General features: G+C 47.1%; 23 protein-coding genes across 24 annotated transcripts; 13 read left to right on the top strand and 10 right to left on the bottom strand.

The window, feature by feature from the left end:
• Positions 1-4,751: 4,751 nt before the first annotated feature.
• On the top strand, positions 4,752-6,836 carry LOC104298476 (histone H3). Its single transcript, XM_009898544.2, has 2 exons — positions 4,752-5,037; positions 6,355-6,836. The coding sequence occupies exons 1-2, from the start codon at positions 4,752-4,754 to the stop codon at positions 6,834-6,836; spliced, it is 768 nt and encodes a 255-aa protein (XP_009896846.2).
• A 3,451-nt stretch (positions 6,837-10,287) lies between these two features.
• On the bottom strand, positions 10,288-10,692 carry LOC104298448 (histone H4). The gene has a single exon (XM_009898514.2). The coding sequence runs from the start codon at positions 10,690-10,692 to the stop codon at positions 10,381-10,383; it is 312 nt and encodes a 103-aa protein (XP_009896816.2). The 3' UTR covers positions 10,288-10,380.
• Positions 10,693-14,044: 3,352 nt separating this feature from the next.
• LOC128897865 (histone H1.03-like) lies at positions 14,045-14,725 on the bottom strand. The gene has a single exon (XM_054167980.1). It carries the CDS (start codon positions 14,723-14,725, stop codon positions 14,045-14,047), a length of 681 nt encoding a protein of 226 aa, XP_054023955.1.
• Positions 14,726-17,590: 2,865 nt separating this feature from the next.
• Positions 17,591-18,342, top strand: LOC128897870 (histone H4-like). The gene is made up of 2 exons (XM_054167988.1): positions 17,591-17,612; positions 18,044-18,342. The coding sequence occupies exons 1-2, from the start codon at positions 17,591-17,593 to the stop codon at positions 18,340-18,342; spliced, it is 321 nt and encodes a 106-aa protein (XP_054023963.1).
• Positions 18,343-19,353: 1,011 nt separating this feature from the next.
• LOC104298451 (histone H2A type 2-C) lies at positions 19,354-19,746 on the bottom strand. The gene has a single exon (XM_009898517.2). The coding sequence runs from the start codon at positions 19,741-19,743 to the stop codon at positions 19,354-19,356; it is 390 nt and encodes a 129-aa protein (XP_009896819.1). The 5' UTR covers positions 19,744-19,746.
• A 3,065-nt stretch (positions 19,747-22,811) lies between these two features.
• On the top strand, positions 22,812-23,216 carry LOC104298449 (histone H2A type 2-C). Its single transcript, XM_009898515.2, has one exon. It carries the CDS (start codon positions 22,827-22,829, stop codon positions 23,214-23,216), a length of 390 nt encoding a protein of 129 aa, XP_009896817.1. The 5' UTR covers positions 22,812-22,826.
• A 990-nt stretch (positions 23,217-24,206) lies between these two features.
• Positions 24,207-24,527, bottom strand: LOC128897871 (histone H4). The gene has a single exon (XM_054167991.1). The coding sequence runs from the start codon at positions 24,516-24,518 to the stop codon at positions 24,207-24,209; it is 312 nt and encodes a 103-aa protein (XP_054023966.1). The 5' UTR covers positions 24,519-24,527.
• An 8,736-nt stretch (positions 24,528-33,263) lies between these two features.
• On the top strand, positions 33,264-35,081 carry LOC128897866 (histone H1.01). Its single transcript, XM_054167981.1, has one exon. It carries the CDS (start codon positions 33,621-33,623, stop codon positions 34,278-34,280), a length of 660 nt encoding a protein of 219 aa, XP_054023956.1. The 5' UTR covers positions 33,264-33,620; the 3' UTR covers positions 34,281-35,081.
• Positions 35,082-35,278: 197 nt separating this feature from the next.
• On the bottom strand, positions 35,279-35,705 carry LOC104298452 (histone H2A-IV). The gene has a single exon (XM_009898518.2). It carries the CDS (start codon positions 35,694-35,696, stop codon positions 35,307-35,309), a length of 390 nt encoding a protein of 129 aa, XP_009896820.2. The 5' UTR covers positions 35,697-35,705; the 3' UTR covers positions 35,279-35,306.
• Positions 35,706-36,025: 320 nt separating this feature from the next.
• On the top strand, positions 36,026-36,425 carry LOC104298454 (histone H2B 1/2/3/4/6). The gene has a single exon (XM_009898519.2). It carries the CDS (start codon positions 36,045-36,047, stop codon positions 36,423-36,425), a length of 381 nt encoding a protein of 126 aa, XP_009896821.1. The 5' UTR covers positions 36,026-36,044.
• A 5,224-nt stretch (positions 36,426-41,649) lies between these two features.
• On the bottom strand, positions 41,650-42,142 carry LOC104298477 (histone H2A-IV). The gene has a single exon (XM_054167983.1). It carries the CDS (start codon positions 42,132-42,134, stop codon positions 41,745-41,747), a length of 390 nt encoding a protein of 129 aa, XP_054023958.1. The 5' UTR covers positions 42,135-42,142; the 3' UTR covers positions 41,650-41,744.
• A 337-nt stretch (positions 42,143-42,479) lies between these two features.
• On the top strand, positions 42,480-42,887 carry LOC104298456 (histone H2B 1/2/3/4/6). Its single transcript, XM_009898521.2, has one exon. The coding sequence runs from the start codon at positions 42,480-42,482 to the stop codon at positions 42,858-42,860; it is 381 nt and encodes a 126-aa protein (XP_009896823.1). The 3' UTR covers positions 42,861-42,887.
• A 768-nt stretch (positions 42,888-43,655) lies between these two features.
• Positions 43,656-44,036, bottom strand: LOC104298455 (histone H2B 1/2/3/4/6). The gene has a single exon (XM_009898520.2). The coding sequence runs from the start codon at positions 44,034-44,036 to the stop codon at positions 43,656-43,658; it is 381 nt and encodes a 126-aa protein (XP_009896822.2).
• A 6,065-nt stretch (positions 44,037-50,101) lies between these two features.
• LOC104298457 (histone H1.11L) lies at positions 50,102-50,785 on the top strand. The gene has a single exon (XM_009898523.2). The coding sequence runs from the start codon at positions 50,102-50,104 to the stop codon at positions 50,783-50,785; it is 684 nt and encodes a 227-aa protein (XP_009896825.2).
• A 734-nt stretch (positions 50,786-51,519) lies between these two features.
• On the bottom strand, positions 51,520-51,909 carry LOC104298478 (histone H2A). Its single transcript, XM_009898546.2, has one exon. The coding sequence runs from the start codon at positions 51,907-51,909 to the stop codon at positions 51,520-51,522; it is 390 nt and encodes a 129-aa protein (XP_009896848.2).
• A 347-nt stretch (positions 51,910-52,256) lies between these two features.
• On the top strand, positions 52,257-52,687 carry LOC128897868 (histone H2B 5). The gene has a single exon (XM_054167986.1). The coding sequence runs from the start codon at positions 52,257-52,259 to the stop codon at positions 52,635-52,637; it is 381 nt and encodes a 126-aa protein (XP_054023961.1). The 3' UTR covers positions 52,638-52,687.
• A 1,495-nt stretch (positions 52,688-54,182) lies between these two features.
• Positions 54,183-54,599, top strand: LOC104298460 (histone H3). The gene has a single exon (XM_009898526.2). It carries the CDS (start codon positions 54,189-54,191, stop codon positions 54,597-54,599), a length of 411 nt encoding a protein of 136 aa, XP_009896828.1. The 5' UTR covers positions 54,183-54,188.
• Positions 54,600-57,471: 2,872 nt separating this feature from the next.
• Positions 57,472-57,902, bottom strand: LOC104298461 (histone H2B 5). The gene has a single exon (XM_009898527.2). It carries the CDS (start codon positions 57,900-57,902, stop codon positions 57,522-57,524), a length of 381 nt encoding a protein of 126 aa, XP_009896829.1. The 3' UTR covers positions 57,472-57,521.
• Positions 57,903-58,234: 332 nt separating this feature from the next.
• On the top strand, positions 58,235-58,624 carry LOC128897862 (histone H2A-IV). The gene has a single exon (XM_054167934.1). It carries the CDS (start codon positions 58,235-58,237, stop codon positions 58,622-58,624), a length of 390 nt encoding a protein of 129 aa, XP_054023909.1.
• A 549-nt stretch (positions 58,625-59,173) lies between these two features.
• LOC104301966 (histone H1.10) lies at positions 59,174-59,978 on the bottom strand. Its single transcript, XM_009902427.2, has one exon. It carries the CDS (start codon positions 59,834-59,836, stop codon positions 59,174-59,176), a length of 663 nt encoding a protein of 220 aa, XP_009900729.2. The 5' UTR covers positions 59,837-59,978.
• Positions 59,979-68,919: 8,941 nt separating this feature from the next.
• APOLD1 (apolipoprotein L domain containing 1) lies at positions 68,920-73,422 on the top strand. The gene is made up of 2 exons (XM_009902428.2): positions 68,920-69,050; positions 72,574-73,422. Exon 2 carries the CDS (start codon positions 72,579-72,581, stop codon positions 73,317-73,319), a length of 741 nt encoding a protein of 246 aa, XP_009900730.2. The 5' UTR covers positions 68,920-69,050; positions 72,574-72,578; the 3' UTR covers positions 73,320-73,422.
• Positions 73,423-81,054: 7,632 nt separating this feature from the next.
• On the top strand, positions 81,055-90,979 carry DDX47 (DEAD-box helicase 47). The gene is made up of 12 exons (XM_054167814.1): positions 81,055-81,173; positions 81,876-81,969; positions 82,563-82,751; positions 83,413-83,484; positions 84,030-84,148; positions 84,877-84,948; positions 85,057-85,173; positions 85,362-85,508; positions 86,650-86,787; positions 89,242-89,312; positions 90,343-90,472; positions 90,566-90,979. The coding sequence occupies exons 1-12, from the start codon at positions 81,090-81,092 to the stop codon at positions 90,683-90,685; spliced, it is 1,353 nt and encodes a 450-aa protein (XP_054023789.1). The 5' UTR covers positions 81,055-81,089; the 3' UTR covers positions 90,686-90,979.
• Positions 90,980-93,132: 2,153 nt separating this feature from the next.
• LOC104301968 (retinoic acid-induced protein 3) lies at positions 93,133-117,141 on the top strand. Of its 2 annotated transcripts, none has more exons than XM_054167913.1 (4): positions 93,133-93,370; positions 113,171-114,144; positions 115,079-115,131; positions 115,803-117,141. In XM_054167913.1, the coding sequence occupies exons 2-4, from the start codon at positions 113,217-113,219 to the stop codon at positions 115,893-115,895; spliced, it is 1,074 nt and encodes a 357-aa protein (XP_054023888.1). In that variant the 5' UTR covers positions 93,133-93,370; positions 113,171-113,216; the 3' UTR covers positions 115,896-117,141. The 2 variants fall into 2 exon arrangements, with proteins under 2 accessions (XP_054023888.1, XP_054023887.1); XM_054167912.1 differs by lacking the exon at positions 93,133-93,370 and adding an exon at positions 110,434-110,640.
• The last annotated feature ends 985 nt before the right edge of the window (positions 117,142-118,126 follow it).

Below are 118,126 nucleotides of genomic sequence, written 5' to 3' on the forward strand. Positions count from 1 at the left end.
ATTTATTTTTGGGTGGGGATTTTTGTTGTTGTAGCTTTTAGGGTTTTTTATGGTTTGTGGTGGGTTGTTTATTTGGGGTTTGTTTGTTTGTTTGTTTGTTTGTGAGTCATATTGCAAATACTGATTCAATCAGAGATGAAACCTGAAACTAGACTATCAGTGTAGAAAAATCTGTGTCCTACCCCTTCAGTGGCACTCAGGATGTACATGTTATTAGATGTCATTGTCTAAGTTATCAAAGGTAGCCCTTCATGCTGAGTAAAAAGAAATAAGATGTTGAAAACTTACTTCTGATGATGAGCAGCAGACTGAACTCTGCACCCAGCCTATGCAGCCACTCTGTCACTCTTCAGGTATCTGAAGAATACTGGGTAAGAGCTAAATCCATAATTAGTCATTCCATGTTACAGGTTGCTCAGATATGCAGCCTCTGCACATCCTGGGGAAGGAATAATTCATTGATGTTGAGCTACCAGCTCAGACAAATTAAAGGGAAATATGAACTAAAAATAGGCACTAAAACTAATAATGTATGAAATTTGGTCCAACATACCTCCCACCCCCACCAAAGGATTGAAAGTTATATTTCAACGTTTATGATTGCTAAGCATGAAGTTAAAACATTGTGTTAAAGAGAGTTCTACAACCTTCAGCCCCAGCCCCAGTTTGTTTTATTTATCCTCAGAATTCGAATCTATAAGGCATGTATGGAAGTGATGTGAGTACCAGTGAGCAAAGAAATACAAGAATGATGGAGGACAGTTGATGGGTTTCAAACATGCCTTATGAATTTGAGATGTTGTCTTACAAAATACATTATATACTTAATCAGGAAGGAGATACTTACTTATTTTTTCAAATATTGGACAGTAGCAATTGATTAACATTTAAGTAGATCTCGTTCTCCAGGTTGCAATAGATTACTAGATATTAGAAAGGAATAAAAGCAAAACAGGTGAAGAACATCTTCTTTAGCCAGGAGTAGCACAGGTTTGCTTGAAGTTTACTCCAATTTTTAGTACTTCAAGTAGTGAGAAGGAAACAATAATGGAATACACAGAATAGAGCAACAACAGTTATCAGAGAGGTCTAAGACCTATTCCCTAATGGAAAGGCACACCCTCTGCAGTTTCCTGACTCAAAGAGGAAGGATAAAACCTTCTCATACACTTCAAACATGAAGAAAAAGGAAGTGGTCTTTCCTCAGTATACATTGTAAAAAAACACAACAATGAATATTCTTTGCTGCAGCACTTTAGCAGTAAGGAAATAATTTCTAATACAGAGTGACATACTAGACCTTGTAATGTGAGAAGGTAGCAGGCCCTCCAAAAATCATTGAACAGCTATCAGAAACAAAAATTTGTTTTATTGACTCTTGTTGAGGGGTGGAAAGCAACCAAAATTGCTGAGGTCTAAGAACTGTTAATTATCACAGTATTGCATATTAGAGATAATCTGTGTGGGCAGGGCACGGGTGCAGGATACAATACACCTGGAATTCAGTAAGATTTTTTGGAACCATTTTTACACAGAATTCTCATTTAGGGTCTTGTTGTATATGGGCAGGCGGTTAAATGTCTGAATATTGAGTGTGAATCATGGTCAAAGGGCTGTAGTTAACAACTCAGTAGTGGGCACTTAGTCACTTAGTGACTCAACCTAGGTGACACATGGAAAAGAGAACAGTGCCCCAGAGCTGAATACCTGGTATTAATTGGTGGTTGATAAGAAAGAATGCACACCTAGCATGTGTGGATGATCCTAAGCAGGGGAGGGTAGGTAGAGCAAGATATAATACTAAATGAGACTTTAATAAACCTAAGGTATAGATCAAGAGAAATCTCATGCAGCTTCTCAAAGAGAAGTGCAAAGTTCTGCACTTGAAGCAGAGCAGCTGCTTTCCTCAGCGTGAGCTAGGAAATGTCTGGTCTGACCTGGAAAGCACCTGGGGATTGTGGTGGTCTTTTTCAGCTGCTGGATCCTTAAAAAGGAGTCTGCTACTCTGTCTAGAGCTTAAGACTAAACAAAAGCCTGTAACCAGCTGGGGTTTCCAACCGATGTATTTGGTTTTCTACCCAAGTTATTATTGTAACAAAGGCAAAGCACAGCAGTAGACACTGACACAATACACGTCACAAAATTTTCCAGACTTGGCTTTCTCTAGAAACACACAACCCAAGACAAAATTTAATACATTCCTACAAGGATGCCCACAATTGATTCATTACTTGGAAAATAATGCCCCAGAGAGATTGTTTGGACACACTAATACTTCAGCTGCTGTTAAGTACTTACGACTCTACAAGAGTTGGCAGAGTTCAACAGGAAACTTACTGCCCAGTGCAGCTGTGTGGGAGCTCAGGCAAGGCAAGAAACTAATCAGTCTTAGCTGTGCAAGAAACATCATGCTTACAATGCCTCCATGATACGTCTTTTTAGCTTAAATCTAGCTAATCAGTGATTAGAGTATCAGGAGACCTGTGCTGCTTCAAATGTTGATTTAGAAAGCAGAGTAAGGGTCTAAGAGAAGCAGTCAAAGGTCAGAATGCAGGAGCAGATTTGCAGAGTGTGCTATTAATTGGGCCATCCTGGTCCTGGGAAACTATCTGAAGAACTTGCTGGAGAGGATTTTTGGTGTCTTTCTGGGAGAAGTTCAGAGCTCAGGGAGGAAAATAACATGGGCAACAGGGCACCTGTGGCCGCAGAGGTAGGTCATTGACTCTGTCCCTTCTCTGCCATATTTTAAGACAGTTTCACATGAACTGTCTTCCCAGCATGCCACACCTGGTCTAATAAATCCTCCAACCCTTTTTCCACATACCTATTTAGCTAATACCAGTTATTCAATGAGTCTGCAAGTCTGCAGCTTGTGCTAGTGTTGTGGGGGTAAGACCCATGCAAACCTTCTACTCCCAAGGCAGACACAAGTCACAACTCACTACTCCAGACTGATGCTAGGCTGACCATGAACAAGAGTTCTGACCATTGATACATTGTGTGAAATAAACACCTCAGAACATGTTTGCAGTTGTAGCACTGAGGCCTTTGAAAGGAATCCTGAAACATCTGACCTGAGGAGGAGGAGGTGTGAGCTGCAGTAGGGAAATGTGAGTGCCTGGATGTTGGTGTCTGCCAAGTACAAAATTCCTTCGGAAGTGCGTGTGTAGTGTCCCTTCCTGCAAGCCCCTGTTGGAGACTAATCCTGTGATGTTGTTTTCCATGAGGAAATGGCATCCAGCTCCTGGTGGTTTGCAGAATAACACAGTATTGACTCAGACAACATGCAATTGCCCTTGTCTGCAGTTGGCATGGGGCAGGGAAAGAGAGATGATATCTGGAATATTTTAGCTTTGCATGGATCCTCCTCTGATTTGTAAGAGGTCACTCTGTGAGTGGCAAACTGCATCCTCAACGGCCAACCCAGGTTGCTGGGCTGTGACAGAAGAATTTTCTTGATTTATCAGTCTCTGTGTATTTTCTGGACTTGGCAGCCAGAATACTGGAAACAGTCCAAACCAGGGCTGCAGCCCAGCAGCTTAGATCTCTGACTAGAGAGATTCTTGGTAAAAAAAAAAAAAAAAAAAGATGAAACTGGGGTGCTCCACCTCTGTCTCAGCTGGCAGGGAAGTGGGAAGGCGAGACATAAAATAAGGTGTCAAATTACCAGTAATGAAAATAAATTCGTGACCAAAATCCTCCAAAATATCTTGTCCGATCTATCAAATACATAGATGTGATCATCACATTAAGAAGCTGATAGCTATAGCATTTCAACATTAGGGGACATTATTTGCCAGTTTTCCTTGAGCAGCAGAAACATCTTCCTTAGCTTTCAGAAATACTAATTCAGAATCGCATCTGCTTTCACTATTGGTTTAGACCCACAAAACCATGGGTAACAATTGAAAAGCCAAGTAAAAAAGAGAGAGGATTTTCTTACTTATTAAGGTAGAAGAAGTTTTAATCTGTAATTATACTAAGAGACATTAAAAAAAAAAAAGGAGGAAAAATTAATAAAACTCACAATCTAATATAAAGGGTTTATATATATATATATATATTTTATATATATATATATATATATTTTATCCACCTTCTGGTGAATATGACCTTATGAAGTCAAAATTGTTTATGTGGAAATTAGAAGAGCGTATCAAAATTTCCACTTATGAAATGAGAGGCAGGACATAAAATGCCAACCCAATATATTAGAAAACCTGAGAGCACAGATATTGTGGACAATTCCCTAAAGCCAGCAAGAGACTTCAAAACATTAAAACTTCAGAAGGAAATCTTGAGAAACTTTGAATCTAACTGAACCAAAATGGTTACTGAACACAGTATGAAAACAGTGATATTTTAAAGTAATTGGAACAAACTGTAGTTGCTACAAGAAAGCAAAATACACCAGCATGTGAAAAGCAAATTGATTTATACGAATTCAGGAAGGGGCGGGGGGGGGGGGGGGGGGGGGGGGCATTCCAGTTGTCATGAATGTATGTTTTTGGGAATTTTATTGTGATTGAGAATATAATATTTGGTTCACCATGCAGTTTTTACTGCGCTGCTTAACAGGCAGCAGGAAGCGATGGTCTATGCTGAGCTATCACTGATGAGAAAAAAATGGCGGGAACCCCGCCCCTTCTTGCTGCAGTCCCCAACGAGGTCGGATCCTCCTACATAAAGACTGAGCCGCAGTCGACAACCCCACACAATTCACAGCGCACAGTGTGAGCAGTGGTAGCATCATGTCTGGCAGAGGCAAAGGCGGGAAAGGGCTCGGCAAAGGAGGCGCTAAGCGTCACCGCAAAGTGCTGCGCGACAACATCCAGGGCATCACCAAGCCCGCCATCCGTCGCCTGGCTCGGCGCGGCGGTGTCAAGCGTATTTCTGGCCTCATCTACGAAGAGACTCGCGGAGTGCTGAAGGTCTTCCTGGAGAACGTGATCCGTGATGCTGTGACCTACACCGAGCACGCCAAGAGAAAGACGGTGACGGCCATGGACGTGGTCTATGCACTCAAGCGGCAGGGACGTACCCTGTATGGCTTCGGCGGTTAAAACTTTTTGCTCCCACACCATCTCTAAAACCCAAAGGCTCTTCTAAGGGCCACCCACATAAACCAGAAAAGAGCTGTATCGCTTCAGAGCTGCTAAAAACAACTATTAATTTTCAGTTAGTTACATATTTCTAGTAAGTTACAATAGAGATAGTGCTATGTACAATTAAGCACTTGATAGTTACTGCTAGCTTAGTTTTTACGGATTGGGTCGTTCTGGTGAAATAGAGAAAACACGAAGCTGTCCTGGCTCAGGCTGCTAGCCATAACCCTGGTGTTACCTCTCCCTGTGGTCTGTTTTTTCACAGTAACAGAAATAGATACATTTATACAGAAGTTGTCGAGGAATGTAACAAGTGTCCGTAGCAATGCATGTGTTTGGTAAGAAGTATCACAGGTCATTCCTCCCCCGTGTAAAGCATTACAAGTTGGATGATCAGAACTTTGTCCTCTGAAAGTGTTTCTAATTTTAGTGAGGTCCACGTTATTCTGCGTCCATTTTATTACATTTTAGGAAGCTGCTTATTTCAACTGAGGCTGCTGGAGGCAGAGGTGTTCTTGGCATCCATTGGGTCTTCCCTTTGCCTGAATGCTCTTCCCTGATCAGGTTCTAAGTACAAACCTCCTGGATAGGAAAACATGGCAGATAGATGCAGTGATTAAAATGGGAAGCTCACACGAGTATGAAGTTTGTATTTCATCAAGCAACAGCCTGTGAATTATTCACATGCTGAAAGAAATTCAAAGCCGTTGAAAACACTGTCCTTTAAATTAGGACATTTTCACATTTAATTGCCTCATCTCAATGTGAAAGAATTTACCATAGGAACAGTAAAAATAAAAACACAAAAAAGCACACACACAGAAAGGAAAAAAGGCAACTAAAATAAAACTAAAAAAGTCCCGATTCGAAGGTCTAAAATACTGTTCTATTAGGAGGTTTGTGGAAAATCTATACTAATACTATTTTTCAATGCTGGAGTCTCCATAAATGAGAGCAAAACCAACACGAATTTTCTACACCTGCAAGCCAGCATTAATTTGAAACTGCCTATGGTCCTTTTGGTCTATCTTCGCTAAAAGTTTTGAATTTCAGAAGTGAAAAAATATAGAAATATGTCTGAAAACGGTAGATGAGTAAGAGGGGGGAAAAGGTGTGTGTGGGGGGGTGAGAGCCGTTGGGAGGGGAGTAGAAAGGCGCGGTTTCGAGGCGGGCTTTTTCGGATTCGAAAGCATCCAATAACAGCGCCGTAATGCTGCCAGCGAATCAGAGAAGGGAACACGCTATAAAGGACGCCACACAGCGCAGCAGCACCACCGTTGCAGCAGCAGAGCTTGCAGCAGTTCTGATCTCCTCGAAACTATGGCACGTACGAAGCAGACCGCGCGGAAGTCCACCGGCGGGAAAGCTCCCCGCAAACAGCTGGCCACCAAGGCGGCTCGCAAGAGCGCCCCGGCCACGGGCGGCGTCAAGAAGCCCCATCGCTACCGCCCCGGCACCGTGGCTCTCCGCGAGATCCGGCGCTACCAGAAGTCGACCGAGCTGCTGATCCGCAAGCTGCCCTTCCAGCGCCTGGTGCGGGAGATCGCGCAGGACTTCAAGACCGACCTGCGCTTCCAGAGCTCGGCCGTGATGGCGCTGCAGGAGGCGAGCGAGGCCTACCTGGTGGGGCTGTTCGAGGATACCAACCTGTGTGCCATCCACGCTAAGCGTGTCACCATCATGCCCAAGGACATCCAGCTGGCCCGCCGCATCCGCGGTGAGCGTGCCTAAGGCTGTTTTCTCCATTGTCCTTTACCCTTCCATCCTAAAGGCTCTTTTCAGAGCCACCACTTTGCACAAGAGAGCTGAGATACTTTTTTATATACTTGAAAAAACAAGTCCTTTCGATGTATCACTGTTTTTTCACACTGTAACTAGCAGTATTTCTCCTGTTTAGTTTTCTCTTGCAGTGCTGTTGAGTTTATTTTTCTGGCCTCTTTTCCAGGTATCTTTTCAACTAGATACTGGAATTCCAGTGAAATTATACCTATGTTTCCTATGCATTGTCTGAAACTGCTTCTTTTTATCAGACTGTGCCAGAGAGCGACTTGGAAATACCTAAGCTACTGTATAAAAAGGCCCAAATTACAAATGTCAAAATAAATTAAGGTAAATAAAGGTTTCCATTTAGTCATTATGGCAAAAATATTTTAATGAATCTCGGGCCTAATTGTTAACTTTCTAGTTCAAAGGCTTGGCATTTTTTTAGGCAGGTTACTTTTGTGTGTATGCCCCATAGTAAGAATTCCAGCAAAGGTGAATCCTAAGGAGGGTTGAATGCCATATATGTATACCTGTGCCCTGCCAGGGTCTTCTGAAGAATCCTAGAAATCTGTATAAATATTAAGCCAGCCTGTCTTCTGACTACAAAAAATGTAGTATTGAACATATGTACAATACATTGTATGAAAAATACATGAGTTTCCAACTCTTTTATGAACACTAAATAATAATTCCCTCCGCTCTCTTCCAAAGCCACCTCTAAGTTTTGTATTGTGAGTGGCAACATGTTTGGGCAAATGTATAGTTTCTTGGCTGTCATAACAATATTTCTGTGCTGTAAGAAAAGCCTTGTGTGGATCTCTTCAGCCTTGGCTGTCCACCACTTTTAAATCAGTTTGAAATATTTATGGTGTGAGCAATTGTTGGACTAAGGTGGCAGCTCTCTTTAAAACAGTCTGCCTTAGCCAGATTCAACAGCAACATGATTCCAATGAGATGCAAGAATTTTCAGATCTTGTGCAGTTCCTGAGCACAGGCCTAACCTGGATAGTTGTCAACCACCTGCACCTGATTGTTCAAAGCTCTTTTGAGTCCAACACATTTAAAGGGAGGCTAAACCATTCTGTCTGACATTCTCTGCTCACCCACCTTACCCTCCCAGATAAAATTCTCTCCTTCCATATCCATGCTCATGAAGTACCTTCACTAACCCTTGTTAGCAAAACACCCAATTGTACTGCAAGAGGAAAGCTGGAGACTGGAGTTTACAACAGCTTAGTGCCTATGCACAGGTACCCTAATAATGTAACTTTTTATGGGGCCCCAAAATCAAATACAGCAGCCTATAGAAGTCCCAGACAATTGATTACCACAATTTACCAGTTAAAGAGTGCTTCAGCCCTTCTTATTGCGTATGTGAGTGGCTCTTAAAAGAGCCTTTGGGTTTACTGTCAGGGTAGGAGCTTCAGGCACGCTCACCGCGGATGCGGCGGGCCAGCTGGATGTCCTTGGGCATGATGGTGACACGCTTAGCATGGATGGCACACAGGTTGGTGTCCTCAAACAGCCCCACCAGGTAGGCCTCGCTCGCCTCCTGCAGCGCCATCACGGCCGAGCTCTGGAAGCGCAGGTCGGTCTTGAAGTCCTGCGCGATCTCCCGCACCAGGCGCTGGAAGGGCAGCTTGCGGATCAGCAGCTCGGTCGACTTCTGGTAGCGCCGGATCTCGCGGAGAGCCACGGTGCCGGGGCGGTAGCGATGGGGCTTCTTGACGCCGCCCGTGGCCGGGGCGCTCTTGCGAGCCGCCTTGGTGGCCAGCTGTTTGCGGGGAGCTTTCCCGCCGGTAGACTTTCGCGCGGTTTGCTTTGTACGCGCCATCGCAGAGAATCTGCAAAGAGCTCCTCAAAAGATGCAGAACTGATTGCAAGGAGCTCAGCGGCGTCTTTATTTATAGAGCCATCTCGTCTCTGATTGGGCATCACGAAGTGAAATCTGATTGGTTATCGTGGAAATCCTAGCCTGGGCCTGAAGATGTCGAAATTGCCTCTGTCTGTCTCGGCGCTCTCTCCTACCGCTATCCCGCCAGGACTCATGGCTCCCTGGACTGGAGGGAGAAGGTATGGGGGGGGGGGGGATGTTCCGTCATTTCAGACAGAGCTCTTAAGTCCTTTGTTCTTGCTTTCCATCTCCGCCAGCCTCCTGAACAGCTTACAATTCACGTGGAAGCTGAAATTCAGTAGTTGCTCATAAAAGAGTTGGGGTTTGGGGTTTGTTTGTTTTGTTTTGTTTTTTTTAAATTATATTTTTTACGTGTATGGATTGAATACAAAAGAAGGGAAAAAAAATTGAGGGCATGCAAAACTCCCTCTTACTGTGACAGGCTTATTATCCTCAGAGCTGCAGAGGAAAGATAGTCTGCTCACTCAGCACAAATAGATATCCAAGAAATACAAAGAAATGCAGCTTTGTAGCTATTAGAAATATATAAATATCTTCTATTTTTATCAATTTGTATTCTTATCTCTAAGAAATTCAGCATTAAGCATAGCAAGGAAAACTGTGACTTTGAGTACTTATCCAATAAATTAATTTCTGAAATTAGGAGGTAAAAAAGGAGTAATTTTTTTTTTTCCTTCTCTACACATTTAGGTTGTGAGGAAAACAGAAAGTGACCACCAAGGTTTATTGATCAACATTTGTGAGTCATCAAAGACAACTCCATTTCATATAGTAATAATAAATTGCTTCTGCAGGGTTTTTTTCATTCCTTTTATGACGGAGACAGAACACTGATACCTTAGAAGGATACACCAGATGGGCATGCTCTCTGTGGGGAAGAATTAGAAAAGCCTTCACACAAGGCTCCTTTTGAAGCATTTTCATGAAACGTGTTACCAGGGACATGATTTTCATTCATGGACCCAGCCCCACGCTCTCAAAAGGGTACTGTAGCAAAAATAGTTTTGAAAAAGGAATAAAATTTATTGACAAGGAACCAAGGGACTGAATGCACATTGCAATTAAGAACAATATAAAAATTAAGAAATATAATAATCAGAAAACACTTGTCTTGGAGCATTTTTTTTTATTCTCCCTAAATAGTACTTTGTCTTTTTTCCTTGTAGATTATCTCAAATCAGTTAATGAAAGCTGGTAACGCTCAAGGTACTGAATAATACCTCATGTCAGTGCTTAAATCAGCATAGATTTTAAGAAATACAGAAATCATTGCTCATGCACTTCAAATTTTTATTGGGGTATTAACAAAGGGAATTGAAAGAGCACACAAAGGGGAAAAAAAAACATTTTACATAGGAAAAAAATTTTCACCTTTAACAGGAACAGCAAAACAGATGGGTTCACTCATTGAATCATAAAACCTTCTACAGCAGGAACTCTGTAACTGCCAGTTTGAATTACCTTTAGAAATTATACGACCCCTTTTTCAGTCATGCTTTTAAACAATAAAACAGTGCCAACAGCTCTTCTACGGAAAATGTATGTGGCTCTTAAAAGAGCCTTTGGATTCTCGAGATGGTGTGGGAGCAAAAAGCTTTAACCGCCGAAGCCGTACAGGGTACGTCCCTGCCGCTTGAGTGCATAGACCACGTCCATAGCTGTCACAGTCTTCCTTTTGGCGTGCTCAGTGTAAGTGACAGCATCGCGGATCACGTTCTCCAGGAAGACCTTCAGCACTCCACGGGTCTCTTCGTAGATGAGGCCAGAAATACGCTTGACACCGCCGCGCCGAGCCAGGCGACGGATGGCGGGCTTGGTGATGCCCTGGATGTTGTCGCGCAGCACTTTGCGGTGGCGCTTGGCACCTCCTTTGCCGAGCCCTTTCCCGCCTTTGCCTCTGCCAGACATGATGCTACCACTGCTCACGCTGTCCGCTGTGAATTGTGTGGAGTTGTCGACTGCGGCTCAGTCTTTATGTAGGAGGATCCGACCTCGTTGGGGACTGCAGCAAGAAGGGGCGGGGCTTGGTGCTCGCTCTCGCTGCTTCTCCTCGCGTTCCCTAGCGTGGGCCCCTGTGTGCACAGAAATTGGGTTTAGTGCGCGGTTCCCATCTCGTAGCAGCAGCGTACATTTTTTTGTACAGTCAAGGTTCTTTCTTTGTGGCTTTTTGTTTGTTTGTTTTGTTCTGTGTGTGTTTGGGTTTAAATTTAATTATCATTTCAAATTACGAATACATGTAAATTTACTGCAATTCTGGTTACACTGATTTGGCTTGTGGCTACTGTGTTTCAAACAGCGGCTCCTCATATTATTTTAATGGGCCATATTGCAGCAAAATCTGTCCAATCCTATTGCTGAGAAATTCTACTCCCCTCCTCCGGATTCTTTCTCCATTTTTTGCCCTTTCTCAGGGATTTCTGGAGGGCAGTTTAACCGTAAAGGTAAAACTAACTCAGAGTTTAACCCTTATGGGCTCAAGATTGATGGGGTTTTTTTTAAGGTAAATTGGTGGGTTTGGACTAATATTTTAACATTATATGCTTGTGGTGGCATAAACAACAATGCAGCTATTTTTTAGAGAAATTTTTAAATTGCATACAAAAATAAAGGTGTTATTGTCCTTTAGGGGAAGATATTGAACTCCGGATTTTCATTGTTCGGGGGATGAAAATCTTTTGTGATTTTGCTATTGAAAACCAGAAACAGTGTTTAACAAAAAGCGTTCAGTCGGTGAGTTTCCACCTGGAAAAGATCAGGGTGGAAAAATTTTCCAGGGTTGAGCTTTTGCTGCCCTCTCATGGACACTGCTGTTTTGTTTGGCTTTGCTTAGTTTCTTTTTTCCTCTTATCAGCCAGGTCGTTTTGTATAATGCATCCTTCCACAATGTTATGTTGTAAGATTAATCAATACTTGATCTCTGTGCCATAGGCGAGAAACACGGGTTGACATCTGTATCGTTGTGTCACAGAAAATTCACTATTCCTGCGGTCCCTTGCTGGCAGATAAAATTAATTTACTCTGCTGTGCTTTTCATGCACAGGCCCAGAGGAAACCCAAGCAGGGCAAGACAAAGTTTTGTGCATGTTTCTTTTTATTTTCCCTTTCTGAGGAAGAAAAAAAAGAAAAAGAAAAAAAAAACAAATTGGGTTTCAATTGTACTTGCTGTCCCTGATCAGACACCTAGACTTTTTGGGAGAGTTACCACATGGCATACTTAGCCTGTTTTGGGTTTTTTTTGACACTGGAGTGGAGGAAATATGTCTGATGCACATCTTTTGTCTTTTGACTCAGGAGTGTGCAAACTCACTAAATCTGGGGTGGGATAATTGCCTAACCTGCCACGTGACAGGAATGCAGGCTAGTTTAGTCCACATCAAGAGAAAGGTTGAGATACACGCAAGAGTTGTTTATGTTATATCTGGAAATGAAGATCCACAAAACTGGCCTGCCAAACAGCTGAAGGAGAGTGTCTTACGAAGATAAGATGGTCCTCGAGTAAATTTGAGTAAAATTACTTGAGGCAAGGCTGAAACAAAACCCTGCGGCAGCAAAACAGATTTTGAGGGCTATAGTGCCCAAGGAAAGACCTTTGCTGCATAAACTTCAAAACCAATAATAAAGTTGACACCCCTCAGTATCATAATGAGTCAAACTAAGTACATGGTAAACATATGACTATGTTACTCAGCTGTCCACCCAAATCATTCTAAATGTCACCGACAAGGCAGAGACAGTCAGGGTTGCTATATATGTATCCTTCCCCCCTCCCCCCCCAAATAAACAAACAAAAAACCCCCAAAAGAAACAAAAGAGCCCCACAACAACCCCCAAAACCCCCAACTCTACACCAGACCAAATTAAAACCTGGGGCATGGGGTAAAGTGTGGGGGCTGTAACTGTTAGAAAGTTTAGCAATGACAACAGAATAGTATCCGTCGATTTTAACTTTTTTTCTTATGGTACCAACTTGTTTTATAATCAGAATCAGCTGCTTAAGTAGCCAAAGAATAACCTCTTAAGATGACATGAGGGCCCTGAGAGATGCATGGTGATCAAATGCTGTGACAGTGATGCGGTAATTTAAAATAAGCTACTTCTGGGGGAGAATCAGCCTGGAGTTATGCACATCCACTCTCACAGTGGTGCACAGGCTGAGGGGAAGGAGGGTGAGAAGTGATTAATTAGGGGTACTGATTGTAGGCCATTTGCAATACGCTTTTGAAAATAACATGGAATTACACTTGTCCTTCAAGATCATTTTGCTCAGGCCACTCTTGCTCTGTCACTGTACTTCCCTTTTGCAGATGAGAAAAGTAATCTCCAGCAGGTACCTATGTCACCCAGTGTTTGTTTTTAAACAGGATTTTGTTGTTTGATGTTACTTTTGTCCCTGTACTGGGCAGTACCTCAGCCACACTCGCTGAGACATTGGCAGGTAATTTTGTGAACCCTCCATTCTCCTGCACGCAGGGGAAGTGATGGTACCAGGTGGGTGACTAAAGAGAGGAAAAAGCCTCTCCCCAACTTCTCCCGACAAACTCCCCTTGATTCGTTCTTGCTGCTGGAACCCAGACAGAGCTGAGGGGGGTGAAGGGCGTCGCTTGGGTGCAGCACAGGCGAGGAAGAGAGAATGCAGCCGGGGATAAAAAAGCCCATAGGACGGAGAGGCTGCGAGCACGTACCTAGGCAATTCAGAAGCCTCTTCCATCAAGTAAAAAAACCAAATGGCCGCTTTTTAACCCTAAAACCGCTGTACACCAGAAAAACCCGAGTCACGGCCAATCTCCACATAGGGCGGGCTTTTCGAAAGCGGTAAAGCTCCGGAGGGTGGGCAGGAGCGCTGACAAGCGCGGCTCCGTATGCCGCCTCTGCTTATTAGAAAGAAGTTACGGGGAGAAGGGTACCTCCCCCGCCCCTCCAAGAAGCCTAGTGCTTGTAAGCGCCGCCCAGCTTCCACGGGTCTAGAAGGAAGCTTTCCACCCAGACCCGCAGCAGTGTCCAGGGATGTGGTGAAATGAGCTGCCTTGTGCCTGTAAATGGCAAGAACACTGTTGTCGGGTCGACCTTAAACTGGTGCAAAACCGACAGAGAAATTACAATTAGGCGAAAACAAACACCAGAGTAAAAAAAAAAAAAAACCAAAACAAAACAAACAAAAAAAACACCCAAAGTGTTTCAGCTCTTTTTAGGAAAACGTGGGTGGCTCTTAAAAGAGCCGTTGGGTTTATCTGCAATGCAGATGAGCTTTTGTCAGCACCCTTCACTTCTTCTTGGGCGCTGCCTTCTTCGCTTTGGCAGTTTTAGGTTTAGTCGCTTTGGGCTTGACTGCTTTGGGCTTCACCGCCTTTGCCTTGGCAGGACTCTTGGCTGCTGTCACCACTTTCTTAGGCTTGGCCGCCTTAGTTACCTTCTTGGGGCTCTTGGCCTGTTTCTTTGCTGCAGCAGCCACCGGCTTCTTGGCTTTTTTAGGGCTCTTCTTCGCTGTCACCGCCTTCTTAGGCTTCTTGGCAGCAGTAGAAGTTTTTTTCGGCGCTGACTTCTTAGCCTTGGCAGAAGCTGCCCGCTTTTTAGGAGCCTTTTCCTTCACCTCTCCCGGCTTTTTGCTGAGGCGAAAAGAGCCGGAAGCACCGGTGCCCTTGGTCTGCACCAGGGTGCCTTTGCTAACAAGGCTCTTCAGCCCCAGCTTGATGCGGCTATTGCTCTTTTCGACATCATAGCCGCCGGCAGCCAGCGCTTTTTTGAGCGCAGCAAGAGAAAGCCCCTTACGCTCCTTGGAAGCGGATACAGCCTTAGTGATCAGCTCGGTGACGCTAGGGCCCGCAGGCTTGCGCGCTTTAGAGCTGCCCGCTGCCTTCTTCGGCTTCTTAGTAGCGGTAGCCTTGGCCGGGGCCGGAGCCGCCGCGGCAACGTCCGGCGCAGCAACTGGAGCTGTCTCAGCCATGTCCTTTCTACGAGTCAGAACGAACAATAGCGGCAGCGCCGCCGTAGCCCCTTTTATAGCGGCACCGCGCACGCTGATTGGTGCTGGCCGCCCCGCCTCTCCGTCCGCCACAGTGCCAGTTGTGTTTTTTCCAGGCCCAAAAAGGGCTTTTTTCTCCCGAAATTCACTGCCAAAGAACCAAGTTTCGTCCCGGCTGGGGAGAGGGTCGTATGTCCTACCTGGCAACGGAGCTTCCCGTTGGAAGGAGCAGAAATGAGGGAAAAGCGAGCCCAGAAACTCCCCATCTTGGAGCCACAGAGACCGAGAGAGAGAGAAACTTTCAGTTTATCTGTTAAAATAAAATCATACCATAGCCTAAGTGGGCACAGCCAGCATGGAATCTTGCGCTTTTGAAGGTTCTCTCTAGAGCTGAGCAAAACCCAGACTGTTTTATCTGTTTGTCTTCAGATAAATTGATGTTAAAGCCGAGGAAGTAACACAGCTTACACTGAGGTCCTAGATGCAGATGCAGAACTGGCTCCCTCGGCCGAGCCGATTTCCTCTGAAATCACATCATTCTGTTCTGTGTCCCTTTAGGGACCACAGTGTTTTAGATAACCTGTTTTGCCGAGAGGTTTCTCCTTTAATACCGTGTGTGAAAGCTGATGGTACTTTAGGTCTGCCTATCTATTTCAGTGGAAGAAAAATGTGTCCTGCTCCCATGATATTCTTGTCATTGCACTATCAATATAACCTTAAAGAAGCAGCTTTTGTTTGTTAAATTCAGGGTTTAGGCTTTGGACTTAAAAGGGATAAAAGTCTTTTAATCATACTTTGTTAAAACTTACTGGTAAATAGAATCTGGGATGTAATGCAGCTTGAACCAAATAGGGAGTTGTAGCTGAAAATTCAGTCTTCTGAGGGTCTGTTCAGTAATCAGAATATTATGTAAAACTGATTTCTCTGTGCTAATGCTTTGCTGATAGCATCTGGTGATTCACTACTTTGCTTCTTTTAGAAATAAAATAAGAATTTACCTCTTTTCAGAAAGGTTTCTTTTCTGGGTCAAACAGTGTATGAATTCTCCCTTTAATGAGGCACACATTCATCATGTGGGGCAAAATTAATTTCTGACAAAGCATTAGAGCTAAAGGCTGCAGCTGGACCCAGCTCAGTACTACAAGGATGAGATTAAACAACTTGCACTTACTTCACAGCTTAGAGCTAATTATTATATGGGCTAAAAGGAATCTTTATCCAGGGCCCAGATTCCCAAAGCTCATTGAAGAATGAGGTGACCTACAGTGTTTTTCTAAAAGTTGTATCAAAGGTCCTCCCAGAATTGTAGAGTAAGGACGCAAACACAGCCTTGCCCACAAGCAGCTGGCAGTTCTTGCCATTTAAAAACTCCAGGGATGCCACAAATTGTAGTAATAGCAGTGAGGGAAGCCAAGGATGTTTGCAAACCTCCCGATGCACTTTGAACTCATTTTGTTTACCTCCACAGGGCAAGAATAGTACAGGGAGTTCCCCAGCTTCATTGATACATGTTACCCTAATTCCTGTTGCTGCGCAACAGGCCCACGCTCTGATGGCTACTTCAGACCACTTTTTCTACTAAGGTTACATAAAATGTCAGTTGTTTCTTCTGCTAAAATAGAGCTCCATTCCCACTTGAATTCTTGAGCTGCTTTCATCCTTTAATAGGAATGTGGAGAGAATTGGAGAATCTTCTGAGCACTTACATAATACAGAAGAGACCTTTATGCAGAATCTGATGTCTGCAAACTGCAACTGTAATTCAGCAATGCTCTCAAGAGAGATTCCATCCACATATTTTTAGAACTTTTGAATAAACCCTCAAAATTCAGGACTCTGTGTCATAGCAGACAAACCCATGATGCTTTATTTTGTGAAGACTTTAATCTTTGGACATAAGAAGTTTACCAGGTGACTTTTTTTCTTCAACATATATTGAAGCAGAGAGAGGAGAGGAAGATAATCAGAGGAACCATAATTGAACAGAAATGTAATTCAGTGAAGTGCCAAATATGAGCACAAAGCACAAAAGGTGCTATGCATTTGAAAGTGTTTAGGAGCATTTACATGAACAAAGGCCAGGGCACACATTTGAAGGTGATTTGTAATGTTGGCTGCAGTTGTGGACAATTTGAAATTCAGTTTAGAGCTGACATGCTCCTTTTTCACACTTCAATGAAATGAGAAGAGTCAGTTTTGAAACATATAGATCAGAAATTTGCTTGAATATAAAATATTTTGGTACTGATTTCCTGAAAAGCAACAACAACAAAACCAACAAACCCAGTCCACACACTATACTCTCTGTTCTGCTGATTTACGAAAGAAAGAAGTTAAGAAAATGGTAACAAACATTTAAATGAAGAAAACTTTAAAACACAAGGAACATAAGGAAGAAAAACTGTAAGAAGTGCTTAGTGCTTTTAGAATCTTCATAGATACATAACACTGTATTTGCTATACTTGACTATTTCCTTATAAATCACTAATAATGCTTCATTATTTTCGAGGCAAACACTTATCTAAAATATATGTGAGGGAAAGGAAAAGAAACTCAACGTACTGCCTGGAACATTCATATTCACTGCAAATCTATCATCTTCAGGGAGTTTATAAGACACTGTCATGTCTTGACTGCATATGGAGAACAGCTTCAAAAGAACTCGAAATTAGGAGTGCAAGGAAATATTGTGCTGTACATACAACAGGGCAGGAACAATTAAAATAGTCATGGTAAGCACGAAAATGAAGACCAACAGCAGAAAGTTAAACAGGCACTGCAAGACACTTATGACATGTCGAAAAATCAATGGGGAAAGGTTCTAAGGAAATAAAAATGTCCAGAAGATGGCAGGAGAGGATAAGACCGGCGGAGCCACGGAGGGTGCCTCTGGACGCTTTTCGGCACCTCACAACAAGGTGCCCACTGCCGAAAACAGCAGCTGAGGGGACGTGTACTGCCTTCACAGGTGGTCAGTGCTCAGGTAGCGGCCGGAGGAGAAGATGCCGGAGAAAGGCGCTTCAGAGGCAACGGAGCTGAAGGACAGCAAGCGAGGAGGAGGCGGAAACAAGAGAGGGACCCAGCGAAACTGAGTGGGACCTAGGGGAGGTGCCCGAGAGAAGCGGAGGGCCAAGGCCCCGCCTCTCCGGGCCCACGGAAAGGAACAGCGGCACAGGCCCCACCCCCGCCAGCCGTCCCCTCCCCTGCTCCCAAACAGGTCGGACCCACACGCATAAAATCCGCGCCGCGGTGGGAGATTCATCGCTTCGACAGTGCAAGCTGCAGTATGTCTGGCAGAGGCAAAGGCGGGAAAGGGCTCGGCAAAGGAGGCGCTAAGCGCCATCGCAAAGTGCTGCGTGATAACATCCAGGGTATCACCAAGCCAGCCATCCGCCGCCTGGCTCGCCGCGGCGGTGTCAAGCGTATTTCTGGCCTCATCTATGAAGAGACTCGCGGAGTGCTGAAAGTCTTTCTGGAGAATGTGATCCGTGATGCTGTGACCTACACCGAGCACGCCAAGAGAAAGACGGTGACAGCCATGGACGTGGTCTATGCACTCAAGCGCCAGGGACGTACCCTGTACGGCTTTGGCGGTTAAAGCTGTGTGTTCCTGGACCGTTCTGAAAACCCAAAGGCTCTTTTAAGAGCCACCCACGTTTTCCTTTGAAAGAGCTGTGTCATGGTACTAGTTTGCTGGCCCCATGATTTTTTATTTGCATACTGGTGTTCTCTTCCTTGTTACCAGGGTCTTCCCCCAGTTTTCTGGCTGCTTTGTGGATACGCTTGTGTTTCGGCTTTAGTTTCATTAAGTGCTCTGCTGCTGCATTTCTTCCCTTCGCAGGTCTTCTGCACCTCCTTTACCGGCAGCTCCTCTCAGCCAACCTTGCTGTGCCAGGAATTCCTGGAAATTTCAACACTCGGGGTTTCAGTGGCTTGCTTTACATCAGGAAAAAAAAAAGGGGGGTGGGGGGGTTGAGGGGGCAAGGAAACATTTTCCCCGAGACAACAAAATAGGAAAAGAAAGCAATACCTACCTCCTGCGTAAGCGCTCCACTGCACAGCCTCGGATGCTTCCTTTCACCTACCTGCTTATGCCTCAAGCTGAGGAACTGCACAGGTTAAGCTAGGTTCATTCAGGTGGTGGGGCGTACTTTCCTGGGCAGGGTAGGGAGTAGAAAGGCAGCCGCCTAACTCGGCCGACGCTCCGGCTGTGAACGAGTTAAGCGCCACCCTCCCCCCCACCCCCTTCAAAAAGACTGCGCGGGACAGCGGCTCTGAGACTTACGCTCTCCGGGCCCTCTCCCGGGCACCGCAACCCTCCCAGCAACCTGCTCCTCTCCCAACCTGTGGGAACAACCGCACAAGACTGCGGCAGGGGCGGAGGTGCAGGGCCCAGACTTATCGTCCAGATTTGAAACAGCCGGCACAACTGAGACTTCAGTAACTGTAGAACAGAAACCTCTCACTGCCCAGCTTTCATGGCCTTAACAAATGCACCCCCACAGCACCCACTTGAAAGCAACTCGAGCTCTTTCACGAAAAAGTGGGTGGCTCTGAAAAGAGCCTTTGGGTTTCGTTGCTGCGCTCGGCAAGGTTAACCGGGCCCACTTTACTTGCTCTTTGCCTTGTGACTCTCGGTCTTCTTGGGCAGCAGCACAGCCTGGATGTTGGGCAGCACCCCACCCTGAGCGATCGTCACCTTGCCCAGCAGCTTGTTGAGCTCCTCGTCGTTGCGGATGGCCAGCTGCAGGTGGCGGGGGATGATGCGCGTCTTCTTGTTGTCGCGAGCAGCGTTGCCTGCCAGCTCCAGGATTTCAGCAGTCAGGTACTCCAGCACGGCCGCCAGGTACACCGGGGCTCCAGCACCCACTCGCTCTGCATAGTTACCCTTGCGCAGCAGTCGGTGGACACGGCCCACGGGGAACTGGAGGCCGGCCCGTGAGGAGCGCGACTTGGCCTTGGCCCGAGCCTTCCCGCCTTGCTTCCCGCGCCCAGACATCTTCCGACTTCTAACTGACTTACAAACACAGCCACCGATAACAAGCAGACGAATTCTGTAAGTTCTCGGGCCTGCCTTTTATAGCTCTTCCCCTTGCGCGCTCTCCGGCTTCTGATTGGCTCTGGCTCGTATCGGGGAGAGTGCACCCAATGGTCACGCGAATCCCGTTTTGTCCAATGGAGACGGGACCAGCTCCGACAGCCCTCCGACGCGGCCAATCAGAAGGCCGGAAAGGCGGGATTCAGCAGTCAGCTCCGCTCGTACGTAATGTTTGCTGCCGCCACAGCTACAGCCACAGCCAGCAGTAAAAAAGGGAAGATTACTGGGAGAGGAGAAAGGCGGTCGCACACATTCTGCCCCCGTTCTTTCTCCCCGGGTCTTTTCTCATCTGAAATATTCCTCCTCTCTCCCATCGCCGGGTAGCCTCCAAATCTTCCGACCCTCCAACACTTTACAGGATTCTTTAACCTGGAGAAACACCATAGCTTACTCTTCTGTCCCACTCTTTCTCTCCGCTTTCCCCCCTCTCCTCCCATGTCCTAACCAACCAAATGCAACGTTTCTGCTTTTCCTGCTTCAGTCTTAAAAATCCTTAACAACTTTTTTTTTTTTTTTTCCTATTATCATCCTTTGTCTTTTTATTATGAGACTTTTAAAATGCAATTTCCTTAAATTTATGATTTCTCGAATCACTCTTAAATAGTCTTTATATCAAACCTCTCTTCACTGCTAGAATTTTGTTTCATGTTTGGGATTTCTTTTTTTTTTTTCCCAATGCTTCAATATATGTAAACAAAACCTCTCAGGCTTGCCTCACAGGAAATATCAACTACAAACATTAAACATATCAAAATTCCTCGCCTTGATGAAACATGACAGCTTGCTCTTCTGTCCAGTCCTCCAGCCCCTTGGTCCAAATCAAATGAGGCTTAGGCATACACAGCACACAGAAGGCACTGTCTGATGGATTTAATCACCTATTATGAGTTTTGCATGGTTTAGCAATGTAACTGTTTTAAGAAAATCAGTGTTACGTGAGCTTTGAGGTATTAGTGGTAAAAATTAGTGCTACAGCTCCTTTTATTGTGTATGGAGTGGCTCTTAAAAGAGCCTTTTTGTTGGGATTTTATGACATTGCTGCTTTTTAAGCCATCTTATGCACGTTCACCACGAATGCGGCGGGCCAGCTGGATGTCCTTGGGCATGATGGTGACACGCTTAGCGTGGATGGCACACAGGTTGGTGTCCTCAAACAGCCCCACCAGGTAGGCCTCGCTCGCCTCCTGCAGCGCCATCACGGCCGAGCTCTGGAAGCGCAGGTCGGTCTTGAAGTCCTGCGCGATCTCCCGCACCAGGCGCTGGAAGGGCAGCTTGCGGATCAGCAGCTCGGTCGACTTCTGGTAGCGCCGGATCTCGCGGAGAGCCACGGTGCCGGGGCGGTAGCGATGGGGCTTCTTGACGCCGCCCGTAGCCGGGGCGCTCTTGCGGGCCGCCTTGGTGGCCAGCTGTTTGCGGGGAGCTTTCCCGCCGGTGGACTTTCGCGCGGTCTGCTTTGTACGCGCCATAGCGCTCAAACAAACAGCTGTGAGTCTAACAAACACACTGAAGCGCCACCAGCGCCCGAGCAGTATATATAGCGCTGGTCTCGTCTCTGATAGGCAGTTGACTAAATGCTAAATCTCATTGGTGGATTCAAAGTTTAAAAATCCCGCCACTCTCTGGTAATGCCTCCAGCCTTCTCTTTGTTCTTCGATCATGCTGTGCCTACTAAAAAATTCATCCCTTTATCACTGTATTTCTTTCCCCCCCCCCCTTTTTTTTTTCCACATTTCTGTATACCATTCACATATCATAGATCCTCGGCTTTGTTTTCAGCATTGAATGACTCCTTTAAAAATTCCTGTTTGTTACAAAAACATACTGAAAAATAGTAAGATGTTTCATTTCACTGTAGGTTGTTTTTTTTTTTAGCAGATATTTAGTCTGAAACTTAGCAAGGATGACATTTCTCTGGAACTACCTTTTTGTTTAGATACATTTAAATGTTGCAAAACAGGTATGCACTATATGGAAACAAAACTGAATCAAAATCATGGCAATTTAAATAACAGCAGATAGAAAAATTAAAATTGCTATATTAGAAGCCATAATCAAAAGAGGGAGAAAAACCCTTTTTAGCAGCTGTGAATCCTATGTTAAAGCATACAAGTGTTTCAGAACGAAAAGACCCTTAAGATCATCAAATCCAGCCATCAACCTAAAAGCAACATGTGCATTAATCAACATCCCGAAATGCTATGTCTGCATGTTTCTTAAAGTGTCCCAGGCATGGTGACTTAAACACTGCCCTAGACTACCTATTCCAATCCCAGTCCAGCCTTTCACTAAATAAATGTTTACTCATATCCAATCTAAATCTCCTCTGGCACACTTTCGGGGCATTTCAGTTTGTCCTGTCTCATACTAGGGAGAACAGAAAGATCCTTAAAACCATACAACTTCATTTCAGACAGACTGAGTACAGGAAAAATGTTTAACACTTCAGTAAGAGCAGAGACCTTATGTGAACACTTTTTCCCTCTGTGCATTTCGGTTGGGACAGGGGGGAGGAAGGGGAGAGCGGGAGAGAAGAAAGTAAGCTCTGCTCGTCCTCCAGTGCAAAGAGGGTCGGAAGATTTGGACCCGGTGATGGGAGAGGGGCGGAATCTTTCAGCTGAGAAAAGAACCGGAGGAGGAAGAACGGGGGGAAGTGTGCCGCCGCCTTTCTCCGCTTCCAGTAATCTCCCCTTTCTGCTGTGGCTGTAGCTGTGGCGTCCGAGAGGGGCTGACTGCTGAATCCCGCCTTTCCGGCCTTCTGATTGGCCGCGTCGAAGGCCGTCGGAGCTACTCCCGTCTCCATTGGACAAAACGGGATTCGCGTGACCATTGGGTGCACTCTCCCCGATACGAGCCAGAGCCAATCAGAAGCCGGAGAGCGCGCAAGGGGAAGAGCTATAAAAGGCAGGCTCGCGAGCTTAGGGAATCCATCTGCTTTTCTTTAGTGGTGGTGGAGCTGCTTTTGTAGTTCGGTTAAAAGCTGAAGCATGTCTGGGCGCGGGAAGCAAGGCGGGAAGGCTCGGGCCAAGGCCAAGTCGCGCTCCTCACGGGCCGGCCTCCAGTTCCCCGTGGGCCGCGTCCACCGACTGCTGCGCAAGGGTAACTATGCAGAGCGAGTGGGTGCTGGAGCCCCGGTGTACCTGGCGGCCGTGCTGGAGTACCTGACTGCTGAAATCCTGGAGCTGGCAGGCAACGCTGCTCGCGACAACAAGAAGACGCGCATCATTCCCCGCCACCTGCAGCTGGCCATCCGCAACGACGAGGAGCTGAACAAGCTGCTGGGCAAGGTGACGATCGCTCAGGGTGGGGTGCTGCCCAACATCCAGGCCGTGCTGCTGCCCAAGAAGACCGAGAGTCACAAGGCAAAGAGCAAGTAAAGTGGGCCCGGTTAACCTTGCCGAGCGCAGCAACGAAACCCAAAGGCTCTTTTCAGAGCCACCCACTTTTTCGTGAAAGAGCTCGAGTTGCTTTCCAAGTGGGTGCTGTGGGGGTGCATTTGTTAAGGCCATGAAAGCCGGGCAGTAAGAGGTTTCTGTTCTACAGTTACTGAAGTCTCAGTTGTGCCGGCTGTTTCAAATCCGGACGAAAAGTCTGGGCCCTGCACCTCCGCCCCTGCCGCAGTCTTGTGCGGTTGTTCCCACAGGTTGGAAGGGAAACAAGATTGGTAGAAGGGTTGCAGTGCCCGAGAGAGGGGCTAGAGAGCATAAGTCTCTCAGATCCAGTGTCCCGTACGGTCTTTTTGAAAGAGGGAGCTTAACCCGTTCACAGCCGGAGCGTCGGCCGAGTTAGGCCTTTGTACCCTGCCCAGGAAAGTACACCCCGCCACCTGAATGAACTTAGCTTAGCCTGTGCAATTCCTCAGCTTGAGGCATAAGGAGGCAGGTGAAAGGAAGCATCCGAAGCTGTGCAGTGGAGCGATTAAGCAGACAGAGACAGGTATTGTCTTTTTTTCCTATTTTGTTGTCTCGGGGGAAATGCTCCCTTGCCCGCCCCCCCCCCCCCCCCCCCCCCCCCCGTGTTTTTTTTTTTCCTGATGCAAGCCACTGAAGGCCTGAGTGTTGCAATTGCCAGGAATTCCTGACACAGCAAGGTTGGCTGAGAGGACCTGTCGGTAAAGCAGGCGCAGAAGACCTGCGAGCAGCAGTAGACTTAATGAAACAAAAGCCGAAACACAAGCGTATCCACAAAGCAGCCAAAAAACTGGGGAAAGATCCCCAAGACTAAGGAACACACGTGTGCAAATAATAAAGCATAGTGGGGACAAAAGAAAACGAACCCGACATCATGACGCAGCTCTTTCGAAAGAAAATGTGGGTGGCTCTTAAAAGAGCCTTTGGGTTTTCAGAACGGTCCAGGAACACACAGCTTTAACCGCCAAAGCCGTACAGGGTACGTCCCTGACGCTTGAGTGCATAGACCACGTCCATGGCCGTCACGGTCTTTCTCTTGGCGTGCTCAGTGTAGGTCACAGCATCACGGATCACGTTCTCCAGGAAGACCTTCAGCACTCCGCGAGTCTCTTCATAGATGAGGCCAGAAATACGCTTGACACCTCCGCGGCGAGCCAGGCGGCGGATAGCTGGCTTGGTGATGCCCTGGATGTTATCACGCAGCACCTTGCGATGGCGCTTAGCGCCTCCTTTGCCGAGCCCTTTCCCGCCTTTGCCTCTGCCAGACATACTGCAGCTTGCACTGTCGAAGCGATGAATCTCCCACCGCGGCGCGGATTTTATGCGTGTGGGTCCGACCTGTTTGGGAGCAGGGGAGGGGACGGCTGGCGGGGGTGGGGCCTGTGCCGCTGTTCCTTTCCGTGGGCCCGGAGAGGCGGGGCCTTGGCCCTCCGCTTCTCTCGGGCACCTCCCCTAGGTCCCACTCAGTTTCGCTGGGTCCCTCTCTTGTTTCCGCCTCCTCCTCGCTTGCTGTCCTTCAGCTCCGTTGCCTCTGTAACGCCATTTTCCGGCTGATTTCCTTCCGGGCGGGACGGCCTTGCACAGGTCTTCCCTCTTTTGGGGGGCGATCGCGGCTCTGCGAAAGGACCCAGTGGTGCTGCGGCCCCGATGAGCTTTGTGAAGGTCATTCAGGCCGTGTCTGCACTCCCAATGTCACATTGCAAGGACTCAACTGTACTACTGAGACCCAGCTGCTAAGTGGAAGAGCTAACAGGTCACCTCTGCTGCCTTACACTACTATTTGGCTTATGCTGTAAAGCATCTGGAAAATCATGGCTGTGCCTTCACCTGACACCTGAAAGAAGTATACTTGTTTTTCACAGAGCTGGCTATGCCTGATTCTCATGCTGTAGCATCATTGAGGAGTCCCCAAAGGGCTACTAACTGGATTAAAAGTACTCATGCATATGAAATGTACAACAAAAAACATTAAGTTAGCTCCATGAATGTATACCTGTGTGTTTTCAAAGGCCTGATGTCATTCACAGTGAATAGATACTCTTTCATGCAGTATGTTTTCCTTTCATTACTCATTGCCAATGACATCTTTTATTGTAGTATGACTTGATAATTCCAAAAATCGGTCATCATGACTCCTAAACCCATACCCCATTTTGCTGACTATCCTTTCCATTTTCCCTTATCCTAGCTGGGGCTTACTGGGCATATGAGATTAGCAAAATTCCAATATGGAGTGTTTGCCTGTCCTCATCATGGCTGAATACACAAAATTATCCAGAAAGGGAGAGGAGATCCTTTCAGAAGGAAGCATTCAGGCAGGTCTTCATAAACTCTGACAACCCTTTGTCTCATTGATACTGACATTTGCTTCTGCCTTGGTCACAATCTCTCCAGGAGGGAAGGTTTGAGTGATGGAACCTAAATGTATAAGGCTGAGGTAATTATTTGCCAGTACCTGTCAGCTCTGATATTTTATATAAGACTGTCACTGCCTGACCCTGAAAATGGATTTGTTTTCCTCTGTTTTTTCAGCAGTGCATTGATGATAACCAGGTGACACTGCTACCCTAGAGAGTAGAAGGTGACCAAAAAACCCTCCCCATAGATAATACAAACCAGAATGTTAGAAGAATAAATGCACATTGTAAGATGAAAGACAGGGGGGGGAAACCAAAACAAATGGTTTTAAAGGGTAAGAAGCTTTTCTTTTCATTAGTGTCAAATGCAAACAAGTATTAGTGTCCCCACTCAGTGCTGTGACTGACAGAGGAAACCCTTAAAATCTTTGTATGTTTTCAAGCATGTCAAGGCCTATTTCCTTCTCCAGAATTAGTAAAACAAGCACAGATTACACATTTTCCTCCTTTTAGGCTTTGGTTAGGATTTTTTGTGTGTGTTTGGGTTTTTTTGTGGTTATTTTTCTGGGTTTTTTGATTGTTTGGTGTTTTGTGTGTTTGTCTTTCTTTTGGTTTCTTTTAATTTTGGGTTGGTTTATTGGTTGGTTGGCTGTTTTTCCCCACAGGTAGATGTTTATATGAATAAATGTGCATTAGATCTGGACAGTCAATGTCAGAATTACTCAGCTGTTTGCCTTGCTGATCAGCAGGCCCTTTTCTCACCAGGCCTGGATAATTTTGCCTATCCAGTTTCCTTTTGTGCTGGTGTCCTCTATGTCACTTTGAGTAAATCCAAACTCCCACCTAGTTTCCCTTTACTTACCACCTCTATATAACAGGAAACAGGCTGGTTTTAATGCCTAGGTGCTCACTTGTTATTCTGCTCTTTAGTCATCCATCAATTCTTCCTTCATTCATGCACTGATCAACCAAAACTTGGTTTTGCATTTTCAGTTCCATACCAGGAAAAAACAAACAACATATCTTGCTCAGGACAACCATGATTTAGACTTAATTATGGAAATCCATCTTTCTGGGACAAGAGCATGCAAAGCAAGTTGTACACAAAATAGGTGAAATACATTCTTCTTGAATGTACCTGCACTGTATTCTCATAATCTTATGAGCCTGTGAAGCCACACTACTGAATTCCTGACTGCCTGATAGCAGAAGTAAGGAGTGACTGCCCTCATTTGTATATTGTGTGACAATCTGGACATCAACTGTCCCCTCTAGTACCACAGCAGTCTGGATGACATCCTAACCAGGGACAGCACCACTCTGTCACCATCTTAGCATAGAACAGACTTATAGGATGTACTGGGTTGGAAAGGACCTCTAGAGGTCATCTAATCCAACCCCTCTACGGTAAGCAGGGACATCCACAACCAGATCAGGTTGTTCAGGCCTGACCTTAAAGGGGCCTCCACCACCTTCCTGGGCAAACTGTTCCAGTGTTCCACCACCCTCATAGCAAAGAAATTCTTCCTAATATGCAATCTATATCTACCCTGCTCTAGTTTAAAACCATTGCCCTTGTCCTAGTGCTACATGCTCTTCTAGACAGTCCCTCCCCAGTTTTCTTACGGATCCCCCTTCAGGTACTGGAAGGCCACTATAAGGTCTCCTTGGAACCTCTATTCTCCAGGATCAACAACACAAACCCTCTTAGCTTGTTGTCACAGGAGAGGTGCTCCAGCCCTCTGATTACTTTTGTGGCCCTCCTCTGGACCCTCTCCATCAGGTCCATGTCCTTTTTGTGTTGAGTGCCCCAGAACTGGACACAGTACTCCTGGTGAAGTCTCACTAGAGCAGAGTGAAGTGACAGAATCACCTCTCTCCATCTGCTGGCCATGCTGCTTTTGATGAGGCCCAGTATGTTATTTGCCTTCTGGGCTGCAAATGTGTGTTGCTGGCTCATGTCCAGCTTCTTATCCACCAGCACCCCCAAGTCATTTTCCACAGGGCTGCTCTTTATCATATCCTCTCTGACCCTGCATTGATAATTGAGAATGTTCTGACCTGAGGTGCAGTATCTTGCACTTGGACTTATTGAACCTCATGAAGTTCACCTAGGCCTAGTTCTCCAGCTTATCCAGGTCCCTCTGTGTGACATCCTGTCCCTCTAGCATACTGACTGTATTGCTTGGCTTCATGTCATCTACAAACTTGCCGAGGGTGCAGTTGATCCCACTGTCTATATCACTGGCAATGACATTAAACAACACTGGTCCCAGTACAGACCCCTGAGGGACACCACTTGTCACCTGTATTCATCCAAGCATTGAGCCATTGACCACTACCCTCTGGATGTGACCATCCAGCCAATTCCTTACCCACCAAACAGTCTACCCACTAAATCCATATCTTTCCAGATAGAAAGAATGATGTCATGGGCCACTGTGTCAAAGGCTTTGCAGAAGTCCAGACAGATGACATCTATTGCCCTTCCCTTATCTAATGATGTAGTGACTTCCCTGTAGAAAGCTACTAGATCAGTCAGGTAGGACTTGCCTTTAGTAAAGCCATGCTGGCTGTCTTGTATCACTTCCCTGTTCTCTGTGTGCCTTATCAGATCTTCTTATGGACTGCAGATCTGCAAAGCATCTACTGTAAAAAAACATAAGCTAAAGCACTCTGAACAGCTCTTCAACACTTTTTATCTCCCTTCTATGGGATGACAACCAGCCTATACTGCTGCCACCCCACTGCTATTTTATGGTACTCCTGCTCTAGAAAGATGGCACAAACAGCATTATCTGGAGCCAGAACCTGCTTTACCTCCACACCTCTGAGGAAAACCGGCAAGGCAGTATCACTTAATGAGAGCATCTTCACATGGTGTGTGACACAGTGCTTTGGCTCTCATTGATGGCAGAAAATCAGCCTACACAGTGTCTGGGTGCCACCATCACTGCCCGAGTGGCAAAAAATGGCTTGCCTGTTAACCTAAATGTATGTGGAAGCCCCATCAGTGCCTGGGGTACCACCAGCCAGGGAAATGGTGGACTGCAAACCAGCTGTGCATGCACACATGGCTATGGCTACAGGGAGAATGTGAATTGGTCACACATCACAGAATCAGAGAATGGTAAGGGTTGGAAGCGACCTCTGAAGGTCATCTAGTCCAAACCTCCCTGATAAAGCAGGGTCACCTAGGCCAAGCCACACAGGAACATGTCTAGGTGGGTTTTGAAATTCTTCAGAGAAGGAAACTCTAAAACTTCTCTGGGCAGCTTCTTCCAGTGCTCCATCACCCTCACAGTAAAGAGGTTTTCCATCATGTTGAGGTTGAATTTCCTGTGTTCCAGTTTGTGTCCCTTGCCCCTAATCCACACCATTGAAAAGAGACTTGTCCCATTATTTTGGCATCTACCCTTACGGTATTTGTAAATGTGGATCAGATCCCCTCTCAGACTTCTCTTCTTCAAACTAAATATCTCCAGGTCTCAGTATCTCCTCATAAAACAAATGTTCTGTGCCTTTAATCATCCTTGTACCCCTCTGCTGGAGCTTCCAGTAGTTCCCTGTCTCTCTTGAACTGGTCAGCCCAGAACTGGACACAATAATAAAGATGAGGCCTCACTACAGCAGAGTAGAAGGACAGCAGAAGCTCCCTCTACCCGCTCCCAGATCATTCCCTGTCTCTAAGCACTGTTCACAAAGAGCACTGGCACATGAGTAGGAAAGAGTGGAGAGCAGAAAGCATACAGAAGTGACAGGGTGCTGGGGGAAAAGTGGGCTTCTCACCATAGATTTTTTGATATCCAACTGTGGGAATCTTTTCTTTGCTTGTGTGTGAGAAAAGTAAAAGTGTGTTAACTTGGTAAATTCCCAAACAGTTGTTCTGGGAAGAGTTTTCCCCTACTGAGTTTTTGGTGCTTTTTTATTTGTTTGTTTTCTTTCTTTGTTTTCTTTTCCTTTCACTTTCCATGGAAGGGCATTTCCCCCAGTGCCTCCTAACTATGGACATATCTAGGTTTTGGACAATAGGTTTTCAATTCCCAAATTACATGCCATGTCTATAATGAAGGGAAGCCACAATAGTTGCCCCAACCCCTAACCAAAAGTACAGGGAGGAGTGTTCAGCATTCCAGGAAGCTGAGTCTCTGGGGACAGTCATCTATTGCTCTACCCTATTTGCCTTGCCCACTACAGATGCTTGGCCATATGCTGGATTAAAAAAGGCCTTGTGTGGCCTTAGTACACTTAGGAGGAGTCTTACCAATGGCAGGAACAGGAACATCAACATTATGTAGGTAGAGACTTGTTTGCTGGGCTGCAGCAAGTTTGCAGTTTAGTAGGTTAGCTAAGGGTTAAAAGCTGTTAAACTGTGCTGGCTGGTTGGATCACATGAATTATTACATTTGTAACTCAGATGAAGGATGAAGTTGCTGAAGGCAAGTAATACATGGGTGTAACACTGTATTAGGAGTGTAATCAAGGTTGCAGGGAGTATTTACACCTCTTTCCTGTGGAACAGGTATGTAGGAGTGTAGCACATAATGTAAAGGCCCTCATGTAAATCTCGCTGGAAATTGTTGCTTTAAGGTTAGAGAGGGGCTGAGGTGCAGGGGCTTATCAGCTGTACTACCTCCAGCTGTCCAAGAATGACTGAGCATGGTCTTGCCTACAAGGGGGTAGAAGCCTGTCAGGACATTTGTGTGGCTAGCTCTCATGGTAATGCTTCCTTTAAAAAATTGCTTGAGAAGAACAACTACTGTGCTACCTCCCATTACTGCAAACATATCTAAATATAACCCAGACCTCATTTTCTTAGGAACAAGTACTGGCAGATCCTAAACTGGAGATGAGAATGTTTGATAGCTCTCAGGTGTAGTGCCAGCCCTTGGCTGCGGTTCATACATCTTGTTTATGCCAAGAGGTCTTAACAGATATCTGCAGAAGTTGGACAGGCCTGAGTATCTGAAAGGAAGTGACTTGCAGGGTTCAGATTGCAGTCTTGCGTAGGTTTGTGATGTAGTGTGACCTGCTGCTGTGTCCATGAGGTGAGAAGGACTGAAGTCATTGGGATGTAGCAGGCACTACGGTGATGGCCTCGTCCTAAGTATCTCTAGAGATCCTGATATCATTCTCCTCCTCTCAGTGAATGACAAATTCTACCTCCTTCCAGTCTCATTGGGAAAGTCAAACTGCATGTCAGTCTATGTGGAGCCTTCTCTATGAAGCCATTCTACAAAATCCTACACCTCAACCAGAATTAATGCCTTTTCTCATTTACTCAGCTGGAGGTGAATCTGCCACTCCTGCCTTTTCTAATAAACCTTCACCAATTTTTTTTCTTTGCCTGAGTATCTGTGTCTGTTCCTGCTGTGACTGCAGAGCAAACTGTTCGAAAATTGCCAAATGTGCCTTCACTTTCCTAAAAGTTGTTTCTGCACATTTGTGTTCCAAACAATGGCTCTACACCTCTGAAGTTATTTTCTGTCTTTGCCACAAAGCTGTTAAAAAATAATCTAAATTAAAATCATAGCTTCTGTCTGTGTCATGAAGTTTCTGAATTTATTACAGTTTATTTTAAGGTAATAGATGGCAACATTCGGAGATCAAAAATTGCCGTGAGTATTATTAGATGTCCTCTGTTGGGAATAGAGAGAGGGTAGCAACTGCTGGGACAAAACTGATGGTGGCCATTTTAGCCACCTCATTTTCTGTCACCAATAAATGAGAAGTAACAATCAGTGAAGCCACAGCAAGGGGCTGGAGTATTCAAATCTCCTCCAGTGAAGATTACTGTGGTAAACATGTATGAGTTCAAAATAACAGGATTAGAGAAGCAGATAATGTGAGTTGCTGAGTTGTCATTTGTGATTTACACTTTTCTCTGTCTCTATGCTATGAAGTGTATTGGTAGCTGCTTACATGGCATCTCCTCTCAACGTTACTACTTTATTTCACTATGTAAAGTCATTAGAAAGTCACATTCATAATGTACAAACATGTCTAGGATATAGACTTCATATATATATATATAAACACTTAGATTTTTATAATATGGGGCACTATATCTTCAATACCCACATGCAGTACAATTTATTTAAGTTCTGTATCCTTATTTCATATTATGCCACGGTCACAAACAAGACCTTGACATTTCCAGTTTAATTCATCTCTCTCTCAATTATCTTCTCACTGAAGCACTACAGAGCTCAGGTGCACTTTTCCTGCAACATTTTTTCTGCTGTTTCTTTTTTTTTTGTTTTGTTTTTTTTCATCTAGAGACTTCAATTTCTCCCCTCATTGCATTTATTCATGATTTCATAGTCAGTGAGCCCAAATTTTACATCAAACAGGAATGGTTGCTTATTTTATATGCTTTTACTATTTACAATTTAGCCGTTGCAAATGAAACAATGAGGAGGAAAGAGGATTACATTTACTCTAAACTACCTTATTTATATGATCTGAAATTTTGGTTGTGAATATGTACTTAAATACTCTACTCACGATATACACATTATCTGGTAATATCAAAGGAAATCAGAGGACAGGGCTGAAGTGCAGTCTTTGTGATTCTTAAATCAAAAGGCAATGGATAATGCAATAGTTTATAACCAAGTACAGATTAATGAAATATTATTCCAGGGTTCAGTTCTGTTCAGCATATTACATCATCTTCCTCCAGCTATCAAGCTTGAATTCTTCCTGGTTCTTTAGGAATGACCTGTGGCCTACCTCTCCCCTTTTTGAAATTCAGATTATCACAAAGTGCTCTGGTTTTATCCTAACAATATTTCCTCATTTCAGTGAGGATTGTAAAATGCAAAAGGATGAATCAGATGTTTTTTTCTGTGGAGTGGGAAGAGGATTTCAGAGTTGGCATTAGATAAACCTTTGTGTAGCTATAATGTGTGAGATGAGTGAGAAAAAACCCAAAACCAAACACAAAACAACACCCATCAGTAATGCTACTTTAAATTTTACAACTATTAGAGAAAATACATGACAAGACAATACTCTCTGAGAAGGAAGACCATAACTATTGCTATACTAGTCCTTGCACTTCTTAAATTACTAGAGAGACAAAGATGATTTCAGTAAACATCATCAGAACTTTAGGAGCTTGCTTTCTCTTACAAAACTGCAGTTTTTTGACATCAAATGATGGTTTCCTTGAAAGTAACATGCAACACGAAAAGCAAATAGTTTGATTTACTTAATAATTGTTATAGAAATTCGTGTGGGAAACAAACAAAAGGAAGAAAACACCCAACACAAGGTAGCAGGCTAAGTTTGCCTCCCTGCTACTGAAATTCCAGGAAGACAAAATAAAACAACTGTTTGTTCATAAATGTCCAGATATAAACACATTGCTTATGGTTCTCTAAAAAGTGCAATGGGAGGTTGTACGAGACATTATTTCACTAGACTTTAGCGTTTTAGAAGGTAAAACACATGGTCAAAGGAACCGGTTCTTAATCCATATTCAGAGCTGAAAGAGAGAGTTTGTGTTACTTCCTCCTCTTCAAAATCAATTTAAACTGTCAAAATAGCTGTAAATCGGCAGGTTCCAACTTTGACCTCAAGAAAACCCTCTAAAGAATCAGACTGAGTCGTTTCTGTAACATTTATGTCAAAAGGAAATTTTTAATTTGCAAGGAAAAACAAAAGTTTCTCTCTTCAGAGGTCTCTCCAGCAGCAGCACACGGGATTTATCGCTTCTCCTTTAACTCACTTCGCGTGTTTGCGGCTGGAAACTCTCCCGAACGCAAGTACCTGCTCTTCTCCTCCCTCACCGGGGAAATGGGGCGATTTGGTGGCAGAAATTCCGAGGAAAATACACTTTTGTTAGTCCAAAGAAACACAAATCGAGCACACCGAAGAGCTCCCCGGCCGTGCAGTGGGGCGGGCTCTGCAACGCACCAATCACGGCGCGGCTCCTCTCTAAAAATACGAGCATCTGACCCGCGCCAGCCCAATTGTGTTCGCCTGCTCCGCAGAGGACGCTGCTACCATGTCCGAGACCGCTCCCGCCGCCGCCCCTGATGCGCCCGCGCCCGGCGCCAAGGCAGCCGCCAAGAAGCCGAAGAAGGCGGCGGGCGGCTCCAAAGCCCGCAAGCCTGCGGGCCCCAGCGTCACCGAGCTGATCACCAAGGCCGTGTCCGCCTCCAAGGAGCGCAAGGGGCTCTCCCTCGCCGCGCTCAAGAAGGCGCTGGCCGCCGGCGGTTACGATGTGGAGAAGAACAACAGCCGCATCAAGCTGGGGCTCAAGAGTCTCGTCAGCAAGGGCACCCTGGTGCAGACCAAGGGCACTGGCGCCTCTGGTTCATTCCGCCTCAATAAGAAACCTGGAGAAGTGAAGGAAAAAGCTCCTAAGAAGCGTACGGCCGCGGCCAAGCCTAAGAAGCCGGCGGCCAAGAAGCCTGCCAGCGCCGCCAAGAAGCCCAAGAAAGCTGCAGCTGTGAAGAAGAGCCCCAAGAAGGCCAAGAAGCCGGCGGCTGCTGCAGCTAAGAAAGCGGTCAAGAGCCCCAAGAAAGCGGCTAAGGCAGGTCGGCCCAAGAAAGCAGCAAAGAGCCCGGCCAAGGCAAAAGCGGTGAAGCCCAAAGCAGCCAAGCCAAAGGCGGCTAAGCCCAAAGCAGCCAAGGCAAAGAAAGCAGCAGCCAAAAAGAAGTAAATTATCCCAGAAGAGTCCTGCTCTACGTACCCATTTTGTTATCCAACGGCTCTTTTAAGAGCCACCCACACTTTTCCCTAAAGGAGCTGAGACACTGACGTCGTCAGTAACCTGCAGCAAAGATCCAGTAATTCGTAAGTCGTCAGAGGTCCATTGTATCTTTTTTCTTTTTCCTCGCTACAGTTACCGAAAGAAAAGCTAACGAGCCCGGTATAACGCGGCGGCTTTAGGGAAGTGTAGACTTTGACGTGTTTGGTTATTTTTCTGACGAGTAATCGGTTTGATTACCAGGAAGCAATGTTTTATAATAGCGATTTGATAAAAAAAAGAGGGGTGTATGGTGGGGTTTTTGTAAGGATGTATTTTTTAACAAAAGTAATGCAAGGCACGCTACTACTGAGCCATGTCTAATCTGTTGTATTGTTTCTCCTAAGGTGTATCTTTAAATAGACTTATCCATGTGGGGGAGAAGGGGATGGGTTTCCTTAATGACGCGAAAATAGCCAGCGGCTCTTTTATTCTCGATCAGAAAGAAAAAAGAGCTTTAAGTATTGAAAAAACCCGCCCTGCCCAAGGATTGGCCAGAGGAGAGCCCGGCCTGCTCTCCTTCCCCCCTACACACCCCCCTTCCGCGAAGACGATTACACCTCGTATCTGCGGTGCTGTTTCAGCCTCTCGGAGACAGGAAGAAAACAGAAAGCATGAAGGGGTGGGGGAGGGCCGGGAGCTGTCACCGAAAGAATTCCCTTGTTTGCCTGGTTTCAGAACTGAACGGAAAATACTTCATCCCAGGAAGAACACGACTTTGTTAACAATACCATGGAAAGCGTTGCTACTATCACCGAACCAAAAATAGCGTTAATAAAAATGGAAAACGAAAAGATGAAACATGGGTTGAGTAATTCATATAAAACGGGTTAATTAAAATACGGATAACTGCTCTTTTAGGATTTTGTGGGTGGCTCTGAAAAGAGCCTTTGGGTTATTTACTCTGGAAGAGACAACTTTGTCGCCTCTCCTTTGTGTTCACTTGGCTTTAGCCTTATGGCTGTCGGTCTTCTTGGGCAGCAGCACAGCCTGGATGTTGGGCAGCACTCCGCCCTGCGCGATCGTCACCTTGCCCAGCAGCTTGTTCAGCTCCTCGTCGTTGCGGATGGCCAGCTGCAAGTGGCGGGGAATGATGCGCGTCTTCTTGTTGTCGCGGGCAGCGTTGCCTGCCAGCTCCAGGATTTCAGCCGTCAGGTACTCCAGCACGGCCGCCAGGTACACCGGGGCGCCGGCACCCACTCGCTCCGCGTAGTTGCCTTTGCGCAGCAGGCGGTGAACACGGCCCACGGGGAACTGGAGACCGGCCCGTGAGGAGCGCGACTTGGCCTTGGCCCGAGCCTTCCCGCCTTGCTTGCCGCGGCCAGACATCTTCACTTGCTCGTAGCTAGAACAAGCTCCCGGCAGCAATACACGCGAAACAAACCGGGCTGCCCAGCTATAGCCCCGCTTTCCCGCCTCGTCCTTTCGCTGATAGGCTGAAAAGTAGGTCTTCTCAAAGTAACCAATGAGAGGAAGGATCGTATTTTGACCAATCAAAAATGGCTATGTGATTGTTGTGACGTGTCTTTGAGTTCTGACCAATGAAAGTGTGAAGTTAGGATTCTTTTCATTTGCATAAGGCAGGCTATAAAAAGTACCACACGGCTGACGTTTGCATTCGTCTTTGCGCTTCTGCTACCACCGTTACTGTCGCGTCTGAGACTTACATCTGTTGCCATGCCTGAGCCGGCCAAGTCTGCTCCTGCGCCCAAGAAGGGCTCCAAGAAAGCGGTGACCAAGACCCAGAAGAAGGGAGACAAGAAGCGCAAGAAGAGCCGCAAGGAGAGCTACTCCATCTACGTGTACAAGGTGCTGAAACAGGTGCACCCCGACACGGGCATCTCCTCCAAGGCTATGGGCATCATGAACTCCTTCGTCAACGACATCTTCGAGCGCATCGCCGGCGAAGCCTCTCGCCTGGCGCACTACAACAAGCGCTCCACCATCACCTCGCGGGAGATTCAGACGGCCGTGCGGCTGCTGCTGCCCGGGGAGCTGGCCAAGCACGCCGTGTCTGAGGGCACTAAGGCTGTCACCAAGTACACCAGCTCTAAGTAAACTGCATCCTTACCTAGATTTACTCGACCCAAAGGCTCTTTTAAGAGCCACCCACTTTTTCAATAAAAGGGCTGAAGAGTCAAGTTCTAAAAAAGTTTCATGTTTTTAGTGTTACTTCTTAGTTTATGGTTATATGTTTGGTTTGTGCGTTATTAGTAGAAGGATAAATGGGCTTCTGTGTCCGATTTCTAGTCAGGTGGTTGCTGCCAAAACCACAAAAAACCCAAGTTCATCGTAATTACTCTATCTACCACTTGATGGTGCTATTTTGTGGGAGAAGTCAGAGCTGCCTGTATGTATCCCTTGTAGTGTAGCAAAATTTTATGTAGTAACAAAGTGACATTTACCTCAAGAAGCTCTTATCAATATTCCCCTTAATAAAACAACAGAGAAGTCTATTTTTACAACTAGCCTGGGGTGCAGAAGCAAAAGGGCTCTGCTGTGAAAATTAAAGTTAGGGTAACTTAAATATCTTCATGTTTTTGGAGTTTTTTTAATAGTTGTGCTGTGTATGTGATTTTGTTTTTTTTTGGAGTTACTTGAGTTTATGAAGTCAGACTCTAGAGTCTAGTCTTAAGAAATTATAATGCCTCAGTCAAATTAATGGCATAAGTACAGGAATGGTCTGGTAGGCGTGAAATGATATTCACCCTCCCTTTGTGTTTTTAATTGAAAGGTGACTATTTTCTACTAAAGCAGTCACAGGAAGGAGCTGTGCAATTTGCTGTGAAAATTGCATGCACAATTTAATTACTTTTAAAAATTGCTGAAGATAAGGAACCTAGTGGTGTTACTCTGCTGCAAGGAAGCATGTACAATGTTTAATGGCCAGCAATTTGGGGGGAATTTTGGTGATGAGTTTATCGTATGGCTGCAAATCAACCCTGAAGTCTTTTGGTCTCAAACAACAGGCTCATGAAAGCCTTCACTAAAAAAAAAAATATTGCTTATCATTGCTTCTTCCAGTCTCAGTAAGAATGATAAGGCAATACCAGGGGGCTATAATGTGAATATGGCATTTCTATCTGCACACATCACCAGGTCTGATTCTACTGCATCCGCTATTTTCTAGCAGTTCTGAGGCCAAAGTCTCTGAAAAGAGAAAAGGAAAACTAAGTACCACAGAAAATTTTGTTTACTTGGGGTTTTTTATTATTAGTATTTTAATCAGAGGTAAAAGTAGTAGGATACAGGCTCTGTGAGAATAGTAAACTTTAATCTCACAGGAGGATGTACATTCAAAATTAATTCAGCAAATTCTGTGAATATAAAATCACCTGGCAGCATATTCTTTCACACTGTTCTTTAATGCACTTTCCTATTTAGTTCAAAGCAAAATTCTTTGCACCCTTAGATCCATTCTACTCAGAAGACATGGATGGACTTTTCCAACCTTAATAATTCTATACCATCACTCAGCAACAGTAAGATGTCACAGTGCTCCAGGGGGCCTCACAGCAGCCTTCTAGAACCTGAAAGGGGCCTGCAAGAAAGCTGGAGATGGACTTTTTGCAAGGGTTTGTAATGGCAAGACATGAGGTAGTGGCTTTAAGTTGGAAGAGGGTATATTTAGACTGGATATTAAGAAGAAATTCCTTACAGTGAGGGTTGTGAGGCACTGGAACAAATTGCCTATGGCGTGGGGGTTGGAACTAGATGATCTTTAAAGTCCCTTGCATTCTATAAATCTATGAATGTCTGCTCAGCTACTTATGAAATAATTTTTTCTAATGGCCAGAGACTGCAATTACTAAACACACAGGGGGAAATTATTGCCATGTTGATTTCTTTTCAAATTTCAATAGAGAAGAATATATTTCAAAGTAGTTAGCACCAAGAGTGAAAGCATTAGGTGCAACTAGGGAAAAAGACTTGGCCTTTTATACGTCTTGATATAATGCTTTTGCTCAGTAATGAAAATGGTCATGATTTAGATTTTAAAGGAAGAACTTGCATCCTTATACTCCAAAAAAAAAAAAATGGTCTTGGGTTTGTATTGTATGAGAACAGAGTGCTGCTCAAGACATGATGCACATCTCACTGGAGAAGATAGATGGAAATGCAGCTTGGAAAATCTCTTCCCCTTTCCCAGCTCACATACCTGCAAGGAAGGAAGAATCATTGCAGTAGGCATGGGCAGTTTTTTTCTCTAGACTGAGTTGACAGAACCAGAGGTGTACGTAGGTGGAAAGAGGTTTTTCTGGGTTTGGATTTCTTTGGTGTCTGCAAAGAACTAAATTGTTTGATGGCCTGTCCTTTTGGAGGGGTTATTCTGAAAGCATTCCTTGCCAAAAGTTATTCCGTGAATCACAAAGGCTCTTCCTTTCATTTTTATATTTTTTTTAACACAGAAAAGATAAAGAAGGAATTCTGGACATACTGGCATTTTAAAACTACAAAATAAGTAGTTTGTTTGTGAAAGGAATAAAGTTGTATCAGGACATCTTGAGATTTTTAGCACCAGTAAAATCCACACCCCCCTTTTTTTTTTGTACTTGCTGTCCTACTTGCATTGAATGTAGATTTTTGTACTTGAAAATAGGAAAATGGAAGACAGCATACAATAGAATAGGCTGAAATCTGTACTTTTGATAGAGGATCTTGCACCACCCTTGTGTAGGATAGAAGTCATGACAAAATGCATGTGGCTCTTTTATGCATCCCCTTTGGGTTTTGTAGCAAGTAATAGCTCCTGGAATGCAAAGCAATCTGAACACTAAACATAATAAAGTTGGTTTTACCTTGTGCACTTGGGGTACAGAAAGGTTAGCATCTTTAATGACCCCCACTTGTAAAAGAGGACAAGAATGACACAGCCTCGATCATTTTTACACTTTGCCATCTTTACATGAAGCTATAGCATCTTGTTCTCCAAGCACCAGCAGACCAGACTGACTGCAGCACATGCAAACCTGATTGCTAGTTTATCTGAATTAGTTCCACCCCCTCTGTGCAGTAGCATTTAAACTCTGCCTTCTGAAATTGTTGGGAAAAAAGCCATGAAAGAAGTGAACTGCTCACATGGATGTAAGGTAGATATATTTAGCTCCTCAACCAATAATAAATGACACAAAAAAACCCCTGATGGAATGTGTTATGTGCTGTACTTCAGGCTTATGCTAGCAGTTTTTAATTGTATGTTTTTTGAGGGGGCAAAAACTATGAGTTTCTAAAATGTTAATGATCAAAGTGACTAACCCTTTTTGTAACACGCTGATGACAAACACTTTTTCTCCACACCCCCTTCCATCTTTGCACTCTTTTCTACCTGAGAACATTTGCTTGAAAGACAGCATTTCTCACCACCCTTCTGAAACGGCAGAGTATAAAGTGGCACTTACCTTATCAGCAACCGGCCTGAAAGGGTGGGGGAATCTGTTGGGAGGGGCCTCCTAGCCAGAGGTGGTGCACTCCCTTTTGGCAGGCCTCCCTGAGCCCCGGCCCATTGTTGCTGTGGAGTTGCTAAGTGATCCCATTCACACGGGCTTGGGGAGGCAAAATTCCCCTTCTTCCTTTTTCACCACCGTTTGCACCGTCCTAGTCCATCCTGCTCTTATAAAACCGAATTAATGCCAAAGAAAGAACCCAGAATCTGCTTATAGGAAATAGCAAGTGTTCCTTAAGAAATACATATATGCATTTTCAACTTTGATGCACTCACCCCGTTTTGCAAGAAATCATGCAATGGTTTGGATTAGAAAGGATCGTCTAGTTTCAAACCTCCTGCCACGGGCAAAGACACCTTTCACTAGACCAGCTTGCTCAAGGCCCCGTCGGACCTGGCTTTGACCACTTCCAGGGCAAGGGCATTGATTTTCCTGGGTAACTGCTTTCAGTGTCTCATCACCCTCACTATAAAGAATTTCTTCCTAATAACCAGTCTAAATCTACATCTATGGGTTTGATAAACCACATCTACTGAAGTATCTGACACTGCAATAGTGGTTTAGTGGTGGACTTGGCAGTGATGGGTTAACAGTTGGACTCTACAGTAATCTCAAAGGTCTTTTCCAACCTGAACAATTCTTGTGGCCAATGACATCCCAGCCTGTATCAGGAATAGTGTGGCCAGCAGGAAAGTCGTTCTGCCCCTGTACTCCACAATGGTTAGGCCACACCTTAAGTCCTGTGTCCAGTTCTGGGCCCCTTAGTTTAGGAAAGATGTTGAGTTGCTGGAACATGTCCAGAGAAGGGCAACAAAGCTGGTGAAGGGTGTTGGAGCACAAGCCCTCTGAGGAGAGGCTGAGGGAGCTGGGGTTGCTTAGACTGCAGAAGAGAAGGCTCAGGGATTTTCAAAGGATCCTTCCATATTTTCTCCTTTTTTTGCTACAATGCCCAGTGATTCCAGTGTGCAGTTGACAAAACTCATTATGTAGAAGAGATAGAGAGGGGAATGAGACTTTCTTCCCTTGCTGATGAGTGAGCTTATTAATCAGTTTTAAGAAAGTTACACTCAGTCAAGACCAGGCCCCAAAATTATCTTAGTCAGGACTTTCTTGCATGATAGCATTAAAAAAGCAGCAATAGAGGGAAATTAACACGGGGCCTGAAGCAACGAACATCCCTCCTATTGCGAAAGAATTGTGTCAGGGTCGCTGCCAGTACCGCGTGATTTCTTTAGAGCCATTTGGGTTTTTTTCTTCCTTAACCACCACGCCCACCCCTTTCCCACCCCAGGCCACCCCCTCCCCCATTCCCCCGCTCTGTATGCTTTGCAAAGTCGATGCTGGGGTGGAAAGCAAACTCCATATTAACCAGTTGTAATTCTGACCAGCTGTTCCTTAATACTAGCCAATAGAACAGAACAAATCTAGATTGACAGGAAAGCCTTTGCTCATATTGCCTCTATAAAGAGCTACAAAGAGCACCCAGAACAGAACCAGTTTGCTTAATAGGAGATGCAATGTTTACTCTAATACCATACATGAAAGCGAATTACACACTGAAAGTGCCCAGACTTACTCAGAAAATACTTTAATAAAGATAAAATTATAGCTGTTAAAGCAACGGGGAACTAAATTGTAACTTCTTGGTGTAATAAACCATGTATTTTTAAGCAGCATTTAGATTAATACAACGTCCTGCCTCCCACACCCACTCCCCAAAGCAAACAAAACACGAAAAAAGTAAAACCGAGCAAAAAACGCAGGAGAGCTAGGGCAGGCACTTTGAAACTCCACGAGTTTTTGCAACAGCTCACTAGAAACAAAAATATTAAGAGTGATTCAACCTTTTTTGATTACTGTGGGCGGCTCTGAAAAGAGCCTTTTTGGTTTTTTTTTTTTGTCTGATCTGCCTCCGATTCAATCCTAGTTGAGCTCACTTGGCTTTAGCCTTGTGGCTGTCGGTCTTCTTGGGCAGCAGCACAGCCTGGATGTTGGGCAGCACTCCGCCCTGCGCGATCGTCACCTTGCCCAGCAGCTTGTTCAGCTCCTCGTCGTTGCGGATGGCCAGCTGCAAGTGGCGGGGAATGATGCGCGTCTTCTTGTTGTCGCGGGCAGCGTTGCCTGCCAGCTCCAGGATTTCAGCCGTCAGGTACTCCAGCACGGCCGCCAGGTACACCGGGGCGCCGGCACCCACTCGCTCTGCGTAGTTGCCCTTGCGCAGCAGCCGGTGAACACGGCCCACGGGGAACTGGAGGCCGGCCCGTGAGGAGCGCGACTTGGCCTTGGCCCGAGCCTTCCCGCCTTGCTTCCCGCGTCCAGACATCGCAGCGATGACACAAACAATACACAACCGCACAAATACCAAGTTGCTCCCAAGCCTCGACCGAAGCTTATGTACTTCTGGAGTGGAGCGGCAGCAGCTGTGATGATTGGCTACGGAAGAGGCCCTGTGTCGGCAGCCAATAGGAATGCGAATCGAGAGCTGGCCAATAGCAGAAGCAAGCACGGCGTGTCGACAGCCAGTCGAACTTCCAACCAATGGGGATGTGTCCCTGACGAGCCGCTGGGTACTCAGCGCTGCTATAAATGAGGAGACCGAGCGCACTGACAATATCCGTTTCTTGCTTAGTTTCGTTTGTTGCTGAGGGAAGGAGCTGCGTCTGCTGCCATGCCTGAGCCGGCCAAGTCCGCTCCTGCGCCCAAGAAGGGCTCTAAGAAGGCGGTGACCAAGACCCAGAAAAAGGGAGACAAGAAGCGCAAGAAGAGCCGTAAGGAGAGCTACTCCATCTACGTGTACAAGGTGCTGAAACAGGTGCACCCCGACACGGGCATCTCTTCCAAGGCCATGGGCATCATGAACTCCTTCGTCAACGACATCTTCGAGCGTATCGCCGGTGAGGCCTCTCGCCTGGCGCACTACAACAAGCGCTCCACCATCACCTCGCGGGAGATCCAGACGGCCGTGCGGCTGCTGCTGCCCGGTGAGCTGGCCAAGCACGCTGTGTCCGAGGGCACCAAGGCTGTCACCAAGTACACCAGCTCCAAGTAAATACCTGGTCAAAAGACTTGTTTAAACCCAAAGGCTCTTTTAAGAGCCACCTACTTCTTCAGTAAAAGAGCTGTAATTCCTCTGTTTTAGTTGTTAGTAATACAATATCAAGCGTTGTCTCCCACCCAACCAATTAGTAAAAACTAAATCGGTAAGAATAAGTTGTCCCTATATTGTTTCAGTAGGGCTTGCTTTTCCCTACTGATCTCGGACATTACCAATAAGTCTTTGCCTTTTACGGTCTTGAGAGCTGCTTTGAGTGATGGCGGTTTGTAAGGCACTATCTATCCACCACCCTTTTCAATGCTGTTGTTCAGCCAAAGTCTGAAATGAGAAAAAGGAAAAAAGTTATTGTACTTGGTCTCGCCAAATCAGGATGGTTTCAGCACTCGTCAATTCCTTCCCCATTCTCGTGAGACACAGTCATATAACAAACATTTAGTTCTTGCTTTTTTTTTTTTTTTTTCCTTAACCGGAATTCTTATTTACATTAATGGTTTGAGGACACATACTAATCGCGCCTCAAGTGCGATTTCTTGGTCCCTGCTGCCCCCTCATGGGAGTTTCCAAATTTTCTTTTTGTGGTTTATATCAGGTTAAGACCTTGGACACAGGAAAAAACTACAACCGGTGAAAAACTGGTGCTGGAGGAAATTATGACAGCGAGACTTAGGAGACAGAAAAATTAAGTAATAGTAGAAAAATGCCAGTGACAAAGCCCTTCAAGTGAAAGAATGGGTGGCTCTTAAAAGAGCCTTTGGGTGAATCAAATCTGGCTGCGAGTGCAGAGACAGCTTACTTGGAACTTGTGTACTTGGTGACAGCCTTAGTGCCCTCGGACACGGCGTGCTTGGCCAGCTCACCGGGCAGCAGCAGCCGCACGGCCGTCTGGATCTCCCGCGAGGTGATGGTGGAGCGCTTGTTGTAGTGCGCCAGGCGAGAGGCCTCACCGGCGATACGCTCGAAGATGTCGTTGACGAAGGAGTTCATGATGCCCATGGCCTTGGAAGAGATGCCCGTGTCGGGGTGCACCTGCTTCAGCACCTTGTACACGTAGATGGAGTAGCTCTCCTTGCGGCTCTTCTTGCGCTTCTTGTCTCCCTTTTTCTGGCTCTTGGTCACTGCTTTCTTGGAGCCCTTCTTAGGCGCAGGAGCAGACTTGGCCGGCTCAGGCATGGCAGCAGACGCAGCTCCTTCTCTCAGCAAGAAGCAAAGCGAACCAAGCAATGAATACTGTCACAGCTCCCGGTCTCCTCTTTTATAGCCGCACAGCGCCGCGCCTTTTCTCTTTTAAACCTTATCCGCCCCGCCCCCGTGAGCCAGCAATCTGAGATCCGCGACAAAGAGGAGGAGTTTTTCTCCTGGCACCGCGGTCGGATCAGAGCGATTTGTGGAAAGGAGTAACTCTGTTTGTCATCGGCACAGATCCTCTGTGTGTCGTCTGAAGAAAAGGAATGCGAGTTCTGTGTGGCACCGAGAGGTGGCATTGCCGCGGGGTCCTGAGCCACGGGTCCGGTGGTGCATAACGATGGACTGTTTAAGGGGAGCGAAGCGATGCATGTGTATTTGGCCTCAGGGCGATAGGTTTCAGGAAGGCATGGACCAGCGTTTTTGTGGGAGAGTGAGAGTAACAGTTTGAGGGGCACGGAGCTATGTGTTTTAGAGGAGATGTGGTTTTAGTTCAGGGTGTAGCGTGTTTTGAGGGGACCTGAGCGATGCGTTATCTGCGAGGCACTGAACTCTGCGTGTGTCCAGCAATAAGGGTGTTAAGATTGGCGTCGCAAAATGATGCCTTTTGTGGGCGACACAGAACGAAGGCTGCTTTATACAGATGGCAGTGTGTGCGTGAAGGGGTACGGAGAGATGTGCGTGTCCATAGGGAATGGAACGATACGTGTATAGGGGAATAAAGGAGCGATATGTTTATCATGAGAAGAGAGATTACAAATGCTCAGGGCGATGAGAATGTAGAGGAGGACAGGAGAGATATCTTTGACATCCAGTGCGTAGTGATGGGAGTTACTTCGGGGAGCGAAGTGGTATGTGTGCATAGAGGAGGAACCGAGCGATATGTGCGACTGTTAGGTGATGTATTCATTACTCGGTGCAGATCGATAGGAATGTCTTCGAGGAGAGGAGAGAAGAGCTGTGTTTCCTTCGTCACGGAACGATGCGTTGCTCGGTGATGCTTGCATCGTGAAGTGGAAATCTAAAGCGTGTCTCTGGGTACAGTCTTTTTCTCGAGCAGAGTGTGATGAGTGTTTCGGTGACACTCGGCGTGAGGCGTGTGTCGGAAACATTCTGTGTTCGTGTTCGTGTATGTTATGGTCAACACGTTAAATAAGTGAAGGATGTGTACACCAAACAGAACAGTGTGTCGGGATACAGCAGCGCGTTGTTGAGAGAAGCGATCTCCATGATCACTGTAACGAGTGTTTCCTATTGAGACCCCCGAGCACTTGCAAGGGCACGTTATATCCTCTCCTCTGGCTGGACGACATGGGAGTGAGTGTGTTGTGCACTGCACAAATGAATTTGTATTTGTCTCATCTGGCTCTTTCTTTCTGGAAGCATTCATGTCGGGGGGGGCAGTTACTTTCTGTTTCTTGCACCACTGCCAGCAACCCTAAAATGGAGCTGTCACACTCGTGACCCCTCACATTAACGTTAAGTGCGGAAACAGAGGGGTTTACCAGCTGTTTCCCGGCCGCTGTACCCCAACTGGCCCGCCCTGCCCAGGAGGAGCCGGCGTGGGATCAGCAGCAGGTCCTGCTTTGCTTCTGCTGTTGGTACTGAGGCTCGGTCTTGGCTGGACGTTGAGGGAAAAGCGATTGTACGCGGAAGTTTTTTAAATGTGGGAACTGCTTAAGTAAATTTCGTGGTTTATCCCGTATAGAAATATTAAGACTCCTCATACACCCCCCGCACCCCTAGTTCTTCCATTTGCTCGTGCCTAGAGCTGTTACGGAGCTCATTCGTACGGGAAACATCCACGAAAGGAAAAACCGAAAAGGACAGACGAAGAAGGGCGGGACGCGGGGGAGAGGTGGAGGAAAGTGGCACTGGTGGTGGTAATCTCCGTCCGGGCAGGCTGCGGTAGAGTCCTCGGAGCAGGAGCCTGCCCCTCGTTCCTGGTGCCACAGGCAAGCCGGCACAGGCAATGCGCCCTGCCTTAGCCTAAACTCTCCTCCCAGCCTGCACAAGAGGCAGATTAATCTAGGAGGAGCAGCCCTCCCAAACCCCCTTCCGTCATTATCACACACTCCTGTGCACAGATTTGGTATGGAAGCCACACTTCACCTAATTAATTAGCACATTTGATGTTGTTAATTGATTTTTCTAGGTGATACTTAGCTGTCTAAGAAGAATTTCATACAGACCTTTCAGACAGCAATAGTTAATAATAATGGAGGTAATACTTTGGCTTCAACTGGGGATGAAGTTTCTCTTCTCAGTGGTGTGATGAAGTGCCTTCTGTCCTCCAAAATATGACAAACATCACAGACTGAAACCAATATTTTACGAAGCAACTTAACATTCCCTTGTATATAATGAAGTCGCTTATTTCCAGGATATATTTTTTCTTGAGATGAAGAGAATGTAAATTGAAACCCTCTTTTTATTAGAGTCTTACAGATATATGATCTTTCTGCCATTTATTGCCTGCCAAAGTCTTCTCCCTAATGAATACTCTCGTGCACTGTATATTTTCTGGGAGAGAAGGCTTAAATGCTACGAAAAGCAATAGAGAGAAACAGCAGGAATCATCAGAAGGTGCGGTAAAAAATGAATAAATCATTAAATCCCAGTCAATATAAATCAGTTTTTCTTTAAGAGCTGCTTATTGTACTTTGCAAAGAGGCCAGAAGTGCAAGGGAACAAACCCAGAAGTGCTACAAAGGTCTTTCTAGACAGAAAATGAATTGTAGGGGAAAGTGGAAACTGGTTGCGCGGGGTGGATCTATCAGCTCTATGTTAAAGGCCATGGGAACCTCTTTAGGACAAAGAAAACTATTTGCACATCTGAAGGCAGGGATTTTAGCACCCTTTTGTTCTCGAAAACCATTGTCTTTCTGCAGGAGCAGCCCATGTTCTGTGCCTGCAGGAACAAAGATATTTAGCCATCCTGTCTCTCCGACCCTCTCCTAACTTTTTCTGTGCTTTCAAATGTTATGGGAAAAATGATTCCCTGAATACAGGTCGACATTTAGAAGCAGAGTCTTGGGTGTCGATTTCTTGCCATGGGAAATTCGACCCTGGGTGGTCAATGCAGAGCAAAAATGCTTTATTCATCATCACATTAAGTATGTACAGAGAGATTTCATTGCAGTTCTGCTTGTATTTCTGCATCGAATCGAACTCCGTTCCCATAAAAGAAAAACATGCTTGTTCCTAGGACCTTCTTTCTCCCTTTCCCTTTGCCACACTTGAAGATGACTTATGAGTATTTGCTGAAGTTAAATTACACTAAATACCGAATCTCCTCCTCTTTCAAATAACCATAATTTTACATATCTGTCCCCTACCTATTACTGGTGGTAGCACAGATATGAGGATTGAAGGAAAAATTCAACCACTTCCAAACAGTTCCTGAGACATCAACCTTCACAGCTTGATTGTTCACTTTTCTTAGCTCACCACACCACAACCTCTGGGATAATATGAGGGCAGGGTCCCCTTGGTTTGCATAAAGATGACCTATTGTTGCCTCGGAGTGATACAGTTCATTATTACTTTTGCTACCTTGAATATTGGCTACAAAGCATCATAGGTGTCAATAGGAGTGGCTATTGGCCTATTCTTTCTCTTCTCCTGTCCTTCCTATCCCTCACACATCTAAAGGTATGTAGTGTTAATTATTCCCTTTGTTTCACAAAAGCTGTTAAATATCAGCACTATCCCATCTCCACTCCTCTTCCTTAGGACCATTTCTTTCTCCTATCTACTATACATATATCATCCACCTTCTCCCTGCATCATCAAAGTGTATCAGTCCCTGATTTGTTACAATTAATTAAGATTTTGAGCTGTAACAACTTAGCTGAGGAACGTACTGAACATTGCTATGATGGCCTACACAGACAGAAGAAACTTCAGAAGAAGCTCTGCTGCTTATTTATCACAGCCTACAAGGAGGAAGAGTACCTTAGATGTGTTCTGCATCTGTAAGTAGTGCAAATGATTGCACTCCTCACAGACTTGTAGCATTGCTTCCACAGGTATTCTGAGCCAAGGCACTAGGCAGCTAGGAAGTGGCTCATCCACTCAGTCTCTGCCCATGCTGCCTACAGCAGTTCAGTTTGGCCACAAGATACAGGAACTATTACATGTTGTCATTTCTTATTTCACCCTCACAAAACCCAGACCCACACTACCACAGGGGCCAGACAGAGATCAAAATTAAAGTCTTCTCATCATTTTGAAATGCAAGTGAAAACTCGGCCACGTGCTGCAGCACCTTTTCTAAGGATTGTGGACTTCCTTGGAGAGGAAGCACCAGCATGTACCCCAGAGCCAGAAAAGCTGCTGTTCCCCAAGGTACAGGGAAGGGAACAGTAGTCCAGACATGCTGCAGTGGGAGAGCCTAGATAGTATGCACAAAGTGTGCAGGAGTAAAGGAAATGTCACAGTGACAGAGAAATATGTTATTTTGTGTGTTTCTGTTCTGCCCCAAATGTCTTGAATGTTTTCTTGAACAATTAGAGATATTAACATTTGAGATCCTTGGATATGTTGCCCAGGGATGTTGTGGATACCCCCTCCCTGGATGTGTTCTAGGCCAGGTTGGAAAGTACCTTGAGCTACCTGGTCTAGTGGAAGGTTAACACCATGGCAGGGTGTTAAGAACTAGGTGATCTTTAAAGTTGCCTCCAACCCAAAACATGATAAGAAATTAACAATAGCCAGAGCTTCTGTTCTATACATCTTTCTGGTTTTCAGCTTGTGCACACATTTCCCAGATATCTCATATTTTGTGTATGCTGTGACCCTTCCAGCTTATTAAAAGAATGAGCTAAGCAAAAGAAAGAGGGGTAACTGGCTGTTTTCTCTCTACCTGTATTCACATTACCTACTGGCAAAATTAGGCTTTTTCTTAAGCCATTAATACAGACATATAAATTCATCCAGTACAGTAACATTTTAAGTAATCTTATATTTGTATCACATTCAAAGATTAAATATTAAATGAGAATCTTTGTAATTTGAGTGCTTGATTGATTGGTCTAAACTGATTCCTGGAATTATCCCTTTAAAGACCTTGGAAATTATTAAACCAAATGCAGTCTGGAATGATCAAGGAGCTGTTTCTCCCTGGCTTTGAATTAAGGTAAAACACTTAAAAGTATCTGAATATTTTTTTGCAAGGAGACAATTTTAAGAAGAAATTAAAAAGCTGTCTCTATGAATCCCCTTTGTGATAACTAAATAATCTTCCTAATGACTACCACACCACTTGTCATGGATTTATTATTTTAAGAGATTACTCCTCTACCTGGGGATTTTAAATCTATATGACTACAAAAAGCCCTTTTTCTCATGGAGAAGAGTCCTTTGCTGGAGGTTGAAGGATTATTTTAAAGAGCAGCTTTTCCCACATTAACATTTAGTGTGAAAATTGTAATTCTTTTACTTTGTATTAGCTGGGAGTAGAACTAAATAAGTCACTATGTCCAAAAGTTTCATTAATTTGAAGAGATGGAGCCGTGTTACGGCTAAGACCTTATAACCCAGATGTAGAGCTGAGGAGCTACATTGTGTTACTTCCTTCTTTTCAAAGCTACTTTACGTTTAAATAGTGCTGCGATATTCCCTCCATTTTCCACTACCTGGATGAAAAACCCTCTCAGGAACACGAATCCACTGTCGGTGTGACAGTGCTGCCACAAATAAGGTTTTAATTCAAAAGGAAAATTCAAAATCACTCTTTCTGGCTCTGCATACAATACCCAAACAGAAGGATTATTGGCCTGCATGGAACCCATTTTGACTCTCAGCTGAAAGAAACGCTAAAACACAAAAAAATCTCAATTTCCCAGCAAAAATGAGAGGAAGTAAGGTGCCGCGAACGTGTTTTTCTGACGAAAAGCACACTTTTTTCAAAATGAAGAAACACAAGCCCAGCAGCACAGAGCAGGGCGGTGCGGGCTCGGCAATGAACCAATCAGCGCCTATCCTCCTACTATAAAAGGAGGCGCTCGCCGCACGCTTTCAGAAGCTGTAGTGGGTTTGCGTGTGGCATCATGTCTGAGACTGCTCCAGCGCCAGCTGCCGAAGCAGCGCCTGCGGCCGTGGCCGCTCCGGCTCCTGCCGCTAAGGCTGCTGCTAAGAAGCCGAAGAAGGCGGCGGGCAGCTCTAAAGCCCGTAAGCCAGCTGGCCCCAGCGTCACCGAGCTGATTATTAAGGCCGTGTCCGCTTCCAAGGAGCGCAAGGGACTCTCCCTCGCTGCGCTGAAGAAGGCATTGGCTGCTGGTGGTTACGATGTGGAGAAGAACAACAGCCGCATCAAGATTGGGCTTAAGAGCCTCGTCGGTAAGGGCACCCTAGTGCAGACCAAGGGCACCGGTGCCTCCGGTTCTTTCCGCCTTAGTAAGAAACCTGGAGAAGTTAAAGAAAAAGCTCCGAAGAAGCGTGCAGCTACGGCTAAGCCTAAGAAGCCAGCTGCTAAGAAGCCTGCTAGTGCTGCTAAGAAGCCAAAGAAGGCTGTGACAGCGAAGAAGAGTCCTAAGAAGGTGAAGAAGCCGACAGCAGCTGCAGCCAAGAAAGCAGTTAAGAGCCCCAAGAAAGTGACTAAAGCTGCAAAGCCCAAAAAAGTGGTAGCCAAGAGTCCAGCCAAGGCGAAGGTCGTGAAGGCAAAAGCAGCCAAGCCCAAGGCCACCAAACCTAAAGCGGCCAAGGCAAAGAAGGCAGCGGCCAAGAAGAAGTAAGCCCCGGTGGAAGAATTTTCTTCTGTACCTCAACCCAACGGCTCTTTTAAGAGCCACCCAAATATTCTCAAAAAGTGCTGAAAAAGATAGTTTCTTTCATTTTGTCTAACATAGCAAAAAATTTCAGTGCCACCCAAGCTTGCTCTTAGAAGCTGAGTGTGCAGTGATTTGGAGGCCCTTAAAAAGCGGCCTTTGATGCTTTAATCACTGCTTTCCTACACTCTCGGGTAGATCGTACACTCATTTTGAGAGTCTTAGGTACTTAGAGACCTGATCTTAAATCCTTAGATTTCCGAGTGCGTTCTTAGCGGTAAAGGCAGCTATGTGAGAGGTGAGGAAGCAGAGGGTAGGGGAGGAGAGGGTTAGGGGCTGCTCACAACTGGTTACTGCAAATGGAGCAGGGGTTCTTTCGTGCAATTACGATGACTGTAGAAATGCAATCATTAAAAGTTAAGGGTTGCCAGCCTGCAGAGCATCGCAAAATTGTCAAGCACCCAGACAGGAAGATATACTTAATAACAGACCTTAAAAAAACTACTTGAAAACCGAAATCAGTATTTTTATCACAAAGTTGTTTGCCCAATTCTTTTTACCTTAAAAGTAAATAATTAACAATTGTTTACCAAGCACTAATGAACTCGATTTAAGCAACTTCGCTCTTTAAGGATCTTGTAGGTGGCTCTGAAAAGAGCCTTTGTGTTTGTCTGGAAGTAAGTTTTCGCGAGTTTTAAGATTTACTTCGTTTTAGCCTTGTGGGTGTCGGTCTTCTTGGGCAGCAGCACGGCCTGGATGTTGGGCAGCACTCCACCCTGCGCGATCGTCACCTTGCCCAGCAGCTTGTTCAGCTCCTCGTCGTTGCGGATGGCCAGCTGCAAGTGGCGGGGAATGATGCGCGTCTTCTTGTTGTCGCGGGCAGCGTTGCCTGCCAGCTCCAGGATTTCAGCAGTCAGGTACTCCAGCACGGCCGCCAGGTACACCGGGGCGCCGGCACCCACTCGCTCCGCGTAGTTGCCTTTGCGCAGCAACCGGTGAACACGGCCCACGGGGAACTGGAGGCCGGCCCGTGAGGAGCGCGACTTGGCCTTGGCCCGAGCCTTCCCGCCTTGCTTCCCGCGTCCAGACATCGCAGCGATGACACAAACAAAACACAACAGCACAAATACCAAGTCGCTCCTAAGCCGCGACCGAAGCTTATATACTTCTGGAGTGGAGCGGCAGAGGCTGTGATGATTGGCTACGGAAGAGGCTCTGTGTCGGCAGCCAATAGGAATGCGAATCGAGAGATAGCCAATAGCAGAAGCAAGCACGGCGTGTCGACAGCCAGTCGAACTTCCAACCAATGGGGATGTGTCCCTGACGAGCCGCTGGGTACTCAGCGCTGCTATAAATAAGGAAACTAAGAGCAGCGACAGCATCCGTTAACTTGCATTGGTTCGCTTCGTGTTGCGACAGGAAGGTGTTTGTTTGCGCTATGCCTGAGCCGGCCAAGTCTGCTCCTGCGCCCAAGAAGGGCTCCAAGAAAGCGGTGACCAAGACCCAGAAAAAGGGTGACAAGAAACGGCGCAAGAGTCGTAAGGAGAGCTACTCCATCTACGTGTACAAGGTGCTGAAGCAGGTGCACCCCGACACGGGCATCTCCTCCAAGGCCATGGGCATCATGAACTCCTTCGTCAACGACATCTTCGAGCGCATTGCCGGTGAGGCTTCTCGCCTGGCGCACTACAACAAGCGCTCCACCATCACCTCGCGGGAGATCCAGACGGCCGTGCGGCTGCTGCTGCCCGGTGAGCTGGCCAAGCACGCCGTGTCCGAGGGCACCAAGGCTGTCACCAAGTACACTAGCTCCAAGTAAGCCGTCTGAGTGTTCTCAGACTTTCTTCTACCCAAAGGCTCTTTTAAGAGCCACCCACGTATTCAATAAAAGAGCTGGCGCTGGGGTGTTTCTCTGCTCCGCAGTCCCAAGGGTTTTGCTGGGAAACAATACTGTCAAAGTGATGTTAATTGTTCGGAATGTGGGGGGTATGTGTTTATGGTAACCGGGATGTTGCCCACCTCCTTTTAACTCCAACAGAATGCTCGCGATTTTCTGAAAGCGCCCCCGAAACCGGCTTCACTTTACCCTACGCTTTAAAAGGGGGTTCTGAGGGTGGACAGTTATGTAAGTGTTCTCGTTAAACTCCCGAAATAAGCGTGTCCTGCATAGGCGTGCTTCCACTTTTCGCGTGAGGCAGTCCAGCGAACTGGGGCTAACAGGAAAAGCACACACCATTCCCCATAACCGTGCGCTTTCTTTACGCTCCAAGCCGGACAGCCCCACACATACGCACCGTTAGCGTGCAGGCGCACAGAACCAAACAGAAGCAAACCGGAGCCTCACGGCATTCCTTCCCCCGAACCGCGCAGCCCGCATGTAGCACCGAGCACAGGCTCAACTCACGCCCATCCCCTCCCGCACTCTTCCCCTATCTCTCGTGCGCTTCTCCACCGCCGCGTTGCCCCGCGCCCCCTAATACCAGCAGCCCGAGGGAGCCGGGGCCAGGCGGTCGGAATGTAGGACCCGGAGCCACGCAGCTGCTGCTGCTGCCGGGCTGGGTCCGACCTGAGTGAGGACTGCGCGTCCTTCCGCAGCAGGCGGGCCCGGCCCTGCGAGGCATCAGCTGCCGGCAGAGCGCTGATTGGTCTCGGAGACGCTCGCGGCTCCGATCCCGTCCTCGCCTCACCAAGGCGCACTCCTCCGAACACAGCCGCGCCTTGAACCGGGGAAGCAGAAAAAGCAGGAACCATCCGCGGTGTGCGAAGTATGGGCTGCCGCCCGCGCCTACACCGTTCCTGCAGCCACCCCGAACTGAACGCCGTTACGGAGTGGGACAAAACGGCGTGCACTCGGGACACGGAGGCTGCCAAGCCAGGGAGCGTTATCCGGCAGTCCCGATGGCGGGGAGGAGAGTTTGCGTGGGGACGAGGGAGACGGGTCGGGAAGAGGAGGTGGCGTGGGCGACTGGATCCTGCTGCACCGGTTACCTACGGCCACCTCACCGTCGCCCAAACTGCTGTTCTCGGGGACGGGCCAAGCATTTCTCGTCAGACACCGAAAGAGACGGTGTAGGGCCAGAAAAAGACAAGCGGCCGGGCCGGGGCAGGCCATGGCGGGAGTGATAATGGGGGAAAGGGAAAGGCAGGCCGGTTCGGAGGCTCTGGTGGCAGAGGGGGCGTGGCGGGGGGGAAGGGAAGGCTCCCTGAAGCGAGGCGCGGGCTTTTCGAACGCTCGCGACGCCCAATGGCAGCCAGATTTGCGCAGTCAGCCAATCGGCAGGAAGCTGCGGCTATAAATGCCGTCGCCGCGGCGCTAGTGCCATAGTTCAGTGTCTTTGGGGAAAGAGCTTGGAGTGGTGTGTGTCCAGCTATGGCGCGTACAAAGCAAACCGCGCGTAAGTCCACCGGCGGGAAAGCTCCCCGCAAGCAGCTGGCCACCAAGGCGGCTCGCAAGAGCGCCCCGGCCACGGGCGGCGTCAAGAAGCCCCATCGCTACCGCCCCGGCACCGTGGCTCTCCGCGAGATCCGGCGCTACCAGAAGTCGACCGAGCTGCTGATCCGCAAGCTGCCCTTCCAGCGCCTGGTGCGGGAGATCGCGCAGGACTTCAAGACCGACCTGCGCTTCCAGAGCTCGGCCGTGATGGCGCTGCAGGAGGCGAGCGAGGCCTACTTGGTGGGGCTGTTCGAGGACACCAACCTGTGTGCCATCCACGCTAAGCGTGTCACCATCATGCCCAAGGACATCCAGCTGGCCCGCCGCATTCGCGGTGAGCGTGCTTGAAGTTCCTGCTCTCACCTGCCCTTGGTTCCAGCAAGCATCAGCATACACTATATAGACCCAAAGGCTCTTTTAAGAGCCACTCACACTCACAGTAAAAAGAGCTGTATTGCTTCTGGATTTCATTTGTTAGGTTTGTTTGCTATCTAGACAAATCGGTGTGGTTATGTTATATTGTTTAGCTGTACTGCTTTTATCACATTCATACAGTTTCATTTTTTAAAATTTCTGGTGGTTTTGGTATATTTTCTTCCTAGTGAAGTTGAAGTACAATGATATTCGACCTGAATGGGATCAAGGTAGAAACCGTTTTTCATTTTAGTGTGTATTAGTGGAGTCTCAACTGACAATAATGAAAAGACACAAAATAGCAAAAAAAAAGAACCCAAACAAGCCTCCTCAAGAACTTGCAGTACTGTAGCCTTCTGTATAATTATTTCATAATTGCTTTTTCAGAAATTACATGGGAAGTACTGACATTCATGCTCAGTCCTTGAGCCAGAGCTCAGTTGTCATTCCCCCTCCCTGGCTTTCCCCTCAAAATAGCCTGGTGCAGGCACAGCAACGTAAAAAACCTGTTTGCCTGATATTCTCTGCTCACCACATTCTACTACATTGACCTCAATCATACCTTCAGTATCTCTCTCCTCTCGAACCCAGCTCATTAAGTGCAATCTGGGGCATTAGCAAATCACTGCTGGCAAATTGCAGATTATTTGCAAATTCGGTATTTTGTGAAAATACAGAGTAAATTATTAAGATATATGTGAACAGCAAGAAAACAAAACAGAAAAATACTGAAATCTTAGAAAAAACAATTCATACCTTCAAAGCTGTACTCATCTAAAACCAGCGCTTCAGCTCTTTTTATTGTGAGTTTAAGTGGCTCTTAAAAGAGCCTTTGGGTCTAATATAGTGTATGCTGATGTTTGCTGGAACCAAGGGCAGGTGAGAGCAGGAACTTTAAGCACGCTCACCGCGAATGCGGCGGGCCAGCTGGATGTCCTTGGGCATGATGGTGACACGCTTAGCGTGGATGGCACACAGGTTGGTGTCCTCGAACAGCCCCACCAGGTAGGCCTCGCTCGCCTCCTGCAGCGCCATCACGGCCGAGCTCTGGAAGCGCAGGTCGGTCTTGAAGTCCTGCGCGATCTCCCGCACCAGGCGCTGGAAGGGCAGCTTGCGGATCAGCAGCTCGGTCGACTTCTGGTAGCGCCGGATCTCGCGGAGAGCCACGGTGCCGGGGCGGTAGCGATGGGGCTTCTTGACGCCGCCCGTGGCCGGGGCGCTCTTGCGAGCCGCCTTGGTGGCCAGCTGCTTGCGGGGAGCTTTCCCGCCGGTGGACTTACGCGCGGTTTGCTTTGTACGCGCCATAGCTGGACACACACCACTCCAAGCTCTTTCCCCAAAGACACTGAACTATGGCACTAGCGCCGCGGCGACGGCATTTATAGCCGCAGCTTCCTGCCGATTGGCTGACTGCGCAAATCTGGCTGCCATTGGGCGTCGCGAGCGTTCGAAAAGCCCGCGCCTCGCTTCAGGGAGCCTTCCCTTCCCCCCCGCCACGCCCCCTCTGCCTCCAGCGCCTCCGAACCGGCCTGCCTTTCCCTTTCCCCCATTATCACTCCCGCCATGGCCTGCCCCGGCCCGGCCGCTTGTCTTTTTCTGGCCCTACACCGTCTCTTTCGGTGTCTGACGAGAAATGCTTGGCCCGTCCCCGAGAACAGCAGTTTGGGCGACGGTGAGGTGGCCGTAGGTAACCGGTGCAGCAGGATCCAGTCGCCCACGCCACCTCCTCTTCCCGACCCGTCTCCCTCGTCCCCACGCAAACACTCCTCCCCGCCATCGGGACTGCCGGATAACGCTCCCTGGCTTGGCAGCCTCCGTGTCCCGAGTGCACGCCGTTTTGTCCCACTCCGTAACGGCGTTCAGTACGGGGTGGCTGCAGGAACGGTGTAGGCGCGGGCGGCAGCCCACACTTCGCACACCGCGGATGTTTCCTGCTTTTTCTGCTTCCCCGGTTCAAGGCGCGGCTGTGTTCGGAGGAGTGCCCCTTGGTGAGGCGAGGACGGGATCGGAGCCGCGAGCGTCTCCGAGACCAATCAGCGCTCTGCCGGCAGCTGATGCCTCGCAGGGCCGGGCCCGCCTGCTGCGGAAGGACGCGCAGTCCTCACTCAGGTCGGACCCAGCCCGGCAGCAGCAGCAGCTGCGTGGCTCCGGGTCCTACATTCCGACCGCCTGGCCCCGGCTCCCTCGGGCTGCTGGTATTAGGGGGCGCGGGGCAACGCGGCGGTGGAGAAGCGCACGAGAGATAGGGGAAGAGTGCGGGAGGGGATGGGCGTGAGTTGAGCCTGTGCTCGGTGCTACATGCGGGCTGCGCGGTTCGGGGGAAGGAATGCCGTGAGGCTCCGGTTTGCTTCTGTTTGGTTCTGTGCGCCTGCACGCTAACGGTGCGTATGTGTGGGGCTGTCCGGCTTGGAGCGTAAAGAAAGCGCACGGTTATGGGGAATGGTGTGTGCTTTTCCTGTTAGCCCCAGTTCGCTGGACTGCCTCACGCGAAAAGTGGAAGCACGCCTATGCAGGGCACGCTTATTTCGGGAGTTTAACGAGAACACTTACATAACTGTCCACCCTCAGAACCCCCTTTTAAAGCGTAGGGTAAAGTGAAGCCGGTTTCGGGGGCGCCTTCAGAAAATCGCGAGCATTCTGTTGGAGTTAAAAGGAGGTGGGCAACATCCCGGTTACCATAAACACATACCCCCCACATTCCGAACAATTAACATCACTTTGACAGTATTGTTTCCCAGCAAAACCCTTGGGACTGCGGAGCAGAGAAACACCCCAGCGCCAGCTCTTTTATTGAATACGTGGGTGGCTCTTAAAAGAGCCTTTGGGTAGAAGAAAGTCTGAGAACACTCAGACGGCTTACTTGGAGCTAGTGTACTTGGTGACAGCCTTGGTGCCCTCGGACACGGCGTGCTTGGCCAGCTCACCGGGCAGCAGCAGCCGCACGGCCGTCTGGATCTCCCGCGAGGTGATGGTGGAGCGCTTGTTGTAGTGCGCCAGGCGAGAAGCCTCACCGGCAATGCGCTCGAAGATGTCGTTGACGAAGGAGTTCATGATGCCCATGGCCTTGGAAGAGATGCCCGTGTCGGGGTGCACCTGCTTCAGCACCTTGTACACGTAGATAGAGTAACTCTCCTTGCGGCTCTTGCGCCGTTTCTTGTCACCCTTTTTCTGGGTCTTGGTCACCGCTTTCTTGGAGCCCTTCTTGGGCGCAGGAGCAGACTTGGCTGGCTCAGGCATTGTAAGCAAGCTCCCAATACCTCTGCCAAACAGCACACAGAAGTGAATGAAAAGGCACTACCGAGCGTCCTCCTTTTATAGCGACTGTATGCAAATTAGGGTTCACTCACGCCTTAGTTTCTATTGGCTAATGTTATCTTTTACATTCAGAGATTTCTTTTCTCATCTCCATTGGTTGAAACTCAATCCGTCTTCCCATTGGCTGTTTTCTCAATGTCTCCCTGTCAGCCTATCGTAATTCACGCCTTTCCCTGGGAAGGCATAAAAGAGCGAGTTGAGAAGCTGTTTTCGCTTGTGTATACGGCGGGTTTTGTAACTTGTGGTCTACTACCATGTCTGGGCGCGGGAAGCAAGGCGGGAAGGCTCGGGCCAAGGCCAAGTCGCGCTCCTCACGGGCCGGCCTCCAGTTCCCCGTGGGCCGTGTTCACCGCCTGCTGCGCAAGGGCAACTACGCGGAGCGAGTGGGTGCCGGCGCCCCGGTGTACCTGGCGGCCGTGCTGGAGTACCTGACGGCTGAAATCCTGGAGCTGGCAGGCAACGCTGCCCGCGACAACAAGAAGACGCGCATCATTCCCCGCCACTTGCAGCTGGCCATCCGCAACGACGAGGAGCTGAACAAGCTGCTGGGCAAGGTGACGATCGCGCAGGGCGGAGTGCTGCCCAACATCCAGGCCGTGCTGCTGCCCAAGAAGACTGACAGCCATAAGGCTAAAGCTAAGTGAAACCGATCAACTGTGCCAGCATAATTTTTTCACCCTAAGGAACCCAAAGGCTCTTTTCAGAGCCACCAACAAATTCAGAAAAAGAGCATGAAATTGTTACATACAAGGCAGTTTCAAAATCTGCCAGCTGAGACTTGAAAAACCCGTGATAGCTACTTGAACACATCCCCGTGCTCGCACCCTTTGCTCTCTTGTCTCCCGCCGTGTGGGGCGGATTCCCCAAGTAGTAGCTCTGCCCTTCCAAAGCTCTTAGCCAATCTCAGTGCCGCTTGAGCTTTGCTAAGATGATAGCACCCCGCCCCTCCCGGCCACGCTAGGCGGTGGTTGAGAAGTAGCATTGAAAGCTGTTGCTTGTACGTCCCAAGCCCATTTCTGAACTAAAGCAGTTTTACCCTGCAGAACCCGCTGAAAACTTCCTTTGGAACTCTCCCCTACCTCCCCCGTTCCCCCTTCCAAAGTGCTAATCAGTGTTACAGCGCTTTTAAGAATATTTGGGTGGCTCTTAAAAGAGCCGTTGTGTTCAATACGGACAAATTTCTCCACTGCAGCTTACTTCTTCTTGGCCGCTACCTTCTTCACCTTTGCGGCTTTAGGCTTGGCTGCCTTGGGCTTGGCTGCTTTGGCCTTCACGACCTTCGCCTTGGCTGGACTCTTGGCCGCCACTTTTTTTGGCTTTGCAGCTTTAGCCACTTTCTTCGGGCTCTTTGCCGTTTTCTTGGCGGCTGCTGCTGGCTTCTTGACCTTCTTGGGGCTTTTCTTCGCTGTCACTGCTTTCTTGGGCTTCTTAGGTGTGCTGGCAGCCTTCTTGGCCACTGGCTTCTTGGGCTTGGCTGCAGCTACCCGCTTCTTGGGGGCTTTCTCCTTCACTTCTCCAGGCTTCTTACTAAGGCGGAAAGAGCCAGACGCCCCAATGCCCTTGGTCTGCACTAGGGTGCCCTTGCCGACGAGACTCTTGAGCCCTATCTTGATGCGGCTGTTGTTCTTCTCCACATCGTAACCACCAGCAGCCAATGCCTTCTTTAGAGCAGCAAGAGAGAGCCCCTTGCGCTCCTTAGAAGCAGACACAGCCTTGATGATGAGCTCGGTGACGCTGGGGCCCGCTGGCTTACGGGCTTTAGAGCTGCCCGCCGCCTTCTTCGGCTTTTTAGCAGCAGCCTTGGCGGCTGGGGCCGGGGCGGCAGCAGGCGCTGCAGCTGGGACGGTCTCGGACATTTTGCAGCTTTCGCAGTTCTCGGCAGCGGCAGCCGCGGCGCCTCCTTTTATAGCAGCGCGGCGGGCGCTGATTGGTGCCGGCCGTCCCCTCCGCCCCGCCGCCAGCCAGTGTTCTGCGCTCTGGTTGTGTTTCTTCGGGGATAATAAAAAGTGTTTTTACTATTTTATCTGCCGTGAAATGGCTCCTTTTCTACACCCGGGGCCCCGTGGAAGTGCCTATTTTCACCCAGCGCTGTCTTGTAGCGAAAAGAGGTGTTTGTGCGGAGAGAGGACAATAAATCCCGACTCCTGGAACCGAACAGACATTGAAAATGCCAAAGTTTTGTTTTTCTTCGGAAATTTTAAGTTCTCCTTTAAAGTTAAGGTGAGACAGGAAAATCACTGTTAATCTTCAGACGGTCTTCTTCACATCAGAGCAGAAATCTAACGTTTAGAAGCTCATTCTTTAAAATAAAATAGTTTCAAAGAGAGTGAGGTAGCACAAACTTCCACAAGCCGTTCGTCTGCTTCTCAGCGAGGTTTAGACCTCTGGCTACTGCAAAACACTTCATGAGGGATTTTTTTCCCCTCCCTTCCTCTGCTTCTAAAGCTAAAGTTTCCAGAGGCTATGCATGAAATCATAGGCAGCATGTACTTTATTTACTGTAGAACGGGCTACTTTCTTTGCAGTCCTTCGGTGGTGTTGACGTAGCAAAAGGCTCTCTGATGTTCAAGGGCTAAATTGGGATGCACAACCCAAAGTTGAAAACGTTTGTGTTGAATCACTGAGTTTCATGTATGTCTCTGGCATCCAGAAACCAACCACGCTCTAAATAAAGCAGACAGTGCTATTTCTATAAAGTCTATTGGTATGATTCAGGAACATGGGGAAAGATTGGCAAAGATCTAGTCTGCAAGAGATGTGAGAGCACCATCTTGCTCCTATTTTGATGCCAAGCTAGGAAGAAGAAACACAATTTGTGCTCACTGTTCTTTTGCCAGGTTAGATCAAGTCATGGGAAGCTTCTGTTCACGAAGCTTTTAGTTACAGCACAGTGATGTAAAGTTCCTTATCCATCACGTGGGGACTACTCTGCTAGTGTGCACACCTCCTTGTCAGCTGTGAATTTGTGTCTCAGGTAGGAGTACCTAATGCATTTACCTTGAAGTTTAATGTCCATCAGCCAGTTTAGCACCATCATAGTGCTGCATTTGTGCCTGATTTGCACAAACTCCACTCACACAGCTTATGTAGGATGCTGACCAGACCACCAACTTCACCATTTCAGCAAAATGCAAGATCTGTGAGTGGAAAAAATCCCCAAACAACTAACAAAACAAAACACCTCACTCTTCTCTCTCATTCTACCCACTCTGGCCAAGGAGAGGATCACTGCCTTTACTTGCTATCAGCAGCTAAGCATATTTGCTGTTACCTGATTAATCTAGAGCAACCTGATCTAGTGTGAGGTACCCCCGTCCATGGCAGGGGGGTTGGAACTAGATGATCCTTGAGGTCCCTTCCAACCCTAACAATTCTATGATAGACACTGGACCTGTTTCTTCTATTGACTACTGTGATCCATAGTTTGGGAACAGACCTCTTGCAGAAGTGCACTCACTTGCACTTAGGCACCTCTGACACCTCCTTTAGTAACTGATAGCTTTACTAACTGGTAACTGATTCTTCTGACTTCATTTCTTCATCCATCACTGACCCACTGTGGCCAAATCCATCCAGGCTACAGCAGAGAAGCTGTTAACTTACTGCAGAGAAGGCAGGGAAATGAGCTGCCACTTCACAAAACCAAGGTCACAGTGGCTCAGCACAAGAGGAGAAACACAGTTGAGGGAGAAGAGATTTGGTCCCTTGCTCTGTGTTGCTGGAGGGCAGGGCCTGAAGGTGACATTCCCTGCACTTTTCCTAGAGGACGCTGGGCTGCAGAGTCTGCAAAAGAAAGAAGTTCAGCACAGATGTCCAGAAGCTGAAGCGCTGCCCTGAACTAAGTGGAAAGATAGCTGCTGTCATCACTGCACCTCTGAAAGCAGGAGAGCTGCATGGAGCTGGGCAAGCAGAAGTCTTCAGAGAAGAGCTGGAGGAGGAGGGATGCTTCTGGTGGGGTTTCTTTTGTCACCTTCTTTTAAAGTACATGGAAGGGGCATTATGTAAAGTTTCATTTTGAGACCCTGAATTCATCCATGCCTTTTATTCCTTTTCCACTAGAACTCCTCTGGCAGTTCTGAACCCACAAACAGCTCCTAAGTGGTTTTTAAATCTTAGCTGCACAAAGCAATATTCTTTCCTTACTGCTGACATATATTGAAATGAGAAGTCCTATGCAGTCATAGGACATGCATCACATCCACATTCAGTTAAAAAAAAAGATGAAATTTTGTCCCAGGGGCCTTACAAGGGAAGATTCCTGTTGGCCTGCAGGTGCCTTTCCTTTTGCAATATATATAAAGAAAAGAATAAAACTAGAGCAAAGTAGATTTAGATTAAATATTAGGAAGAAGTTCTTTACTATGAGGGTGGTGAGACATTAGAATGGGTTGCCCAGTGGTGGACATCTCATCCCTACAAATGTTTAAGACCAGGCTGGATGAGGCTTTAAGCAACCTCATCTGGTAGGAGGTGTCTGTGCCCTTGGTGGGGCAGGAGGGTGGAACTGGATGATTTTTGAGGTCCTTTCCAAGTCAAGCCATTCTATGATTCCATGAATACTATGGCTTTGAAGGCTGAATTAGTGCTCTCAGCAAGCTGCCTAGAATCAGAAGTTTTCATTCAAATCAGAACTTTTTCATTAGAATTGGGACTCTGGAATAGTTTTCCCAGGGAGGTCGTGGATGCCTCCTCCCTTGGGGGTGTTCAAGGCCACGTGGGATGAGGCTGTGAGCAGCTGAGTCTATTTGTGAGGCATCCCTGACTGTAGCAGGGAAGTTGGAGTGGATGATCTCTAAGGTCCCTTTCCAATCTAACCATTCCATGCATCTATGAATTGGAAGTTTTCCCATTTAAAAATGGGGAAGTTTCACACTCCAGTCCTAGAAAAAGGGAATTTTAAGTCATCACCTGGTCAATATTACAAAGCTGTGATAGGTCACAGGGTAGCCTCACAGAGCACTCACCTGAAACTGTGGCCACCTACATTCACCGCTTGGTTCTGCCCATGACGCACTGAGCAAACCACCAACTTCTTCCCTGCCTCTGTTTCCAGGCACATCAGGAGAGAGAAAATACCTCCCAAGTTCATGGAAATTGCTGCAGAAGGGCAAGAAAGTGTGAGTTGCCATATTGGTAACCAGAGGTCCTGGATCCACAGTGATGTGATTTTTGAGTATACATCAGGAAATGAGTCAGCCACCGTATGCTTCCTGAAATATAAAAGGTGGTGAGAAGTAGGCAGCCTCATAACTGATGCCTTTTACAGTCTATGGAAGGAAGGGCTCCTATTGAGGAGGAGATTTTAGAGAAAGAGACTGCTTTTTGCCTATGCTTCTCCATGGCCACTCCTGGAGACCTGCCTATAGAATGGCTAAGGAAGAAAAAGTGTTCCAGGTGCAATGTCTGTACTACAGATGAAAGAAGGATGCTTAATCTTCAGACACCTCTCTAAAGACACAAAATAGAGCAACATATTTGCTTTCTGAGTCCCGATCCAGCTCCCTGACTGCACTGTGATCAAGGGAGGACTGACAATAAGAAAACATAACCACTCTCTCTGCCCAGTTCCTGTTTTCTAAGCCTGCTGAGCTGCTTCAGGTGTGAAAATATTTTTCTAGAGCTATACCAGTCCAACACAAAATGTTGCCTGTACAGTCTGTACAGTCACTTAATCTCTGATGAGAGCAAAGAGAAAATAACCTCCCTTCAGTGACAACCTCCTGCATGCTCACAGCCAGAAAACTCATTCCTCTTTTGATCCAGATGAGGTCCATTGCAGAAATTCCCTCTCCATGTCCAAATGAATACTTGATCCCTGCAGACACTGCTGGTAGTGTTATCATAGAATCATTAAGTTTGGAAAAGAACTCTTCAGATCATCAGGTCCAATCTTCTACTTAACATCTCCAGAAGCACTAGACCATGTCTCAAAGTGCCACATCTACCTGTGTTTCGAGCACCTTCAGGGATGGTGATTCCATCACCTCCCTGGGCAGCCTGCTCTGATGCCTGACCACTCTTCTAGCAAAGGAATTCTTACTAACATCCAACCTAAACTTCCCCTGGTGCAACTTGAGGCCATTACCTTTTGTCCTGTTGTTACTTACTTGACTTGTTTTGACAAGGCAATTCAGGATGGTGTTTTTGTTCCATGAATGTTTGCTCACGGAGCAGGAACAGGCACAGTCAATGCACTTGGCTGATATCCTACTTCATTGGAACTAACAAGAGATGTTTCCATCCCACAGACTGTCCTGTTTAACCTCCCCTGCCCTGATCTTCGTAGCTTTCTCCAAATCCAGCTGAAGTCACACACACACGCTGGTGACCAGAGCCTGGAACAGCCTGTCTCATTATGGAATGCTTTCAAACATTAATTGGGATCTACTGGTAAGGTTACTGAAAGCCAATGCACTCCTTTTTGATGTAATTCACTTTATTTCTGTTAATTTGGGCCTGTTTAGGTTCCCACTGAATCTGAGCAAATGTCTTGCTGTGAAGAGTTAAAATATGTCACTGTTTCAACTGACAGCAGGAAGAAGAACAGTAAAATGGCAGCTTTTAGCCCTAGGATCCAGCAGTTAAGTTTGAAAGTACCAAGCATCACAGAATTCCTTTGTTAAAAAGGTACTATTTGAATGTCAATTTACTCAAATTTACTCAATTATTTGATCAATGTTAATAAATGTAGTGCATCTTTGAAACTCCACCTACAAATGTTATACACTTACATTCAAATGTTACCTTGCAGTAGCTCCAAACTGCTTCAGAATGAACATTTTTCTGCCAAAATCCACTGGAAGGAAGAGAGATGAGGCAATAAAACATCCTTCCTTCCCCTCATTGGTCATCTGCTCCTGCAAAATGCCTTCAGGGCAAATTTTGCATGGGTTTGGCTTCTGCCTGTTTCAAGAGGATGCAGCTACATGGGAAAGGGTGGAGCAGAGGGCCCATTTTTGGCCAGGGTCGTTGCAAAACATCTGCTGTGCCCCTTCCACCTTCAAGCCCAAGCACTTCACAGGCCAAGAATGAAAAGACTGCAGTGGCAGAAAGGTTAGGTGAAAACATACAGCAGGCAGGGTGGTGAGGCCCCTGCCAGCTTTCAGGACTGCCCAGTGAAGGTCAGATCTACCCCACAAGTCTTGAGATGCCTGGTAGTTAAGATTCACTCCAGGCAGGCCCTGGGGACCTACTTGGTGAGTCAGCAGAGGGGCTCACATCTGGGCACATGCACTAATGGCACTGAAATCCTTTCAGTCCCTGGGAGGTGCTCAGAGAAGATGCTTTTCTCCCATCCTGCCCCCACTCCTACCTGCTCACCTTTGTTGGAAAAGATCTCTGTAACTATCAGTGGGAGAGAAGAGCAGCAGTCTCACCAAAGGGATGCTTGTGAGAGTGTCAGCAGGGACAAAACCAGATCACAGCATACTGCTGTAGGGCAGCTCCCTAGGAAATGATGGCTTTTATTCTAGTACACATTTCTTTGTGAAAATGCAGTTGACATGTGCAGCTCCTCATCAGAAGGCCTTACTTTTTGGGTATGCACCTCACTGTTGTCTCTTTAGACAATGAAGGAGCCCAGGGATGGATGATCCCCGTGAGAAACCCTCCTAGGCTGAGATCAACATCTTGTCCTCTATTGTGGCGGGTGGAAATTTCCCCCCAGCATAAACTTTGCCAGACCAGCTCAGCATGGAAGCAAATGAAAGCTGTATTTACAAGCAAAATCTACACTCTACAATGGAATGCAATGGATGTGTACAAAATACACAGGATTTCCAATATTTACAGCTATTTACAATTAACAAACAACACAAGAACCTCCCCCCCCTGGGTCAAAGACACCAGGGAAGCTGTCCCTCTGCCCCCCACCCCACCCTGTCCCAAAGGGAGAAAGGAGCAGAGAAGAAAGTAGCTGTTAGACTTCACCAAAACAATGCAGGCAAGGTCAAGCAGAAGCAGGTTGGTGTCCCTTCAGAGCATGAAGCGAGCAGAGAAGGGAAGCCCCCCAGAATGTTTTGGTACAAGCAGTCGTACAGCAGGTATTTCTCCAGTGAAATTGTTTAGGATTCTCTGTGGGTTTCCTCTTCACAGCCAATAGTGATTTGTTTACATTTGCCTACTTTTCTGCTGGAAATCTGCAACAAAATTTGAAAGGCATGGCCTAAAACCACCACCACACCTCTGAAGTGCAGGTCTCTCAGTGTCCAGGAAACTCTCTGAGGAAATACTATTTAAGCAACAACAAGAAAAAGTGAATTGTCTCTTCTGCCTTCTAATGATGTCCTCTGCCCACGCACTAAGCACTGCAGGGGCTCCTGGGAATATTTGGTAGATGAGTACATTAAAGGAAGAGCACTGGGAAAAGAAGAAGAGCAACCAAAACTGTGTCATCTTCTCAGGCTCACTCTAGACATTTGTGTTGGTGTTTTTTTTCCATAGAATCATAGAATCAATAAGGTTGGAAGAGACCTCAGAGAATATCAAGTCCAACCTGTCACCCAGCACCTCATGACCAACTAAACCGTGGCTTCAAATGCAACATCCAATCCCTTTTTGAACACCTCCAGGGATGGTGACTCCACCACCTCCCTGGGCAGCACATCCCAATGGCCAATCTCTCTTTCTGTGAAGAATTTCACAGTATCACAGTCTCAGAGTATAACTAAGGTTGGAAGAGACCCCAAGGATCATCAAGTCCAACCTGTCCCAACAGACCTCACAACTAGACCATGGCACCAAGTGCCACGTCCAATCTCCCCTTGAACACCTCCAGGGACGGCGACTCCACCACCTCCCTGGGCAGCACATTCCAATGACGAATGACTCGCTCAGTGAAGAACTTTCTCCTCACCTCAAGTCTAAACCTCCCCTGGCACAGCTTGAGACTGTGTCCCCTTGTTCTGGTGCTGGTTGCCTGGGAGAAGAGACCAACCCCTTCCTGTCTACAATCACCTTTCAGGTAGTTGTAGACAGCAATAAGGTCTCCCCTGAGCCTCCTCTTCTCCAGGCTAAGCAACCCCAGCTCCCTCAGCCTCTCCTCACAGGGCTGGGGCTCGAGACCTCTCACCATTTCTTCCTGAGTTAATTTTTACCAAAACTCAGTGTCCTAGCAAGGACAGCTCGATTGGCACAAGTCCTGATGCAGATGAAGTTACAGAACACACACACACAAAAAATAAATAAATCCTATTTTATTTGGGAAGGTGTGAAAAAACTCTTCTGGTTTCTATCAACTGCAAACCTTTGCCAAGGCAGATGGGCTCACATTCAAGCACATGCTTGCTAAAACAAAGGGAAGGGCTAAAGCACTGTTTCCTTCAGTGTCAAAGTCACCTTCCTGTTAACGTGCAACATGTACAAAGTGTAACAGACCAAGACTGCTTATTTAAGCATCTTCAGAACAATGTTTTCTCTTTTGGGGCCTGTGACAGGTTGAAGTAGCTCTTCACTGCTATTTATTTGTTTGTTCATGTCCTAGCTCATAGAATCATGGAATCCATAAGGCTAGGAAAGACCTCAAAGATCATCAGGTCCAACCTGTCACCCAAGACCTTATGACTACTAGACCATGGCACCAAGTGCCACATCCAGTCCCCTCTTGAACACTTCCAGGGATGGTGACTTCACCACCTCCCTGGGCAGCCTATTCCTCACCTTGAGCCTAAGACCTCATGCAGGTCCACCCCTGACAAAACACTTGACACACTGTCTCACAGGCATTTTAAAGTGATCTAAAATGAAGCTGCCACTGAAATGGCTGCTCCCAGCTTTCTCGTCTCCCTGCCTGCTACCTGTCAGTCCTTGGCTCTTCCTAAGTTCATCTCCAGCAATTGCATGCCTACACATCTCACACATTCAAAGGTAAAGCCTCACCACTCTGACAGCTAGGTAGCTTTCAGATTCACCAGGCCAGAGAGATGCTAGGCTACAATCAGAGGTTCCCTGTCAGCAAACAGCCCTGAAGAGTAAGAAGTCAACAAGCAAAAAAGGAAATTCCCCTTCTTCAGGTGCAACTTCTGCACAGGCCCTGTGTCAGTAAGGACACATGGTCTAAAGTGGGTTGCACCACTTAGTGCCACCAAAAAAGTCCTGTCTTCCTGAACCCATTCAAAGAATCTCTTTGACTAAAGCTGGCCCTGGCTCAGTGTGAAAAGGTAGCACCAGGAGTGTCACTTAGGCTGCTCCTAACATCTTCATCACTTCCTTCCTCTGGCCTGGGCACAACTGCCAGGCAACAGCAGGCAGCAAAAAGGGGGATCCCAATGACCTTTCCTTACTTATCACTGGTTGCTAGGCAGGCATCTTAGGAAATCATGGCTGTTTCTCAACCATCTTGATGTCTGTGGTTAAGAAACAGAGCAAAGCCACAGGGAGATCCTTTTGCAGGGATGCTGCACAGTTTTATCTGCTCAGAAGGAGAAGATTCGGGAATTCAGAGCACTCCTCTTGCTGTAGAGCTTGTTTCCCTTTTATGGGGTGGAGCACTGCTCCAGCTCTCACACAGCACTGCTGTGCTCCAGCCAGTCACACACCAGATTGTCCCAGAGCTGGGATTTTAAAAGTATACTGGCTTTGAATGAAGCATCTGGCTGGCTCGTACTCCACTGGCTCTGCGTGTGTGGTGGTGGGGGGGAAACTTCAGTCATCAACTAATTGGCTGCTCCAGCACAGAGTAAAGTCAGTTGCTATTCCAGGGAAAGGAAAGGCAGCTGTTCCCTGAGGGGAATGACTGCACTAGCTCAGCTCCAGGAATAGGCTGAGATGTTAAATGATTTTCTTTCCCCCCTCACCCCCCACCCCCCCCACCCCCCCCTTACGCTTCAGGAAAAGCTACCACACAATGTTCATTCGCAGGGATCGTTTCCTGAGCATGATGTGTGCTCGCTGTCCTGCAGGTCACTTTCCAGTGTGTCACATCCTTCTGCACAAGGGAGAGCAGGAAATGGCAAACTCCCACTATGAGGCAAAGCATTCCCGTGGCAGCAATTGGTCCACAGGAGCTATAAATTGGTCTCCTCCAGAAACAGCTCAGAATTTGTCTTTGGGGAGGTCAGCTGGGCAGCAAAGGTAAGTCTGAAGCAGTATTTGTTGGAGTCTTTTCAAGTGCTGTATTAGGAAATCATTCTCTCTGGGTTTTTTGGTCTAATGTGTACCTGTGTTGTTGGGGAGATATTTTTTTCTCTAAATGCAGGAATTGGTTTCATTTTCCTTTATGTTGGCATAAAATTGGTGTAGTCAAGAAGCTGTGCAGCTCATGCTATATACTGGATGACTGTCCTATTACATGCAAGTGAGGTGGTTGCTGTTATTACCTGAGACTCTTCCCAGCAAGAAAATCTGCAGAACAAATCAAGAGTCTACAGGAATCCATATATTTAATGATCTTACTATTGACCTGCTGTTAAGTTACTGATGATATGGTCTTAGCTCATTTCAATGTCAGTGTCCATCTAGCTTCATGTTAGTCCTTGTGCTTTCTGCTTAATTTCTGACTATAGTGTTTATAATATAAGGATACTGCCTCCCACTAAGAAAATCACAATGTACTAAGTGGCTCAAATGGCCTAATGATACCAAGAGAGGGGGATCATAGGAGGAGGTCCTAAAGGATTCTACATGAGGTGGATTAGGATAAATAGAAGGGGGAAAAAACTTGCAGTGAGATTATTTACTTACTTCAGAATGGAGAGACTCCTTATGGTAGGAGGTTTCCTCCTTCTGAAAGACAAGGGAAGTGTGCAGAATGAAAGCCCCAAGGATCCCAGCTATATAGTGTGCTCATGTGAGGAACCAGGCACCTGCAATTCACACAGTACAGAAGACTAAGTTAAAAAGTGGCTGCAGAATGATTCTGCTTAGCTGGCTCTAGGACAGGGTCTTCCTGCTGCAGAGACTTCTTTTGGCTGTAAGGGCATTATGGACTGCAAGCAGCTTCCTAGCTCTGCAGATAGATTTTGCTAGGTGCAGAGGCAGCATAGCCTTGTGCACAGTGTAGTGCTGTGGAGCATAAAATCTCTGGTCCCATCAAACAACTGGCAATGCTACACTGCTCTTGTTACCTCCCTTGTCTCACTTATCCTATACATAGGCAAGCCTAAGGATACTGTAAACCACTTTGCAGCCCTAGAACAACCTGTAAATGTTTATTGGAACATTTCTTTCTATTCTCATGGCAAAGAACTGAGAAAGCAAAGATTGCTTAGCACTGAAACCCCGAATATTCACCCTCTAGAAAGGCAAATGCTCTCCTGCTATCTTGCCAGGGGTGGTTGCCATAGCCAGCAGTTTTCAGGCTTTTTATATTCACAGGCCTCTGTGCTTCTCTTGTTCCTCCAACCCCAAGGGAGTGCATTTTGAAAGTGGGCTTGCTTTTCTGATGCCCCCTTCATGAACCTTTTAAACAAGGTCCACAGGCCTCTGTGCCACTGGGGATCCAGCACAGAACAATGTTTCCCATCTTTGTCCAGTCCCTGACGCCAGGTTACAATAGGCAAATCATGCTGCAGGACCTTGAGCAGCTTAGGCTTAAAGAAAGGAAGGATGTTCACAATACACATCTGAGGCACCAAGGAGCTTCACACCTCCTAGATGGAAAATCCAGACCTTGACTCCCCTCAGCAGCTTCCCTCTATCCTCCTTTAATGGAAAATGACCTCTAAATAGCAACCTAGGATGGATGGCTTCCATTTTTTCAGATCCTGGCTTTTCATGTGAAAGATATCCTGGAATGTTGCAGATCCTCTGAATCCCAGCATGGGGTCAACACATTAATCCTGCAGTTCAAAAAGGGATTGAACCTGGCACTTGAAGCCATGGTTTAGTAGTCATGAGGTCTTGGATGACAGGTTGGACTTGATGATCTTTGAGGTCTTGCCCAACCTTATTGATTCTGTGATTACTACTCTGAGCAGTAAGTTACTAAACCTGAAGGGAATTTGAGTCCCCAGGGTTAGAAGGTACTTTTTGTGTCTTCACAGAGGTAGTAGGAACATCACCTTTGACCTCAACCTTTGAGATATTTCATTCCTCTCAGGGAACAAGAAAAACATTTAGGAGTTTTTTCCTGTTTGAAAGTAATAGTGGAATATGGTAATTAAATGTATATAGAACCACAGAATTGTTTTGGTTGGAAAAGACCTCTAAGATCATTGAGTCCAGCCATCGACCTAAGACCACCATGGCTATTAATCCACTTCCCAAAGTGCCATGTCCACACATCTATTGAACATCTCCAGGCACAGTGACTTCACCACCTCCATGGGCAACCTGTTCCAATGCCTGACCACTCTTTATGTAAACAAACTTCTCCTAATATCCAAACTAAACCTCCCCTGGCACAATATAAAGACATTTCCTCTTGTTCTATCACCTGATACTAAAGAAGAGACCAAGCCCCACCTCACTCCAACCTCCTTTCAGGTAGTTGTAGCGAGCAATGAGGTTTCCCCTCAGCCTCCTTTTCTCCAGACTAAACAATCCCATTTTCCTCAGACATTCTTCATCAGCCTTGCTCTCTAGACCCTTCACCAACTTTGTTGCCCTTCTCTGGACTCAATCCAGCACCTCAATGCCCTTCTTGCAGCGAGGGGCCCAAAACTGAATACACTATGTGAGGTGTGTCCTCACCAGTGCCAAGTACAGGGTCATAACCACTTCCCTGCTCCTGCTGGTCACACTATTGCTGATGCAGGCCAGGATGCTGTTGCTGTATGTGTGCATGTGAGAGTGTGAGAGAGAGAGTGAATATGAGAGAGAGAGTGAGTGTCAGAGAGAGAGAGTGTGAGAGAGTGTGAGAGAGTGAGAGAGTGTGAGAGTGTGTGAGAGTGTGTGAGAGTGAGTGTGAGTGTGAGAGAGTGTGAGCGAGAGTGTGAGAGAGAGTGTGAGAGAGTGAGAGAGAGTGAGTGTGAGAGAGTGTGAGAGAGTGTGAGAGTGAAAGAGAGAGAGAGTGTGAGAGAGAGAGAATGTGAGAGTGTGAGAGAGAGTCAGAGAGAGTGTGAGTGTGAGAGAGTGAGTGCGAGAGAGTGAGTGTGAGAGTGTGTGAGAGAGTGTCAGAGAGAGAGTGTGAGAGAGTGTGAGAGAGTGTGTCAGAGAGAGAGTGAGAGAGTGTGAGAGAGTGTGAGAGAGTGAGTGTGAGAGAGTGAGTGTGACAGTGTGAGAGAGTGTGAGAGAGAGTGTGAGAGTGTGAGAGTGTGAGAGTGAGTGTGAGCGAGAGTGTGAGCGAGAGAGAGTGTGAGCGAGTGTGTGAGCAAGTGTGTGAGTGTGTGTGTACATAAGTGAATGTGTGAGAGTGAGTGTGTGTGTGTACACGAGTGTGTGTGTGAGTGTGTGTGTACATGGGTGTGTGTGAAAGTGCGAGAGTGTGTGTGAAAGAGTGTGCACCTGAGTGTGTGCGAGTGGTGTGTACGTGAGTGGTGGGTGTGTGTGCGTGGATGTGTACGTGTGTGCAGACAGCAACTGTTTCACATAGCTCAGCAAAGCAGAAACCCCCAGCTGGCTGGATGCCATCCCTGAAACGCTGGTCCAGGCTGAGCACGTCTCACTGGTTTTACTCAACACAAATCCTAACCCAGCCTTTTCTGTTTCTGGACAGCGGCCATGGAGAGAAACGGTGCTGCCTTTCCCCAGACACCAGACCCCACACACCACTTCCACATTTCCCTGCTGGATCAGAGGCAGAGGCTGCGTGGGCAGATCGCTCACCTTCACAAGGCAGCTCGGAAACTCAGCAAGCTCCGCAGGAGGTCCCTGATCGCCAACGTGAGCGGCAGCACGCTGACGGCCGCGGGAGCGCTCACCGCCATCGTGGGGCTGTCCCTCAGCCCGGCCACCCTGGGAGCCTCTCTCCTGGCGTCGGCTGTGGGTCTGGGTCTGGCTGCTGCCGGCGGGGCTGTCAGCATCACCTCCGACCTCTCCTCGGTGCTCTGCAACTCCCGAGAGGTGAGGAAGGTGCAGGAAATCGCCACGACTTGTCGGAAACAGATGAGGGAAATCCTTGGCTGCCTGGAGTTCCTTCGCCGGGGGCAGGGCCCTGGGGACCCCAGGCTGCGCCAGTCAGAGAAGAGGGCCTCCATCTCTCTCTACAACTCTGTCTGCTTCATGGTCTTCTGCGGCTCCCACACCTTCCTCGTGCCAGAATACACAAAGGAGGTCACAAAAGTTAGCCAAGCTGTGCTGAAGGCCAAAATCCAGAAGCTGGCTGCTAACCTCGAGACCTGCACCAGGGCAATGGATGAAGTCTGTGAACTTCTGGAGTCTAGGACAGAGCTTTCTCAATGTATGAGGAGACTCAATTTGGGTTCTGTAACCACTGCTGAGATCCCAAGGTCATCCAGCTGAAAGAGGGTTTGCCCCATAACTAAACCCAGGCTTGGAAACGTGACATTATTAACTGTTACTGTTAGCACTGCTGCCTGTTGCTGTTGTACTGTTGGCAGTGCTGCTCCACGCAGGTGTGAACATCTCTCTTGTGCCCTATCTATATCTGAACACAGACTTCTCCCTCACACACTGCCAACTGACAGCAGCCACTTGATTCAGGTTGGAGGTTGTGATGGACACGTGGCCTACTGTGCACAAAGCAGCACATCCCAGAGCCCACATGCAGGGTTAGGTGGCTGTTCCTCAGCCCCCTGTTTCCCCAGCTCCTCTCCAGCTCTGCTTACCCAAGGTAGCAAAAAAAGAAGCTGGTCAGGAGGCTGGGGAAATACCTGACTGAACCTGGTTTGTAAATAACTTATGAACCTGAAAGGGCTGAGGTACCCCCCCAAAAAAAGGCAGCAATAGAGTTCCAGACTGGTAACCAAGGTACATCTGGAAAGGCTGTTGAAGGAAGCAGCTCCAGATATGACAGACTGCAGGGATGGCTCATCACCCCAGGGTGAAATAGCAGGGCCAGAAATTGTTTTGCTTTTTTGAAGAAACTTCTCCAGGCTCAGTACTGTGATGTTTTATGTTCTATTTATTTACATTAAGATTATTTTAAGGGTTTTTTTTATATTTTATTTAAAGATGTATTATTTTTATTTTCCTTTTAAAAAGAAGGCCTCTGCTCCAAAGGAAAGCAGCTCCTCTTAGAGGCAAAGGAAGTCTGTGGCATGTGAGAGCAAGTTATCTGGTCTTTGGCTGTGAGGGAGGGAAAGTCACTGTAGGGAAAGAAAAGCATGGCCTGAATGCTGATAGTTATAAAATAGGTGAAGCTCTGTCAACCAATGACAGATCTTAGGAACCAAAACAGGGAGAAGGACAGGTCAGGGAGCCTGGAACCAGAGTCTGCCTCAGGGCACTGGTGGAAGAAAGCAGTTTTATCTTTTGCAGCAGGGAGGGAAGCACAGGTTGGTGCAAGTGCTCTGAGCTGGAGCCCACCTGTGATGAGACCACATCTGAGAGGTGGAGTGCCACTCTCCATGCAGTTGAGCAGCCTGAGAGACCCACAGGGTTTTGTTTTTTTCCTGTGAAGGAGGAGGCAGCACTCATGGAGAACTACACATACCCCTAGGGTAGTGCTTACCAGGGAAGGCTTCATGTTAGCAACATATATATTGGTACTAATACTCGAGAGGGGCTCAGAGAGGCAAAGTGATTCAGTGGCAGGGCGTTTAAAAAAAAAAAAGGAAGAAGAGACCCTGTTCCAAGTGACTGTTCTGCTAAATACATCCTTCATGATTTTTTGACCCATCAGTGCCTTGGTTCCCCACAAATGGGGGCAGTAGCACTTCCCTACCTCACAAGGATATTCCTGGGACAAACACTGAAAAGCGCTCAAGTACTGTCATGATGGGGAAGGTGTCTGTACCTGGAAGAGGTACAAGGAAAAGACCCCAGAAACTAGCTTGAGACAGCTAGAGGATTTAATGCAGGGATAATTCCACCTCTACCAGTATGTCCCAGTAGATAAGGGAAACTCCCCTGCAGATGCATGAATCAAAATGATCATAAAAATACCCCCAAAACCAACACTGAGTTCTGTAACACCGAGCAAGCTCTTAAGAAGAGCAACACTCCATCTCACAAAGCTTGAATCTTTGTTCTTTTTAACCCTTCCTCTCATAAAATCAACATTTGTTTTAACACATAAGAAGAACACAAGCTGTAGCCCCTCAGAGTGTGACTCAGATGCTTGTAATGCCTGTGCCTGTTTGCCATAAATGAACAAGTACACTGCTGGTTTGATTAAATGAACATGAAGCACTTTTGTATCAGTGTCTCTCTGCACACCTGCATGTGAACACATTCCCACCCCTTGGATCACCCTGTTCAATGTACTGGAGCCAGGGAATCCACATGAGCAGCTTGACTTGTTCTGAAGGCAAGAATGAAAGAGAGGTCATCAGCTCCATGCCACACAGCTGGCATTTGTGTATGGGTGTCTCTGTTCATGTCTGTGTGAGTGCATAAGAGAAGCATAGCCAGCAGGTCAAGGGAGGTGATTCTCCCCATGTGCTCTGCCCTGGTGAGACCCCACCTGGAGTATTGTGTCCAGCTCTGGAGCCCCTATTACAGGAAGGATCTGGACATGCTGGAACATGTCCAGAGAAGGGCCACGAGGATGAGCAGAGGGCTGGAGCTCCTCTCCTATGAGGACAGACTGAAGGAGCTGGGGCTGTTCAGTCTGGAGAAGAGAAGGCTCTGAGGAGACCTTATTGTGGCCTACAAGAAAGGTGGGAAGGGACTTTTTAGGGTGTCAGGGAGTGATAGGATTAGGGGGAATGGAAAAAAAAATAGAATGGATAGACTCAGATTGGATGTTAGGAAGAAATTGTTCAGCATGAGGGTGGTGAGACACTGGCACAGGTTGCCCAGGGAGGTGGTTAGAAGCCTCAACCCTGGAAACTTTTAAGGCCAGGCTGGATGTGGCTGTGAGCAACCTGATCTAGTGTGAGGTGTTCCTGCCCATGGCAGGGGGATTGGAACTAGATGATCCTTGAGGTCCCTTCCAACCCTAATAACTCTATGATTCTATATCCCCAGGTGCACATCAGCCCACGTACACTGTGGATGCTGAGCTCTGACATGCATGTGTCTGAGCATGTGTGGGTTTGGAGTGTGAACTGCACACTATGCAAAGGCAGAGATGATGCAAAATCTTCCCAGTGCCCCAGCATATCACCAGCAAGCTTCACTTGATCACTTCTAACTTTACCATGCTTCTGATAGGACCAGGTTTATTCTCACAGAAAATTATGGAACATGGACTTCTACCTTCCCTCCAGCTGCTACTGCAGCTTTGTCTGCAGACAGGGAACCACAGAAGAACAGCAGCAGCTCTGAACAAACTGATCTGTTCTAATTCAAACTAATTCAGAAGGATGTGAATTGGATAGCTTAGAGCTTCAAGGGGGCTGGTTTGCTCTGCTCAGCACAATCCTGCACTGCAATCTATGCCACCGTTTCAGCAGCTGGGGACTTTTGTTTCCAGTCCAAGCCACACTGGCCAAACAACAACTGCCGTGATTAAGAGACAGGGCTCAGCCTGCTTCAGGCCAGGTGTCCACTTTATTATGCAAAGTCTTTTCTTTATAACAAAGCAGCAGTTTGTGGTTGGTGACAGCAAATGCATCACACAGGTACCTGTATCTTATCAGGGTTTTATCGAGCATCAAAGAAAAATTAAGAGACCAGGGACTCTGTTATAACAATCTATGATATGGGTGAAGTCTTACACTTTCAGGTCATAATAACCCTTTGTAATCCGGTATCCGTGCTCCCCCACCTACACTCCCATGGTTCACGAGCCATCGAGGCTGACACTGTCTCCTCTTATCAGTCTAGCAGTGCTTGGAGCTCGGCTCTCCAAGTTTTAACCCTTCATTTCCCCCTTCGGTTATATAACAAGAATCCCCTGAACAGAGCGATTCGTCAAACCTTATAAGCATTACAATAGACAAGGTTAAAAAGGTAGCAAAACAGAATAAAGCCGTAAAAGCATACATAATTGTTTTAAGAAGACTACGAATCCAGCGAGAAAGTCCCCAATTACCAAGCAATTTAAAAGATGAAGGAAGTGGCCACTTAGCCAAAGGCAGTCCTGCTAAACAAGTAGAAAAAAAAGGGGTACTCGGAAGAAGCTGTAGCCCGGCACAAAAGTGTCTTGGCCAGTTACATTAACAAGTGTAACCCATACACTTGTGAGTCTTCCCCGATCCATCTGTGAAAACAGCGGGGGGCAGACAGTGGTTGTTTGCTCCTACGAGGCAGAGGGGATAAAGAGAAGGCAAGATGAAACGATTGATGTGAAGGCGGGGGCACAGAGCGTCGACCTGCATAAGCTGTTAAAGACATAACAAAACCATCTGATTGCTGAAAAAGCCACTGCAAGTAAATCTCTGCAACAGGAACATAGATACAGTCAAAGTCTCTCCCTGCTAAAGTTTATAGTATCAGTATCACCAAGGTTGGAAGAGACCTCAAAGATCATCGAGTCCAACCTGTCACCACAGACCTCAAGACTAGACCATGGCACCAAGTGCCACGTCCAATCCCCTCTTGAACACCTCCAGGGATGGTGACTCCACCACCTCCCTGTGCAGCACATTCCAATGACGAACGACTCTCTCAGTGAAGAACTTTCTCCTCACCTTGAGCCTAAACTTCCCCTGGCACAGCTTGAGACTGTGTCCCCTTGTTCTGGCGCTGGTTGCTAGAGAGACCAACCCCTTCCTGGCTGTAGAGAGCAATGAGGTCACCCCTGAGCCTCCTCTTCTCCAGGATAAACAACCCCAGCTCCCTCAGCCTCTCCTCACAGGGCTTGTGCTCAAGGCCTCTCCCCAGCCTTGTTGCCCTTCTCTGGACATGTTCAAGTGTCTCGATGTCCTTCCTAAACTGAGGGGCCCTCAGGGCCACCTGGGCACACTGCTGGCTCATGTTTAGGCGGCTGTCAACCAGCACCCCCAGGTCCTTCTCTGTCTGGCAGCTCTCCAGCCACTCCGACCCCAGGCTGTAGCTCTGCATGGGGTTGCCGTGGCCAAAGTGCAGCACCCGGCACTTGGACTTGTTGAATGCCAAGTCTCTATCTGGCCTTAATAATTAAAAAGGCAAACATTTCATGCTGTGCAGAAACTGTCTTAACAGGCTGGTTAGGAAACAAAAACCCACTCAGTTAAAAGCAATGGGTCTGTTTTACCTGGGTCCCACTGAAAAATGAAGGCATGTGGCTGTCGAGCAGGATTCAACAGAGTTAAGAAAAAAGGCAGTTCAGGTGCACATCGATGAGCCTGCCTTGAGGCAATAGCCATGGTCACATTCTGCAAAGACTGAAGTGCTTCAGAATTCAAAGCTCAAGGAGAACACAGATTAGTATCACCCTTTAGGAGTTCAACCAAAGGACTTAAATCTGCACTGGAAATTCCCCAAAGAGGACGAAACCAATTTATGGTTCCCAGCAATTTCTGAACATCTTGAAGTGTTTTCACAGGCACATTGATTTGTAAAGGCTGTGGAACAGTTGTTTGGGTCTGAATTCTCCACCCTGAACCTTTCCAATATTTCAGATACATCTACTGACAAAAGGGAAATAGCCAAACTGGAAGTTCAGCAGAGCAGAATTGCTCCACCCTGCTCCCCAACAGAACAGCAGCTAAGGTGCATGGGCAGTGAGTTCAACAACAAAAACCCACATCACAAGCAGTGACTTCCTGCCACATCCCCTGGCTCCATTTCCTGAGGCATTCCCATGACCCTCACAAGGGTTTATGTCTACGTGCTAAGCCAGACTTAACCTTTAGCCCTCAATGATATATAACAAGCTCATGGCTCAGATTGCTTTGATTTTTTGGCAACATACAGTCATAACTAGAGTCTACACCATGTGTGTGTTTTATTGGGTTGGGTTTGTTTTCTAAATATTTTTGAATAATTGGAGCTCAGTGGGATGCAGCAGTTTTATTTCCAATGCTGCCCAGTGAATTGTTTCAGGTTTCCTCTCCTTGCTCTGTCATGCAGAGAGCTTGTTTGGATTTCCTCTCACTTTCCTCATTGTTCTGGGAACAGAGGAAATGCCACGCTTGGAATCCAGGGACAGATGCTCAGGTACATCAGCATTTCCACTGTGAGCACACCCAGACAGGCTTCCCACACAGCATGGGAGGGAGGTCTGTTCAGAAAAGCAGTCATGAGTTCCATTCTGCAGTTGCCTCTCCTGCCCTTTCAAAGGCTGAAGTCTTGGATATGGTAGCATCTTGTTTCCCGAGACAAATGAGGCTCACCTAGCTGCAAGGTTACCTTGCTGTAACTAGCACTGGGACTACAGATCAGAGAGACCACATCCAGAGCAGACAAAAAACAATGAGTGCAGGAACTCCCACCATGATATAATTATTTTGCTGCTGCTCTCCCCTAAAAGGTCATGAAATCCATCATTTTCACCTCTCACTGCTCACTTGTAAGCTCCCTGCCCGAGTCACAACAGCAGAAATCAATAGAGCTGGGAGAGTGTGTACCTCTATTCCCATTTCCTGTGCTCTCATTTCATGATGTGAGTTGCCACAGTTTATGTATTGCTGGCACTTCAAGTTGCACACTGGCTATGTGGTGGAACAATGACAGTTCTTGACTTCCCTTCCCCCCTTCATTAGTACTTCAAAATGTTTCAAGCCAGTGCTTTTGAAAGAGTTAATTTGCTCTTTATATGTATGGTATATACAAGTTGATACATATTGTATATTTGTGCCTGACTGACTCATTTCATCTTCTTTTACAACTGCAGAATTTATGAATACAGAACATCATCCTGCACACTGCCTAAGCAATGCAAATGCTGAGTTGCAGGACAGAGGCTTAGCCTTTTGGGCTTAATGCCAAGCAGGTAGGTTTTCACACAACCAATTCAACGTGCTCTTATGCCAACATAGGTGGCTATAGCTTCATAACTTCTCCTTCCCTGGAGAGCTCTCCAGACTTCAGTGAAAACCCACCCACAGTTTCTAATTCAGCAAAGCACAGCACTTGTCACATGAATCAATCCCCTTTGCAGAAGCAGGAGCCTAATTAAATTTAAAGAAAACAAGAGTTGAAGACATTTAGAAGAAAGGCTTCCTCAAGTGTGCTGCTTAATCATAGAATCATGGAATGGTTTAGGTTGGAAGAGATCTTTAATGATCATCTAGTCCAACTCCCCTGATATAGAAGGGACATCTTCAACTAGATGAGGTTGCTCAGAGCCCCATCCAGCCTGACATTGACTGTTTCCAGGGATGGGGCATCTACCACCTGTCTGGGCAACATGTTCCACTTTCACCAGCTTCATGGTAAAAACCTCCATCCTTCTATCTACCTTAAATCTTTCCTCTCTTAGTTTAAAACCATCACACCTTGTCCTATCACAACAGGCCCTGCTGAAAAGTCCCTCCTCATCATTACTATTATAGGCACCCTTTAAGCACTGGAAGGCTGCACTAAGGTCTCCCCAGAGCCTTCTCCAGGCTGAAGGACCCCGACTCTGTCTCTCCTCATAGGAGAGGTGTTTCACCTCTTCCTTCATTTTTGTGCCTGCTCCAACAGGTCCAATGTCCTTCTTGTGTTGGGGGCTCCAGAGCTGGACACAGTACTCCAGATGAGGTCTCACCAGAGCTGAAGAGAGGGGCTGAATCGTGGGCCTGCTGGCCATGCTGCCTTTGATGCACAACGAACTCGTACAGAGCAAGGACATTGCCACAAACACGCAGCTCACAGGCGTTCCTCACACAGGGAAAGGACAAACCGACGCCACTGGGGAACCCCAGACTTACACCTACATTCCAGCAGGCTGCGCTCTGAGGCACTCCGTCTGCAGAAAGGCACCTTCTGACCACAGGAAGCTGACACCGCCTGCACCTCCCTGCAGCAGGCTGCCCGCCCCTCCCGAAGCTCCAGCCCGGCCCCAGCCGCCGAGAGCAGCGGCGAAGGCGCCTGCCCCGACGGACGCCACGCGTGGCTCCGCACACCCTGCTCCCATCGGCTCTGTCCCCCGAATTGCAAATCCCATCAGCCCCCCAAGACGACTACAGCTCCCAGAGTGCCCTGCGCAGCGCCTCCAGCCCCGCTTCCATTGGCTCTGTCCCCCGCCCATCACCCCCTCAAGACGACTACAGCTCCCAGAGCGCTCTGCGCAGCCCCAGAGCGGGACGGGCCAAGATGGCGGCAGGAGATGAAGAACGGCAGACGGCGGAGACAGCGATGGAACCAGAGACGGAAGAGCCGCGGAGCTTCAAGGACCTGGTGAGACCGGCTAGAGGCACTTCTGCCCCCGCTGCTCCCTCCCCCGTGTCCCCGCCCCGCGCATCAGGCCGGGGTGGGAGGACGGGGAGCTCCTGGCACAAACCCATGTGCGAGTTTGTGCCCCACGCCGCACCGCCTCGCTCCGCCCCGTCGTCTTGTCGCGTAGTGCTTGGCTCGTCGTGGCGTGGCCCCGGGCTGCGGCGCCAGGCCCGGCAGAGCTGCCGGTGCGCCGGGAGCAAGCAACGTGCGCTCCCGTCTATGCGCCGAGCCGCTGGCGTGGTGCCGTGCCCAGGCAGGAGGTCTGGGAGTTCAGCCTCTGCTCCGGGGAGGTTGGCGTTGCTGCCTCGGGCTGTGCTCCTCGGACAGCTGCCTGTATTTTCAGTTGTTAACTTGGCCAGCCGTTTTCGTTGTTTCACGCTCATGGGATGCTCCTGGACGGGAAAGGAGGTGGTTGAATGTGTATGGAGAAAGCTTCCTGTGTAAACTAGGAAAAAAAGTAATCGGTTTCCTGCTGATGACTGTCACCTCGAAGTTTTGATGGAGTTGTAGAGCACTGTGAGCAGCCTACTACCCTTTTATGCAGTTGCATTGAAGGCCTGATGGGGTTTTTCTTTGCCGGAGACAAGTTTGGTTCTGTTGCAGGCTGTGTTTATTATTTAAGTCTTTTTGGTGATACCTGTTTTCCTTTTCACTAATATTCAGGGAGTGACAGATGTTCTGTGTGAAGCTTGTGACCAGTTAGGGTGGAAGGTGCCAACAAAGATCCAAGTTGAAGCTATTCCAGTGGCTCTTCAAGGTGAGCAGTGTTTCTGTGTTCCTGAATCTGCAGATGCCTCAGGAGCTCTATGTGAACAAATGTTGCTGAGTGAGAAGCAAGTGGCAGGGATGAGAGTGTTCTCATGTCACTGTTGAAGACCTCTGGCTAGAAATATTCTGTGTTTTGTGAAACGTGGGTTTGGTAATGCTGTTGTCTTGTAGTTGATATAACCCAAGTGTTAAAACACTCAAGTTTATTTCCTTATAAGCCTAAGCAACCAGCTGATCTTTAATACTTATCCAGATAGAAGCAGTAAGCTGTAAACTGACAGGTTTGAGCAATAATAAAGTAAGGGGGGAAAAAAAAGTAAATCTTTCCTTGAATCTGAAATTCTTATGAAAACCTGCATATTGGCAGAAGTTTAGAGGAGAAGAGGATCAAAACTGTAACTGCATAAATGTAGTCACACAGCAAACAATGGTGCAGAGATGTTCTGATATTTGGTTTGGCCCTGTGATGTTCTTTACCCTTTGTATATCTTGGGTTTTCACATCCTTAGGAATTCTTGTGCTTTATTGACTTCTTTGGTCTAGATTTGTAACAGTTGTTACCCTCTCTGCTGCTCCTTGTAGGCAGAGATATCATTGGACTGGCAGAAACAGGCTCTGGAAAAACAGGAGCCTTTGCATTGCCAATTCTTCAAGCACTGCTGGACACACCACAGCGATTGTTTGCTCTCATCCTTACACCAACAAGAGAGCTGGCCTTCCAAATCTCAGAGCAGTTTGAAGCTCTTGGATCCTCCATTGGTGTCCACACTAGTAAGTAGTTTTGTGATGTTGAAGCAGTTTTCCTGAGCACTGAAGCTTACCCTGTTCTAGGTTGCAAAAGAAAAAGTAGAGGGGATTTGCATGAAGGATTCAACAAAAGCTTGTGATGCTAGAAGGTGGAGATCTGCTCTCTCTTTCTTTCTGGGAAAGAAAGACTGCATGATCTTTCCTTATGGAGTAGTCTGGAGCTCTTATGCATTTTATGGCCAAACAGTTAAAGGTAGAAGCAGAAGATCTTCCCAATAGTAAACTTGTGTCCAGTGAAGTTGCAGAGAGCTCCACTCTGTAGTGTGATGCAGTTTAACCTTTCCTTCAGACTGTGCTGTCTCTTTAGGTAGTCTTTAAAACTGCAAAAGCTTTGTGGGTATTTTTGGAATTCCTGGATTTTTGCTGCTGAGTTAAGCTATAAGGAATAAGTTGTGTGTGTGGCTCTTCAGTTCTGAAAATAAAACACCCAGGGTCATTAAGGGCTTAATTTAAAAGGTCTGGGTAAGTCAGATGTGCTAAAGTGAAGTGGATTCTCCTAAAGATTAGTAGCCTTTTATCTGTGCAGACTTGTTGTGGGTGGCAGGGAGTAGGAGGAAACTCTGTGGTGACAGGGGATGACTGGCACTGCACTTGACAGATTCACTATGTTCTGTTTGTCCTGCAGCTGTTATTGTGGGTGGAATTGATTCAATGTCTCAATCCCTGGCCTTAGCCAAGAAACCACACGTTATAATCGGTAAGTTAATGTGCTGGGGATGCAAGGGTATGAATGTTATCAAACTGCAGTTGTCCAAAGAAAGAATGCCAAAAGGTTTTGTGCACTTGAAGGAGTGAGAGTACATCCTTCATTTGCTTTTTGCCCTGAGATCTGAGTACTGGCTTGTTAGTGTTTCTGAATTGCACACCAGTAGCCTTGTTGCTACATTCTCCCTCCAAAGCATTTCTGCTGGATCACCTTTGGCTTGGCTTTTCATTTTCCGCACCTACTCAACGCTGGTCTCATCCTGCTCAGTATAGCTCATTTATGGTCTGTTTTGCTTTGGGTTTTGTGTTTGGGGTCGTTTTTTTTAGGAGGAGAGTGGGAAGGAGGGCATTCTTCAGAGCACCTGACTGCAGTAGGCTTAATTCAAACCAAAAGATAATCCTATAAAATGAAGCCTTTCCAGAAAGCAATCTGCCTTTGCTTCTCTTGGGCAAAGAATTCAACGTCTTTAATGGATGGCTCTCTTGCCTTGTTGGATCTTTCCTTTTGCTTTCATTACAAATTTTTTTTGTTGGTAGCAACCCCTGGCCGTCTAGTTGATCATCTGGAGAACACAAAAGGCTTCAATTTACGAGCTCTGAAGTTCCTGGTGATGGATGAAGCCGACCGGATCCTTAACATGGATTTTGAGACTGAGGTAGGAATCTGCTAAAAGAAGAGTTTTGGAGCACCAGGATGAGACTCTTTAAAATGGGTTCCTCACACTCAGGTGTTTACAGACTGGAACACAGGAGTTCCAAGAGAACAAGTTCCACCTCAACATGAGAAGAAACTTATTTATGGAGAGGGTGATGGAGCCTTGAAACAGGCTGCCCAGAGAGGTTGTGGCATCTCCGTCTATAGAGACTTTCAAGACCCATCTGGATGCATTCCTGTGTGGCCTGCCCTAGGTGATCCTGCTTTGGCAGGGTTAGACTTGATCTTCAGAGGTCCTTTCCAATCCCTACCATGCTATTGTTGTGTGTTCTGTGGAAATTAATAACAATCTTTAACAAAGATGTAATAATTGCACAAAGCCCTATGGTGGTAGCAGAACGTTGCTGAGTTCTGCAGAGCACTAGCAAGAGTACAGCAGGAGACATTTTGTCTCCAATCTGCTGGTTTCTTTGGAGCTTCTGACATTGATGTAGTTACTGTAGAACAGGACCATATGCAGGAATATTGACTGCTATTTGGCTTCTGGAATTCACACTGCCTAACTGTTAACAAGCTATCAGCCTACTCCTTTAGAAAGGGAAATTTGTTCCTACTGTGACTCTTAAGTTGCACATGTACATTACTCTTCATTTGGATGATCATTATGTTTGGAGGAGGCTTATGTCTGTCTGTCTTGTTGCATTCAGCATTTCCATTCTGTTTTTACAGGTGGATAAGATACTAAAAGTGATTCCTCGAGACAGGAAGACATTTCTGTTTTCTGCTACCATGACCAAGAAGGTGAGAACAGAGCACTCTGCTTCAATTCTCTTTTCATCAGGCTCTGCTGTTGACTAGATGGTATCAAGATCTCTGCCCATTGAATACTAATTAGATTGATCTTCCCAGGTGCAAAAACTCCAGCGTGCTGCTCTGAAGAATCCTGTTAAATGTGCTGTTTCTTCCAAATACCAGACAGTTGAGAAACTGCAGCAGTACTACATTTTCATCCCCTCCAAATTCAAGGTGATGCCACTTCTGTTTCTTCCCTCTTCTGGTTGTGTCTTGTCTTGCTGTTCCCACATCTGCCAAATACCTTGGCATTTTCTCCAGCTTATATTTAACTCTTTAATGTGGTGTATGATTTAGTTTCTTTTTCCTTTTAATGACTTTTTTCCCTCCACTATTTTTTTTTCTCCTCTGTTTCTTCACAGGACAGCTACCTGGTTTATATCTTGAATGAACTAGCTGGGAACTCCTTCATGATATTCTGTAGCACGTGTAACAATACTCAGAGGACTGCTCTGCTGCTCCGCAACTTGGGGTTCACTGCTATCCCTCTCCATGGGCAGATGAGTCAGGTATGGGCACAGAATGGAGCACACAGGAGACCTGCCACTTGGGAAATGGGGTTCACCACACTGAGGCCTTGAGCAACCTGGGCTAGTGGAAAGTTCCTGGGAAGGAACAGTTCTGTGCACCAGTATAGGTTGGGGACGGACCTGCTGGAGAGCAGTGAAGGCAAAAAGGACCTGGGGGTCCTGGTGGATGGAAGGATGGCCATGAGCCAGCAATGTGCTCTTGTGGCCAAGAAGGTCAATGCCATGCTGGGGTGGATTAGAAGGGGTGTGACCAGTAGGTCGAGAGGGGTTCTGCTTCCCCTCTACTCTGCACTGGTGAGGCCACATCTGGAGCATTGTGTCCAGTTCTGGGCCCCTCAGTTCAAGAAAGACAGCTGCTTGAAAGAGTCCAGCGCAGAGCCATGAGGGTGGTTAAGGGAATGGAACATCTTCCATATGAGGAGAGACTGAGGGAACTGAGGGCTCTTCAGCTTGGAGAAGAGGAGACTGAGAGGTGACCTCATCAATGTTTATAAATACATAAAGGGTGAGTCCTGAGAGGATGGAGCCAGGCTCTTGTCAGTGCTGCCCAGTGACAGGACAAGGGGCAATGGGTGGATGTTGAGGCACAGGAAGTTTCATATAGATATGAGGAAGAATTTTCTCACTGTGAGGGTGACAGAGCACTGGAACAGGCTGCCCAGGGAGGCTGTGGAGTCTCCCTCTCTGGAGATGTTCAGAACTCGCCTGGATGCATTCCTGTGTGATCTGTTGTAGGTGATCCTGCTCTGGCAGTGGGGTTGGACTAGATGACCTTTCAAGGTCCCTTCCAACCCCTGAAATACTGTGATTCTGGGAAGTGTCCTTGCCCACAGCAGTGGGGTTGTAACTAGATGACCTTTAAGATCCATTCCAACCCAAACCATTCTATACCATGCAGGAATATTTCACAGCTAAGTGACCTGGCTTGATCCCTAGAAATTCAATGTGAATTCTGCCACTGATTCTGTAGTAGTTCACAAAGAAATTAGAGAGCTGGTTTATTATTTTTTTTTTGGAGTAGTTTTCCCCCCCAATTCTTCAGTCCAGGGATTTCAACAAGAGCATCTTAACTCAAATGAACATTCTTCTGTCATCCCCTTTGTGGCCTTCTCTTTTCCAGAACAAACGTTTGGGCTCTCTGAACAAGTTCAAGGCAAAGGCACGTTCTATTCTGCTGGCTACTGATGTTGCAAGCAGAGGCCTGGACATCCCACATGTAGATGTGGTGATCAACTTTGATATTCCCACACACTCTAAGGTAAGCCAATCTGCCACCTGAGAGCTCCTGGTCACTGGGAGGCGTAGTGGTTTAGCTGGGATTGTTTAGCCTGGAGAGGAGGAGGCTCAGGGGAGACCTTATTGCTGTCTACAACTACCTGAAGGGAGGTTGTAGCCAGGTGGGGGTTGGTCTCTTCTCCCAGGCAACCAGCACCAGAACAAGAGGACACAGTCTCAAGCTGTGCCAGGGGAGGTTTAGGCTTGAGATAAGGAGAAAGTTCTTCACAGAGAGAGTTGTTAGCCATTGGAATGTGCTGCCCAGGGAGGTGGTGGAGTCACCATCCCTGGAGGTGTTGAAGAGGGGACTGGACGTGGCACTTGGTGCCATGGATTAGTGGTCATGAGGTGTTGGGTGACAGGTTGGACTTGATGATCTTTGAGGTCTTTTCCAACCTCTGTGATAGTGAAGCTAGACAAAGGAACAAAGGCACTCTTTCTCTGTTCTGCTGACTGGAAGGTTAGTTCACACTTCTGTAGCTTAAAAGATAGATCTGCAGTAGAGTTGGTATCTCAGTTGAGTTGGTTGACCTCATCTGGCTTGTAAAATTGATCTCATAAGTGAAGGGGTGAGCTGGGGCACGTCCTGTGCCTCTATTTCTGTTCAGATTATGTTTTTTGACGTTCAAAGGCTGCTTGACTTTGAAAATAGTTTTAACATACTGCCAATTTAAGGTGGTCCATCTCTGTTCTTGTAGCCCAGGTCGGCCTTCACATTTTAAACTGTTTTAAAAGAACAACTGAAAATTGTCCTATTGGGTTCAATGAGGCTTTAATTGAAAGATGCTTGCAGTGTTTCACTTTCATGTCACAAAAGTACAGCAAATTGAGCAAAATGAATTACAAACTCCACCTTGTAGGAAGTACAGTATTATCTTAGGGATGTGACTTTTCCCCAGGGTTCCATCAACATACTTTTCAGGAGTTGCTGTTGTTTCTTACAATCATCAAAGATACTGCAAAAAGAATCACAGAATCAATAAGGTTGGAAAAGACCCCAGAGATCATCAAGTCCAACCGATCACTCAACACCTCATGACTAACTAAACCATGGCACCAAGTGCCACGTCCAATCCCCTCTTGAACACCTCCAGTGATGGTGACTCCACCAGCTCCCTGGGCAGCACATTCCAATGGCCAATCTATCTTTCTGTGAAGAATTTCTTCCTAACATTCAGCCTAAACCTCCCCTGGCACATCTTGAGACTGTGTCCTCTTGTTCTGGCGCTGGTTGCCTGGGAGAAGAGACCAACGTCCACCTGTATACAACCTTCCTTCAGGTAGTTGTAGAGAGCAATGAAGTCTCCCCTGAGCCTCCTCTTCCCCAGGCTAAACAATCCCAGTTCCCTCAGCCTCTCCTCACAGGGCTGTGCTCCAGACCCCTCCCCAGCCTTGCTGCCCTTCTCTGGACACGTTCAAGTGTCTCAATATCCTCCTTAAACTGGGGGGCCCAGAACTGGACACAGTACTCAAGGTGTGGCCTAACCAGTGCTGAGTACAGGGGCAGAATGACTTCCCTGCTCCTGCTGGCCACACTATTTCTGGTGCAGGCCAGGATGCCATTGGCCTTCTTGGCCACCTGGGCACACTGCTGGCTCATGTTCAGCTGCTGTCAACCAGTACCCCCAGGTCCCTTTCTGCCTGGCTGTTCTCCAGCCACTCCAACCCCAGCCTGTAGCACTGCATGGGGTTGTTGTGGCCAACTAGAAGAATGGTGTTGCTTTGGAAGATGCTGCTTTGACATTATAAGTAAAAAACTGTTGTGAGCAGCATCTTGAACGACATTGTTAGTTTGTTTGCCTTTCCTTGTCCAACCATGTTGCAGAATGCATCCTTCCTCCTCTTGCTCCCTTTCTTGACAGGCTTCCTTTCTCCCTGCGTGGAGAAGGGAGTTATTTTAATTCCCATAATGCAGTGTAAAAGCTGGAAAATGGCCTAGAACCATATAAAGAGAAGACAGTCAACAGATCAGATGCTTCCAGATTGTTTTCATTCATCTTCCCTTTTTTCTGTGCTTGCCACATTTAAATCTGCTTGCCAGAGGGTTTGCCTGGAAGCCAGACTCTGTGGAGCACTAGATCCCAAGACTGAAAATGCAGGCATTGGCTCACTTCAATATTAGCTTTCCAAGTGATAGCTCATGAGCCAAGTCATGTATCACAGCTCTTGTCCTGCAGTCTTGAATAATTAGAGACACTCTCCTGTTTGAGAAAGAAGAGACTTCAAATGTGAAAACCACAGGTATGCCCCCCCCATAAGCCAGCATCTTCTCAAATGCTGGTAGTGCACACAGTCCTGAGTGCTTAATCCTGCCTGCATTTGTCTTTCCATTTTCCTGTTCTTTTTCTGAAGAATGATGATCTGGGCTGATGCCTCCCAGCTTCTGTTGTGTGTCTGGTGCACATATCTTATTGCTTATCAAGGCAATTGTTTTCAGGATTACATTCATCGTGTTGGGAGAACAGCTCGAGCTGGGAGATCTGGCAAATCCATCACCTTTGTCACACAGTAAGTGTTCAGATGGGGCAGGCTTACTCTTCCCAGCTGTATTTCAGAAGACAGCTGATCTCATCCTGGGTGAAAGGAAAATGCTGCTTTTCGTTTTGAGGTGCCACTTGGGTTTCTTTAGTTAGAGCGGAAAGAATTAGAAGTCCAGGGTGAGGAGGAAGACGAGCTTAGGGAAGTTTTAGAAGCAGTCATGTAATGAGCAGAGCTGTTTATAACTTGATTGTGTATTGCACATGTATGAGACACTGCCTGGAGTATTGCATCCGACTCTGGGTCCCCCAACACAAGAAGGGCGTTGAACTGTTGGAGCAGGTCCAGAGGAGGGCCACAAAGATGATGAGAGGGCTGAAGCACCTCCTTTGTGGGGACACCCTGAGAGGGTTGGTGTTCAGCATAGGGAAGAGAAGGTTTTTGGGAGACGTTATAGCAGCCTTCCAGTACCTGAAGGGGGCCTGCAAGAAAGAAGGGGAGGGGCTTTTTACAGAGGTATGTAGTGATAGGACAAGGGGCAGTGGCTTTAAGCTGGAAGAGGGCAGATTTATACTGGATATTAGGAAGAAATTCACAGTGAGGGTGGTGAGGTGCTGGAACAGGTTGCCCAAGGAAGTTGTGGACACCTCCTTCCTGGAGGTGTTCAAGGCCAGATTGGATGGGGCCTTGAGCAACCTGGTCTAGTGGAAAGTGTCTCTACCCATGGCAGGGGTTAGGAAGTAGATGATCTTTAAGGTCCTGCCCTTTCTATGATTTTTATGACATATAATGCTGGCTAAGTAAATGAGGGGGTGTGGGGATGGGTTTGGATAAATCCTAAAGTATTTGTTTAGTCTTCCAAATACTTCAGACAAAGATGAAGCTCAGTAACTCAGTGAGGCCATCCCAAATGACGGATGCAATTTGGAGTTGCTTGTGAGACCATCAGCAGGAGATGACAATATCTGTAGGCTGGAGATAAAGGGTGATACCCATGGGTGGTGACAGCTGAAGCAGGTTGAGGAGGGCTGCTTTAATCTGGTGCCTTGCCTTTTCTCAGGTACGACGTAGAGCTCTTCCAGCGTATAGAACACCTGATTGGCAAGAAGCTGCCAGCGTTCCCCATGCAAGAGGAGGAGGTTATGATGCTGACAGAGCGTGTGGCTGAGGCCCAGAGGTTTGCTCGAATGGTGGGTGCTGCCTTTTTGTCCCTCTGCTTGCTGTGGCAGTCTGAGTTGCCTCAGGTGCCAGGACTCTTGGTCATTCTCTTGCTGACATTGCAGGAGCTGCGGGAGCAGGGAGAGAAGAAGAGGTCTCGGAAAGGTGACGATGACGACACGGAGGAAGCCCTTGGTATCAGGAATAAGGTGGCAGGTGGGAAGAAGAAGAAGAGGAAAGCCTAGTTCAGTATTTGGACAGACATTTGTATTTTTCTCTTCATGGCTACATGAGCTCAGTGAAAACAGTCTACCAAGCCATCTCCAGTGGATTTTTTTTTCATGACTCCTTACAGAACTGGGCAGTCCGCCTGGAAAGCATCTTCCTCTCTTCTGCTTCCCCAGTTACAGACTGAGCTTGGCCCATTGTGGTTCCATGGAACCAGTCTTCCTTTCAGAGACACCTGAAAACAGCTGTGGTCTGACCCTGCTCGTTCACAAAGCGGTGCAGCATGAGTCCAGCTTTCCCATGGCTGCAGGCTGGCTGTCCCCCCAAACTCACCTGGGATCAGATTGGTCTGTCAAATGAAAAAAAAAAAGAGAGAGGAAATAAATTAAAAGAAGCAACTGAGTTTCCACAGCACAACTGTGATGCCCTTGCCTTGGTGAAAGGCCATGTGGTGTGGAGAACTCCAAATATACCTTGCTTAATTTTAAAGCTACTTGGCTTTCCTTGTCTTGTCGTTGGCACGTTCATTTTGAGTATCAGCTCTGCCAGGTTTTCTTCTTAGGTTCATCTTAGCCTTTCAGATGTGACATCAGTACCTTAGCTATATGGGCTGAAGAGTGACCCAGCACGGAGGGAACCCGTTGTGGCAAGATTAAATTATTCACTGCCTGCAATTCAATCCAGAATCTGTAACGATTGACAAGGAGAGGACTAGGTTTGGGTAGTTTGGGGTCTTTTACCTGCATCTTGTAGTACTTAAAAGCCGCCACAAGAGGGCGGTATTTAAGCAGGAAAGCAACTGAGCTGGGTGGTGAAGAACATTTCAGAGGCTGCCTGCGTTTCCCTCTTTATTTCTCTGTCTTAGGCAGAGGTCAGTGCTGTGCTGTGTAAGCAAGAATGGGGTTAAGCGTACTTCCCTTCATATCAAAGCAGAAGGTTAGTGCTAGCTTCCTTAGGCAGTAAAAAATTTCACAGTGGGCATTCTGCTGGTGGGCAGAGAAGGGTGAGAAGTTCCTTTGTGGTCTCTCATGGTGGAAAATGAATCTTTGTTAAAATGACTCAGAAAATGGGGTTTCTCCTATAGGGAAAGCTATTGAAAAGATTGTTTTGAGAAGGAAATGGAAAGCAGAAGCTACTGTAGTAGTCAGGATGAGCACCATGGTTACTTCACAGGATCATATGCACATGTGTGCTAGTCAGAATGCTTTTATGCTTTTGTTTGGGGCAGCACATTTTGCAAAACTGTAAGGAAAAACTTCATGAGGAGCAATACTTCATGGCCTCATGAGGAACAAATATCTCTTCTGGTATGAGAAGAGTGCCAGTGTTTTCACAATGTCCCTTGTGTTTTTTATTTCTTCCTAGCAATTTACTCAAACCTCCTGAATATTCACCTTCAAGTCTGACAGCTCTAAAGCAGTCTAAGATGAATGGCAGATAAGTAAGGGTACAGATCTTGGGTATGCTGACTAAGAGCATTCTTTCAAAGCAGGAGCAGTGAGTATCTCCTGTGGGTTGTAGTGCAGAGGCAGGGATGGAAGCCCAGTGCTAACATCATGTTAGTTCTAGGTGGTCCTTTGGTAGGAATCATGTCATGTACAAGGATACAGCCCTAGAATGCACCTGAGAGGGAAATGAAATGAGGGAACATATGGGTGGTTATGCAAATGCTCATTCCTCATGGAGCAGGGGAACTTCCTGACTCCTCATCTGCCCTTCTGGATGCTTGCACAAAATTTCTTGCCCTTCACAAGCAGGAGAGGGTTGGTTCTGCTATTGGTAAATAAAGGTTAGATCCCTCTGAGGCTTCTGAGTCTCAGGCAAACCTCTTGGTATTATTCCCAGCTATGTAATGAATGGCATTCAGAGTCAGTGGTGATCCAGTCCTGTCAAGTGCTATGAAGGGCAACTTTATTGATGGAGAAGGCAGGGCAGGGTCATATATTTCAGAAGCAGTATGGAGCTTTCTTTGATAGCTTGGTGGAATCTCGAGCATCAGTCTGTGCTTTCCTGCATGGAAGGCTGCTACAGCAGAGGGGATCTGTATTGCCCCTTGAATAGGATCAAATAATCTCTTTACCTCCTGCAGCTGCATGAATAACTCGAGGAGGGAAGTAGAGCTGCTCCCTGTAAAGAGCTGCAGAGCCTCCTTGGGTGGAGTGACTCCTAGACAGCTGGCCACCTCCCTCAATTTGGAATGACAAGCTGTAGAAACACTCAACACTAGAAAAGCAAAGGTCTCACCACACCCACATTCTCACTGGTGCCTCACCTGCCACAGGTATGTGCACTCAATTTCAACTAAAAATATCTCAGCAGGTTGGAGGGGCAGGAAATAGCTTCACCCTGTGACTATGGCAGGAGGGCCAGTTCTGAGACTGTTTATATAACAAGTAGAATAGGGAGTGTCATGTCTAAAGATGTACTTGGCCAAAACAGAATTTACAAGCCAGGCTACAGAAAAATTTGTACCTGATCTAATGAAACATGAGGGGGAAAAGAATGGAGACAGACCTGCCTCTCTCTGGATAAAAAACAATGCAGAAAATACCAGCAGTGGTATGTGGGTGGCTGCATGCTTCTGTGCAAGAACTGATGCTGGTGTGTTTGTTCAGTCAGGAGGACTCTTGAGGGGCAGTTCTGAAGCACACCTCTGAGCAGCAGGGAGTTGGAGTGGAGGATTAACCTCAGTGTGACGTAAGGTAGGGATTGGGCTAACAACCTGTCCTTTTTTTCTTCTCCTGTGGTTGAAACTCAAGCTTCAACAAAAGCTGTGTTCTCCAAAGGTGGGATGGTTTGCAGTTTGGAAACAGGTCTGCACCTTCCAAGTACACAATGAGGTGGTGATCTTTTATATGCCTGTAACATGCATTTTAAATAATGGTTTATAGTATTGATTTCTAATAATTCATAGGTGACTACCTCAGGCAGCAAAGAATGGAGATGCAGTGGCTTTCCTTTAAATGCTGTAGACCTAGCAGAAGTGAGGCAATCCTGTGGAAGGGAGGAGTAAAATACTGATGTTGGTGTGGATAACTGACCTCAAGGTAATTGAGGATAGCTGCAAAAAGTAGCAGTCCCTGCAACCACATAGTGGACCTGACCTGTCAGAGATGGATTTGGCTGTCTTAGTTGCCCGGTGTCATGCCCAGGGGCTTCAGGGACAGGAGAGCACAGCTTGAGGATCAAAATGGAGAATTCAGGGCTTCTTTCTTTCGTGTTGGCAGCCTCAGCCTGCTTAAAAATAATCACAAAGTGCACAGCCTGTTCAGTGACCTGGTAGCCTGCCATCCCCCCTGCCCCAAAAAAGTAGAGTTGACCAAAAGGGAGAGCTAGGCATGATGACTTTCTAGCAACACCTTTAACCTGTGCTGGGAAGGGGCTCAGTTTAGGAGGGAGCTCTCAGCGTAAGAAATCATCAGGAACTTGGAGGGCTTTGGTTTACAAAGCAGGACTGAAATTAGTGAACATTCCCAGCTTAGCCAAGCAATGAAGGAGGAAAATATCCAACATCCTTAAAAGCTCTTGGAAGCACTTGAGGAGGAGTGGAACTGATTGCATGACCTGTGAAAGGCACAGGCACCTACCAAGCATTTGGATGATGTATAAATGTGAAGTTGTGCTTTGCCTGCAGTGGCATGTGAGGAGCTTCTGTTAAACATTCAAGTGAGCAATTAATTCTTGTAACTGTTGCAGAGTAAAAGTCCAGCTTTGGTGCCAGAGGTAGTCCTTGTAATTATTCTGAGTTCTTACTGCTTTTGCTTACACATTTAATGGAGGATTGTTTAGAGCAGAAAACAAACAAACCCCCAAGCCAAACCAAACAAAAAACCCTCAAACAATTACTGTGTAAACATGAAGAATCACAGTATGAGTTTCTGACACAATCCTAAGCTTTGGGGTTAAGTCCTGAGCTCCTTTTTATTAAAAACAAGCAAACAAACCAACCCAAACCTTTTTCAGATGGCTTTTGTGTTTGTTTTCTCTCCTGGTCAGATTCTGCAAGCTTCTTGTGAGCAACAATATTTTCAAGGAGCTAAGATCTAAGGATGTTTAATTGCTTTGGCACCTAAGAAATGGGAATGGTGGTTTCTCTCTGGCCTAGTGATGAATACAGCCAAGCCTCCACTGCTGAATCTCTTCCTGAAGACCCTTCAGATATGGAAAGTTATGATTATGACAGTAGTGCTTCCAAAGCCCCCTGGATGCAGGTTCCTGCCTTCCTGAACGTGATAATCAAGTAGATGGCATGTTTCATGGCAGGATGTGTGTTGGACTGTGCTAAGGTCATGCCTAGTTGTGCAACAGGAGACAGTGGCACTGTGGAGTCTTCAGCTGCTGATGTTTTTAGGTCCTCAGGGAGGGGTGGATGCTCTTGGAGCTTGTTCAAACAGTTTTTCAGGGAAGCATATAAAAGCCTGAAGCTGTGTTTACTGGAGGTTGATACAAGGTAACTCTGTGCCTAAAGGGAAGTGGGCAGGTTTTATCTCTGCCTTCTCCGCTGGAGGATCCACATTGTTGCAGGGATGTACATACTACTCTCTTGCTTCTCTCTGGCATAAAGCCTAGGGATAGGACTGTCAAAAGTTTCTACCTTCCCATGGGCTTGGTGCTTGCTGAAGGTTTCTGAGGAAACAGAAATGCAGTGTGGGATTTCTATGCAAAAAAAGAGGGAATGTTCTATCTTCCACTCAAATCCTAGCACAGGTAGAAGAGCCCTACTGACAGGCCTCTCAGAAACTATTCCTTCTGTTCATCACTTCCTTTTCCCTCTTTGATACTGTCAAGTAAGGCAGGAAGGCTTTTTTGACACTTAGTTTCCCATTTGGACTGATTAAAGTCCCCTTTAATCCTCCTCAAGATTTTCACCAACAAACACATCTCTGTGTAAAGGCAAATACCAGAACTTGCTCTGCAAGTCATCTGCACAAGATAGAGTTGCATGATAAGGTTGAATTGCTTTGGTTCTGCTGGCTTTCCAGAAGAAAATGATTCCTTTGTGTGGGTTTTGTTATATATCTGCTCCATTCCATGAAGAGGGCTGAAAAAAAACAAAAGGCAACAAAGCTGGTTAAGAGTCCAGAGAAGTCTTAGGAGGAGGGGCTGAGGGAATGTGTGGTGTTTAATCTGCAGAAGAAGAGGCTGAGGGGAGAGCTCATTGCTCTCTACAACTCCCTGAAGGGAGGCCGGAGTGAGCTGGGGGTCAGTCTCTTCTCCTTAGTATGGCCTGAAACTGGGCCAGGGGAAGTTTACATTGGAAAGTAGGAATAATATCTTTCCTGCAAGAGTGGCCAGGCATTGGAACAGGCTGCCCAGGAAGGTGGTGCAGCCACCATCCCTGGAGGTGTTCAAGAAACCTGTGGACGTGGCACTTCAGGACATGGGTTAATGGCCATGGTGGTGTTAGGTTGACAATTGGATTTGATGATCTTGGAGGCCTTTTCCAACCAAACCACTTCTGTGATTCTATGAATACATGAAATTTCTTGCCTTTCATGGAGGAAAAAGTCTTTTGCACAACGGGAGTTGGAGTTACACAAGTACCTTCTTTCCTGGGATGTAAGGGGACACAGGATCTGTTGAGCAGGCCTGGGAGAGAATCTGTGGAGGCTCTTTCAATTTTCTTTGAAACAACAGAAATGAGGGTACCCCAGTCAAGCATGCAATTGGTCTTGTACTGTCCTGATTTTATTTCGGTTGATCTTTCTAAGGTCAAATATAGAGACAGCTTCACTTCTTCCTTGGGTTCAGCTGGCTGGCTGCAGCCAGGCTTGCTCATCCCAGCTGAGCTTGTTATAGGGCCCTTCTATGTGAAGCATGCCAGTGTTTGTGACCCTGGGGTTCTCCCAAGACTTCCCCTTGGATATGACTTCTTTACTCCAGCTACACTGCCTCCTATCTATTTCAGAGGATGACTTTTGGAAGATCCATCTTCTGAATGCCAGGCCACCTCCCTTTGAAAATGCCAGGGCTGCTTTTACAGGTCAGATGCTGCCACCTGTTCTGGCTGATGTGGACAGCAAGTCTTTGTGATTAATGAGGAGTCTCCATCAGGGTTGTGTTAAGCTGATGGAAGCAGAAGTTCTGGAATTACTGTCACTGGTCTTCTTGGTCTTATTTTGTATGGACAGTTTGAGTATGTGATTGCCTCGTTCCTTTGCAGTGTCTGTCACAGACAGTTGTGGATGTCTTGAATTCAGCAAAAGCAGCAGGTGTAGAGGAAAACTTTGCTGTTACAGGGCTCTTAGCCTTCTGTTGTTGATAAACCTGTTGTGCAACAGGAAGGCTGCTTGCTGGAGGGCATAGTATCAATGGCATTCTTTGAGTGTCTTTGTGTCTTGCACCACAAGGAAGATGCTTTTGGGTTTGGTTTGGGGGGTTTTGAGTTTGTTTGGGGTTTTGTTAGGTTTCTTTTTGTTTCTTTGTTTTAAATAAACATAAGAAGCCCTCTGGAAAGCTAATTGCTCTCTTCTTTTTTTGGAAAGCAAGGCAGAGCCCCTGAACCAGCAGCACTTGTTTGTCCTGTCCCAAGCAGGACACACTGAAAGTTTGACAGCCATGTTCTTTAGCCTGTCCTGCTTGGGACAGGGCAGGCAGCCTTCTTGTGGAAGTGTTTAGCTTTGTTAGCCCTGTCAGCCCTTTCTTATTCTGATCACCTGAGAGCTACATGACCATCTGTTACCAATTTACACAGCTAGCACAGAAAATACATGGAGAAAGAAGGGGAAGTCCCTCCCTGGAGCTGGATGGTGAGGTTCATGGAGCTCTGTTATCTCTTTTGGTGGGGAAAGACCTTTGACAAGCAGAGATCTGAAGCAAGCCATGGCTATGTGACCTTGGCTTGAAGTTGTTTTTATAGTGTGGACACTCAGTGTCAGGACAAATAGGTAAATTTCTGCCTGCTTTGCTCAAGTAAGCACCAGAAGCCTTAAGTGAATCCTGGCTAGAAAGAAACAGCTTGTGAGCTTGTGCACTTGCCCAGGCCCTGCTTCAGCTGGAGGGCTTTTCTCTGACTGAAGTGGGCAATGAGCTGAGCCCCACAGCAGAAGCCAGCTGCTGACACACAAGGCAGTACTGATACACCAGAGCAGGTTAGCCTGCATGCTCAGCACCTCAGCAAAATCTTACTGCCTAGACAGACAGTTTGCACTTTTCTGCTCTCATACATTGTCTGCAGGATTGCATCATGACCCAGTCCACTCCCATCCTTTGATCAGATAAAGCTGACCAAGGGATTCCACTAACCTTTGGAAGCATTCAGTGACAGAGATCATGGGGTGGTGACACCTGCAAAGCCCCACAACTGGGGATCCACCTCTCCTGTGGCTGAAGGAGTGAGAATCTCCCTGTGTGGCCTGGGGTAGCAGGGCCTCTTTACACACAAGTGCCTCTGTGCAGCCTCTCTCCCTATCTTTAGGCATCTCTGCATGGACTTAGTCCTTTGGAAGCAAGGCCTTCCTTCACATAAGTAACTGGCAACCCCATGTTCTGCTCCTGCAGCTCAAACAGACCTGCCAGTTGCCAGTGAGATCCTCCCTGAATGAGATTTCCTCATGCTTAGCATGTCCCAGAATGTGCTGCATTGTCAAGCTCTCATTATTTGATGATATTATTTTATTCCCCCCTGTTTTGGGGACCTCCCATCTTCTCCCACCATCTTTAGCCATTCTGATTCTCTCCCTTCATGCATCCCTCTTTCTAAGCACCTTCTGCATTCTGCTCTGCTCAGTTCTCTCCAGCCTTGCCCCACCAAGCAACCTGCAGCCAGGTTCCCTAGACTGCCCCAGGGCCTGTTCTTTTCATTGCTGTTCATGCTTCACTGCACTATGATCCTTTACTCTTTTTCTCCCAGCCAATGGACAGGTGCCTGGCCAAGCCACTTGCTTCCAAGTTTGTCTTCCCTGTGTTTCACACAAGGGTGCAGGGGAGATCAGAGCTTCCACAGCAGTTCCCACGTGGCTGTCTTGATGGTGTTTTAGGAGACACCTCTGTGCTTTTGAATCCTCTTGCCAGACAAAGCTACTACAGCTCCTGTGCAGGTGGAGATCACTCCATTGCACACCTGTAGACATATCCCACCTCAGCCATTTAGGGCCTGACTGGGATTGTGTCCAGGTGCTCTAGAAGATACAAAGCAATGAGCTAAATGATAGAAAGCAATGGAGATCCTGCTGGGCTCTCTGGGCAAGTCTTTCACAGAATGGTAGGGGTTGAAAGAGACCTCTGGGGATGATCTAGTCCAACCCCCTGCTAAAGCAAGTTTGACTAGATCAGATTGCACAGGAATGCATCCAGGCCAGTTTTGAACATCTCTGGAGAAGGAAACTCCACAACCTCTCTGGGCAGCCTGCTCCAGTGTTCTGGAACCCTCAAAGAAGTTTTTCCTTATGTTTAGGTGGAACTTCCTGTGCTCTGGTCTGTGTCCATTGCATCTTGTCCTATCAGTGGGAAGCACTGCCAAGAGCCTGGCCCCATCTTCTTGGCACTGGCTCTTTAGATGCTTATAAGCATCGATGAGATCCCCTCTCAGTCTTGGCTTCTCCATGCTCAAGAGCCCCAAGTCCCTCAGCCTTTCCTCCTCAGAGAGATGCTCCAGTCCCCTCTTTGTTTAGCAATGTAGGACTGCTTGTTAGGAAGAGATGGTTCATTTATAGTCAAGGACTCCTTTCAGCTCATTAATTGTACTAGTCTTAAAGCTCTCTGATGAGTAAGGAGAAAGATGGTTAGAATTTGGGGCAAACCTATCAGAACATTGTGCTGCCCTGGAAGGTTTTGGATACATCCTAACCAGTAACAGACTCAGCAGCAGCATTTCTCTTCTTGATGATTATAAATGAGTAGTTGGGAAAGTCAGATTTCAATTGGCCAGTGGACATTTTAGCCACGTGTACGTCTAGATTAGCCACTCTGGAGACTGGGGGATTATCAACTCTTATGTAACAGCAGACATTGGTTTTAATTAGGACAGAGCCACCACAGATGCTGTGTTTGCTCAAGAAACCAGACTGTCATGTGGTGCATCCAGAATGTGTGGTTTGTGTGGCAGAATCATGCCCATGGGTTGCCGCTTTCCTTTGCCTTTACCTCTAGTGAAATCACACTGCTGATGGGGACATAGCTTGCATTTGGTTCTTATTTGTCTTCTTCAAGAAAGAACTGAATGTGTCCAGAGAAGGGCAACAAGGCTGGGGAGAGGCCTCGAGCACAAGCCCTATGAGGAGAGGCTGAGGGAGCTGGGGTTGTTTAATCCGGAGAAGAGGAGGCTCAGGGGTGACCTCATTGCTCTCTACAGCCAGGAAGGAGTTGTTCTCTTCTCCCAGGCAACCAGCACCAGAACAAGGGGACACAGTCTCAAGCTGTGCCAGGGGAAGTTTAGGCTTGAGGTGAGGAGAAAGTTCTTCACTGAGAGTCATTTGTTGGTCTCTTCTCCCAGGCACCCACCAACCGAACAAGAGGACACAGTCTCAAGCTGTGCCAGGAAAAGTTTGGGCTTAAGGTGAGGAGAAAGTTCTTCACAGAAGGAGAGACTGACCATTGGAGTGTGCTGCCCAGGGAGGTGGTGGAGTCACCATCCCTGGAGGTGGTCAAAAAAAGATTGGATGTGGCACTTGAAGCCATGGTTTAGTTGTCATGAGGTGTTGGGTGATGAGCTTGGACTTGATGATCTCTGAGGTCTTTCCCAACCTTATTGGTTCAATGATTCTATGAAGTTTGTTCAGTTCCAGTTCCACACAGCTTCAGATCTACTGGATGAGCTCAGTTCTGGCTGAGGAAAAGCTAACAGCTTATGTAAGATCCCATGGTAACTTCACCCTGTAACTTGATAAAGCCCTTGGAGTCAGCAATACTATTGCTCAAATCCACAGCATATTGCTGTGTTTGGTGTTCCCGGAATGCTACAACAGTGTTTAATTCTCTCAGGTCCTTACAAAATGGTTTAGTGGGCATGGTGATGTTGGGTTGATACTTGGACTTGATGATCTTTTCCAACCTTAATGATTCTATATGTGGAATTCCTTCACTCCCAGCATAGCCTCTTATATTCTTTTGCCTAAGAATGTATGTTCCTGTATCCCACATGTGATGGGATGTGTTGTGTGCCAAGAACAAAGTCAGAGCCAAAATCTGAAGTGATTCCTTTTGCCTTTTTAAATGTAAGTACAAAGACTATGATTATATGAACCTCCCTACTGGTCCCAGAGATGGAATAATGTGTGCTTGCTGAAATGCCTGGTGCCTGGCAGATGCTGAGTTTTACCTTGAAGTCCTGTCTGCAGTCAGGGATTCCTGGAAAAAAAGCACTTTGCACCCTTTTCAGGAGAGCTGCTCGTGTGCCAGGTGGTATTTTGTTACTGCAAATGAATGTCTCTCATGGCAGTTTGTTAGTGGTGAACCAGGAAGGGATTATTGGGTAATGGAACAACCTTGGAAGAGGAGAACCACCTCCTGCAGGGAGGCTAAAGCTTCCTTTTGCAGTATCATGCACATACCAAGAGCCATCCCTCATCTCTACTATTTTCCTGGATTGCTCATACTATTACTCGAAGCTGCATTTGCACTTCTGAAGAGGTTAATTGGCAACTAAACCTTCACTAAACCCTTCCATGAGGTATGGCTGTCACTTTTGGTTACCAAGCCAAACAGCAATGGTTACTGGATCTGAAGAGCAGGCAGGAGCCCAAGGGATCCCACAAGAGAACTTGCTCATCCTTCCAGCCCAGGAGACAGCTAAATGGGAAGAAAGGAGCACAAAAGGGCCAGAAAGGGCCTGCTTAGGTTGAGGTTACTGATCCAAATTGAAGAACATGCTGTCTTTCCATACTCCAAGCCAGGAGCTTTGTAAACCTCCTTCCTTCCAGCCAAGTCCTCTCCAATTCTCTACTAATAATAACTGCCCACTGACATTATTCTGCCTAGCTTAGGGAAGCTCCTGGGTTTTCAGGAAGGTTGGAACTAAAACAAGGGCAGTCAAACCCTTGGCACTCAGCTGTAGTAGTTCTGTGTAGTTCAGACCTTGCCTTCTCCCCGTGTCAGGTATGGCATTCAGGCTGAAAGTTCCTGGAGTACAGAAGTTTCTGCTTCCCATTCAAACAGTACAGTGCTCTTTCCTAGCCCAGCATTGCAGCCTGCTTAGATCTGTGCAAACAGGACAAGTTTACCTCACCTTTAGTGACCATCAGGTGAGATGGTCCCCACAGGCTGAGCTGCAGTCTGAGGAATTAAATGAAGGCACGAGGCGAGAAACTATCCTAGCAGCAGAGCAAGAGACACTTTCTGAGTTCTGCCAGCTGGTCTGAATCATCAGTGGAAATTTCCATTTGGACTTTTGATGGTGGAATGGTGGATTTTTGGTTAAAGGAGTCAGGAAGAGCATGTAGTCATCTGCAGACATGTGTGACTGTGTGTGTAAGGCTGCGTATTTAAAGGGCTTATTTTTTCCCTTGGCATTCATCAGAGGACTTCAAATGGTAAAAAGCAGGAATTTTAGGCACAGCCTGCATTTTTCTGGGCAACTTTCCCTTTGAGGTTTCCACTCTTTATTGTGATAGAATTAAAGAGAGAATAATGAAATGGATTACATTAGGGTTTCATTTTCAGTTCTCAAGTACTTAATCTCTCTGGCTCGGATTCAAATCGGTGGCCTCAAGTGCTCCATCTTTACAAAGCGCAGTCACTGAACTAGACAGCATTTCAAGAGTGCAAATCTTGCAGGCCAGCCTTCACAAAGCAAGCAGAGGAGTCCTGTCACAGTGCAGCACATGCTAAAAATATCCTGCAGTTAATTTTCTGTGGAAAACCATTTTCCTGAGTGCTCCTGGCTTGCAGTTGTGTGCTCGCTCTCTCTCAACCAGCCTGGCCACCGCTTGCACCCTCACACCTTGCAAGAGCTGCATTTCTATTTAGTTGCCATATTAAAGGGTAAGATCCCAATGCCTGCCTCAGAGTCCCAGGACTCTTACTGGAACTATTTGGCAAAATTCACATTTGTCTCTCTTTCCAGTGCCCCAATAAGGACTTGCACTGACATAGCTTCAGAAAGCTAAAGCAATCAAATGGTTTAATTGTTCAGTTAACAGATTTGGGATTGCTGGTGAGAAATGCACTGCACCAGAACAAGAGGACACAATCTCAAGGTGCACCAGGGGAAGTTTAGGCTTGAGGTGAGGAGAAAGTTCTTCACAGAAAGAGTTGTTGGCCATTGGGATGTGCTGCCCAGGGAGGTGGTGGAGTCCCCATCCCTGGAGGTGTTCAAAAAGGGGTTGGATGTGGCACTTGTAGCCATGGTTTAGTTAGTCATGAGGTGTTGGGTGACAGGTTGGACTTGATGATCTCTGAGGTCTTTTCCAGCCTTATTGATTCTATGATCTCAGATTAATAAATCCTGGGTAACATCCAACACAGTCAGAGACACAAACTTTGCAATGGCTTCATATAGAATAGAAATGCAGTACAAGTTCTTCTGTATATTGCAGTTTTTACCAAGAGTCATAGGATCATGGAATTATTTTGGTTGGAAAAGCCCTCTAAGATCATCAAGTCCAACCATCAGCCTAACCTGGCCATTAAACCATATCCTGATGTGCCATGTCTGCATATTTCTTGAACATCTCCAGGGCTGGCAACTTCACAGCCTCCCTGGGCAGCCAGTTCCAATGCCTGACCACTCTTGCAGGAAAGAAATTTTCCCACATATGCAAACTAAGCCTGCCCTAGCACGGTTTCAGGATGCTTCCTCTCTTTCTGCCACCTGATAATAGAAGAGACTGGCACTCACCTCACTCCAACCTCCCCTTTCACATAGTTATAGAGGGCAATGAGGTCTCCCCTCAGCCTCCTCTTCTCCAGACTAAATGACCCCACTTCCCTCAGCCGCTCCTCACAAGATTTGTTCTCTAGACCCTTCACCAGACTTTGTTACCCTTCTTTGGGCATGCTCCAGCACCTCAATGTTCTTGTAGTGAAGGGCCCAAAAATGAACACAGCATTCAGGATGCAACCTCACCAGTGCCGAGTGTAGGGGCAAGATCACTGCCCAGTCCTGCTGGCCACACTATTGCTGATACAGGCCAGGATGCTCTTGGCCTTCTTGGCCATCTGAGCATGCTGCTGAGGACCTGCTCTAAGCTGCAAGAAAATACTTAGGAGCAATAGGCTGTGAACACAACTACTTGATGCCTTACATTTGTTCCTTGTATTTTCCTCCCCCTCTGCCCATTTCCTACAAGAGATATCACAGCATTGATTAATGATTAGCCTTGGCTGGGTATCACACACTAATCAAAACTGTTGGCTGATTCTAGGTCATGGTTCTGCAGTCAATAGCAGATTTGTGCATAGCCATGTTGAATAGAATAGACCAGGTTGGAAGAGACCTTCAAGATCATCATGTCCAACCTATCATCCAACACTACCTAATCAACTAAACCATGCAACCAAGCACCCTATCAAGTCTCCTCCTGAACACCTCCAATGACAGTGATTCCACCACCTCCCTGGGCAGCCCATTCCAATGGGCACTCTCTCTCTCTGTGTAGAACTTCTTCCTAACCTCCAGCCTAAACCTCCCCTGGCACAGCTTGAGACTGTGTCCTCTTGTTCTGGTGCTGGTTGCCTGGGAGAAGAGACCAACCTCTGCCTGTCTACAACCTCCCTGAACGTAGTTGTAAAGAGCCAATAAGGTCACCCCTGAGTCTCCTCTTCTCCAGGCTAAGCAACCCCAGCTCTCTCAGTCTCTCCTCACAGGGCTTGTGTTCTAAACCTATACATAAACATACAAATGCAATTTTATTATTCATGATTCAGCCAGAACAGACAATATTGAGTTCATGCCAGCATTTATCCTGTCTGTGTGGGGACACAGATCTGTACTGGCATGAAACTTGTTGATAAAAAGAGAGCCCAAAAATCTATCACTACTTCCTTTTTTAGACTTCATCATTTAAAAAAGAAAACAACAACAGCAACAAAAGGTAGTGATTTCTGCTGGGTATCAGCTTTGCTTTGTATCAGTGCAGGGGTGCTTGATCCATGAGCAGTGAAGCAGAATTTTCTGTGCCGCTGAGCAGGGAATTTTTGTGGGCAACCTGATTCCCAGGAATGCTTCTTGCATGGAAGCAGTCCTCTGAAGAGCCTCTTATCAAAGGCACTGCTGGCAGAAGAAATCAGCCTCAGACTCCAGGGCAGTATGGCTGCCTCAGAATTGCTAACAGCCACCCATGCAAGAGAGAGCCTAATCTTCTCTCAGCAAGAGCCTCAGCCAGTCACCTCAACCCCACAGTCTCTAGTGGAAAAGGAGTGAAAAGGGAGAAACTACTCCAGGCAGAGTGGGCATGGAATACCAAATGGAGCATTGTTAGAGGCCAGGCAAGGGTACCAAAAGGAGGACTGGCACACAAAGAAAGCAAAGGCTGACTTCTCCTGGAGTACTTTGCTGAAAGTCTTTCCATTGAGCTTCCTCAGCTAAAGATGCAGCCAAACATTCCCTCTCTCCTACATCATTTCTCCAGCCTTGGGATCAGCCTTTCTGGGGAAGAGAAAATGCAGTTCTCCTGGATCTCCCTTGGCATGTCTTCCTTTCTGGGAGTACCAGGCAACATCCCCACTAGCTGGTATGTTTTCAGATCCCTTGTTTTCTGAGACTTAAGCACTTCCCTCCCAGATGTGTGTCTACACACCATACCTACACATCCCACTCAGTGCAGCTTGCTGCTTTGTGAGTACATCTGCAGGAAAGTTGTTGAGGTTAATGCCATAAAGGAGGACTACTTAACTGCTCTGGTAGGTGTATGGGCACGGGACACCTGAAGGGAAGTACATCTAGAGGAATGGCACAGTTACTGTGACTGAAATGTTTATCAGCATACTGTTAAAAATCCTAAAGGAGGTGATAAATCTTCTTTTGTTTTGTTTTTAACTTGATCATAGCTTTTGAGAACACAAGTTTTGGTTGCTCCTAGCCAAAGTGATCATAGCCACAGGTGCTCATAGATGCTCTCCGCTTATTTCTTCCTTGTTCTTGCTCTGACTTTGACACTTGTGAAGTGTGAAAGGCACTGTGATACCTGCTGCTGTGGAGAGGAGCAAGTCTGTGGCATGAACTCAGAACAGTTTTGGCAGGTAGAATAGAATAGAATTAACCAGGTTGGAAAAGGCCTTTGAGATCATCACGTCCAACTTAGCACCCAACACCATCTAATCAACTAAACCATGCCACCAAGTGCCCCATCCAGTCTCTTCCTAAACACCTCCAGTGATGGTGACTCCACCACCTCCCTGGGCAGCACATTCCAATGGCCAATCTCTTTCTGTGAAGAACTTCTTCCTAACATCCAGCCTAAACCTCCCCTGGTGCAGCTTAAGACTGTGTCCTTTTGTTCTGGTGCTGGTTGCCTGAGAGAAGAGAGCAACCCCCACCTGGTTACAACCTCCCTTCAGGTAGTTATAGAGAGCAATAAGGTCACCCCTGAGCCTCCTCTTCTCCAAGCTAAGCAACCCCTGCTCCCTCAGCCTCTCCTCAAAGGGCTTGTGCTCCAGGAGCCACTTCTTACCCCTGGGTGTCCAGGTACAAGATTGGCCATACTTGAGGTTACATACAGAAGTGGTCCTGTTTGCAGCACAGCAGAGCATTATGCTCCTAGAGAAGAATCAGGCAGTCTGTTTCCACTATGTTTTCAGAAGCAGGGTCTTCTCTCCAGTTAGAGATGCTCTGGCAGGTAATTCACAGGCTTGAAAGTTCCTGTTTATAGGACATAAGTCAAGTAGCACTGATTTCAATATTTTAACAAGTTTCCTTGCCCAAATCTTTTCCCCTCATGGTAAAGGAACATCCTGTACCAGGAATCTGGGCATTTAGGAGTCAGAAAGAGAAAGGAGTTGTCCAAAACTTAATCATTTCAAGAAGGGAGTTCCTCTGAGAGGAGGCAGCAATCAACACTCAAACCAAAGCAAAGGACATCACTGGTACCTACTAGAAAGGTTGCATTTGTTCCTGAATATGGAAGCAGCAGGGAGAACAGCATGCAGTTTGGCAGAGCCAATGGCTGCAGACACAATTAACAGCAGCCCTGAGGCACACTGGTGTGAGGTTCTTGAGAAAACTCTTTTTAGACAATATGTTTGCTTGTTTGCTTTTTGATGCCACGTCTTCCATTCCCAAAGGAGAAGTATTCAACTCAGACAGGGGGTTTCGGTAATCTCTGGATAGAAGCTTTCAGAGCCAGCACACAAGGGATTCAGGGACAGGAGAAAGCTCAGTGTCATGTAGAGGTATCACTTATCCCTTTCTAGAAATTACAGTCCCTGCCTTTGTCTTTATTGCTCTCTAAGGCAGAGAAGTCCCAGGCTGGCTGCCTGGACTGAAGATCTGTCAGCTCTGCTTCCAAGGGTGTCATAATGTTTAAACCTCAACTGGTAAGATTTAAAGATGAAGGAAATGGACAGGGGAAGGACAGGGTGGAGGCTGCTGTAATGTTATCTCAGTATGACTGTGACAAGTGCTGGCAGAGGGCATTTTTTTTCAGTGAGTGGGGCTGTTCTGGTGTTGTCAATGTACTGCACAGGTAGCTAAGCAGAAGGAATTACACAAGCACGTTCACAATGCAGCCAATATCACTGACCAGAAGCAAACACATTATTTAGACACATTCCAAAGTGCCAAGCACTGTCTCTCCCCAGGCTTTATTACTTGGCTTAATAAAGCCTACTAACCCAGTCCCTGAACCTCCCAAACATGCTTTCTCCCTCAGACCTGGCTGAGTTGAGAGGGGCTGCAGTGCTCTGCCTTTTGTTGGCAGCTCAGTCCTGTGACATCAAAGCTGGTGGAGCAGACCTGGCACAGGGCACTGTGAGCACCACTGGGCACTGGTATTCTATGGGAGGAAGCAGGGCTAGGCAATGGCAGCAGCTAGAAGGGGAAAGGAGTGGACCTGATGCAGAGCTCAGCCCTCCTTCTCCACCTCATCCTGCTGCCTGAGGACTAGAAGGTGAGGTGTGGGTGCCTGCTGCTGTCTCTACCTCTCCTTGTCAGCTCTTGCCATTACTCCTTCCCATTCACCAGCAGCCAGCTTGCTTGCCCATGGCTGTGGTATGGGCAGGGGAAGCTATTTTGTTACCTACAGCCTCCCACCTGAAGGAACTTCCAGCATTATCAGCATTTTGTTACTGGATTATGTTGAAATAATTTTGGAGATTTGCCATGCAATTCTGCAGAGAACTTTAAAGATCTCTGTCTGAATTCATTGTTTTGTCTGCTCTCACCTCTCTGGAGAGCAGCAGATACTTCTCAGCTGTGAAGCAAGTCAGCTGAAACTCTGCTGGAAGTGCCTCTCTCTCCACCAACCATAGCAGGAATCTGGACACCTAGAAGTCAATTTAATTGCCTCCTACACTGGAGCATTTCAGATCCCCTGGGATGTTCATTGTGAGCTGGTGCTCCAGAAGGGTAGTTTCCCACAGCTCTTTTATCCTTTATGCCATCCTTGTGCTGGTGGCTGAGTTACAGGTGACTGAGCTACATTACCTTCACCTATTTGTCTGTGTTGATACACCAGAATGATCTGGTGGACATCTACGTATAAGTTGAGCATCTCAGCTCTGCAATCATCTTGCTTCTTACAAAGATGATTTGAGATGTCTAATAGTATCAAAAACATCTTCATAGGACTGTCAGAATTGATATAGGAGGTATGGGAGACTGATGTGCTGCCTGGAAGCTGAGCAGGCTACTCTGTGGTATCTCAAATGATGTTAGATGTCGATGTGAAAGCAACTGAGGTGAGGCCCCAGGCAGTTCAACCACACCTGAAAGCATTTCAGCAGACACAGAAATAGACACCTACATCCAATCAGCTAGTCCAGTCCTTCTGACCTTTAGGCTGCTTGGGAGCTGAGACCTGTCAGCCAGCTCACATATATGTAGCAATCTTCAGATATTTCTATTTAGGTGCCTGTATCTGCAAGCTGCATTCCATCCCCGCAGCAAGGTGAGAATCATCTCACCTTTCTGGTGTCATCTTTGTGCCATTTGTACTTACCCACATGGACCAGGGATGCTTCTCCACCCTCCTCAGTGCAGCATGAGGGCCATAGGCACCATTTCTTAGGCCACCTAGCACAAGCCAGCAGCACTCTGGCTCCTGAGCCCCTTGGGATGTATATTTTTTTAAGCATAGCCCCATTTATTAGTCTTTTGCAACTACAGAATGTGTTTGATAACTGATAACTCTCAAGGATTTCTCAGGTATTCTGGAAGCTGCCAGTGTTACTCCTTTTCTTTCCTTTTTCCCTTCTAATACAATTTGACATGCTGCTTTCCATGGGGGCTTGTGTGTCTGTGTAAATGTAGGGAAGTAGCTGGCAGTCCATAATGTGTTCTGACGTGATGCAAACAGGCTGGCAGTGTCCAGTGACCTTTAAAAGCTTCTTAGGATGCTGTCCTAGACATACTGAGTCCCACTGAGCTGGTGCTAAACTCTCCATCAATTCTTTCTCCCTCTCATTTTTCCCAGCTGCCTCTTTTTTGGCTGGCTCACTAAGCCTGCGACCTACTTTGAAGTTAAGGTTGATTTCATGCAAAGAAACCTGGTGTGACCTTTCCTAGGAAGCCCCAGGACTGGAATGAAAGTAGGAGGGATGTGAGGGACTGTCCTAGGACTTCACATGGCCCCCTCTGAAGTGACTGCACCTTAGAGTTGCCTTTCACTTGATGAGCCACTCTGTACTTCTAGGGCATGTGCAGGAGAGACTTTCTTGTGTGGGTTTTGTGCACGTTCATAAGGGATCAGTACCATGAATTAAACCAGGGGCTCTAAAACAAACACACAAACAAAACTGACATGCAGATGAGACAACCATGGTCAGTCAGACCTCAGCACAGGCATGTACAGCTGCTCCCCCACTTCTGGGAAGGAGCACAACCATTGTGAGGTGGGAGGGATTTGCAGGCTTGGGGGCTGTGTGCAGGGACTGAGTGTTTGGTGTGGAGAGTCCCTGATGCCAATTCCTTAATCAGCTTAATAAAATACTCTCAGTGAGTAATATTTAAAATAACAGATGAGGTCATGAACACGTTGGAGATACCCAGGGCTTTTGGATGGGATTGCTCTGATAGGTGTGGCAGGCACAATGTAGAGCAAGGGGGAATTTGTCATTGCCTTCATTCATTAACTCTCGGGGCCAGCAGTTTGGACAAAGTGACTCAGCACCTGTGCGCAGACAGAACTGCACCTGCAGACAGCAGGGCTGGGCTGAGACAGGCAAAGGCAAAGGCAAACTGCCCTTTTCAGAACAGGAGCCCATGGCTCTCACTGGCACGGGTGGGAAGAATGAGCAGAGCAGACCTGACCCTGCACACAGACACAGCACCCAGCAAGAGTCCCAAGGAAAACTGTTTCTGAGGCCAGGCTTGCAGTTCCTCTCCTTCCAAGTACTGCGGGTTCACATGCATCTCACCACCGTCTTCCACCTCACAAGCAGTTAGCTGGCCATTGAAAGCATGCAAAACCCACAGAAGGCTGGGAGCAGGGAGAGGACACTCTGCTATTCATAGCCACCATCCCCACCCACGGGTGCCAGGAGGCAGACAAAGGAGCACCTCATTCAGGCGCTTGCCTGAGCACCATTCAATCCTGTCCCAGGGCTGGGACAGGCAGCGGCTCCATCTCCACCCCGACGAAGGGGTGAGTGCCCCTATGACGTCAGGAGGCCTTACTTCATTTCCTGGCACGGGGACCGTATTTTCATAGCCGTGTCCCGTCGGAGAGGAGAGGAGAGGAGAGGCGGTGGAACTGGACTAGGCGTGCTCAGCCACACCTCCCCAGCCCTCCAGCTGTTAAAGCTCCCAGGGAGGGCCGGCGCGGGGCTGCTGCTCGTCCGGGGTTGCAGAAGCGGAGGCGACTGGGTTACTGGTGCCCTGGGAACTTGCCTCTTCTAGCCGGAGCCTCCCTGTTGCCTTCTCCAGGCAGGAGCCAGAAAGGTAATTCAAGGCGATGCCCTACAAGATCCAGGGCACACCTGCCTCCTGCGGCTGGGATGAGGTGGTGTGCAAGAGCGTGGCGCTGGGTGGGGGTAGGTGACCACGGGCATGGAGTGCCACGGCAAGCAGAATGCTTCCCACTCTTGACTCGAGCATGGGATTGCCAGCTGGAGCTGAGGGGAGTTATGGCAGACTTTCCTGGGAAATGGTTTGAAATTCGTGGCTGGCTGGGTGTATTTTACGCACAAGTAAGAATGAGGGAGGAGGTTCAAGAAGGGAGGAGGTTCAAGCCGGAGGGAGAAGTCTCAGCACTGAAGCAAGAAGTGTGATTTGGGGTGAGCTGAGAAGTTACCATAGCACAACCTCCCTTACACAGACTGCAGGGCCCATGGAAAACACCAGACACTTCTGCAAGTGCTGGATGAGGCAGACTCAGCTTCTGAGGGAACAACTCTCATCCACGAGACAGGGCAGAGACCCTTCGTGCCTCATAGGGCATCTACCCTGGGGACGGGGGTGGTTAAAAATAGTAATAATAATTTTTTTAAAGGGATTAAAAATCAGCACATGTGGCCCAGTTTTTCAAGGCAGTGAGATTCTGTCCATCCTATTTGTTCCAAGAGCCATGGCAGCTGACTGTGGCAAGTACCACTTGCAGTAAGCACCAGTCAGGACTCAAAGCTATGGGTGTGCTCTGTGCTGCCCTGAGGTCTCACGCTGCCACTCGGGGCTTTCCACGTGCCCCAACAGCAGGCACAGGTCTGTGTCTGACAGAGCTGTGAATAGATAAGCCAATATGATCAGCAGTAAATGTCTGTGGTTATAACTGTAGCATTTGCTCTCCAAATTTCCAGAAAGATTTGTAATTTATTACTCATAAATGTCCAGATAGCTCTCAGCTATTTGTGCGAGAGATCATAAATCCCCAATATTTTATGAGCAACAATTTGAGAACACTCCTGCATTTGTTATTCACTAATTCTCTTCTCTCCATGGGAGTCCAGAGTCCCTGCATATCTGAATAATTTGCATTTTATTGTAGCCATCTTTTTGAAGAGCTGCACACATCTTCCTTTTACACAGTGAGGCTGAAAGCTGGGAGAAGTGTTCCAGCCTTTATAGGCAGGTCACATTGAGGCGTACGTGGGGCTGAGAGTGAGTCAGTGATGTTTTCCCCCTTTGCTCATCCTTTCATCAGCTCAACAGCCATTTATTGAAGACTTAACAGAGCTGGTCTGGCAAATTTAATGTTGGGGGGGGGGGGGGTGGAATTTCAACCCACCACACCTATGCTCCCCAAAATCAGTTCAAGGGTTTCAGATCCAGCTTCATAACTGTTGTTCTGAAAGGAGAAAAGTGAGGCAAATGGCAGGATGAGCACTAAAGACTAGGGTTTGCAAAGTTTATGCATCAGACAAGAAAGTCCTTAGTTTTCCCATGTGGATCACCAATAAGGCAAGATTTCCCCCAAGTTTCTTGCTGATATTGTATCTAAATTCTGGGATCTAAACTCACTCAATGCCTGTGTTTTGGGCCACAACCATCCAATGTCCTTGTGCAATGGTTTCTTCATATGCTTCAAGCTCCCAAGGAAGTAGGTAATTCAATTGCCTCTGGCAATGAGCAGAGCTCACCTAAAAATTCCTCTTATCCCCTGGCAAGACAGGCTTAAACCAGGCTTATGCAGCACAGCTCCTTGTGATGAGACAGCAGGAATGTGCTGGGTGCATTAGAGACCTTGTCCATCTTTGACTCATGGACCCCTGAAGCAGTAACTTGGTGGTTGCTTTTCATGCAATGAACAGCACTAACTCTGACATGCCAGGATTCTAGCTAGCATAAGGCAATGTCCTGGTGAGGAGACTGAGGTCTTCGAAACAGTTCTTATTGCTGTGCTGCCATGAAGGAGGAGGAATGCGAGGCTCATGGTTGGTAGCCTATCTTTGCTGTTTAATTTGGACTGAGAATATCTATGCTGAAGGCATCTAGGTTAGTTATCTGTAGGGTAAAAGGCAGTTAAAAGTTCCCTGTCATTCATACTTGCAAGAGTGTTTCAGAGCAAGTAAAAGATGGAAGAGAAAGAGTAATGAGTTTCCTGTTCAGCATTGCTCATCTCATGCAGAGGACTGATGTTGTTTGAACTTGTCAAAAGAGTGCAAACTGTTTTATGACTAACAGCTGCTCTTGTATCATAAAAGTGACAGACTAGCTCTGTCTCTGTGCTGCAGGGCACCAAGCTAATGCTTGAGAAAGAGCCTCTACCTTCTCCCTGTTCCCCATGCTCCTACGACATTGCACAACCACAGGCATGGTGCAGAGGACATGCAAGGTGAATTGTCTCCTACTAAGGGGCTTGACTTGCCCTTGATAGACAGCCAATGCCAAACAAGAGGCTGGCTCTGCTCGCACACCTCTATGTCCTCAGCACCTTGGTGAAGTGGGGATGGAGGTCTCTCCTGCCTCTTCTTCCCCACTGCTGGCAGCACCTGGGTGGTTGATACAACAGCTTGTGCCTTTTCTTACTCTGCAGCTTTGGGGAAACATTTCACAGGGAGGCTGTTCAAGAAGGTGAGAGGATGACAACATCACCACCTCCACAAGGCTGCAGCAACATCGGTGATGACTATTACCTGCTCTGTGACGTGCAGAAGGCATGGGGGATTGTCCTAGAGTCACTGGCTGCAGCTGGTGTCCTCATCACCATTTTCCTTATCTGCTCACTTTTCTTTCTCATCTGCAAAGTCCAAGACAACAGCAAGAGGCACATGATCTCCATCTATTTCTTCTTTCTCTTGGGCACACTTGGCATTTTTGGTCTCACTTTTGCCTTCATCATTAAGCTCACTGACACGACTCGCCCTACTCGCTTCTTCCTATTTGGAGTAATCTTTGCTCTCTGCTTTGCATGCCTCCTCACCCATGCCTGCAACCTCAGCAAGCTAGTGAGAGGAAGAAAACCCTTCTCCTGGCTGGTCTTGCTGCTCCTCATTTTTTCCTTTCTCCTGGTACAAGTGGTGATCAACATTGAGTACTTAGTCACCATGCTAGTAAACCAGAGACACACATTTCTGAATATGCCTCGAGAGGATACCAACAAGGACTTTGTCATGCTTTTGATCTACGTGCTCTTCTTGATGGCCCTGACCTTCTTGGTGTCCATGTTCACGTTCTGTGGGCCATACAAAAGCTGGAAAAGGCATGGGGCACACATCTTTGTCACTGTCCTGTTTTCGATTGCCATCTGGGTAGTGTGGATCACTATGCTCACAAAAGGCAACACAGTTTTAGGTAAACCTGACTGGGATGATCCTGTCGTGGCCATTGCTTTGGTGTCCAATGGATGGATCTTTCTGATTATGTATATCATCCCTGAAATTTGTTTCCTCACTGCTCCTCTGAGGCTGGAGGACTACCCTCCAGAAAACAACTTCTGCCAACCCAAGCTCATAAAGCAGACAACTGGAGTGGACAACCGTGCCTACACCCAAGATGAAATTGTGCAAGGTAGGATGGAAGGAACAACTCCACTCTCCCCCAGCCCTAAGCACAGGCACCACTTAGGAGCTAAAGACAAGATTTGAAGATGATGGATAATTTAAAGATAGAAAGCAAGCATCAGACTGATGAAACTTCAGAAGTACAAGTGAAAGAGAATCTCCAGACCAAAGGGAAAAGAATAAGGACCAATGCAAAGCCAAAGATATGTAGGAGGAGTGACTGAGTATGAGACTTACTGTTTGTCAGGGCTGAGACATGACTCCTTCCAATTCTCTTATGTCTGGGAAGTCCATGTCAAAATTCAGGACTTCTTTTGTTTGTTTCTCAGCAATGCTCCAGCTCTTCAGACCTCTCCAGGTTACACCTTGGAGATTATTTATGCCAGTTCTAATCTGGTTCCCATTATCCATCTAAAAGTGAACCCATCCAAGGACGTCTTTTCTGTATGAGTCTCATGCTTACCTGGACAAGGGTTCCCTAATCTGTGGTTGGATGTGACTGCACTGCCTGTGGGTAGATGTGACTGCAGTGCCTGTGGGTCTGCTGCTGAGATCACATTTATCCCCTGGAGTCAGACCTCCAGGTTGTTAAAGAATAGATGAGAAGGGCTGCAATCTCGCAGGGAACACCACAGAGAGGGTCTTGTACATTCAAGTGGGAGGGATTTGGCTGGTGATGGTGACAGTAATTGTGAGGCAATAGATGTCTAAACTCCAAGGCCATCTATGTCCTGTTATTTACATACCATTCATTCCTGCTTTCAGGAGTATTTAAAAAGTCACCAGTGGATTTTAACCCATTCCTGCCTGCATATTGCATGGTTTCATCAGTCTAAAAGCAGCTACTAATGTAGCCACAGGCCCTTTGAATCTCCCTTGGTATGATACTTCCAAGCTACCATATAAAACTAACTTTCTACCTCTCTTGTCTTGTGACTCAGGAGGCACAGGAAATCTCAGCTACTCCCCATACTCTTCTCACTTTCAGATGAAGGTAAGTCCATGCTCCACTTCACCTGTTTCACCACACAAAGGCTGTTGTTCAGGCACTGAAGAGGAGGAGAGCAGGCAAAGAGAGACGGTTCTAGACCAGGCTCTGTAGCAGCAGACCAATGCTTTGCATGGATCTGAATGATGTGTTCATGGAAATGCCTGTGGCTGAACATAAGGAGATGGGGGTGGGGGGGTGGTCCAGGGCAAAGTCTGAGGGTGTGGTTTTCAGTGCTTCTGGATGTGTGCATACAAATTCATCTCTTTGAACACAGTTTCTGCAGCAGACTGTGCCCTTTCCCCAGGAGATAATGCTCCTTTTCCCAGCCTATGCCCTGAGTATATTCCCACCAGCAATCACTGGCAGTTGCAGTGCTGATCTAGAGTGGGCACTCTGTGTCATCATGTCCATTCACCAGTTCTCTCCTTCAGATCACAGCCCAGCCAGGTCTAATAGCTCACATCTTGTTCCCACATACACTCCAGTGACATGTCTCCATTGGTGGTTTGTGCTGCCAGGATCCTCTTCCACAGCCCCACTGATCACGCTCTCAGGAAACCTTCAGCTCTGTTTCTCCCTCCCCTGCTTTGTTTTACTTGTTGGAGTTTGAAAACCCCCATGCTATTACTTCTCTCCAGTTTGGAAAGGTAAAGACTTGTGTGCTTTCTTTCCAGACCATCGACCCCCAAAATGATTTCTCCATCCCTCGACCCAAGGCCCGGACAAGCCCATACCACGACTACACCGGTGGTAAAGGCCCCATGTAGCAGGTCTGCAGCAAGCAAAGAGACTAAGTGCCTGTCAGCAAGGGCGTGGGGCATGGGCCACGTGATGATGGATGAGTTATCTGGCAGAAGAGACAATCAACCCACAATGACATAAGAGGAGAGGGGTCCTCTCTTCTCCGCACAAGCACCCTCGTAGATGCCTCTCATTCCTCAAACACAGCTTTCAGACACTGCTCTAGCCATCCTGTCCCTGCTCACTGTTTCTGTGTGGAATGGAGCTCATCTCTTCTGACAGAGGAACGTGCTGGGAAGAGCCTGGCCTGGCCTATTTTCAGCAGGAATGCTGTCGTGCTAGAGCAGCAGGAAGATCATCAGCCAGGTCTGCAGCTGGCTTTGTGCCAGCCAGGACTCACTTTGATCAGCTCATGGAGACGCTTGCACGCCACATCTGATGGGAGAAGAGGCATCAGCAGGAGCATCATCCCTACACATCCACACTCCTGCCCACCTGTGAACACATCTCAGGTACTACCAAGGACAGCCCTTCTCTATCTACCATTACTTTTGTACCCACTCCCATCCCTGCCTGATTCTCCTTCAGAAATCAGTAGAGGAAAGACAGAAAGAAAGGGTATTCCCTTTTTCTTCTTCATATTCACTTCCAACCCCTTCCTTATCACCAAGAGAACACAGTGAAGAGGGGGAAGACAATTTAAACCCAGGCAAACATCTGCATTTATTTGCCCTGACACATTTTTTGATTTGTGCTCTGGCATCAGCCTCCCTCCTAGCTCTAACTTCTGACCACATGCTCCAGCTGAGCTCTCCAACTTCATAAACCCTCCCTTCCCACCCCTGCCACCCCAGCCTGTGCATCCCTGCAGAAAAAACCTCTTCCTTCTTGCAGCTGCTTGCAGTACCCTGGTGGGATTTAATCCCATGCACCTTGGAGCTCTGTCTCTTCCAGAGTGTGTCTGTGGCATTAACACAAACATTTCCCAAGTAGATAGGTTGTGGAGGGTGGACACCCTTCTTGCCAGGAATGTGTGTGTGTGTGTGTGTGTGTGTGTGTTCTGTGTGGACTGCACCCTGGCAATGAGCAATGAGTCTGCAGAGCTGAATCACTCTGTAGCCTGCTTTGCATTTGGTAAATAGCTCTCCATGATATTTCATATGTAAAAACACCGAGCTCCCCAAGTGGGTGTGTATGGTACACTGGTGTCTGACACAGCTATGTATTTATTTGGTACTTTGTACATGGAATATTTAATTAATAAAACCCCAAATAGCCTGACTACAAGAGATTGGTGTTCTTCCTCAAGAATGTGATCCCTCTAATGGCTGGTGGGCTGACAGCAGCAGGTCTCCGTGAGTTGAAGTGGGCCACTTGGGAGATGGCAGCTGTGGGGCAAACGGCAAAGTGAAGCTGGCTTTTTCACAGCTGAGGACTAGAGATCAGAGCTCTTGCAGCTGTATTTCAGTATCTGAAGGGCACCTACAGGAAGGCTGGGGAAGGACTGTTTAGAAGGGCTTGCAGTGACAGGACGAGGGACAATGATTTTAACCTGGAGCAGGGTGGATTTCAACCGGACATTAGGAAGGAGTTCCTTACAATGCCAGTGGTGAAATAGTGGAACAGGTTGCTCAGAGATGTGCTTGAGGCCCCATCCCTGGAGATACTCAGGGTCAAACTTAATGGGGCCCTGAGCAACCTAATCTAGTTGGAGATGTCCCTTGCTCACTGCAGGGTGGGGTTGGATGAGGTTCCAACCCTTGAGGGTCCCTTCCAACCTGATGCAATCTGTGAATCTCTTTGTGGGTGCAGAAGAGGTTTAGTACTATCTCCATGCTACTTTTATTGCAAAAAAAACCCAAAACCAACCAACCAACCAAAAGCTGGCTCAATGTTAGAAGTTCTTAAGAGATGAAGTACTGTAAACATGAGCTACAGTAAGCAAATGCAGGAGAAAGGATGTGATCTCTTCATCACATGTGTCTGCTGCTTCTGTATCCCTTTATTCAATTGTCTCTTGCTGGGTGCTTGCATAATCAGGACTACAAAAGGAGTTTGTAGGTACTTAATTCAGCTTGCAAAAGATGTCTTTCTGATGTTCTGAACACATGTATTATTTTTATCTGAAAACTGAAACACTATCAAAGCAAAATGATGATGATGATGAAGACATTGATGGTGGTGATGATGATAGTGATAATAGTAATCATTTTTAAAGCCCTCCTGGTGGCACAAGGCTGTAATCTTCCATTTTAGA

Source organism: Dryobates pubescens, chromosome 15, assembly GCF_014839835.1.
Source record: "Dryobates pubescens isolate bDryPub1 chromosome 15, bDryPub1.pri, whole genome shotgun sequence".
In the NCBI taxonomy this organism is placed as follows: domain Eukaryota; kingdom Metazoa; phylum Chordata; class Aves; order Piciformes; family Picidae; genus Dryobates; species Dryobates pubescens.

Excerpts from the sequence above, each read along its gene's own strand:
- LOC104298476 (XM_009898544.2), top strand. The coding sequence starts at position 4,752 with ATGTCTGGCAGAGGCAAAGGCGGGAAAGGGCTCGGCAAAGGAGGCGCT. Across the intron at positions 5,038-6,354 it reads TGCACTCAAGCGGCAGGGAC|GACGCCACACAGCGCAGCAG; the intron begins GTACCCTGTATG and ends CACGCTATAAAG.
- LOC104298448 (XM_009898514.2), bottom strand. The coding sequence starts at position 10,692 with ATGTCTGGCAGAGGCAAAGGCGGGAAAGGGCTCGGCAAAGGAGGTGCC.
- LOC128897865 (XM_054167980.1), bottom strand. The coding sequence starts at position 14,725 with ATGGCTGAGACAGCTCCAGTTGCTGCGCCGGACGTTGCCGCGGCGGCT.
- LOC128897870 (XM_054167988.1), top strand. The coding sequence starts at position 17,591 with ATGGCAGGAGAGGATAAGACCG. Across the intron at positions 17,613-18,043 it reads GGCAGGAGAGGATAAGACCG|GCAAAGGCGGGAAAGGGCTC; the intron begins GCGGAGCCACGG and ends TGTCTGGCAGAG.
- LOC104298451 (XM_009898517.2), bottom strand. The coding sequence starts at position 19,743 with ATGTCTGGGCGCGGGAAGCAAGGCGGGAAGGCTCGGGCCAAGGCCAAG.
- LOC104298449 (XM_009898515.2), top strand. The coding sequence starts at position 22,827 with ATGTCTGGGCGCGGGAAGCAAGGCGGGAAGGCTCGGGCCAAGGCCAAG.
- LOC128897871 (XM_054167991.1), bottom strand. The coding sequence starts at position 24,518 with ATGTCTGGCAGAGGCAAAGGCGGGAAAGGGCTCGGCAAAGGAGGCGCT.
- LOC128897866 (XM_054167981.1), top strand. The coding sequence starts at position 33,621 with ATGTCCGAGACCGCTCCCGCCGCCGCCCCTGATGCGCCCGCGCCCGGC.
- LOC104298452 (XM_009898518.2), bottom strand. The coding sequence starts at position 35,696 with ATGTCTGGCCGCGGCAAGCAAGGCGGGAAGGCTCGGGCCAAGGCCAAG.
- LOC104298454 (XM_009898519.2), top strand. The coding sequence starts at position 36,045 with ATGCCTGAGCCGGCCAAGTCTGCTCCTGCGCCCAAGAAGGGCTCCAAG.
- LOC104298477 (XM_054167983.1), bottom strand. The coding sequence starts at position 42,134 with ATGTCTGGACGCGGGAAGCAAGGCGGGAAGGCTCGGGCCAAGGCCAAG.
- LOC104298456 (XM_009898521.2), top strand. The coding sequence starts at position 42,480 with ATGCCTGAGCCGGCCAAGTCCGCTCCTGCGCCCAAGAAGGGCTCTAAG.
- LOC104298455 (XM_009898520.2), bottom strand. The coding sequence starts at position 44,036 with ATGCCTGAGCCGGCCAAGTCTGCTCCTGCGCCTAAGAAGGGCTCCAAG.
- LOC104298457 (XM_009898523.2), top strand. The coding sequence starts at position 50,102 with ATGTCTGAGACTGCTCCAGCGCCAGCTGCCGAAGCAGCGCCTGCGGCC.
- LOC104298478 (XM_009898546.2), bottom strand. The coding sequence starts at position 51,909 with ATGTCTGGACGCGGGAAGCAAGGCGGGAAGGCTCGGGCCAAGGCCAAG.
- LOC128897868 (XM_054167986.1), top strand. The coding sequence starts at position 52,257 with ATGCCTGAGCCGGCCAAGTCTGCTCCTGCGCCCAAGAAGGGCTCCAAG.
- LOC104298460 (XM_009898526.2), top strand. The coding sequence starts at position 54,189 with ATGGCGCGTACAAAGCAAACCGCGCGTAAGTCCACCGGCGGGAAAGCT.
- LOC104298461 (XM_009898527.2), bottom strand. The coding sequence starts at position 57,902 with ATGCCTGAGCCAGCCAAGTCTGCTCCTGCGCCCAAGAAGGGCTCCAAG.
- LOC128897862 (XM_054167934.1), top strand. The coding sequence starts at position 58,235 with ATGTCTGGGCGCGGGAAGCAAGGCGGGAAGGCTCGGGCCAAGGCCAAG.
- LOC104301966 (XM_009902427.2), bottom strand. The coding sequence starts at position 59,836 with ATGTCCGAGACCGTCCCAGCTGCAGCGCCTGCTGCCGCCCCGGCCCCA.
- APOLD1 (XM_009902428.2), top strand. The coding sequence starts at position 72,579 with ATGGAGAGAAACGGTGCTGCCTTTCCCCAGACACCAGACCCCACACAC.
- DDX47 (XM_054167814.1), top strand. The coding sequence starts at position 81,090 with ATGGCGGCAGGAGATGAAGAACGGCAGACGGCGGAGACAGCGATGGAA. Across the intron at positions 81,174-81,875 it reads CGCGGAGCTTCAAGGACCTG|GGAGTGACAGATGTTCTGTG; the intron begins GTGAGACCGGCT and ends ACTAATATTCAG. Across the intron at positions 83,485-84,029 it reads GAAACCACACGTTATAATCG|CAACCCCTGGCCGTCTAGTT; the intron begins GTAAGTTAATGT and ends TTTTGTTGGTAG.
- LOC104301968 (XM_054167913.1), top strand. The coding sequence starts at position 113,217 with ATGACAACATCACCACCTCCACAAGGCTGCAGCAACATCGGTGATGAC. Across the intron at positions 114,145-115,078 it reads CCAAGATGAAATTGTGCAAG|GAGGCACAGGAAATCTCAGC; the intron begins GTAGGATGGAAG and ends CTTGTGACTCAG. Across the intron at positions 115,132-115,802 it reads CTTCTCACTTTCAGATGAAG|ACCATCGACCCCCAAAATGA; the intron begins GTAAGTCCATGC and ends CTTTCTTTCCAG.